The sequence below is a fragment of the Mytilus galloprovincialis genome, chromosome 10, assembly GCF_965363235.1.
Source record: "Mytilus galloprovincialis chromosome 10, xbMytGall1.hap1.1, whole genome shotgun sequence".
Taxonomy (NCBI): domain Eukaryota; kingdom Metazoa; phylum Mollusca; class Bivalvia; order Mytilida; family Mytilidae; genus Mytilus; species Mytilus galloprovincialis.
The window spans coordinates 52,943,659-53,087,837 of NC_134847.1; the positions used below are offsets into that span (position 1 = coordinate 52,943,659).

Here is a 144,179-nt window from a genome sequence, read left to right on the forward strand (position 1 = left end):
GGTAGGTCACATTCATGAAAGTAAAGGGGATTGTAGTTACGACGTAAGGAATATATCGGATATCATTTGTGAAACGGTTATTCCATAACTGTCAACCAACTCGTGATGGCGTCCGTAAAATTTACGAAGGGATGATTTCAACTTCACCATTTGGAACTCTTGGTTTACATGTAATAGCTTCCTTGTGAGCAGTTACCCTCTATCAAGAAAATCATGATACGAAATGCAAGCACGGGAATATCTTATTGATTGGGAGATATATACCCCGTATGCAGGAGCTGCTGGAATGTTGCTACTTAGAAATGGAAAGTTCAGAATTGGAAAGCTGAAATCATCTCTTTTGTCGTAAAGTTTTGTCTTCAACCGATCCTCATTGTCAATTTCTAGATGTAAGTCAATATATGAAGCCGACTTAACTGTATCTGTAGTATCCTTTATCTCCAATTCGATAAGATAGATGCGTTCCACATAGTCACCAAATTTTGAATTGTTTAGTGAAAGAACGTCATCTATATAGCGGAAAGTAGAGTTAAAGGTCTTACCCAATAAGACTGTTTGCCGGATTTGTTATCACATAAGGTAGCAATACACAGTTAGGAGTTTAGTTTCGCATTTTGGCCCATGTGGATTTTTCAAATAGGAAAGTTATTTAGTAATAAAATTCAAACCCCCCCCCCCCCTTTTGCAATATTTTATAACAAATAAATGCAGATTGTTGCCATGGATACACCAAAAAGAAATGATATTTTACCATTTTATATACTGGATACAAAATCTATGGAAGATTCTGATTACATACATATGCTCATATATGACACAAACAGTAAGCTTGATATTGCAAGAAAGCAATGAAAAGGGGGTGGTAAAATTCATGAGGGAAAATTTTAATATTTTTTCTTAACTGTTTATTGCTACCTGATGCCATACTTACCAAGTTCAGAATTGTATAATTTTAGACTTTTAATGCCACAAATCTATTGATGTTTAGATTCTAAATCAACTTCTGAGGAAATTAAGTGTTTAAGAATGACAATATATGTCAATTCTAAGTTTACAGTCCTTAACAACCAAAATTAGATATTTTGACACAAGGCTTAAATTTGTACTCTATCGGCTTAACTCTTGCTTCTGATGGATTGCGTTGCATGTACAAAAATGTAGTAGCCTTAGTATTGCACGCATTGTTTTTTTCTTGCGAATATATCAAATTATTATTTTTATCAAGAATTCATGTTACATTTCGGCAGATATTAAATGTATTGTTAAATCAGATGTAAGAAATTGATTCCCTATCACCAAGTTTTTTAATCAAGTCTTTGGTATGCAATAAGCATAAAGATTAACATTTTTATGCTTGAAATGGCTAAATTTTATACAATCGTGCATCATCAGAGATCTTATTAAGATATTCAACATTACAAAAACTGACAAAAGAAGTACAGTTTTTAAGATTTGGCTAAAAATTGAGGTAGAGACAGGATTTTACACTTTGACTTGGCAGCTTTCTTTAAAATCGGTTTTTGTCGCGTTTCAGTGTCAACTGCTAACCTTCATAAAATATTCATTACTCAACCAATTTTCAAAAATAAAAGGCTATTTTACTCGTACTTGATAGCAGAACTCAGAAAATAAGTAAAGAGGGAGAATTTGAAAAAAATATTTACTATTAAGGTAGTAATACACAGTTAGGAGTTTAGTTTCGCATTTTTGCCCCTGTGGATTTTTCAAATAGGAAAGTTATTGTGTAATAAAATTCATTTTTAGACAGATGAGTGCTAATTTAGCCTTTATGGTTTATAAGAGCATCAAAATTTGTTTTACATGTTTTATGAGCTGTTTTCTGTTTGACAAGCCGTATTTTCATAGCTAGACCGGCCATCGGTTCAGAAATTAATGTACTGTTTACAAACACTCTTTTTCTACATGAAGCTTTTGACGCAATTTTACAAAACAATGAGACGAAAGACATATGATTTTCATTGGATTTTCTGAATAATATATGTTCACTCTTTCAGAAAAGGTATTACTTCAAGCGATTGAAATTCTACTTTTAGCCAAATTTTGGGTAAATATGTGACATCTTCCCCCCCCCCCCTTTTTTGCAATATCTTATAACAAATAAATGCAGATTGTTGCCATGGATACACCAAAAAAATATTTTACCATGTATTTACTGGATACAAAATCTCTGGAAGATTCTTACAACATACATATGCCCATATATGACACAAACAGTAAGCTTGATATTGCAGGAAAGCAATAAAAAGGGGATGATAAAATTCATGAGGGCAAATTTTAGTATTTTTTCCGAACTGTTTATTGCTACCTAAGCACCACGACGGGTGCCACATGTGAAGCAGGATCTGCTTACCCTTCCGGAGCACCTGAGATCACCCCTAGTTTTTGGTGGGGATCGTGTTGTGTATTGTTGTTTTTTTATATAGCTATTTTGTGTCATGTCAACTATTGTTTGTCTGTTTGGCTTTGTCAGTTTTAGCCATGGCGTTGTCAGTTTGTTTTAGATTCATGAGTTTGAGTGTCCCTTTGGTATTTTTCGTCCATCTTTTATCAAGTCCGGAATATGACATTTGTTATCAAATACTCCGTTTCAATGTATGTTGGAGTTTTTTTTTAAAGTCTTTTGAGTATTTCGTTTCTGCTATTCCTTAATTTGTTTTTCAATTAGCGACATTTTACTTTAAAATGATCTATTATTCGTAAATGTTTAATCCCATAAATAAGTCCGTATGTTCTATTGTTAATTATTATCTATGTGCTTATTTTTCTGTATTCCCTTAATTGAATTTTCTCACTCATTTAGAGAAATATTTGTCAAGTCTATTCTAGTAATTTTTAGTTTGTTATATAAACTGTGTTATTATTTTGATGTGGTAGATTGGATTTAGTATTACACTGAGCAGTTCCAACTCTGTACAATTGTAAACCATGCTGAACTTATTAAATTATACATCGCGCTACCCAGAGTCGTCTTTTGTTACAAGAGCTAGTCCCAGAGTCAGAGTCCGTGCAGACTTGCCGTACTGTTTATTGTGTGTGTGTGGTTCCAGGCCAACACATTTCCCAGTCACAGATACACCCAGAATCTATTTGTGACACTTGCTGGCAACCAGTAAATAAACAAAACTAAAAATCTATGAATAGTAAATATGTTCCGGACCATATGAGTATTTGGACCATACGCGTATGGTCATGACCATATGGGTATATACTCATATGGTCGGGGTAATTAACACTCTGTTACAGTTTACTTTACTCTTCATATGGTATGACTGTTCATTAAAAAGACGCTATCATATAGGTAATTATTCGGAGTTTAGTATGACGTCCATTATCACTGTACTATTATGCATATTTTAGGGGCCAGCTGAAGGACACCTACGGGTGCGGGAATTCTCGCTACATTGAAGACCCATTAGTTGCCTTCGGCTGTTGTTTGCTCTATGGTCGGGTGGTTGTCGCTTTGACATATTCACCATTTCCTTTCTCAATTTTAATTTTAACCATAATCATAACAAAAAGATTAGAAGTTAATTTTATTACTTGTCAAAACACATTTTATACCAATGGTCATTACCGATGGTTATTACCGATTTGATTTGTTATAACGAGTGAATGGCAATAGCCAGTAGCAATATTTGTTCTAATATCTTGATTATAATACAATGAAATCTTACCCTTGTGGTCATTCATGCGTAGTTACTTAGTACATGGAAAAAGTATGTACTATGAAAATTAGAAGGCAAATTCAAGCAATTTGATTGGACGAGAAGTTGTAAGTATGTGCTAAATTTATCATTTGTAGGTGAACACATTCAATAAAAATCATGTAGCAAATTCAGTGGAATGCAATTGAAATGAATTCAATTGTTTACTAAGCCAAAATCACCTATAAGTCAAAGTCAATGCGGTGTTTTGTCTTATATCATAGCGATACTTTTTTAATATCAAAAATTTATGAATGCGATACTTTTCTAATGTAACTGCTATAGTTTTCTAATATAAAACGAATACGAGGCAACGTCACAAGGAATGTCAAGAAAACCGCAAACATAATTCACAATCTTAGTTCATGACCGGCTAAATGTTTTAGGATCAATATCACTAAAATTTCGTTTCTGCAACAAAATTAACGCTTACATGGACTTATCTTTTCGAAAATGTTGCTTGACCCTACTGTTAGTTGGAAGTGTTAACAACCTGTTCAGTCTATTGTTTTGTAGGGGGATCCAGGGGTTTGAAACCCCATTTTTGGCCGATCAATGCATTTGAATGGGGACATATGGTTGAACTCTCTTTATCCTTGGTTTGAAACCCCCCTTTTAGAAACGGCTGAATCCGCCCTTGAGGTCACACTCCTATAGCCTATCCACATGGGTAATATCGAAATAAAAAAAAATATCATTACTTAAAAGAAAAAAAACATTCATTCAAACAATCTTATCCAATACAGCTCCAAATAACAATGAATATCCAAATGGTCAAATAAATATTCAAAACAAATTAAAATGTTCAAATGCTGATGTCCCGAACTTTGAAGATACCAACTGAGTAGCCTCAGACAATAGATTGGACAACTTCAGATCGAACGAAAATCATTCGCCTTCTTCATTTTTTTATTATGTCGTTGAGTTGCTGTCACTATAACCATGATAACGTACACCAACATTTATCGTTTATACAGTTTAAGTTCTGTTTTTTGTCTCTTTCCTAAACCGACACGACACACCATTATTTAAATTTATTGGGTATAACTTAAGTGTTTCCATTTAGAAATATGTACACTGGGCGACTAAGTGAAGATAGTTTTAAGCGTCTATGTCCGTAGGTCTTCATGGTGAAGAGTTGTATTATCGGAAATCATACCACATTTTTCATTTTATCATAGAGATCTGCAAAAAATTATTTCAGAAAGTAAAACTGAAAAAAATGAATACATTAATTACCTGTATATCTAGACCCAAGATCTGGACCAAAAATTTAACAAACTGCGGACAGAAAGACAATGTAAGACGTTGGAATTGTAAAATTGTATTCAATAACCATATATGTAGCTCCATCATTGATGTCAGAACGGCCGGGCTTCCCGATCCCTCCTAAATCCACAAGTCTGGTATAGCCTCAAAATTTGTCTTTGTTATACCAATAGATTCATAGGGTTTTAGCGAACTGGTTCATCGTGCTTTCGCGCACATCTGTGTTTGTCGGTAAAAATTATCAGTAAGAAAATTGAGATATTTAGACTAACAGAACTTTTGATATAATTTATTTTCAAAACATAACTTTTAGTGAACAGCTTAATTCACATATACATACAGTTCATGTATTCGGTCACAATATAAACAATATATGATAGAACACAATATTATATTTTATGATATGATCTGATATAATTACATATATTACTATAAACTCATATTAAATGCAACAACATACGCACGGTTATAATTTTCAAAACATGTTAAATAATTGTCTAAATATTAGATAACATGTCGATAATGACAATATGATTAATACATGTAAATGCAATAGCAGTTTCACTAACTCTATAACTAAATGTTGTCATATGAAATATCAAAGTTTGAATGAAATTTTATGTAAAATGAAAGACAAGGGTGTCAAATTGGTTGTCCATGAAAAAAGACCAGTCAAGGTTTTGTAACTTGATTTAAAAGCATTTCCGGTGCACAATGCTTGGTCCACATTCTTCGTACTCCATCTTTGATATCCACATCTGTTGGAATTATGATAATGAACCAAGAATTGAACCTCCAATCCACACCGAATACTTTCTTTCTGGTGGTGCAATAACTTATGTTTTCATTGAACTAGGAACTATGGCGTCCAATTCCTTCTTCATACGATCTGCAATACCTGAAATAAGTTATGTAGATACTTAACATCTTATACAAAGGAGGGACGAAAGATACCAAAGGGACAGTCAAACTCATAAATTTAAAACAAACTGACAACGCCATGGCTAAAAATGAAAAAGACAAACAGAAAAACAATAATACACATGACACAACATAGAAAACTAAAGAATAAACAACACGAACCCCACCAAAAACTATGGGTGATCTCAGGTGCTCCGGAAGGGTAAGCAGATCCTGCTCCACATGCGGCATATGAAGAGTTCAGACGTATTTAAAGTAAACTGTAACAGAGTGTTAATTACCCCGACCATATGAGTATATACCCATATGGTCATGACCATACGCGTATGGTCCAAATACTCATATCTTATACAAGATATCATGTCATACTCAGTGGAAATATATTATACTTCTGAATCGAGAAGTGAGTGCAGTGCTTGATTCTTATTTTATGTTCTTCAATTGATATTCAATTCGTTTATTGCACTGATCAAAATATATAAGTTTGAGTAAACCCCCAACACGTGTATGTGTCTTTCAAAGTCAGGAACTTCATTGGAGGTTGTCGCAAGTAGATTGAATCTTTATGTTAGTTCTGTGGGTAAAAAGACAAACAGAAAAAAAATAGTACACATGACGCAACATAGAAAACTAAAAAATAAACAACACGAACCCCGCCAAAAAATAGGGGTGATCTCAGGTGCTCCGGAAGGTAAGCAGATCCTGCTCCACATGTGGCACCCGTCTTGTTGCTTATGTGATTACAAATCCGGTAAATAGTCTTATTCGGTAGGTCACATTCATGAAAGTAAAGGGGATTGTAGTTACGACGTAAGGAATATATCGGATATCATTTGTGAAACGGTTATTCCATAACTGTCAACCAACTCGTGATGGCGTCCGTAAAATTTACGAAGGGATGATTTCAACTTCACCATTTGGAACTCTTGGTTTACATGTAATAGCTTCCTTGTGAGCAGTTACCCTCTATCAAGAAAATCATGATACGAAATGCAAGCACGGGAATATCTTATTGATTGGGAGATATATACCCCGTATGCAGGAGCTGCTGGAATGTTGCTACTTAGAAATGGAAAGTTCAGAATTGGAAAGCTGAAATCATCTCTTTTGTCGTAAAGTTTTGTCTTCAACCGATCCTCATTGTCAATTTCTAGATGTAAGTCAATATATGAAGCCGACTTAACTGTATCTGTAGTATCCTTTATCTCCAATTCGATAAGATAGATGCGTTCCACATAGTCACCAAATTTTGAATTGTTTAGTGAAAGAACGTCATCTATATAGCGGAAAGTAGAGTTAAAGGTCTTACCCAATAAGACTGTTTGCCGGATTTGTTATCACATAAGGTAGCAATACACAGTTAGGAGTTTAGTTTCGCATTTTGGCCCATGTGGATTTTTCAAATAGGAAAGTTATTTAGTAATAAAATTCAAACCCCCCCCCCCCTTTGCAATATTTTATAACAAATAAATGCAGATTGTTGCCATGGATACACCAAAAAGAAATGATATTTTACCATTTTATATACTGGATACAAAATCTATGGAAGATTCTGATTACATACATATGCTCATATATGACACAAACAGTAAGCTTGATATTGCAAGAAAGCAATGAAAAGGGGGTGGTAAAATTCATGAGGGAAAATTTTAATATTTTTTCTTAACTGTTTATTGCTACCTGATGCCATACTTACCAAGTTCAGAATTGTATAATTTTAGACTTTTAATGCCACAAATCTATTGATGTTTAGATTCTAAATCAACTTCTGAGGAAATTAAGTGTTTAAGAATGACAATATATGTCAATTCTAAGTTTACAGTCCTTAACAACCAAAATTAGATATTTTGACACAAGGCTTAAATTTGTACTCTATCGGCTTAACTCTTGCTTCTGATGGATTGCGTTGCATGTACAAAAATGTAGTAGCCTTAGTATTGCACGCATTGTTTTTTTCTTGCGAATATATCAAATTATTATTTTTATCAAGAATTCATGTTACATTTCGGCAGATATTAAATGTATTGTTAAATCAGATGTAAGAAATTGATTCCCTATCACCAAGTTTTTTAATCAAGTCTTTGGTATGCAATAAGCATAAAGATTAACATTTTTATGCTTGAAATGGCTAAATTTTATACAATCGTGCATCATCAGAGATCTTATTAAGATATTCAACATTACAAAAACTGACAAAAGAAGTACAGTTTTTAAGATTTGGCTAAAAATTGAGGTAGAGACAGGATTTTACACTTTGACTTGGCAGCTTTCTTTAAAATCGGTTTTTGTCGCGTTTCAGTGTCAACTGCTAACCTTCATAAAATATTCATTACTCAACCAATTTTCAAAAATAAAAGGCTATTTTACTCGTACTTGATAGCAGAACTCAGAAAATAAGTAAAGAGGGAGAATTTGAAAAAAATATTTACTATTAAGGTAGTAATACACAGTTAGGAGTTTAGTTTCGCATTTTTGCCCCTGTGGATTTTTCAAATAGGAAAGTTATTGTGTAATAAAATTCATTTTTAGACAGATGAGTGCTAATTTAGCCTTTATGGTTTATAAGAGCATCAAAATTTGTTTTACATGTTTTATGAGCTGTTTTCTGTTTGACAAGCCGTATTTTCATAGCTAGACCGGCCATCGGTTCAGAAATTAATGTACTGTTTACAAACACTCTTTTTCTACATGAAGCTTTTGACGCAATTTTACAAAACAATGAGACGAAAGACATATGATTTTCATTGGATTTTCTGAATAATATATGTTCACTCTTTCAGAAAAGGTATTACTTCAAGCGATTGAAATTCTACTTTTAGCCAAATTTTGGGTAAATATGTGACATCTTCCCCCCCCCTTTTTTGCAATATCTTATAACAAATAAATGCAGATTGTTGCCATGGATACACCAAAAAAATATTTTACCATGTATTTACTGGATACAAAATCTCTGGAAGATTCTTACAACATACATATGCCCATATATGACACAAACAGTAAGCTTGATATTGCAGGAAAGCAATAAAAAGGGGATGATAAAATTCATGAGGGCAAATTTTAGTATTTTTTCCGAACTGTTTATTGCTACCTAAGCACCACGACGGGTGCCACATGTGAAGCAGGATCTGCTTACCCTTCCGGAGCACCTGAGATCACCCCTAGTTTTTGGTGGGGATCGTGTTGTGTATTGTTGTTTTTTTATATAGCTATTTTGTGTCATGTCAACTATTGTTTGTCTGTTTGGCTTTGTCAGTTTTAGCCATGGCGTTGTCAGTTTGTTTTAGATTCATGAGTTTGAGTGTCCCTTTGGTATTTTTCGTCCATCTTTTATCAAGTCCGGAATATGACATTTGTTATCAAATACTCCGTTTCAATGTATGTTGGAGTTTTTTTTTAAAGTCTTTTGAGTATTTCGTTTCTGCTATTCCTTAATTTGTTTTTCAATTAGCGACATTTTACTTTAAAATGATCTATTATTCGTAAATGTTTAATCCCATAAATAAGTCCGTATGTTCTATTGTTAATTATTATCTATGTGCTTATTTTTCTGTAATCCCTTAATTGAATTTTCTCACTCATTTAGAGAAATATTTGTCAAGTCTATTCTAGTAATTTTTAGTTTGTTATATAAACTGTGTTATTATTTTGATGTGGTAGATTGGATTTAGTATTACACTGAGCAGTTCCAACTCTGTACAATTGTAAACCATGCTGAACTTATTAAATTATACATCGCGCTACCCAGAGTCGTCTTTTGTTACAAGAGCTAGTCCCAGAGTCAGAGTCCGTGCAGACTTGCCGTACTGTTTATTGTGTGTGTGTGGTTCCAGGCCAACACATTTCCCAGTCACAGATACACCCAGAATCTATTTGTGACACTTGCTGGCAACCAGTAAATAAACAAAACTAAAAATCTATGAATAGTAAATATGTTCCGGACCATATGAGTATTTGGACCATACGCGTATGGTCATGACCATATGGGTATATACTCATATGGTCGGGGTAATTAACACTCTGTTACAGTTTACTTTACTCTTCATATGGTATGACTGTTCATTAAAAAGACGCTATCATATAGGTAATTATTCGGAGTTTAGTATGACGTCCATTATCACTGTACTATTATGCATATTTTAGGGGCCAGCTGAAGGACACCTACGGGTGCGGGAATTCTCGCTACATTGAAGACCCATTAGTTGCCTTCGGCTGTTGTTTGCTCTATGGTCGGGTGGTTGTCGCTTTGACATATTCACCATTTCCTTTCTCAATTTTAATTTTAACCATAATCATAACAAAAAGATTAGAAGTTAATTTTATTACTTGTCAAAACACATTTTATACCAATGGTCATTACCGATGGTTATTACCGATTTGATTTGTTATAACGAGTGAATGGCAATAGCCAGTAGCAATATTTGTTCTAATATCTTGATTATAATACAATGAAATCTTACCCTTGTGGTCATTCATGCGTAGTTACTTAGTACATGGAAAAAGTATGTACTATGAAAATTAGAAGGCAAATTCAAGCAATTTGATTGGACGAGAAGTTGTAAGTATGTGCTAAATTTATCATTTGTAGGTGAACACATTCAATAAAAATCATGTAGCAAATTCAGTGGAATGCAATTGAAATGAATTCAATTGTTTACTAAGCCAAAATCACCTATAAGTCAAAGTCAATGCGATGTTTTGTCTTATATCATAGCGATACTTTTTTAATATCAAAAATTTATGAATGCGATACTTTTCTAATGTAACTGCTATAGTTTTCTAATATAAAACGAATACGAGGCAACGTCACAAGGAATGTCAAGAAAACCGCAAACATAATTCACAATCTTAGTTCATGACCGGCTAAATGTTTTAGGATCAATATCACTAAAATTTCGTTTCTGCAACAAAATTAACGCTTACATGGACTTATCTTTTCGAAAATGTTGCTTGACCCTACTGTTAGTTGGAAGTGTTAACAACCTGTTCAGTCTATTGTTTTGTAGGGGGATCCAGGGGTTTGAAACCCCATTTTTGGCCGATCAATGCATTTGAATGGGGACATATGGTTGAACTCTCTTTATCCTTGGTTTGAAACCCCCCTTTTAGAAACGGCTGAATCCGCCCTTGAGGTCACACTCCTATAGCCTATCCACATGGGTAATATCGAAATAAAAAAAAATATCATTACTTAAAAGAAAAAAAACATTCATTCAAACAATCTTATCCAATACAGCTCCAAATAACAATGAATATCCAAATGGTCAAATAAATATTCAAAACAAATTAAAATGTTCAAATGCTGATGTCCCGAACTTTGAAGATACCAACTGAGTAGCCTCAGACAATAGATTGGACAACTTCAGATCGAACGAAAATCAAAAATCTTGTGAAACAGAAAATGTATTTATTATCAACATGGACGCCTATTTACGGATTTAGCTATACTTTTTGGACCTTTTGGATTATAGCTCTCCATCTTTTATATAAGCTTTGGATTTCAAATATTTTGGCAACGAGCATCACTGAAGACACTGCATTGTCGAAATGCGCATCTGGTGCATGAAAATTAGGACCTTTAATGTTATTACTACCACTGGGTCAATGATTCTGCTGGTGGACTGTTAGTTCCCGGGGGTATCAACAGCCCAGTAGCCAGTACTTCGATACTGGCATGTAAATACGGATTTTGTGTGTTATTTGAACTTTCTGTAACAAATTTTTTAGAAATTATGATAAATTATGGAATGGATCTCCCTCATGCAAAGCTCTGATTCCTTTCACGGATTTGACTATACTTTTTGGACTTTTTGGATTATAGATCCTCTTTTTTTATATAAGCTTTGGATTTCAAATATTTTGGCTTAGAGCATCGCTGAGAGACATGTATTGTCGAAATGCGCATCTGGTGCAGGAAAATTGGTACCGTTAATGTTTTTACATAGTGACCACCGCGAGAACATTCCGCTGTATTGTTGCCAGAGATTTGACCTTAGTTTTTTACTAGTAACCGATCGTATAAATACGCTAACATTTCTTAGTGCAAAATAACAATCCGTATCGCTTGTTATAAATTCATTTCTACAATGAATACTAAAAACAATTGTTTAGAAAACAAATAAATTAGATGTTAATTACGGAAGCCGATAAGGGCCATTCAAAAAAAAAATTATGTCGTAATTACGACATAGCATGTCGTAATTTCGATATAACATGTCGTTATTACGACATCGCTATGTCGTAATTTCGACATCACATGTCGTTTTAACGACATCGCTATGTCGTAATTTCGACATAACATGTCGTAATAACGACATACACTATGTCGTTTTAACGACATAGCTATGTCGTAATAACGACATCGCTATATATTTAAAAGAATATGTATTATGATTGCCAAGAGACTAAATGACACAGAAATTAACAACTATAGGTCATCATAATGCCTCCAATAATTAGAAAAGCCCCCGCATAGTCAGCTATAAAAGAGGGACGGTCGAAAGATACCAGAGGGAGAGTCCCCGAAATGCTGTGTGGCAGACAGTGTTATTAATTAATTATTAGCTCCCTTGGTAAAACTCCAAATTTCATATTTAATGTATTTCATTGTTAAATAATTACATGAAGCGTAATAAGTATATAGTTGTTAATTGCATAGCTTTTGCTATTTGAATTCATTGGTTAAAGATATTTATTTATATTGTAAAGTTTAATTTTTGCATCGTCGCAAAATCTCTGGTACCTTCTTTGGTTACCTTCTGTAAGAAACTTATATATTTTATAGATCCCATTGAAGTTAAACAAAGTTCTGGTCGTGGAAGGACCATATAGCCTGTCAAGGTCAATTAAAACTTCTATTTGTTTCAGTCCTACCAAGGCAAGCCAAGCTGTCCACCTCCCTGTAAATAAGCGCAAACTACATGGCTTCTTGTAATAAGGGTGAACTGAAGTAATGATTGCTCTATATCTACTTTCGAACGGTGGGCACGATGTTCCTACATACAACCCTAGGATTTAAAACAGAATCTTCAAAATTTCATCCGCAAAACAAAATAAAAATGTTAGAAAACACGAACCAATATTAAAACAAAATCAATATATGTTTTAAATTATGTTTTTACAGCTCTTCATTATTTAGTAAGTAATACCTAGTTTATTTGAGGATTAAAATAACAAAGCTATGTGAAAAAAACGGATGTCCAACGTTACATTTATGAAAAACTGTTTTAACTCTTATGTAAAGTGATCCTATTTCTTATTCTCTGATCTTTTGGATTCTTGGCAGGAACAGCGACATGTGTCGGTTCTTTGTGGCGTTAAAGCCGTTATTTTGCCAAATTTCATTTGACTCGGTGGCTGCATATTAAGCTGGAATAAGAAAAATGTCCAACGACGTATTTCGTTAACTCAACGACTAAAAGTGAATTTTATAAGTAGATATAGCAGAAAATGAATAAAAAGAGTAAGACACTAATAATATCTAACAAAAGTACAAATATTTGCCTCATTGTTTGTGAGTTCAAATATGACTGATTCAATAAAATCTTCTCTTCACAATCGTTTTTCTAACGGTAGCCATTTTGTCCAAGTTGATATTTCATTTTCAAAGCAGTTAACGCGTATTTTTTGTAATTGATCAAAACAAAAGTTAGATACACGAAGAGTAAAAAATGCCAAGATTCTTTTCTTATTAACTACATATGTGGGTCTTCAAGGAATAAAATGATAAAAAAACATAAGGAAACCAAAGAAGGTAACCAAAGATTTTGCGACGATGCAAATATTAAATTTTATAATATAAATAAATATCTTTAACCAATGGATTCAAATAGCAAAAGCTATGCAATTAACAAATATATACTTATTAAGCTTCATGTAAATTATTTAACAATGAAATACATTAAATATGAAATTTGGAGTTTTACCAAGGGAGCTAATAATTTATAAATAATACTGTCTGCCACACAGCATTTCGGGGACTCTCCCTCTGGTATCTTTCTTCCCTCTTTTATAGCTGACTATGCGGGGGCTTTTTCTAATTATTGAGGGCATTATGATGACCTATAGTTGTTAATTTCTGTGTCATTTAGTCTCTTGGCAATCATAATACATATTCTTTTACATATATGGCGATGTCGTAATTACGACATAGTGATGTCGTTATTACGACATAGTGATGTCGTAATTACGACATAGTGATGTCGTTATTACGACATGTTATGTCGAAATTACGACATAGCGATGTCGTTATAACGACATGTTATGTCGAAATAACGACATCGCGATGTCGTAATAACGACATGTTATGTCAAAATTACGACATGCTATGTCGTAATTACGACATAATTTTTTTTTTTTGAATGGCCCTTATCGGCTTCCGTAGTTAATGTATGTTGACTCATCATAGATATTAGGACTAAATTTTGTATATACGCCAAACGCGCGTTTCGTCTACAAAAGACTCATCAGTGACGCTCGAATCCAAATGTGTGTACATCTTTTCTATATTTAAGAAATAATTTAGGGAAGCTATAGATTGTTGGAAATTTACACATGGATTGGGCCGTGATATTCGAATTTTATTCTGTTGATTTCTCCGAGCTCTTGTGCATTACTTCTTTTTATTATGCATCTGAATAAGAATAACAGGTTTTTTTTTAATTGCACTTTTTAAAACAATAAAATTGGCAAATAGATTCCAATGCATTTAGATTTACGCGGGAAGTATATTGTACATAACAGACATTATTATGTATACCTCTGAGTCTGCGCTAAGTATAGATCTATCGAGAATTTTGTCACAGTGTTGTTTACAAAGCGAAAGAAGCACGTCATACTAGAATTATAAATAAGATCTTTCAGTGCTGTTTATTTGGTATTTTTATTGACGTAATCGTTCTTGTAACATCATAACTGTCGTTATCGTTCAAGCTTTAGAAGTGTGCTAGTTTATATTGCACTGTACAAAAGATGCAGACCAAAATGACGTTTTTAGAGGTCTGGAAAGCAGTTATTTATAAGGGGATATTTTAAAGATTTATAGATATAAGAAGATGGTGCATGATTTCGAATGAGACAACTTTCCACAAAGTATAATGATTTGTATCAAGTAAACCATTATAGATCAAAGTAGGGCCTTAAACACGGAGCCTTGGCTCATAGCGAACACCACGCTATATAGGAACAAAAAAAAATCTAGTGTTAAACCATTCAAACAGGAAAACCAACGGTCTAATTTGTATAAAAAAAGGAGATTCAAAAGTATAGGTCAGATTTTGTCGAATCAATCTGAACGAGAACAGTATGATTCATCTTTGTCACAAGTTAGTTTCATTGTTATAAATAAAGAAAGTCTTACATGCGTGCATTGCGAGCATATCATATATATATTATTTCGGTGCGTTCATTATAAAATTGCTAAAAATTAATGTTATATAGTATGTGAACAATAATTAAATACTTAGCTATTTTATTACGACATTGTTTATTAAACCCCACTCGGTACTGGCATTTTTATATTTAAAAATGGTGGATTGAACCTGGTTTTATAGCGCTAAACCTCTCACGTGTATGACAGTCTCATCAAATTCTGTCATATTTACAATGTTACGTTAACAAAACTGACATAATGGGTAAAATTGTAAAAATATGGGTACAGCAGTCAAATATTAATACTAATAAATACTAATATTGATATAACAAAAACATCGCTATGATATTTTAAAAGTATCGCATTGATATTTTAAAAGTATCGCATGGCGTATTTATGTATATAAGAAAAACACAGCACTTCAAATTTTACACGGACATAAACTTTAGTTTCTAGCTAACTTCTGAATGTATATTTAGACTCAATTGTTGTCTATATTTGAACAATAAGTTAAAAAGTTAGTATTTTTCTTAATTTTTCGTTGCCAAAAACAACATTTCCCGCATGAAATGTCTGCATGTTTACAATTGATATTAGACAATATCGCTCAGTCATTGATATAAGAAAAGTTTTTATCGTATCCCACCTTCCATAGACTGAAGTTGGTTACTATTCCTTATTCCTTATTCGTCACTTATTCTTTATTCGATACCTATTCGTCACTTATTCTTTATTCCTATTTGTTACCTATTCGTTACTTATTCCTTTTTCATTACCTATTCATTATTCCTTATATTAGTTGTTACTCCTGACCTTATATGTCTACAAATTACGTGCTTTACTTTCTTAATTTCACTGGTAAAATTTCTTGGTTTGTATATGATAGGTGAAATTACTTTAAGTGCGAAGGTACCCGTTTCAGCGCTTGACTGATTCCCTGTTACTTATTCGCTTGTTACATGTGTTAAACGTTGCACCTTTTAAAAACGATTACCTTTTTTCTTGTCTCTTGTGTTACATGTAGAAATAGGTTCGTGGAGGTGAAATAACCCCATTAGTGCATATGTATAAAAAAGAAGATGTGGTATAATTGCCAATGAGACAACTCTTCACAAGAGCCCAAATGACACACAGAGACATTAACAACTATAGGTCACTGTACGGTCTTGAACAATGAGCAAAGCCATACCGCATAGTCAGCTATAAAAGCCCCCGAAATGACATATGTAAAACAAAAATTAAACGAGAAAAACTAACTGCCTAATTTATGTACAAAAATGAAAGAAAAACAAATATGTAACACATCAAAAAACGGCAACTACTGAATTACAGGCTCCTGGCTTGGGACAGGCACATACATACAGAATGTGGCGGGGTTAAACATGTAAGCGGGATCCCGTAATCGTTTCAGCACTCGACTGATACCCTGTTACTTATTATTTCCTTTTTTGCTTAAAATACGTGTGTTACACGTTGCACCTTTAAAAATAATCATTCTGATTTTCTGGTCTCTGGTGCTAGCTATATGGGTTCTTATAGGTGAAATAACCCTATAAGCGCGTATGTACCCGCTTCAGCGCTCGACTATACCCTGTTTCTTATTCATTCCTTATTCGCTTGTTATACGTTGCGCCTTTTAAATAAATTCTTGGTTTGACAACTCCGTATTTTTGCGCCTGTCTCAAGTCATGAGCTTGCTTTTGCTCACCGGGTCCCGAAGGGTCCCATCTAAGATTATGCCTTTACTTTGCGTCCGTCGTTGTCCGTCGTCTGTCGTGGTTAACTATTAAAAAAATCTTCTCCTCTGAAACTAATGGGCCAAATACCTTCAAACTTTAGCTAAATGGTCCTGAGAGTATCTTATTTTATTTTAGTACTTGTATATGTTTACTTTTAGAGTTAAGTCTGACCCATAGCGTCTATTTTCACTGAACTAGTACACAATTTTATTTAGAGGCCAGCTGATGACCACCTCCGGGTGCGGGATTTTCTCGCTGCGTTGAAAACCCATTGGTGACCTTCGGATTTTATATGCCCTTTGGTCGGGTTGTTATCTTTTTGCCTGACATATTCCCCGTTCCCATGCATTCTCAATTTTATCTTTTCATTTTTGTTTTCTTGTCTCTGGTGTTACATGTAGCTATGCGTTCTTAATTAAGGGTGAAATCACCCCATTAAGTCTTATGAACCAATTTCAGCGCTCGACTGATACTCAGTTCCTTATTCGTTCCTTATTCGTTTGTAATACGTGTGTTTTACGTTCCATTTAATTCCGATTTTATTCTTGTCTCTGGTGTTAGCTATGGGTTCATTTATGTGAAGTAACCCTATTAGTGTGTACACACTGGTTTCGGCGCTCGACTGATACAATGTTACCTTTCATTCCTTATTCGCTTGTAATGAGTATGTTAAACTCTGTCTCTGGCCTTGAAGTCATAAAACTTTCGAATCAATTTTTTGTACTCATACTCCAAAATCAACCAATCAAAATGCTGGATTTCATGTTTCGAGCATTATGTTTGTGCTCCGAGCACTGAGCGAAGTTTTATGACTTCAACCCCCGGTGTTAGCTATGGATTCTTAGAGGTGAAGTTACTATATAAGTGCGTAATGTAACGAATAAGGAATGAGGATTACTAGGAAGTAACCAACTTGAAAATGGGTGTTTTTTTTTTTATTTTAAAGCAAACAAGGAATATGGGACGGAAATTAGAAACAGAGGAATTCATGTAAGCATGTATTCATCTCAGGTTTAGGAATTTGTGTGAACTTTTCGGACTCCTTGTGTTTTTTTATTTTTACAATACAGGGTAACATGTTTCCCCCATACATGTATTACGCTCTTTTCATTGCATATAAGACTGCAATTTATCATATCCACAAGGGTAACTGGGGAATAGAATTATGGTCACCATTGGTCTCCCTCTGACCGGTATTAAAACCCTCGTCAAATAGGGTTATCCTTTTAGCAGTGCGGGATGTACAAATGTGCAGCAACATCCGGTCAGAATGGAGATATGAAATCCGATGTCTTGTGTATAGAGAATGCCACGCTCTTTGAAAGTTAAGATTCCTTGCAACAACTCTATGCTGAGTCCGCATTGCTAAATCTCTGTCCCTATCTAATATACCCGCATTTCCTTGGTTGTCTTAATTTATCTGACCTCAATCCAGGATGCCTCTATTACAGAACCTACCTATGCATTTATTGTTAATTTTTTCTCGTCCTAAATATGCATGAAATATTTGCCATTGAACGCTAAGCAACCAACAATCAATCAATCAATATCTCATAAAAGGTCATTAACCAAATTCAAGCTGATTCTAGATTTCTTCTTTCACGATTGAGAACCAAATATTGCCTATGCTAAATAAGGTAAAAGTCCAAAACAGCCTATTCCCGCCAAAAAATTATATCAAAAAGGAGATCCATTACCTATCAATTATTTTAACTTATACTTAAACTAATATACGGAAGCGTGTTAGCGCCACACATTTTTTTTATAGTTTTTCTTCATTTCTTCATACCTTTGCGTTGAAAGCAAACCTTTGCGAAATAACGCAAACATTTTTTATCTTATTTCTTATTAAAGATTTGAATAAAAAAGCAGCAGCTATTCATGCAGGAGCCTGTTTATTAAAATTTATCACCCTTGTAGTCATTGTAAAGTAAAATGCTTGAATAATTAGAACATACCATTGAATAACAATGAGCAGAAAATATAAGAAAATGTGGTATTAGTGCCAATGAGAAAATTCTCCATCTAAGTCACTATTCGTAAAAGTTAACCATTATAGGACAAAGTACGGTCTTCAACGCGGAGCATTGGCTCACACCGAACATCAAACTATATCAAGGTCCCCCAAAACGATATCCATGGTACTACTAGTATATATATTACCAAGAAAATTGAGAAAATTTAGGTTATACCGAAGGAAAAAATCACTCCTGCTATAGATAATATATAACTGAATATAAATATACTTCCAAAGTAAGTTCTCTTTAAGAACTGTGTAAAGTTGGTTAGATTCAAACAAGCTACCCTTTCATAATGAATGTATCGAATAAAGATGTTTAATTAATAAAATTATGTTCTCTCCATTCACATTGCTACCCAGGCATCTTAAAAATACTTAACTATATTGAAATGAAAAATCAATAACTTTCTATCAAAAAATCTTTATCAGATTCTGAGATTTTTGCTTCAAAATTTAAAAAAAAATGTGTCCTTAATAATAAATATTTTTAAAGCAAAAATATCATCTTGTCTATTTGACTATGAAGTTTCACAATTGTATGACATTATTCTTGATCTTTACTATATACTATACCAGTGTATATAAAGTGCGAATCCAGCTAGTTCATTTTTACTGTTATATGCGGGTATGTCTATTGTAGAATAAAGGATCATGGGAAAACTGTATTTGTTTATGTTTTGAAAATATCAAGTTAAGTGATTTGAAGATAAGTTTTAACATATTTTCATTGTGATATGTCTTTATAATATACAAACATAGCAATAAAGTTCAAATAAGTGTTATAAAAGCATCATAATATAGCATATCGATTATTGAAAGCGATCCATTTTAACTATAGATGCGATGAATTATCACTGTTAGTGCAGTCATTATTAATGTAGAATTTTCAAAGATGCGAGGAATTTTTATTGTAGAATTATGTGATAAATGCACTTGCAACAAACGAAAAAACTAAGTTGATGACTTTAGGATTTATGATACATGTATTTTCAAATTGAAATACAAACTCCTCATTCATTCTTCATCAAATATATAGCTTTTGAAACTTGTAACAAAAGCGATTCTCAAAATGAAAAATTCTAGATCCGCGAATGGATACTACCGCAGAGGTAAAACCATACACATTTGGGTTATTGTACACGAAATGCATGCTACAATTCATTTTTGTTGATTTTAGACCCTTTGGAACTCTATGTGGGCTATTTCAGCAACTAGGCAAAAAATCCCCAAACTAGATACACGGTTTGATTCAGCATGTAAACGAATCCCAAATATCTATATTAAAGGACTTTTGTCTATAAATTTGGACCCCACAAAATTGAAAAAGGGACCAAAAATATAACAATTGCATGCATCGGATACATTTGTTATTGAAGGCATGACTGTAACAATGGGATGAATATACAAAAATATCTTATTCTGGGGGTCTCATTGGGGGGTTCTGATCCCGGATCCCGCTTACTGTTTTGGCAGATTTTCGTATTCCGCTTATTGTTTTGTCAGATTACCGTATCCCGCTTATACTATGCAGTTCTCATTTTTTTGTAATTATCCGTGTCCCGCTAGACTTCATTTCTCGTTTTTCACGACACAATCATTTGACTTTCACCTGTCACGCTTGCAAAAAATCGGCAATCCGGCGTCACGCTTATACCTAAATGCGACCCACTATTTTACTCTATTCTGACTCATATTAAGCCCATTATAAATATATTAAAAAAGTAGCGTGGATTTTTTTTCATCCCTTTATATCCCGTCTCGTTTCGTTTTTGAGCCATATATAGATGTCGTATGTGACAATGAGACATCTCTCCATCCGAGTCACAATTTATAAAAGTAGACAATTATACGTCAAAATACGTTCTTCAACATGGAGTCCTGGCTCACACGGAACAACAAGTTATATCAATCTATATCAAGATGTACGTAATTAGTGGTGAAGTGTCATGGAAATGGATAAAAAAAAATAAGGATACAGATCCCTATACGCTTGATAAGAAACTAAATGGAATACATTTGAAATAAATGTTATTTCTATTGAATTTATTAGAGTGTTTTAAAACCAAACTTTCCTCCGTAAGTTAAATTTTATCAAATCTTTCTCTTACTTTATCTATTGTTTGAGCAAGTCGGCTAAATTAAGGCTTTACAGCTAATTTCCTAATGCATGTAAAGCAAAACTTTGGTTGGCTTGCTTGCTTTGTTTGTTTAATTGTTTATACAAACTTTGTAAATAAGATTGACATTTTTAAACAATATGTATAGGCATAGTTTAATCTGTATTTTTAATATTTGAATTAAATTGGGTGTTTTCATAATGATTATCCAATAAAAGAAAAGCAAGCAAGTCAACTAAAGTCTTGCTCTCCATGCTTAAAGAAATGAGCTGTAATAGATAAAAAAAAATTAAAAAAAAATTATACAGTGAAAATTCACCGCATATACAATACTAATGATTCGCTCCACAGTGAAAATGAAAGAATAGTATCATTATTCGACAGTAAACATGACTAGCATTACGAAATCATCATAGTGGAATTTAGTTAAATATGCAGAAACTGAATGACAAAACATATTCTACGTTATACAACTTTATTAATTGTATTAAAATGAATATTTTTTACTGCAACAACATCTTACCTGTTAGTTATAAAGCACCTGCACGATCTGTTCGTGAAATGTCATACATATTCACCTATTTTGGTATATATTTCACAGCTGGATGGCTTTAGGCGCGATAAAACCCCGCTCGCATCTCTTACTTTGTTTTATTAGTATTATGTATTTCTAAACATGTACATTTTAACTAATTTTCTTCAACTTCTTCAAAAATTAAAAAAAGTTCGTCTGTTTATTTATCATTCTACATTAGACATTTATGGCATATACAGTAAAAATGATATTTTAGGATCCGCACTTTACATACACTGCTATACTATATCTATGTTCTTATTAAATTATATACTTTTCTGATTCATTAATCAGTACTTATTTATGTATAATTGTACTTCAAGTATTCCATTATTCCTATGCAAATTTATTATAATGATTTGACCTTGTATGTACATGTATGTTTCTTTATCTTCTTTATTAGTAAATTACAACCGAAAAGAATGACAGACGGACATTTATACAAAACTTAAATGAATGATTGCAATCAAGATATTTGCGTTATAATGCAAAGGTTAGGGTTGTATTGCAAAGGTTTGCGTTATTTCGCAAAAAATTGCGTTATATCGCAAAGATCACAGTTTGTGTTAGAACGCACATGTTTGTGTTATTTCGCAAAGGTTTGTGTTATAACGATAAGATAGGAAGAAAAACCAAAAAATAAAATGTGTGGCGCTAATTAATACATGTACGCTTCTGTACGAATACTCGTCGGATTTAGAGTACTAGTAACAACTCTTAATTTCAGATATTTGTTTAATTTCACGTAACTGCATTATTCAAGATAACAGATTTAAATGAATAATGTATTGATATACATGGCATAAAATGATGAGACTATATTTTTGAAATATTGATTGTATGTAATTTATGAATTTATTGGAAAAAATATATATTAACAAATAAAAAAAACCCACAATAAATGTACTAGGTACGGTAATTGACGGCTGCCGCAGTCTTTTAACCTGAAATCTGTGGCAATTTTTTATATATTTGAAATAATGAATAATATAGTTTCTGCTGAAAACGAAACGTCACAGAAAATACAGGGTGATGGATTTATAATATATAATGGAGCATCAGATCAGCATCGTCTGGTCAAACTATTCATAGGTGTTATTGTAACTAAAGGTTTAATATTTACAACATATGGCATTCTTGACCTTGACATACATTTAAAAGAAACAAATGTTATCAATCTGAATCAAAATAGCTGTCCATCACAGCATGTATTCCAAGGGTTTAATAAAGATGAAGCGACTGATACAGGTGACCATCCAAATTAATTCAAATCTAACAAATTTTAGATTAGTATTAGTGGTTATGATAACGTCAAAAACGACGAAACTAGTATAATTACAATACATACATATATGTATGTATTGTAATTATATATATGTAGTATTATTATTATTTATTGATTCTACTGAAATATTGCAGCACAGAAACTTAAACAAGAAAGAATATATTCATTATTTTTTTAATAGCAAAACATAGGGTATCATGAAATATTCGAATAAATTTATCGCAGTCTGAAGAGGACGAATGTTAAATGTAGAACCATTAGTTATGTAGAGCAATCACAAAAGTCTAGGGGAAATGCTAACTATAGATCAAGACTTTTAAAACAAACAATTGATAGTAGTACCCTAATGATGGCAGATCTGTCATGCTATGTATTGATGAATCATTTATAGACTTATAACTGATTTAACATGTACTGGTAATTGAATAATTTATTTTATATCTAATTATAATCAAGTCTAAGCTAGAGGACAAACCCAAGCTATAACTGCCGACATAATAAAACAGTGTCGGGTCATATTAGACCACATTGGACGCAAGGTTGCCTCGTTTTATGCATGATAATAAAATATGTACACGGAAATCATTTCAATCTATGAAAATACTCTCTAGGCCAATTTTAACATCATCGAGCCCGACTCTCACGAACATTTATATAGCTCTTTTGATGTTGTTGCATGGCAAAAAAATGAGGGATAAAAAAATAATGCAAAATAATTATAAGATGATATAATTTAGCCACAAATGTTTAGTCAATTAATTTGCATTAAGACTTAAGGGTAAATGTGCTAATGTGTCAAGGTTCTCACACTGTCCTGGGGATTGTTTTCGGTCGTTAGTGATTCGGCATCTGTCTCTTAAAGATTTAAACATTGGCTATGAATTGGCATAACAAATTATACACGAAAAATTCGGGATATATATGGTTTCTATAGGTTAAACTTTATGCAAAGCTGTTTAATTCAATAATTTAGTTGAATTTGGTTTTGAAATGGTGATATATGACAACTAAAGGTCATTTTCTTGATGAAAATTTAATTAAGTTACAAAGAAGTCTAGTATTTTTTTAAAGCAAATGATAGGTTGACACTGCCGATCAGACCAACTATATCAATTCCGATCAAGACAGATTAAGTGATCGGGAGACTGGTCTGGCTAGTTCAACAATTATGTTTGGGTCGGTCTACCTAACTCGTCATCGATCTGACTTTCTTTCAGAGAGTTTTTGACGTGTCAAATTCTTTCGAGTAAGCATCGAGAAGCCAGTCACTCGAGACGAGATCGGAGTTTCGCCGAGTAGCGATCGATTTGATCGAAAAAGGATGGTAAAGGGATCGAGTTTGGTCTGAATACAAATATTTGAACAATCAGTATTCGATCATTATGACCTTTGTTCGACTAAAATGCGATCTTTTCTCAACCAACGTCTACTTATCGATCACTGCGACTACTACTTTATTATTATTTTTTTTTTATCCCCAGACCAACTCGACCAATACCCGATCTCTATTCGACTAAACGTAACCACTTTTCGATCTCTACTCGGTTATATACGATGCTGCTACAAGTTTTTATAAAAGGATGTGTAGATCTAATTAACTCTCATAAATTTTCCCGCAAGAATATATAGTCCTTGTTATTTTGAAATGAACGAAAATGAAATCCCCAAAAATTTCACCGTGTACAGTACTTAGCTGTACTTTAACAGAGGGAAATATACCAAACAAACAATCACACCCAGATGTCAAGAACAAACCGACCCAGCCATGGAATAAAACTAAAAACGACGACAAGACAAACAACAGTCCACAACTCATTATAACTAAAATCTTACCAACACGAAACCCACCAAATACACATTGCACCCGTCATATTGCATAAGTACCAATCCGGTGACAAGTCTCATTTAGTGGTGTCCTTTTCAAGAAAAGAACAGTAAATCTAATATATAACTAAAAACAAACGTTCCGAATCATTTTTGAAACGTAAAAAAAGGCAAAACATCTACCAAAGCTTTAGTGCAGTTTTAAACAAAACAAGGCATAATTACCATTATTTTAAAATCAATCTTGACAATTTTATAACACATGAAAACAAGATGCCATACTTAAATAACTACATCAGTGGTTTAATGATAAAACTATAAGTAGCTCTACAAAAGCACTGATGAACAAAATCATACTCTCTTGCCACTCAACTGAACCTGCTGGCATTTTGAAATAGTGCATAAGATAGTCTCGGTTTTGATATCTCTGGAGTAAGGCTTCATCCAGATCTCAATGGTAATGCATCATATTCAATCATGAGGTACCGGTATGAGTGTTCTCCATATCGCCGGGCAGTGGGTGTTTCTAGTTTCTCAATCAAAGTCCTCTATTCAGAATGGTTGAAGAGTCAGACGCACCTCCATATCTGTACCATATAAACTTGAAGTATGCGTCAACGAGGGCTAATGGTGTGACTGAGAATAATCCTTTGTAGTTGCAGTACAGTGTATCAGAGTCCTTTGTGCACTTTATCCTGACGCTTTAGCCCCCGTTCGCATATAACGATATTTAATCTGTGATATTTGATTAGAATACTAGTGATAAGCAGTGTGTATGAGTTTCATAACATTAGGTTAAAAGAGGCAAACCAAAGTTAGAAAACGGAAACTAATAGGTGGAAAGGACAGACGTACGGACGTATGGGTTGACAAGTGTAACACTAAATGTCTCATTTGTTTCAGCGGGGCATAAGACAATCCGACTTTTTTCTAATGAAATTGTACATACTCGACCAATTCCCGGATATCCCTACGACCCCTTTACGATCAAGTCTATTAATTCTGGTCGAGATCGGGCTGAGTTCGAGCTTTGTTGACTTGTTCTAGCTAGTCGAGTAAAGATCTTTTAGAGATCTTGTATAGAGATTGTGAATTCGTCTTATGGTCGAATATTTATTCTAGTGGTGTTTGGGTTGGGAGTCGTGATGTAGTCATTAAGAAGTCGTTAATTGTCGAGTTAAAATCTTGTACAGTAGGATTGCGCTCGAGAAGAAGTCGTAAACAGGCCTGATCTATTCTACCCGATAATTTTTGACATGTTAAAACATTCGAGTAAGGATCGAGAAGCCAGTCACTCATATTTAATGCTTCCTCGACAAATGTACAATGCAATTTAATGTTAATTAATATGTTTTTCTGTATACCTTTGTTCAACTTAGGTAAATACCAGAATAAAATGATATACACAAGAAGAGATCGACTATTCGTCGAGTAACGGTCGAAACGATCGGGAAATAATCGTGTAAAGATCGAGTTTGGGTGGAATACAAATATTTTACCGATCATTACTCGATCATCTCGACCTTTGCTCAATTAGTATCAGATCATTTCCCGATCAACACCAACCTGTTTGATCTGTGGTCCAGATTAACTCGACCGATGCCCGATTGCTTAGATCACTGCGACTTCTAAATTATTTTGACCCCAGACCAAATCGACCAATACCTGATCTCTACGCGACCACATTCGACATCTCTTCGATCTTTACTTGGCCATATACGAGTACACGTGATTGCTACATGATTCAGTAAAAATGTTCGCAGACTCTCATAACATTGCTAATGCAAAAATATATTGTCACTATCTATTTTTAATTGTACCAAAAATCCTCCATGTACTGTACTGGTCTGTACATTTGCAAGGAGGAGTAAAATTTTAACAGAGAGTCAAAAGATACCAAAGGAACAATCAAACTGAAAGGTCGAAAATACCGACACAGCCATTGCGAAAAACGAAAAACGACGAGAAGACAAACATGCAGAAGTCCACATAACACAACATAGAAAGCTTAAAACTAATAAGCAACACGAAACCTTACAAAACCTGGGACTATCTCGTGCATGTGTTCCGGAAGGGAAATAGATTCTGCATTTTGGTCCCTTTTTCAGATATGAAAGAAATTGTGCAATAAAAAGTCATTATTAGAATGCTAATGACTAATATAGCCTTCAAAGTGGGGTTTACCTGCTTTATGAACTATTTTCTGTTTGACTGTTTAAACAGCTATCTGTCACCGTACAAACGAACTTTTTGACGCAATTTTACAGAAAATAAGACGAAAGACAACTGATTTTGATTTGATCTCTTGATAGTTATACGTAAACAGATTCAGAAAAGGTTTCACTCCAGGGGATTACAAGTCTACTTCTGGACAATTTTTGGGAAATATATGACAGCATTAGCACCTTTCTACAATAGTTTTTAGCCAATAGTTAATTGCCAAGGATACACACATACATATTTGCATATATATGACACAAACAGCAAGCTTCATATGTAAAAAAAGCAAGGAAAAGAGAATGGTCAAATTTATGTATATTGCTATCTAACATAAGTACTAATCTAGTGACAAATCTCATTTTGTGGTGTCATTTTCAAGTTTAAAGACCAGTTAAACTCCCAAAACATATCAGCTTAGACTCTGAAGAAGTTTTTCAACCATTGGGGTCCTTTTTGTCGAACTCCTGCAAGTCTCTGGTGCTACTCACACAGTGGTCGCCGTGTTACACACTGCCTCACCTAGACATCTCGGCATCCGTTGCTGTCTACGCCTTCTTGTTCTTCTTCTACGTACGTCCTCACAATTAGGTTCCGTTTTCTAATTTTGTTTAGCCTCAATCAAATTTTATGAAACGTAAACACAACACTTTAATATTATCATAAAACACAGATCAAGTTCGAATTTGGTAGGCGTCATTTTTGTCGTTTCTTCACTTGTATGTGTAGCAAAGCTGAGGTATAAATTTTATAGTGTGGACCCGGTATAAGTCGTAATGACCCCTACGCTGCGGCGTCGCATAAAAAAAAGATGATATTTTTATATAAAAATTGTATATACCCGACTAATTCCCGATTATCCCAACGACTATCTATACGATCCGGTCGATCTGGTTTGGTAGAGATCAGACTGTGATCGAGTATAGTTTATGTGGTCTAACTAGTCGAGTAAAGATCGTGTAGAGATCGTAAATTGTCGGAATTATCGAATATTTAATCAATTAGTGATCGGGTTGGAGTCGTGAATGGTCGAGTTAAAGCCGTGTGCAGTCGAATAACAGTCGGGTAGAAGTCGTAAACAGACCCGATCAAGATTTTGGTTTCGCTTGGTGGTGGCATTTTGGACAATAGGGATCATCGAATTGATCTGATCCGCAGTGTGAACCTAGCATAAATTTAAGTTTCCAATGAAAATTACAAGAAAACAAAAATTGTGACCTCTATTTTGTATTTCATATTCCGATTCATTCGGATTAAAGTCAAAAAGTATGCAAAATATTTAAAAAAAATCGGGAGATATGCAATTCGGTATCGTCTTACTTGTGCCTTTAAATGTTTTGTAAACTCCCATGGCACAATCTACTTTATTGTCATCCAATGTTTTTTATTTACTTTTTGTTGCTGTGTTACAGTTTTGTTTTTCGTTTATTATTTTGTACATCAATTAGATCGTTAGTTTTTTCGTTTGAATTGTTTTACGTTTGTCATTTCAATGCCTTAAATAACTGACTATGCAGTATGGATTTTACTCGTTGTTGAAGGTGTCCTATAGTTGTTAATTTCTGCGTCTTACGTATCCTTTGGAAGCGTTAAAGATGGTTAAAAAGCTCAAAACAAATAGCGATTAATTATGCTTTCCCATTTTTTAATAAAGAGAATAAACCAACCAACAATAATGCACAAATCGATCTAGAAATGATGATATTAAGGAATGAAGAGGGGAAATCCTACCACAAGGAAAGCGTCTACCGTGTGTTTATGTCGGCGTAAATATAATCAAAGTACTGAAGTACTGAACATCGGATGACCGCAGGTTCTTGTGGATGGTCAAAAGCGCATGTCACAGAAACAGATCACATCTCTATACCTGAAACTTGGGTTAATTTACAGAGATATTTTTTCTGATAGAAGTTCGTGCTTGGATGATGAATAAAGGACAGGAAATTCAACCTCACCGTAATAACTATTATATTGTAGTGCAAGAAATCAGTATACCTTGGACTATTATACTTATATAATAATAGTCGTAGAGAATACACTGGTTTGTTGTTATATATATTATTAATATTACGATTGCCTGTATATATAATTTTCATCTATTTGTATATGATAATTCTATTCTACTATTATTATAGTGCAGTGCAAGTGCACGGTGCACACTCTTCTGTAAAAAAATCAAAGCCTTAAAGGCTGTAAAAGCAATTGCTGCCATGTTAATGTTTTGGGGACTTTTATTTTTCATCTACATATATAAGAATTAAACCTGACAGGACATGGTTGTCTAGTGAAAAGCAAGAAGGTTTTGACTTTATATCAATAAAAGACTTAAGCAGGAAATCATTTTTAATATGTTTTATATTTCACAAGGAGACAACAAGTTTACCAGGCTAAAGTTGGGGGTAATTATGGATTATCCCCTGGTAGTGTTTGTAACTGGGCAATAATTACTTTTATTTATTTAATTTTAACAATTTTCATAATTAATTTAAATTAACCATTCTGTTAAAACATTTCACCTTTCGAGACGCTAATGTTGAAAAATGGGACAGAAATAAAATAACTTACCAGACATAAACATGTAAAAAATAAATATATATTTCAGCTTACTAAAAATATTTTCATAGTGTTACTTTGACATCATTTCTTAAAACTAAGTCTCACACATAATTGTTCATTTGATATGTGTCATCCTCATGCGATACGAGAAGTTAATATTCATGTCGCTAAATAGTCTTCTTGTCGCTTAATTTATTCTTCTTGTCCGTTCTTGACGCTTCTTGTCGCTAAAATTCTTCTTGTCGTTATTAGTGAGACCGCTATTTTTAGATTACAGGTGGTCATTTACACTACACGTATAACCTGTGTAGTGATTTTTATTTTACGATAAATTTATGAATGAACGACAATTTTATGAATGAACAAGAGCACCTGACCTCTTTCTGAAACACCAATTAAACATATAAAATCGTATTTATTAAGATATAATTCAGTCAAATTTTCACCACTAAATCAACAACTATTTTGTTGAAACATCGTACAACCGGAGAGCAGAAATCGCAGGTATGAAAATGCACTTTTTTCACTGGTGTTGAAAACCCAAAACTAATTTGACTATAATTTGTGAATGACGGAAATTTAAGCGATAACAATACATCGGAGTGACCTCAAGGTCATCCTCTGTAAAAAGGGGGTAGGATGGGAGAAGAGGGGAAGCTGATAGGTAAATGAATCCATTTTGGTGATTGTTTCATGCATAACAATCCGTTTTGTCATAAATAAAATAAAGATTACTGGCGTGCGATATAGTGTTATGTGCTATAATTTTGCCACGTGCTCAACGCTCGGAACTTGTGGGCGTTCTTCAAATAATTTTAATTAACCAAAATGGGAGGAGTAAGCAATTACAATTACTGTGTTAACAGGTTAAGCGATAAACCTCCTCCATCAATCACTTACTAATTTTTAATAATTATTTGTTTTGTGCATAGACGTTAAACTAGAAGTTATTAACACTAAGAAATAGCGGTTAACCGATAAAAATAGCGGTTAACCGACATAATAATAGCGATCAATCGTCATAAAGAGCGGTTAACCAACATACAAGTAGCGGTTAATCGATAAAAATAGCGATTAACCGATAAAAATAGCGGTTAACCGGGATATTAATAGTGGTTTACCGATAACAATACCTTTTGAACCAAATGGTACACCATAAATTTCTCTGCTTTAAATAAAACTTTTTTCAAAAACATATGATTTAAATACACGCGTAATACTCAACAATTTCTATCACGTTTTTCAGAGCCATACCCCGTACTTTCGTTAAAAGCAAGAGTAAAAGTAGTTCTTGTGATGAGGCTGTCGATTACAAAAACGCACATGTCCTTTTCTACAATAATACAGTATAAAACTATACAACGTCAATAGGGAGCAACCACTTAACTTTATAGGGAGCAACCATTTAACTTTATAGGGAGCAACCATTTAACTTTATAGGGATGGTTATTGTCCGTGTCTGAGTCCAATATCATTATATTATATTTTACACTATCAATCGAATGTTGTTGGTTTTTTTTAATTTCACACTATAAGGTATGGAGAAAATCTGGATTCAGAATATCTTTTTTGTCATCTGTTTGACCCCACTATTTTTGTCAAAGGAAAAAAAAAACATAGCCCCCTTTCGAGGTTTAATGGTCGTTTCCTTATGTAATAGGTAACTATATAATAAAATATATATTTACTACTACATGTATATAATACAAAGTCAAATAGACATAAAAAAAAGATACACACTTCAATTAACATACAAAATCTTTCTTATAGATGAATTATTCGCAATTTACATCAATTTTGTCCCCCACAATAGGTTAGATCAACACAATTTTGGGCGTTCTCAATAAAATCACTACAATATTGTTGATATAGCAGTAGATCAACCACTTTACTAAAAAGACCAATTTGTATTCGTGTTTCAGAACTTGATATTGGTAATTGAATTTGCATCAACACGATTTCTAGTATTCTTTTTGGGTTTTATAAGTTCTATAATTAGGACGATATCGACCAAAGCAGCAAGACACATTCCTGATATGCAAAATGCAAATGAGTACCCATAAGATAATTCTCCATATGGTTCTGTTACGATATCACCATTATTCTTCACAAATAAGACAGTTCCTATGAGAATAAACACCACTGAAAGAGATAAATAATTCATTTTCAAGCCATAAAACTAAAATCTCATTTTAAAAATTAGTGCACAAAAAGCTAGTATGATATGACTGTAACACGAGAGGCGAAATATACCATTGAACATTCAAACTAAAAAGTCGGAAATATAATGACCACAGCATGACTAAAATAGAAGAAGACGAACAGATAAGCAATAGTACATGTACACAAAACACAACATTGAAAACTAAAGACTGAGCAACACGAGCCCTACCAAAAACTGGGTGTGACATGAGGTGCTAAAGAAAGGTCAGCAGATTTTGATCCACATGTGGCACCCTTCGTGATACTTAATTTACAAAGGCGGTTATAAGTCTTATTCGGCAGGTTACATTTGGGAAAAAGATACAAACAACGACAACCACTGAATTGCAAACTCCTGACTTGTATATCTCAAGGATTTGTATAGTGAGACAAATCCTTGTATATCTCAATAATAAATTTCACTGACATTATCATGTGCTGAGAATTTGCGACCTAAACATGGACTAAAATTAATGATGGCATTACATTGGAGAAAATAAAACGCCTTGGAACTTAAACTATCTCTCAAATTTACAAATCAAACTAACTTATAGTAACGTAAAATTTGCATTTGCAAAACACAAAATATTAATTCAAGTAAAATTTGCATTTGCAAAACACAAAATATTAATTCAATTTATCATATTATATATATAGTGTATCCGCTTACAACCAATTTATACTAACACAAGAAAAAGACTGATATAGATGTTTTGTTTCCTCAAATGTTTTTTTTATTGTCGTTGTCACAACCAGCAAATTGAGAAAATATATAAAGATATATATGATATAGACGTTAAACATACATTTACACTATAGAAAATGATATTAACATAATATAAAAATGTGGTCGGTATTCCCATTACTAGTAAATATAAAAAAAATACTATATCCTTTGTTAAACTATGTATCAGTGTCATTGTGTTTATTTTCTCTTGTTACCTATTCTGACATCCGACTCTGACATCGGCCTCGGACTTCTTTTTAATTGATTTTTTACTGTGCGAACTGTACTTACTGTTCATCGAATGTGTTAACATATCTTAATATTTTCTCTAAGCTCGTGGTGTTCTCCTTATACGGACTTCATTAACAATTACATTGGTTCTTAGGCATGGAATACCTTTGAAGTCTTGGGGAATGACGACTAAATTTAAAATCCAAAAGTATGGAAAAGGTTGACCGATATGATTAATTCAAGGAAAAATGTCAATTCAAGACTATTTTCTTTCTCACAAAACCGTCATTCCGAAAACGAAATTTATTTTTAATTGCACCGAATATAAATATACAATTGCATTACTAAAACAAATTGCTTCTATCGCTGAGAAAGCATCAAAATTCTTCAAATCAAGCATTCTTTCGATATCAGGATACAATAAATAAATCGTCGCATATATGCAGTAAAATTGATAAGCATAAGGCGTGACAACGAAACATATCATGTTAACGTACTCTTGCGGTTGTATGTTACGAACTCATTCTGATTTAAAATACATAATAGCAAATGACGATATCTATCAACCGATCGAAATCCCCCTATCACAGACCCCCAAAAAATACATTTCAGTCTGTATGTGTAAGCCCTTACCTGACAGTCTGTATATTAAATAAATGAGTGTTTTTAAAACATAACTGAAACTTACCTGCAGAGAAAACAACTAAGGGAGTAATAATTCGCAAAACTTTGTTTTCAGGGAATTTAAACAATCTCAATCCAACGCAAGCTATCGATACTATGAGAGCATTGAATCCAAAAGCACTCATGACAAGACACATGATATACCAATCTGAAAGGATAAGTATGAAATGAGAAAAAACGAGAAAATTCCTTCTCAGAATACATTGTACGTAGATAAAATAGTAATAACTTGTTTATCTATTGATACGTAGTACTGGCTTCTACAAACGATGAATGAGATAAATCAATCTTGATATCATAAAAATAAAAAGGTACATGTATCTTGTTTTGTTAGGGTTAACTGAGAGTATGTTGTAGTTATCATTTAGCTTAAATTAACACGAATAATATTAACACCATGAAAAGAAATGATCAACTTTCAAAAGTGTTATCGTCCTGAAATATGTTACGAACACATTCTAGTATAAAAATGTATTAAAACGCATATTTTTGGAATGACAAAACGGTATATGGATATTGATCCTTTAATTGAAAGCCAATTTAAATATTTCTATCTAAATGATTATTAAATTTTCATCATACAGCTAACTAGTACTTCCGCTAGAAATCAGGACATTCAGTGTATGAACTACTCTTTCAATTAAATCACGGTACCTTCAAAACTTATTAAATCATGATGTGTGGATAAACTTGTTTACATGTATCATATACTTACTAGACTAAATAACACTTAAATTTTACTGTGTGATAATAGCATTTAATTAACGTAAATTCCATATTTTTCGAATTGGTGCTTAGCGGGCTGATATGAAAAGTTTATCACATGCTTCGATTGTTATCACATGTTTTTCCGAAACTTTATCGCATGGTATTCCGGTGATACTCGGCAAATACCGGAAAAAACACCGCACTGCAACGTTTTCAGTGAAAAACATCAGTTTACAAAGAAGTGTACAAAACAATATTTGGAAACTTGGATAAATTGTGTGAAATAATCAGAAAAAAAACAAACCTAACAAATTGTTAAATAAATGCATTTTAAAAAGGTTCCAACACAATTTAGAAAGTTGCTTAAAAAAAGTTAACTTTCCAAACAGTGTTCATTATGTATATTGTTGAATTATTTCTTTTGTCGATTCGTCCATATTAAAATATTTTTCTTCTCTGTTGAGGCATATGATAGAAAAATTTCATATCGAATGAACTAAATTATGAGTCCGACGTCCGTGAACTGCACTCTTTGAACTTCTATTTGGTAACCACGTAAAAGGATCAATTATGATTCCAGCGGTTATTATTCTCCATTGTTGAAGCATATGATAAAAAGATCATAGCATGTTATTTTTCATATCGCATGTATTATCAGCCCTCGAGCCATGCTGCTCTTGGACTGATATTGAACCTAGGGCTGATAATACATGCGATATGAAAAATGCCATGTAATAATCTGATAATATTGAAATTCTGAGAGGAGTTCATGAATAGAAAAAGGAGCATTACTGTGTTGTTTGCTGTAATGAGTGATCTTTCTTATCTTGTTGTTTTGTTTCCTGCTTTTAGAGTAAACACACATTTACAATAACAAGATTCAAAGTTTGAAAAGAAAAAGTAACTGTAAAGGTGTTTTAATTAAAAAAAATATATGTAATGCAATTTACCCTAGCATTGATTTAACAAAAAAAAATCATTCATAATAAAAAATAATTTGTTAGAACGGGCAAGCGTTTCGTGTTTACAACAATCATGTGCGTCGTTCGGTTCAAACAGTTTAGTTATACATAAATGAAAATCAATATTCTAAAATTGTGTGTCAAATTTAAAAAAAAAAAAAAAAAAGCCATGACTGCAGTAGATAAACTTTAGTGTGACAAATGCCTTCTAAGTGTTCACAACAGTAAAATGTATAACAAAAAAACACGCATGTTACAGGTGTTGTCAATGAATTATTGTCGATTTTCAAAGATCGCGATACCCTCGGGTATAATACGTATATTGACAGTGTATTATACAGCGACATCGACTCAGTGATTGTATAATTTTATCATCGATACCAGACTTATAATTTGGTACACTAGACCTATAATTTGGAACACCAGACCAACATTTCGCTCAAGAAGACCAAGTAAGAATGCGCACAAATCATAACAGTAAGAAGGAAAAATAAAGCACGAAGAAAATGAACCGTAGCAACCGAACCAATCAAAAAGTTGTAATGAAACAGCCAAAGTGGTATATGCACGTTGTAGCACAAACATAGTGTATTAAGATAGCAAATTTTTAAAGTCTAAATGTATCAATGATAGTTCATGTTAACTCAAGAATACTGACTTTTTGGATCAAAGTAAATTTGTCTTTAAACCGTAGTATCGATCCTTAGTTCTTTTAAATTCCTCCAGGCATACCAGTCATATTGTTTGGTACGGCAGAAGTGTATTTCGTCTCTATAAGACTTAAAAGTATTCATTTGCTTGAGGCCGTGCAGTATAAAGGCCAAAGATAGAAGAGCATTAAACCCGATAGTGGTTGCTGCAAATATGGTTACGGTAATAAAACCCTGGTGTTAAAATATTTGTGTTTCAAATATTGCAACATTTTATAAACAGTAAATTTACATATATCAATGACATTTCAAGTTATCACAATTATTGCTAACTACTGAGCGCTGGTACATTTTGTTAAACAGGTACCCTGGAGACAAAACGTCTGACAACAGCAGCAACGAACAAGTGGTTGTAAAAACGTATCAGGGATTCCAGACTTATAATTTGATATTCTACACCATCGTTTCGTATACAAGATACGGGTTCAGTTAGCACAATATTCTTCAGTTTAGACACATAACATTAATAAACAAGCCATGTGTAACGAAAAGAAGTTAGATATTCGTTATCACAGACTGCACAAGTTAACGCACAAAGAAAATGGGAAAAGGGGTTGCACTTTAATAGCCTTGACTGAACCTCGATTTTTTAACAGACCAATAACATGAATAAATGTGTGGTCTTTAGATAAAAATAGATCTAAAAGATTACAGGTGAAGACAGTATAATGAGTATTGACACACTATTAAAAAAACATATATTTCTACATATTTTTCTTTCTAGGGGAGTGTCAATATCATGTACATCAATTAAAAATTCATCAAAGCTTCGGGTTTTTAAAACTGTTAAAAAATCTTCCCATTAAACATCGAAATTAATGTTTGCTTTTGCAAAGTTGATAAAACACATACCGTATAACATGTATAGTCGGCATTAAAAGAGCCCAACATAAAAAATGTCAAACAATTCAAAGGATAAATCTTATGGCCAAATTAATAACAAAACTATTTACAAAAATATTATAAGCCAGACTCTTTTTTTTTTATTCAGATAAGTGCGGAAGTTTTCTCGTTTGAATTGTTTTACATTGTCATATCGGAGCCGACTATGCGGTATGGGCTTTGCTCATTGTTGAAAGCCGTACCGTGACCTATAATTGTTAATGTCTGTGGCATTTTGGTCTCTTGTGGACAGTTGTCTCATTGGCAATCATACCACATCTTCTTTTTTTATATTGAACAAACAAAAACAACGTCATTGGTAAAGACACATCCAGAATAGTGCGGATTAAAATAAGTTGGTGATTGTTGTGTGTACCCTTACACTGCTACTTAAGTACAAGTAATTTTGATGTGCAGTTCAAAAGATGCATATCAAATGTACAGCTGCAAAGGTGTTTATAAACTGTCGATCTGTAAAACTATTTATAAACTGTGGGTTGCTATAATTGTATTACACAGGATGCAGTGGTATAATATATATACTAGTATATAAAGATTATATATATATCAAGCTTATATATGTTAGCGGCAATAAGTAAAATTAGGCATTAAGCTTAAATCCTAGGCAATAAGCTAACGCCTAGGCAGTAAGTCTATTGCCTAAATGATGTTAGGCATTAGTCTTAAATCCTAGGATTTAAGCTTAAATCCTGAAAAAAGTGTGCAGGCATTAAGCTTAATGCCTAAGATATAAATGCAAGTAAATAAAGGGAATTCGTTCATTTAAATGAAAATATATTTGTTACATAACAACATTATGAGAACTAGGGCATGTTTATCGGAACTGACCTATAAAAATCGGTCCTATAAGATATTCTAAGAACAGAAACTAGATAATATTAGGACCGACTTATGACATGTCTCAGCATGCATATCGTAGCTATGTAAGGATTATCTTAGCTAGTATGTCCTAACCGCTGTCCCAAGTATTGGGGTAAAAGAAAATAACAAATGAAAAAAAATGAAATATTGTATCAAATTTAACCAATAATTTTAATTAAAAAAACGTTTAATTATTATAAAAAAACTATTAGTTTTGAAATAAAGGTAATAAAAAACTTTGATATGTTAATTGTACATTTAAACTCTTTAATACAAAACATAAGTCAACCAGATGCTCCGCAGGGCGTAGCTTTATACGACCGCAGAGGTTGAACCCTGAACGGTTGGGGCAAGTATGGACACAACATTCAAGCTGGATTCAGCTCTAAATTTGGATTGTGATTAAATTGTTGACACAGCATAGGTTTCTGACACAGAATGAATGCGTTCTAATGAACTTAAAATTTTTGTTTTCTCTTAGAGCAATTCACTATGCTGTTGAATATTAATCCTCTCAAAAAAATGTTTGAAGAAATTTTCTTTTTATTTATGAAATTTCAAATGAGAAAAATTAAACCCAATTTTTTAATCACATCCCCCTTTCCCTTATTCCAAAACTAATCTCAATTAAAATATTCTAATGGAGTTTGCAACAATAACTACTCATTTAAATACATCATAAAATATTAAGATGTAAAAAAACTGCTTGTTATCACTGAATGGTAAAGATTATTTAAATTTATCAGTTGGTAGTAAAAAGTGAAAATACATTGTATATTGTATATAACAAAGATTTAAGTTAGATATTTCTTGCTTACTATTCTGGACAAAGAAAGATAACTCTAATTAAAAAAAAATTTGCTATTTCACAATATTGTGCAATTAGATATTTCTTGCCATTGCGCAATACTGTGCAATTGAAAAGACTTGCTATTGCACAACACTTAATATAATAATTTTAGATCCTGATTTGGACCAACTTGAAAACTGGGCCCATAATCAAAAATCTAAGTACATGTTTAGATTCAGCATATCAAAGAGGCCCAAGAATTTAATTTTTGTTAAAATCAAACTTAGTTTCATTTTGGACCCTTTGGACCTTAATGTAAGCCAATTTGAAAACATGACCAAAAGTTCAGAATCTACATACACAGTTAGATTCGGCATATCAAAGAACCCCAATTATTCAATTTTTGATGAAATCAAATAAAGTTCAATTTTGGACCCAGATTTGCACCAACTTGAAAACTGGGCCAATAATCAAGAATCTAAGTACATTTTTAGATTCAACATATCAAAGAACCCAACCGATTCATTTTTTGTCAAAATCAAACTAAGTTCAATTTTGGACCATTTGGACCTTAATGTAGACCCATTTGAAAACATGACCAAAAGTTAAGAATCTACATACACAGTTAGATTCGGCATATCAAAGAACCCCAATTATTCAATTTTGATGAAATCAAACAAAGTTTAATTTTGGACCCTTTGGGCCCCTTTTTCCTAAACTGTTGGGACCTAAACTCCCAAAATCAATACCAATCTTCCTTTTGTGGTCATAAACATTGTGTTTAAATTTCATTGATTTCTATTCACTTAAACTAAAGTTATTGTGCGAAAACCAAGAATAATGCTTATTTGGGCCCTTTTTTGGCCCCTAATTCCTAAACTGTTGAAACCAAAACTCCCAAAATCAATCCCAACCTTTCTTTTGTGGTCATAAACCTTGTGTCAAAATTTCATTACAGATTTAATAGTAGCAGTTACAGATTTCATTTTAATAATTGTGATATCTTGGTCTGTAAAGGTGCATTACATAAATAGAGAAATAAAGATACTTCGCACGAAACATTGGTAAATACTAATACTGATAGTTTAAAAAAAAAGGAAAGTTGTAATAAAGTTACATATTACCATGTACTGCATATATTTGTATGTTATAGCATTCTTTAACAAGAGCGTCAGATTCACAGCGTGTCCATAATCCGCTGTTTACTATCTTATTAGAATACTCTATCGTGAAGTAGAACCTAGTTGCATTTCCAAAACTGTATAACACAAATGCTATGACAATCATCACAAGAGCTGGTGGTAAATTCTCTTCCATTTCATTTTCCATGGTTTAGTGAAGAAACTTCTAAGGAAAACCTGAGACATAAAATCTTAATTGTTTGAACTAATTGTAGTTATTTTTCTTGGAATACATATACATATCATGTATATTATAAAAAAACAATTCTCAATATCTTAAAATTATATTCTCGTGGGAATACATATACATATCATGTATATTATAAAAAAAATCTCAATATCTTAAAATTTTATATAAACATAAGGATTTGTCGTATGATTAAAACTGAGACAACAGAACTAATGACAAGGATGTGATCATTTAAAAAGAACTATACAGACTTAGTCAGAAATCCATGTTTTTCTTGTTTGAATTGGTGTACACTAGCCATTTTAGGGCCCCTTTATAGCATGTTGTTCGGTTTGAGCCAAGGCTTCATATTGAAGACCAAATGTTGACATATAATAGTTGAATTGATATACATTACATTGTGACTTGGGCGGGAAGTTGTCTCATTGGCACTCATGCCACATCTGCTTATTGATATTGTGCCAGCCAAAAAGGACCAAGCTTTGACACAACTATTTGCATAGTTAAACAACCTTATTAATACTATTTCAATAAACAAAAAATTGATATGGCATAAAACTAACAATGTCAAACACTTAATTTATCCGACATAGGAAAATGTACATATAGAATATTGGGTTTTACCTGCATCTTAACATGGAACAATGACATGCATAACAACATACTCAAAATATCGATCTTAGAAGTATCGACAGGATACAGGCCCATCACTCATAATACCTTGTTCACAATGCTTTCTGAGTTTTTTATTCAACTGTCAAGGATACACTAAGTTGTTAGTATATAAAGAAAAGTATTGAAAATGTGCTATTTATGTTAATATAAGAGTTATACCTGCACAGCAAAATTTTCAAAGACAATAATTGTGTTTAAGAAAGAATTTAGTAATCATTTTGATCAATATCCCTAATTCGTCTAAAATGAGTAAACAGTTTTGCGTAAACAAACATATATCTGTGAAGTGATATTGATCACGTTTCTATTTTTCATCAAGTAAATGAGCTTACCCATTTGTGTTGATTTGGAAGGAAGAATATCATAGAATTAAAAGTGTAAAAACTATAGAGTTATTTAATGTATGCAAAGAACTAAATTTTCATAGAACTTAGTGTTATGAGAGAAAACCCGATCTTCGACAGGGAAACTAAGAGTCGTAGCTAATTATGTTTGGAGTTGAGTGTACCTACCACGTGCTGGATTCTAACTCACCTCACTGCTGATCGGCTTTTTGGTATAGTGGTTGGACAACGACCACTGAAATACCTTTATTTTAATGTTACAGTTTTATTCTAATTACTAACAAATCACGATTACATCATAGTAATGATAAATATCAAATTGTGAACTTGCCTACCTTAAGATTGTACTTGCAAACCTTGTAAGTAAAGATAATCTGAAGGTTTTCAAAACTTCACATTCCTCTTTGTGTGTCAATTAATCATTATTATAAATATATATATACATTAAATGGAAAAATAATTAAGTCAACCTTAATTTCCGCTTCAATAATTTCTTTGTTTATGGTTATTTGTTAGAAGTAATTGTATTTATGAATACACAATAACAACACAAAATGCTTTGTTATTAAAACATTTGCACTGATCATTTAACGTAAAAATGTCTTATGAATTTGTACATGTGCATTAAAGTATAAAGCGAAAATGTCCTTAGTGTTTAAAGCGGAAATGCCCTCATGTGTTACAGGTAAAAGAGGGCAAACGTCCTTCACCTGTCTGGTCACACCTTTGTCATCCACAACCAAAAGAATGTGATGCCCAATCTGTCACGGTCAATTTTTATGAACATCAAATTTAAATGTTGCCAAAAACAAAATTAACAGTTTCAATGAAAAGATCTCTTTTATCTTATTGTTTTATCAGCTTCGTCAAAGATTTAGTTTCAAATATATCATTATCTATCGGAATGTGAGCATTATAGGCATAAAACTTGTATATTTATTTAATGAATCCAAAAGAATGATGTTGCGCCTTTTTGTTTTCTCATAATGTATTACATATTTTCTTTGTCGTATTGCACAGTATTATTGAGAAAGCAAAATCCTTTTGACAGACATTTTTTTTCTAGGATTTGTTCCGCGTTTAGAAAATACAGCAGACTTCTTACACAAATTTTGAAGTATAATTACAATTCATTACATTCACGTTACGATCGCAATACTTTGCCATCGTTATGTATTTTTTCACCAATCTAATTAAAATTAAATCCTTTGATTGCAAGGCCTTGGTGCGCGACATATCAGAACAGGAGCAATAAAATGATTTAATTTTAATTAGATTGTTTTTTTCACGATATGTTTTTCGATATACCGAATGACAGTCGTGCCTATAGAGCGGACTTGATACACATATTATCTATCAACTATACATTAAGCAGCATATAGAAATAAACCTACTATATTTTCGAATACTACTGAATGTATACTCCAACTATTATCACTATCCTATAGCCTTAATTTAACTTGAACAGAAGAAAGAATGTTTACTATAATGGTTTTTTAATGGGAGTTTCTTAAATATATAGCTTCGTGCATCATTGCACTTTATATCAAAAAGAATTTATTTGATAAGAAGTATTTTTCCATACATCCTGGATGGTATGGAATATTTGTAGCAATCTTCTCCATTCGTAACGCAGTTATTTATAAATAGATTTTGTAGTCATCTCATTTAAACGGGAAAATCCCAATATCTATATATTTAGATTATTATAGGAATGGAAAAATACTGTGTGTTAGTAGTAATATACTTACTATCTCGGGTAAAAAAAAAAAGCGTATAGATTTTCACCGAATCTTGTTCATTATCTTCAGAGATTTTTATCATGGTTATGAAGCTAACTCAAAAACAAAGATTTCTAAATATTTCTTAAAGATTGAAAAAAGCATGGGTTGTGAATATTTATATAGTGTGACTAAATCCCTGTATGCAAAGTCAATTCATATATATTTATTGTTATGTATAATTGTAAGGAAGAAAATTTATTATTGAGAATACAAATGGGGAATGTGTCGAAGAGACAATAAGTGCTTAATATATATATATGTTGTGTAAAAGTTATCATTTTGTACAAATTATAATTTGTACAAAAATATTGTACAAATTATAATTTGTATTTTGACTTTGTACAAATTGTAATTTGTACAAAAAGTGCTTGTACAAATTACAATTTGTACAAAAATGGACATAAATTCACTTATAACTTGTACAATTATTTATCATATGGATTTTGGTGAAAAACGCATCGATACACATTATTGAAATGCTATTAAATGACCACACAGTACACCTAAGTTACAAAATCAAACATTAGTTCTTTATCATTCGTTTGAGCAGTTGATCTAGTGATTTATGGAATCAGGTATTACAAACCATCTTTTGACTCTCAAAACGATGACGACCTGTTTTACTGGCATTTTAACTGCTTCACATAGCAAACGTTGAAGCTCAAGAACCGTTGCTGTGAACAAACATGTGTATTTCACTGCTTCAGTTGGACTTTTAGACAAAATAAATATCCAAGAAAGAAAGCGAGATTAAACACCCCATTTGGTTAAGGAATATGACCATGCTAAAGTCAGGAATATGTCAGTTGTTTTTCTGCCGTTTTTTATCAATGTTTTTTTTTCAACAAGGATCTTTGTTTTATAAATATCAAACTTAACGGAAATCAGTTGAGACAATCTAAGCTTGAAAAAAACAACATTAAACGTATGCAGAACAGACAGACAGACTTTTATTTTATAGTTGGTGTAGTATTATAAAATCATCAGACCCAATGGCATTGAACCATCAATCTTTTCACAAACAAAAGTGAAGCTGAATAAGTCATATAATCCAATCTTTTGATGTACCAATTACAAGTATAAACTATAACTTGTTTAAAGAAAGATTTGATTATTTTCATGGACTTTTTGAAATAACGAATAAGTGGCAACATATCTTTTGAGATCCTTTTCACGATCATCAAAATGCTATATACGATCTTTCACGATACAAAATATCAAATTTTACAACTATAATCGTTTTTGCAAACTTTCTAAATAAAACAAAAATCCTCAAAATAACGATAAGAACTAATCAAGCAGTACTGTTGAATGATCTCTTTTTTTTTTTTTTAGAAAAAGTAGTTTATGTATTAAAAATTTGTATAAAAATCCTATTTGTTTACTTTTTTTCTCTCTCAAAAATTTCGAAGATCAATCTGCCTTTTTTAGTTGTGAAAAAACGGTGTATTTTGTTAATTAAGTTTAGTGTGTGGTCAGTTAATTACGATTCTATCGTGCGAATCAATGCTTTTTGCACCAAAATTCATATTTAAAACTGTTGTACAAGTTATAAGTGAATTTTGGTCAAATTTTGTACAAATTGTAATTTGTACAGGCACGTTTTGTACAAATTATAATTTGTACAAAATTTGTACAAAGTCAAAATACAAATTATAATTTGTACAATATTTTTGTACAAATTATAATTTGTACAAAATGATAACTTGTACACAACATATATAAATATATATATATATATATTTAATGTCATTTAAGCTGATATATCATTGATGAACATTGGGCCATTCCAGTTAATTTCTGACAGGTGGGGATGGTTAGGGAAATTTTTGTTCATACCTATCAGAAAAAAACATCATGAAAAACTACCTATCAGATCTATAAATTAAGACCTATCAGATGTAGAGTTTCCGTTCATATTGGGTGGATGGGCTTTCATGGGAAAAATTGACCTATCAGAATTTTTACTGCAAGGATTGTACCCATCAGAATTTTAAATCCAATACCAGGTAATGCATTATACGAAAGTGTCTACATTCCAAAGCACCCCTAAGATATGAAATAGGTATTTTTTGCAACCCCTAAGATGTAATTATTTTTAATTATTTACTGTTGCAGAAATTGTTGCGTAAAAGTGTACCTGTCAGAAGAAAAAAACCCAAAATTTCACCCCTAAGATGTATAAATTTTACACCCCTCAGAAAGGACCATCCATCCCCCATTATCAGATATTAACTGGAATGGCCCAAATTTGTTGTGAGGTTATGTTTGTATTGTGGAAAACTCCTCAAGTAAGCTGTAACACAAAACTGTGCGTTTTTGTGACAGCAATATAAACAATACAAGCCAGAGATACAACTCTTTAAAACTAAAAATAGTCTGTTGTACATGTATCCAAAGAATATACCAAATACTCAGTATTCACAGGAATAGTAGAATTATTCAGCAAATTTTCAATAGAAAACAAAAATACCTAACCTATCAGATATTTTAACCTTTGAAGGCGTTACTTTTAGTAGTACGAAATAGTTTGTGTTGAAGACAAAAACACCGTTGCTTAGAAGTTATGAAAAAGGCAGCTAGTTCTATACATTTTGTTAACTTTTAATTATCAAACTTGTAAATTCATACATTAAATTTTGCCAATATGGCTTTGTTTGAAGATTTCTTATTCATTTATTTGTCAAATTATGTAAGATATGAAGTAAGAGACGATGTTATTGTGACAACATTTCTAAATCTGACAATTGATGCAAAAATTGTCAACTTTCTACTTTATTTGGCTATTTTAACTTTTTCGATTCGAGCGTCATTGATGAGTCTCTTGTAGACGAAACGCGTGTCTTTCGCAAATACACAATGACAATTCTGATAACTATGATGTCTTTTGAGTTTATTTAAAATCAAGATAATGCTTGTAGGATGATGATTGGCTAGTACGCAGATAACATTAAGATGATATTAAAAAAAGATACCCTCGAATACTTAAATGGTAGTTTCATAACGTATTATATATAGTAGAGGACAACGCAATGTTGTTTTATCAAATAAAGAAAATAAAAACTTCATTACAAATGTCTCTCACTAATAAAGAAAATGAAATTGAAATACAACGACTTCATTACTAAATTAATTTGTCTCTCAGGTAAAGTGTACGCAAAATTTCCCATTATACAACGTTTTATGGTTAGTTGCACATTTGACTACGGGGCCTACGACCATAACTATTCTTCTACTTTGCTACAATGCTTCTTTTGATAAAAGTCAAATCAAATTAAAAATTCGCACCGTTTCAAACATGAAATAAATGTAACTGCTTATATATAGACCAGAGTCTGATAGTCTAAAAAATATGCTTCTATGACAATCCATCAGTGTTTTTTTTTTTTTTGAGAGCCTTATTAACATGCCAATGGTAGGATTTGAATCATGTATAAATGACTAATACCGACTAAGGCTAATTTGAGGGGATGTTGGAGGGGTCCTGATCCCGAAATCCCGGGCTTAAAACCATGAAATCCCGAGATGCAGAATTTAAAGAAATTAATATCCCGAAATCGAAAAATATGTTCCCGGATCCCGTAAGGACCAATCCTCAAATTCCGAGCTTAAAAACACCCGATCCCACCGCCCCGAAAAAGGTCCTTCTTCCCTCTAATATCTACCTTACTTTCATTTTTGCCAAATTACTATTTTCCCTTTTAACAATTAATTTGTATGCCCCAATTATGGCCAAATATCACTATGGAAAAGGCCCTGCTTCCCTCTAATCTCTACCTTACTTTCATTTTTGCCAAAGTTACTATTTTCCCTTTTAACAAAAAATTTGTATGCCCCAATCATGGCCAAATATAATTATGGTGTTCGTTTGTTCGGTCGTCCGTCTGTCTCGTCCGTCTGTCCCACTTCAGGTAAAAGTTTTTGGTCGAGGTAGTTTTAGATGAAGTTGAGCATGTTTTACTTATTTTAATATATATGCAAGTGGTATGACCCTCTTTATAAATAGTAAACATTACAAAGAAAACAGTAAACAGAATCAGGAACTTTCTATACTAACATAGAAATAGAAGTTCCCTGACAAAATACAGAGTCTCTATATATTAAAGTAGAATAATTGTAGATTACATGTAGATAAACGCGAAAAAATATTTGTCCTCTCTAAGACTAAGGAGGTATAATAGGTTTGATTCTTGCGAACTAAACACCATGATATGGAGAACGTTCTACGATTGGTTGTACTTGTGTCACATGTTTTACTTATTCTAATTTAAATAGTAAACATTTAAAAAAAAACAGTAGACAGAATATAGAGAGACACACACTCTCTATATATTAAAGTAGTATAATCGTAGTTTACATGTAGATAAACCCGAAAAATAATTGTCCTCTCTAAGGAGGTATAATAGCTGTACTGTGGTTCTTGCGATCTAAACACCATGATATGGAGAACGATCTGATTGACTTATCTATTTTTTCATTTTTATTACCTATCACACGATTGGTTGTTTTTGCGCATGTTTCAAACCGGAAGTCTTATCTATGACTAAAAGACAGTTTGATGACGGAATCATATCCGGACCTCTTTTTTGTCGTTTTTCTCCCAAAATAACTCAATCTCAATAATCATAAGAAAGGATGACAAATGCGACTATGCATGTTACCTATAGGACATAGAGGCATGATGATTGATTTATTGTGGAAGGAGAGAAGCGACACCCAAAATGAGGTCTTCCCGTTTAATAGTATAGATATTTCTTTATTCTCACAAACCAAATTACAAAGGTAAAGAGATAATTAACTAACGCATACAAAAAAGTAGTAATTTAAAACACAAGTGAAATTTGATTTTCTATTATAATAATCAATTGATTTTGAAGTACTGTGTAACATCGGTGTTTCCGCTAAGCTTGTGACATCAAGGAGTAAGCGCAAAGACTGCTCGGCTCGGAGTCATAATAAAATTGGTTTGTGTGAAGTAAGAAGTTCTCTTTCCGAACCGTTAGTTTGTGAACTATTACGTTAAAATCCGGTAAAGCGTGTCCATGTTGTACAAAACAAGAGTAAAAAAATCATTTTATTAAAATAAACCATCTATTACTTATACAACATTGCATAAGTACATTATTTACAGTATCAACACTATTTGCTGTCTAAAATATATATAATGTCTAAAATAATATAACAGACATTGGCACAGCTACGAACTATGTTTATTTTAATAACTGTGAATAAAACACTTTATTCTGTTAAACATCAAAAGACATAAAATCTCAATTATAGGTTGCACTTTGCTATACCCCTATTTTTGTCTGTTTGTTTTATTCGCACACCAATATAATGCTCTTTTATGGGCCTGTCATACAAGTGAGAGGTTTAGCTAGCTATAAACCAGGTTTAAACTACCATTTTGTACATTTGAATATGTCTATATCAAGTCATGACTATGACAGTTGTTATCCATTTGTTTGATACAGCTTGTTGATATTGAAGTAGGTCACAATTCAACGACAATAGTGCTTTTACGAATTTCTTGTATTTTAACTCGAATAGTTCAGTATCGTCTATCCATAATCTTGTAATCATCGGAATGTAACGAATGGAATATTTGGATTCTTATTTTCCAAGAAATTCCAGAAAGACCTCAATCGATAACAAAAATACTCGATTATCGTACATACATGTACAGTTGTACGGAAGTGTCAAAACCATTGCTTCGAAATACGCTTGCAAACTCTGTAAATTCACTCCCTATTTGCATTAAAAATTCCTCGACACTTAAATCATCCATTTTCAAGAAATGATTTGAAATCTTAAAACAATGTGCATCAAAGCATGGGAAAATGCTATTTTACGTTTCAGCCAATAAAAACACCATAAAGAGTAAATATACATGTAGAGCCACACCACTTCCCTTTTTAAATATTTTCCCCTATGTTTGCGTTATAACTCAAATGATTGCGTTATTTCGCAAATGTTCCGTTATAAAGCCGCGTGAAAGGGTTTGCGTTATAAAGCAAAAGTTATGATGTTTATTAACTCATTAATGACCACGTAATTTGAGAAATTGAATTATAATGGCTATCTTGGGCTTTTTATGTTATATTTACCAAAAGTTTTCATAAAGCTTGCAATATTATGTGGACAACTCTCTTCCAACATTCGACTTCTTGATTTTTTTATAATTTTTATTATTTTTTTAGTTGCTGTCACTATAACCATGATAACGTACACCAACAGTTATCGTTTATAGTTTAAGTTATGTGTGTTGCCTCTTTCCTAAACCGACACGACACATCATATTTTAAAGGGTTATTGGGTATAACTTAAGGGTTTCCATTTAAAAATATGTACATTGGGCGACTAAGTGAAGAGAGTTTTAAGCGTCTATGTCCGTAGGTCTTCATGGTGAAGAGTTGTATTATCGGAAATCATACCACATTTTCCATTTTATCATAGAGATCTGCCAAAATTTATTACAGAAAGTAAAACTGAAAAAATGAATACATTCATTACCTTTATATCTAGACCCACGATATGGATCAAAAATTTAACAAACTGCGGACAGAAAGACAATGTAAGACGTTGGAATTGTAAAATGTGTATTCAATAACTATATATGTAGCTCCATTATTGATGTCAGAACGGCCGGGCTTCCCGATCGCTCCTAAATCCACAAGTCTGGTATAGCCTGCACATTTGTCTTTATTATACAAAGAGTCATAGGGTTTTAGCGAACTGGTTCATCGTGCTTTCGCGCGCATCTGTGTTTGTCGGAAAAAATTATCAGTAAGAAAATTGAGATATTTAGACTAAGAGAACTTTTGATATATTTTCTTTCCAAAACATAACTTTAGTGAACAGCTTATTTCACATATATATTATGAAGATAAAAAGAGGTAAAATATTACAAGAAATAAAATTTAATATTTCATATAAAACTAAGTGAATCTTCTTTGTAATTGTAGAAAATAACTAATTCTTGTATAAAGCTTTTTGTATAAAAAGATATAATTAGAAAGTCTATAATGTTATGTAACTTTTAATATATAAGTATTAGATGTGAAATTCTTCTTATTTGACACTAAACGATATAAATAAGGTTTGACAGCTTAAACTCTTAGAAGTATTTCCTTTAGCAAATATATCTGATTCTTTTCTATTGTTCACTTAGAATTCTATCTAACCAAATAATCGGATTTCCCTAATGGTCGTAAAAACAAAGTATTAAGTAATTAAAAATAGTAACCCCAAATTATGTAAAAATGTAAATTAGATAAAAAGAGATCTAACCAATAGAAACTGTCTTTATAAAAATATGTATTCTAAAAGTCATTTTGATTGGTGAATAAAACAAGTCCAAGCAGCACGTGTTGTAGGGGTTTAAAATAGGAAACCCTAAGGTATCAAACATTAATTTTCTCGTATGGTTGGACTCGAAATAAACATATATAGACATCTTTGTTTTATTCACCAGGAAGCCTCGAAAGAACGCGAACGACAGTCCCCCAAACTGTTGTAGTTAAAATAGAGAACACATATATGTAAAACAGAAACCAACAACACATTTCCCCTTCAACGGGAAAGGGGAGGCAACTGCCTTAGTCTGCGCTTTCCCCCTCTTTCCCGCATAACAGAAACATACAGTTCAAATATTCGGTCACAATATAAAAATAAATGAAAGAACACAATATTATTATTCATGATCATAATGATATGATATGATAACAAAAGACGTATATTACCATATTGAACTACATATTTTTAATGTAATATTAAATGCAACAACACACCCACAGTTGTGATTTTCAAATATGTTTAGTTACGAAATAATTGTCTTACTATTAGAAAACAAAATATCTATATACATTCATGATTCAGATGATGACAATATGATTAATACATGTAAATGCAATAGCAGTTTCACTAACTCTTTAAGTAAATGTTCTCAAATGAAATATCAAAGTTTGAATGAAATTTTATGTAAAATGAAAGACAAGGGTGTCAAATTGGTTGTCCTTGAAAAAAATGACCAGTCAAGGTTTTGTAATTTGATTTAAAAGCATTTCCGGTGCACGATGCTTGGTCCACATTCCTCGTACTCCATCTTTGATATCCACATCTGTTGGAATGATGATAATGAACCAAGAATTGAACCTCCAATCCACACGGAATACTTTCTTTCTGGTGGTGCGATAACTTTTGTTTTCATAGAACTAGGAACTATAGCGTCCAATTCCTTCTTCATACGATCTGCAATACCTGAAATAAGTTATGTTGATACTTAACATCTTGTACAAGATAACATGTCATACTTAGTGGAAATATATTATACTTCTAAATCGAGAAAAGAGTGCAGTGCTTGATTATTATTTTATGTTCTTCAATTGATATTTAATTCGTTTATTGCACTGATCAAAATATGATAAGTTTGAGTAAACCCCCAACACGTGTATGTGTCTTTCAAAGTCAGGAACTTCATCGGAGGTTGTCGCAAGTAGAATCTTTATGTTAGTTCTGTGGGGCATTTGTAATTAATGCCAGATCGTTTATGGTCTCATAAAATTCTTTCATTTTAGAACAATTAAGAGCTCGACATAGTATGAAACTGACAACCATATGTTGCCCCTAGATATGCGTTTGTTATTCTATGTTGTGGGATTGCTGTCTATTTGAGTATAACCTACATTACCATGTTTTATAATAGAAACTTACATTAAGCCTTGCCTTAGAGAGGAATGGAAAATATAATAACCTCCAATTCAAACAATTTAACAAAAACATTTTTCAAAATAGTCAGGTATACTATAGAATTTACAATTTAGGCAACCAAAGATATCAAAAGATTTGAGAGCACAAGAAGCAACGTAATTTGACAAAACATTGTAGAACCTCCTACAAAATAACTTACCAGGAAACATTGTAGACCCTCCTGACAGAACGATATTGTTGTACAACTCTCGTCTGATATCTATGTCTGACATCATTACAGAGTTATGGACCATTTCATGGACTCCACAAGATTCCATACCTATATAATATACAAAATTGAAAGGAAAGATAAAGAATAACGAATTTCAGTAATTGATACAAAACGTTAAAATGCACAATGCAACGAGAAGAACCGTAGTAGTTTACCACATGATCAATTATTATTATACCTTGCAATGAAAATTTCGAATTTAATTTTTATTATCATGAAAATATTTATAATTGTCAGTGTCATTGAATATACAATTTGCGAATTTTTGTTTCAAAAGGAATTTGAATTTCTTACCAATAAATGATGGCTGGAACATTACTTCTGAACACCGGAAACGCTCGTTACCAACGGTTATCACAGCTCCATCCGGTAATTCATAAGATTTCTCTAAATTGGATGACTTGGAGGAGGTATCAAGTTCCTGTTCGAAATCAAGTGCTGTATAACACATCTTTTCCTTAATGTCGCGGACAATTTCGTTCTCAGCTGTTGTGACAAAGTTATAACCTCTCTCGTGGAGGATACGTTGTAAATAAGCGGTTAAATCTCGCCCTGCGAGATCAAGACGCTTAATGGCATGTGGTAGTGCATATCCTGAAAAATGATTAAAAAGTTTGTAAATCAATCTATGTTTGCAGATGGATCTTTAATGGGCATTTCTTTGACATTATCATATCTTTTTATAGTCTCGGGCTCCTTTCAAAAAGGATATTTTATTCATTGTCTCTTCTATTATATTTGCTAATTCAGTGATAAAATATTTATTGTTGCATTTTTTTAATCAAAATCCTAATGTTAATTGTGAATTAAGTTAATTGCTTGATAAATGTACAGCGACAAATATTACATATATTTTATACAAACGATTAACATGAAGACATACACATAATTGTTTAATCGTGCCGAATTGAAATCCAAAAATATTGTCAATACCTTCATAGATGGGTACAACATGTGATACTCCGTCGCCAGCGTCTAGAACTATTCCAGTTGTCCTTCCAGAGGCATACAGAGATAAAACGGCCTGAATTTGGACGAAGAAAGCTGGACTGTTGAACGTTTCAAACATAATCTGAAATATAAGGGTTGTATTTTTATAACTGATTAGTGTCTTTTAAGATTTTAGAAATCTTTTTTACATGCATATAGATTCTTTGCAGCTGTGAACAGAATATTATCAACATCTGCCTGTATGATTCAACACCGGTTAATCTAATTAAAGGGGAAATAAAGCAATGTTTATAAATTACAATATTATTTTTTAGTGTTTTCCTCAAATATTTAAGTTGGTATAAACAATTTGTTAAAAAAATCATGTACATAATCTTTTTTCATAAAGAATAAAAATGCAGTCGATGGTATGACACGGCCTTATTCATTGTTATTGCAAACTGTTTAAAGTTTAAACAATTGATTTAAAAATAACCAAAAGAAAACGAATGATTCCTCATACCTGAGTCATACGTTCCCTGTTAGCTTTAGGGTTTAGAGGTGCCTCAGTTAACATAACAGGGTGTTCCTCTGGAGCCACTCTGAGTTCATTATAAAAGGTATGATGCCAGATTTTTTCCATATCGTCCCAATTTGTGACTATTCCATGTTCTATAGGATATTTTAAGGTTAACATTCCACGTTTACTCTGTGCTTCATCTCCAACATAACTGTCTTTATTTCCCATCCCTACCATTACACCCTGCAAATAATAAAGTATACATTGTACATGTTTATTTTCTTTGAATCGCAACAAATACGATACCTTTGTAAGTTCTTCATGCCATTCATCAAAATATTTTGATAAATACTTTTCAAAAGGAATAAATTGATCTTCTAACATGTCTAATAAAATTCATCTTATTTGTAAGTGATTTGATTTTCTCTCTGTTTTTTTTTTAATATTTATAACAACATATTAACCGACAAAAACTTTTGTTAATTGAAATACTTTTTATTAAAAATCATCTTACCTGGTATCTAGGACGACCAGTTATGGCGGGAAAAACTGCTCGTGGTGCATCGTCTCCGGCAAAACCTGCTTTTACCATTCCAGATCCGTTGTCAATGATAACTCCGGCAATGTCTTCGTCATTTATGTTGAAAGGCATGGTTCTTATGTTCTAAAAAGTAAAAATATTGAACATTAGTCATTTTAAAGTAGATATTTCATATATTATTCAAAATGGTTAAACTATCGAAGTAAATAAGATGAAAGTCGCCTGAATATTTCATAATTATAGCGAAAAAATGGGTGAAATAAAAAAAAATTAGTAGTATTATATATAGGACTGTGATAAGATTAAATAACTACAATTCAATTTGATTTTAAAGCTAACGCAGTTGAATATAAACATCAACTTATTAATAAAAGTTAATTGAGAAAAGATACATATTTCAATTTATTTATGAAGCATTATAATATAATTATGATAATTTTTGGATTATTAACAGTACTTACATATTTTTTTTTCCTCGTTAATTTGTATCTATACGCCTGCTTCGATTTTCTTTTATGCCAATCTACAGAATAACTGTTCAATTTATACCAAAACTGTGCTTACTCTTATTTCTGACTATCGTTTTTGATAATTTCCATATATGGGCAAAGGTTCTTATTGTTGGACATAAAAGGATATACCTTTACTTATATTCAAAGAAAGGTCATAACTATTTTTAAACAGGAGTTATGTCCCATTAGTTTTGATTCACAATTTATTTCTACCTGTAATCTATTTTTAACTCTGATTGGAAAATTGTTCGTTATGTAAACAAATCCGTAGATCAGTAATTCTGTATATGGTAAAAGTTTCCAGACTACTGATATTGAAGATTCTATTTCCGTATTTGGAAATTTTCCTTCAGACGAGTATCTAAGAATAAATGTAAACACGACAACAACTAAATCAACATGAATATTAAAATTATTTATATATATGTAGAATAACTGCGTAAAAGGATAATTCAACCCATGAATTAAATTAATTTATAACACATAAAGTTTGTTAGAAATTCTGAAAGAGGAAGACTTAGAGAATACTACTAATTATAATTTATAACATGATATGTTTTTCGTGTTAACTTTATATTCGAAGCGCTATTTGTGGATTTTTCCATCGCAAATCAAAAAGTTGAAAGCCAACTTTGAAGGATGTAAATATATTATTAATAACTAAAACATAAGAACCGATAAAATCAAAAGGAACATTAAAAGTAAAGCCAAATTTATCTAAGTTCAAATTAATTATGCAGAGCGATTTGCAGCTTGAATTCTCCAAATATTTTCTTAATTACTATAATTATAATTGAACTATTAAGACCATTTTTCGTTTTCGCATTGTTGCCTTTCAGAATTATTTTATAGGGCGAAAACATGAAGTTAAAAACGCGAAAACGCGAAAACGCGAGTCAACTTGATGATTTGTACTTCTCTTTCGCGTTTTCATGTTTTCGCAATTTAGCAATTTTAGCAATTTTGCATTTGTTTAACATTTGTTTTTCCAAATCCATTTGTATCTAACTAAGTAGTATGGATTTTGCTTACAAAAAACATAGGTAACCGCATGGTCTTCAACAATGAGTAAAACATATTCAGAATAGTCAGCTATGTAAGGCCCTGAAATAACAAATGTGAAACAATTCAAACAAGAAAACTATCGACCTGATTTATGTTCAAAATAATGATCGAAAAACAAATATGATACATGTATATAGCAACACACGACAACCACTGAATTACAGGCTTCTGACTTAGAACATTGACATACAGAATGTAGCTGTGTTACTTGAATTTGAAGGCACCAACCCTGTCCTAACATAGGACAGTGGTGTAACAGTGCAATATAAGAGAAAATAAATCAGATGAAATGGGCTTAACTCATCAGCTGGATACACAGTAGAAATACATCTAACAAACACACAGAGCAGACGTGACAGGATACCAATGCATCCCCACAACAACACCAAAAGAAGAAAACACTAAGTATAGATCTGCGAGAACTTGCAGTTATTTTATTGTCCATCTTTCACATTTATTTTTGTGTATTTCAAAAGGTTCAGGTTTCAACAATTCGTCAGACTTAATAGTGCATTAACACAGAGGTTATGAACATTTTCAATCTTTAAATTTCAAAACTCTATCATTTAATTACACGCAATTAATAGTCCAACATCCGATTAGTCCAACAACTCATACATTGTACCTAATATCTATTTTTAACTCTGATTGGAATAATTGTATGATCATCATATTAATGTAAACAACAAAGCTGTCAAGTCAGTCAAAATCAATACTTATTTAGTTATCAAAAGTACCAGGACTATAATTTTATACGCCAGACGCGCGTTTCGTCTACATAAGACTCATCAGTGACGCTCAGATCAAAATAGTTAAAAAGCCAAACAAATACAAAGTTGAAGAGCATTGAGGACCCAAAATTCCATTTTTAAAGTTATTACAATTCTGTATATGGTAAAACTTTCCAGACTACGGATATTGGAGATCCTAATCCCATATTTGGAAAATTTCCTCAAACATTACAAGAAGTATTAAGTCAACGTGAATATTGAACATATATATGCGTAGAAAAACAGCGTAAAAGAGAATGGTACTCAAGAATTAAATTAACTTTAAATAATTTAATTTGTTAGAAACTGTGTTAACCTTAAAATGCTGAAAATACCAACTGAACATATTAATATATATCATAATAATAATGTTAATAAGGAACCCTCTAAACAAAAAAATTGAAAGCCAAGAATAAAAATATATTGTACCTAAAACATGAGAACCGATATTATCTAAGGTCACCTGTACTGCAAGGTACCATACTAAAGGAAGGCAGGGAACGTGTTTTGAGGTAATAACTCCGTACATAAAAGCAAAAATTACTGATATGGCAAGAGATACACACTATAAACAGGATGTGTAAATTATAATATAAAACAGATTATATAAGTATTGTGCAACACCACAGTGTTGAGCAATAGCTAGAAATCTGCAACTGCATGGTATTGCGCAATAGCACACTATTGTGCAATATCAAGAAATCTTCAATTGAACAGTATTGTGTAATAGAAATAAATATTCAATCGTATACGTATATAGTACTGCACAATAGCACAGTATTGCGCAATAGCGAGAAATCTTCAAATGTACAGTATTGCGCATTAACACGGTATTGCACATCAGCAAGAAAAATTCTATTGCACAGTTATGCACAATATCACATGCTTGCGTACTAGCAAAGTATTGCAAAATATGACAGTATTGAGCAATAGCAAGAAATCTTCAGTTGAAAATTCATACAAATATTTTAACCAATTTCAAATTGTTCAGATCTTTCACCACATTTATTTTGTGTCAAAAACCCATATAATTCATGTCAAATCGAAATTCAGACAGTATCAAACTTGAATATTGTATCGGGTTCGACCTCTGTAGTCGTATCAGATTTGTCTACATTTTTATTTTTTTTTTTTATTTCGGAGCCTTTTATATCTAAGTAAGTGGTATGGGTTTTGCTTATGGCTGAAGGTCGTGCGATTACCTATAGTTGTTAACTTTTATGTCATTTGGACTCTGGTGGAGAGTTGTCTCTAGTCAATGGCAATAATACCGCATCCTTCTTTTTATTTTACATAAAAAATGCTGCAATTTTGGTTTGATGCTTATTTACGACGGATGTTGTTTGTTAATTAAATGTATATACTAGGAACTGCGTTTAATACATGACTGTATTTATAAAGATAAGAAGATGTGGTAAGATTGCCAATATGACAACTCTCCGGAAAAGACCAAATGAAACAGAAATAAACAGCTATAGGTCACCACACGGTCTTCGACAATGGATTAAACCACATTCCGCAAGGTGTTGCTTAACGGCGGAAACGGAAAACGGAACGGAAACGGAAAGAAACTTTAATATAGACTTAATTTAAGGGGAGAAATAAAAAACTATATGAAAATCAATAGATCTTGTCTTGCTAATTTTTGATAATTAAACGTTTTATCTATTTACCATATATTTTAATATAACAGGCGAAAATGCAAGCGAGAAAATTCGTCATATAAGGTCGCTAACTCCTGTAAGAAGTCATCTGACTGTTTTTACGTGAATGGACATTAGGTAGAGCTCAACATTCCAATAAAATTGAGAATGAAAACGGGGAATATGTCAAAGAGGCAACAACCTGACAAAGGAGCAGACAACATCTGAAGGCCACCAATGGGTCTCCAACGCAGCGAGAAAATCCCGCATCCGGAGGTGGTATCAGCTGACCCCTAAATAAAATTGTGTGCTAGTTCAGTCAAAATGAGCGTCACACTAAACTCCAAAACATATAAATGAGATTAAATTTTTAAAAAAATACAAGACTAACAAAGGTCAGAGGTTCCTGACTTGGGACAGGCGCAAAAATGCGGTGGGGTTAAACATGTTTTGTCAGATCCCAACTCGCCACCTATACCTCTAGCCAATGTAGAATAAAGAAACACATATGAAGCATACACACAGTAAAACTCATTTTAAAAGAAGTCCGAGTCCGATGTCAGATTATACATGTTTTTCGTTATTCATAACGTTTCTTAATAGAAAGCACTTGCATTTTATCCCTATGTTTTAATTTAAGCCATGTCGGCTAACTTGGCTGACAGGCAGGATTATCCAACACAGTTTTTAAATTAGATACACCAATGGTGATTGTTGCAAAGTTTAACCAAAACTATCAGGCGATTCCCTAAAAGACATATGTTCAATAACATTTTGCTTATTAGTTTCAGAGACTGCATATAATGAGGAATTTTGTAAAAGTTAACAAAGACAAAATCGGACGACGAACGCTAAGTGACGAGAAAAGCTCACTTAGCAGGACCAGGTCAGATAAAAAATATATCTCGCAAAGTGTACCACTAAAGACTAAAGCAGGTCTTAGTACCAGCAGAAAACGACCATGACAGAGGAAAAACATTGAATGAACAGTTCACTATAATTGTATCAACCAAGAAGACATCAACTAAATATGTACCACTAAAAAAACCGTTACATCCAAAATGGAAAGACATAATAACTTAAGTATGGGCGAGAACAAAATTAGAATATGGATTCAAAACATAAAAAGTATGAGGGCCAGAAGAAATAGGCCATAGAATGTTAAAAAAATAGACCTAAAAAATATAAAATGAATTAGCAGCTATCATGATTATTGACCATTTTTTCAACAATCATCAATACCAGCTTGATACCCGATGAATGGACAACAGGAGACATTTGTATATTTCCGCAAATTAAGTATCTGAAACATGCATTCTCTGCAAGATGCTGCAGCATATAGTACAGTCCAACATAATGTGTTACCGTCTAGATGATCATAATATCATTCATTAATGGTTTACGTCTTAGATGCATGATTTTTTTATTAGTTGTTAGTGGCTTTGAAATAGCTATCACTTAACTGCGAGTACTCGCAGAAAAGTATCTAGTGGTTTTTCGTTATTGGGATGTAGAAGTACCCGGCCACGTCCAATTGTATTTGTGTCCATCTGAGGAGTTGCGCCTTTTCAATGGATTTTTATAGTTAGTTCGTTCTTATGTTGTAATGTTATACCACTGTCCCAGGTTAGGGGCGGGGGTTGGGATCCTGCAAACATATTAAACCCCGCCACATTCTGTATGTATGTGCCTGTCCCAAGTCATTTCGGGGCCTTTTATAGCTGACTATACACACTTGAGAGGAATTGAATTTTCAGAGAAGAATTAAGCGGCATGATATTTGAAGCAGCGTAGACAACTTGATTTTGAAAACCTTAGGACATGACTACAACTAACTTGGTGATGGCACTGTGCAAATCGTACATATCCATGTAGGCTACAAATTGTTCGCCACTTTTTGCACATCAATTCGTATATTTTTAATTTAAATTTTAGGAGATATAATGCTTTTCCTATGTAACTCCAAACATCATCAATTGACTTCAGTATTGCAAGAATTTACTATACAAATCCTAGAGTATTGTTAAAGGGTGAGAAAGGCTTTGTATAGTGAGAGATTTTCTCAATTTGTTTTCATAAAAATAAAGTATATACAAGTTTCTATTCTAGTTCCCTGGTTTCCATATCGAATTTTGTCCATACACCATTGTCCTATTAGGTTTCTTTTACGTTTTCTTTCCATTATACAAGAAAAGATTCAACGAAAATCACCAATGCAGAATAACGCAACAAGATACACCACAACACTCATCTTGATTCAAGGCAATTAAAAAAGAAAAAAAATGATTAAAAAGATTTCCCCAAAAGTTTATTACTTCACATCCTATTTATAGAATCGAGGCTGATGTCAATCATTTTTAGGCCTATATAGATTGATTTTGTGTTGTTGGGTTGCTATCTTATTGACATTGATCAAACTTTTTAAAAAAAATCGAAAAGACTATCCTGAATCGCACGAACGACGTACACATGACTTTATCAAATATTTCAAAAACAGTCTCAACATCTCCTGGTAATTATTTCAATACTTTATGCTTCAAAATCTTTTATTTTAAATTCATTCCTCTTGGTTTTTCTGGTAAGCATGTGCAATACTATATAAAGCATACCTATGTAGATAAAATAACCAAAAAGAAAAGATATTATATCTCAAACTCCGAAACAGTGGTGACATCTGGCTACGCTTTCTTTTTTGTTAAGAAAGGGAAGTATGACCCGAACGATAACGCTGTATGGAGTTTGGTTATATCTTTCTGTTTCCGTTTTCCGCTTCCGTTCCGTTTTCCGTTTCCACCGTTTAGTAACACCCCATTCCGCATAGTCAGCTTTAAAAGGGCCAAAAATGACAAATGAAAAACAATTTAAACGAGAAAACTAACGGTTTGATTATGTACAATATGATGATTGCAAAACAAATATAATACACAGCAACAAACGACATACACTGAATTACAGACTCATGACTCCTGACTTGAGACAGGGACATATACATAATAGGGCGAGGAGTTTTAAATAAGAACAGACTTTAAAATGAGATGAAAAGGGCCTTACTCATCAAGTGGATACAAAGCAGAAATACATCTCTGACAAGAACACAGAGCGGACAAGGTACCAATACATCCCCACAAAAAAAAGTACAGATCTGCGAGTACTTGCAGATATTTTATTGTCCGTTTTTCACATTTATTTTTGCGTATGAGTATTTCAAAAGGACAAGATTCATTAACATATGGTTATAAATATTTTAGATCTTTAATTACTTTCAATAGTCCAACATCTGATGTGCATTTTTCTGTCAAATAAACACAACGCCTTGGTTAAAACGAAAGTGAAATTCTAAACAAAAAAATTAAGGAGATGCGTTATGATTACCAATGAGACAACTACCCTCTATAATTCAAATAAAGTGGATGTAAGCAATTGTAGACAACCACCCGGCCTTTGACAATGAGAAAAACCTATACCGTACAGTCAGCTAAAAATGCCACAACACGATAAATATATTAGATAAATTCAATTCAGAAAATTAACGACCAAATTCATTATAAAATATTTTACGATTATTTTTCTTACATCAAATTGAGAATGAAAATGGGGAATGTGTCAAAGAGACAACAACCTGACCAAAGAGCGTAAAACAGCCCAAGGCCAACAATCATTATGGGTCTTCAACTTAACGTCGTCCAGAACATGCATGAAATATTTGCAACTGGACGTTAAGAAACATACAATCAATCAATCAACACAGCGAGAAAATCATCCACACGGAAGCACCCTTGCAAGACATAAACCAACGACAACCACTGACCTACAGGCTCCTGACATGTATCGGACAGGTTCATATAAAAAATAGTGCGGGGTTAATCATTTTTGTGAGCGCTCAACCTTCCCCTAATCTGGTAGGTTATGATTATTTTATATTGTTTCAGATCAGTATTTTTTGTAAACCCAACTACAAAGTTTTATTTTACGTAAAGTTGTCTTAATGCCACAAAGGTATAAAATAGAGGCAAATAATATCAAGAGGGAGATTCAAAAGCAACAACAACAAAAAACAAATAAACAAACAACAGTACACAAAAAACTGCATAGAAAACTACAGAATGAGAAACCCATTATAGTTTGCTGTTCGGTGTGATCCAAGGCTCCGTGTTGAAGACCTTACTTTTACCTATATTGGTTTACTTATACAAATTAAGACTTGGATGGCGAGTTGTCTCATTGGCACTCAGACCACATATTCCTATATCTCTATATGACTAATTTGTACAAGTATTTCTATTTTATTTGATAAACTTAACAACGTAAAATGATAAAACATAAAAAACATAGCTTCACTTCACAAATCTTAAAAAAAACACAACGTTTCACTGTATAAATAATATCAAATGACAATGATTTCTTAATCGAGTTACAATTGCAATAAAAGACACATCTATGGAGGCAGCACACGTAACGTTATTATACAAGTCAAGCTGAAAATGTATTTAAAAGCATTTTCTGTGGACAATACTTGGACCACATTCATCGTATTCCATCTTCGATATCCACATCTGTTGAAATGTGGATAATGAACCAAGTATGGAACCTCCAATCCACACGGAATACTTTCTTTCTGGTGCAGCAATGATTCTTGTTTTCATTGACTTAGGAACTATAGCGTTCATTTCTTTCTTTAAACGGTCAGCAATACCTGGAAACATAGTGGTCCCCCCTGACAAGACAATATTGTTGTATAAATCTTTTCTAATGTCAATATCAGACATCATGATTGAATTGTGTATCATTTCATGGATTCCACATGACTCCATTCCTACAATAGAAAAGTATTTGGTTTTTTTTAAGTTATATATTTTTAAGAATTACACTTTGTGAATCCTAAGAGCTTTTCTGTGTTCAAAACTTCACCCGGGACGCAAACGTCTAAAATAATGACAGCCAGGGGTTAAAATAACCGAAGTTCGTTCAAATTTATTTACACTGCAATACAGATTTAAATACTTATATGACGATGTTACATGTGTTCTTAATGATTTTTTTCTTTAAATTTTCTTGTTAAATATAAAAACAAAAAATGTTTTTTCGCGGATTTAAATATGATACAATGGTCTGTGTCCAGTAAAGGAACTTACCAGTAAAGGATGGCTGAAACATAACTTCTGGACAACGAAAACGTTCATTCCCAATGGTGATTAGGGTTCCATCTGGTAGTTCGTAGGATTTTTCAATAGCAGTTGATTTAGAAGAAGCGTCCAATTCCTGTTCAAAATCAAGTGCGGTATAGCACATTTTCTCTTTAATATCTCTTACAACCTCGCTCTCAGCTGTGGTGACGAAATTATAACCTCTTTCGTGAAGAATACGTTGTAAATATGCTGTTAAATCTCGCCCTGCGAGATCAAGACGTTTGATTGCGTGTGGAAGTGCGTATCCTAAAGAGAAAAAAAGATATGTTTGTAACGTAAAGATATACAAGAATAGATCATTACAGTGAATCTAGAAAGAAAATTGTAGCATCCGATTTCGTTGTTTAAATTTTTCTTCTCCTTGAAAAAAATTCTTATGTCGTTTGAAACAGAAAGTAAAATGTAACATCCATATGCAAACCATAGATCGTGTGTACAATTGGAAATATTGAAAAGCAATGTTTTTTTCTTGTAACTTTAAGCTCCTCCCTTTTTTTTGCTATTTAAATGAGAAAACACAACCGACAGGATTGGAGTGTGCAATAACTAAAACATCAATAAGTTAACGCACTCCTCTGAAGATCAACATAAATTGCTATTCATGTTACAAATGGTATCATTACAACATACAAACGACAAAATGCCTCCTATAGTTTGGATAATATATGCAATACATACCTTCATAGATAGGCACAACATGAGACACACCATCACCAGCGTCAAGGACTATGCCAGTTGTTCTCCCAGCACCGTACAGGGACAGGACAGCCTGGATGTTGACATAGAAAGCCGGACTATTGAATGTCTCAAACATAATCTGAAAAAAATGTTAAAAGATGTTGTATTGATATCTGTGTTACTGATGTTGTAAACCAACTTGAAACTTAAATGTATCTGTGAAAAATTCATACACAAAGGGCACACATCATATTTCGATTGTCGACTTTGATACAATGTATATATTTTCGATACTCCTCGTAAAAATCAATGTTCGTTATTCAATGTTAATTATACTAGGGAGACCATGCAGATGAATCTGGAGTCAACATAATAAATCACTACTAATTTTGTTGTTACTCCTCATATCATATTTTCAAATTCAACAGATGACTTCATACTAGATGCAGTATAAATCTACACAATGAATATCATAATGCTTTACCTGAGTCATACGTTCCCTATTTGCTTTAGGATTTAGTGGAGCTTCTGTCAACATAACAGGGTGTTCCTCTGGAGCCACTCTGAGTTCATTATAAAATGTATGATGCCATATTTTCTCCATATCGTCCCAATTTGTAACTATTCCATGTTCGATGGGATATTTTAATGTTAACATTCCACGCTTACTCTGTGCTTCATCTCCAACGTAACTGTCCTTATTTCCCATTCCAACCATCACCGACTATAAAATAAAATAAGTTCATGTGAAATACATACATGTACATGTCCTATCCTTTTGAAAATCAGGATCTTAATACAAATTAAATATTGAATTTGATAATTTCATGAACCATTGAAAATATAGTCAACCAGAACTGTCTTTCAATTTTTAAACAAGTGTGTTGAAATTAAAAAGCTAAATAAATGCCAAAGAAAGGGGAACGTCTTGGGTGCAATGACCTTGCAGTGATGCGAAATGTTTCGCTCTAAGTGTCTGCCAAGAAGAATACGAATAAAAAATAACTCAGTTTACAGGTTCCTCGATATTTGATCATTATAGCATACCTTAACTGCAATATTTTTCAGTAAGGAATATATATCATATCTGTTATATATTGTTTCCCTTCTAAACGTTTTTCTCTTCTTTTTTTTCACAAAAAGTCTGAACAGTTTCACCTGGGTTTTATAAATTTGACGGTCATACACCCAGTGTTTAAACGAAAAAAAAAATAAACAACAATAAAATAACAATAAAAATGTTAAAAATAATTAAATGATGAAAACTTACCTGGTATCTAGGACGACCAGTTATGGCCGGAAATACTGCTCGTGGTGCATCATCTCCGGCAAAACCTGCTTTAACCATTCCGGATCCGTTGTCAATGACAACTGCTGCAATTTCATCATCATATACGTTGAACGGCATTTTGTAGATTATAAGGTATTCTGAAAGACACAAATATCACATAAAACAGAATTCATGTATTATAATATATTTTTCGAAGCAAGAAGTCAAATTCAACGAATGCAGGGACATTGGATTTTCAACTTTATCATACTAGAAGAAAGAAATATTGAAAAATTATGAGTGTAAATGTACTAAAATGATATAGGAAGATAGTGTGAGTGCCAATGAGACAACACTCCATCCAAATAACAATTTATAAAAGTAAACCATTATAGGTCAATGTGCGGCCTTCAACACAGAGCCTTGGCTCATACCGAACAACAAGCTATAAAGAGCCCCAAAATTACTAGTGTAAAACCATTCAAACGGGAAAATCAACGGTCTAATCTATATAAAAAAAAATGAGAAACGAGAAACACGTATAATTACATAAACAAACGACAACTACTGTACATCAGGAGTCGATTTCACAAAAAAAACATTCGACTAAGATTGATCGTAAGTATACTGATTTGTTCCTGACTTAAAACCAATCTTAGTCGTAAGGTTTTTTGTGAAATCGACTACAGATTCCCAACTTAGGACAAGCGGGATTAAACGTTTTAATGGTACCAAACCTTCTCCCTTTTTCTGAAACAATAGCTTAACATCACAACATAGAAAAACACACGATAAAATATCAATTGGCAGGCTTAACTCAATCAAAAAACGTAAATTAACACACTATGAACGAATAAATTTGATCTGCGATATCTGAATGCAAATTCACAGTTAATAAAATATTAGGGACAAACATTCAAGGCCAAAAAGCAAACAAAAAGTCCAAACAAAGCCATGGCAAGACACCACCGTTTTAATAATGTATACAGGTAAATAAAAAATAAATTTGTCGTTTTAGGTACTTATGTGTATAAAAGTATTTCAATAATTAGGATACCCCGAATAATCAAGTCGTTATATTACGATCACTTCGATCACTCCATTAACTTAATGTACTAACCTTTTTTCTTCCTTTTGATTTATACAGATCTTTAAGTCTTCAAAACTTACATATGCCTATCAATCTTCAGGTTGCTCATTTTATACTATATTGGCTGCGTCATCTCTTTGAATACTTCTCTGCGAGTTCCCATATATGGAGGAGAACTGTTTTCTCATTAGACATAAAAGGTTACACATGTACCTTATTCGAATAGTCACATTCTGATCTAAAAGCTATTTTTACCGATCCGTTTTTATCTTAATTCTAAATTTAGTTCTTACAGGTAGATACATGTATGTATACATATACATAAATCTACATTTAAAAAAAACTTCTTATTCCTAATATGGATATTTCTATAATAAGTAATATAGCTATAGATTTTCAGGCTTTTGTCTAAACTTATTGATCCTCAGCAGAAAGATAGGACAAGTTTAAAAGAACTTTTATTCATGAAATATAATCAAAAACTAAAAATGTATTCAAATACCTTTTTGTATTTAATAACGTCTTTGAGTGTAAGTATGGAATTTAATATTCTGTAGGAAAACAATGTCAACAGTAATTCCTGTTTTCTGTTGAGGTGGGAAAATTCATTTGATAATATATAATTATATAACCTCATCAAATAATCACCTGCTTGGAAAATTACATGTTTATGAATCAGTTAACGTTGATTGATGTTTGCTTAGAGTCCAGTAGACAACATCTAAAATCATTCGGAAAGAAAGGAACTTAATAGAAAATACATATCTTGGTGTTGTTGTTGTTATTGGCTTTAAATTAGCTACAGTTAACTGCGAGTACTCTTAGATCTATATTTGGGGTCTTTTTGTTGTTGTGAGGAAAAAAATTGAGAATGGAAACGACAGGAGCCTGTAATTACATTGTTGTCGTTTTTTTTTTGTTGTTTCTCATACCGGGTATTTGTTTTTAAAAGTTTATTATTTTATATTGTTTGTTCTTCTATTGTGTTGTTGCATGTACTATTGTCTAAAGTTACGCGGTAGTTGGCCTGCCGCCCTCAAAAATGATGAACCTCAACAAATGGAAGTTTTTAACGACCTTGACTGGCTATACCAAAATGATGAACCTTTTTCATGTAAGGGCCTTTAATAGACGTATGTTACACCATCTTCACAATGTACTTCCAACAGCTGATGTGCCAGGTGGATTGTACCATTATATTGATTAGGGAGATAATCAGCCAGGCCAACCCATTTGACTGAATAAGGGGGTTATCAGCTTGATAGATAAAATACTACACAAATTCGTCTAAAAATAAACGGATCTTTGAAGAAAATGTTTTTAAATGTTAGGACCTACAAAAAAAAGTTCACAATGACTAACTGTTCTGGCAGTGGTCTATATATAACTATTGTCTGAATTTATAGTTTCGAATAAGCCTAAACCAATAAATGCCGATAGTGTTCGAAATAAAGATGACATCAAAACGTAGGCAAATCTTAAAACACAACACAGTTATCTCCAAACCGTCAGACCTTTGGGTTATCCGAGTGAATAGTGCGTCGGTACTTTCGTTCTAGCATGGCCTAAATAAAAGATACGTCACTTCTGGTTGCAAATGTAGTCAGCTCACTAAGGTGAACGATTCAAATTTATATTCACTCTCGATCTTAATGCATTCGTGATAGATGTAATATAAAACGTTTTTATTTTTTTTATGTTTTGTGAGGTTTTACAACTAAAAAATTACACAACATGTTCAGTGGAGTTAATATGTGGGTGTTTCAATAGGTACGCGTGACGTTTCTAACATCATTTGAAATAACACCAGAAGCCTTGTTTAGCATCTAGAATACGGCCTATATGACGTAGATTTTGAACTGACTTCCCAAACGAGCCGAACTTCTGTAATGGGTTCGTGAATAAAAAGAATTCTATAGGATAAAAAAAAATACAAGTTGAACTTGAAATACGATTTAAGAAGAAAAAAAAAGAGAAAACAAATGTGTGACCGACCTTGTTACTTGCTACAAGTAAAATATTGAAAATTTCTATATCAACCCGTTTGAATTATCTCCCCTTAAGAGGCAAAGTAGACAATTTGATTCATACACACACAAAAATTTCGTATTTGATAACTCAGTTTGAAAAATTCGATAATTCAGTTATTTTTCTTCATTCCATCACGTAATTGCCAATCTGTTTTAAAATATTTGCAGGCTTTTGAAGCAAAATTAATGACTAGACTTTTTTACATTTCAAGATGGTGGTATACAGTTAATCTATCCTTAAAGCCAGTAGAATATTTTTATAACTCACTAAGAGAAAGATAAAAGTATCTTTAATAGTTATTCTTGGAATTTTTGTTTAAAATACAAAATGAAAAAAAGAAAAATGATGACACATTAAGATGGAACACTATTACAATCTGGAATTGATATCATACCAAATCTAGAAACTAGGAAAGTCCGAGAGCAATGTTTCCAATCACCAAAAGTGCGAAGCCAGAAAAACAACTTATATTAACGCTTTTAGTACGTTCAGAATACGCTCTTAGTCCCCCCCCTTTTTTTTTTATCTTCGGCCTGTTTTGAAGCTAATTAGAACTGTCAAACTTTATGAGATACTAGATCGGTCAGCTAACCAATCAATTTCATGTCAAGATAATCCCAAAAAGTTTTAATTCAGCTTATCCAAATGGAACCTGTATTTGATCTTTAACCTTTCTTTATACTTTAAATACTCAATGATAATATTTTGATCAAATATTGATTTTTAAAAATCTACACAATATGTGTATTACCTATATATAAAGTCCCCTCAGTGCATGTTTTTAGTTCGATAACTATGTACTACGGATGAATTATATTTACATAAAAAGGATTTAAACGAGATTAATACCTCAACGGAGTTGTTTGCAAATATAAATAGTAACTTTTCCCAACAGTGCGATATGAATAAAGAATCTAACAATATGATATAAGGTAAGATATTTAATGTACAGAATATTTACCTACCGGTATGATTTCTCGATATGTCTGATTTAGTTTTTTTTTTTTTTTTATTAGAAACTTTTCTTCAAGGTACTTTCTTTGTATTTCAAAAGTTTAATGAGGAACACATTTTATAACACATTTTAAATTATTTTGTGTTTTAAGGAAGATACTTTTGTGTATTTTTTTGTAAAAGGACTTTTCTGGTTTACATCTGTCAAATGTTATGTCAATTTGAAACATTTCAGAGAGGTTGTTGTTATTATAACCGGAAGAAAAGTGACTTTAAGAACTTTTACAATAATTCGCAAAGTGCTTTACATGAACTCTCGTTTTGAATTAAATATTTATATTTAATCTCGTTTTGATTTGCTATTTATATGAACTCTCGTTTTAAATTGAATATTTATATGAACTCTCGTTTTAAATTGAATATTTCCCATTTTAGTTTTAAGTTGAATATTTGTTGTTTTATTCTTAAATATAATGTTTCTTATTTCAAATATCCATAGAGATTATAGAGTTACTATTTTACAACTTAATCCGATGGCTGTCAAATGTGCGAGATAATACATGTATCTAACACTCGAATTACAACAGCAATTATCTCTATTTTATAAAGTTTAGCCGGGGGACAATAATCCTATTATTATTACATATCATTGGACAATTATATTTATATTTTATAAGAACCTTTTATAATGTTTTAATACCCTTATCTTTGAATTAATTTATGTTTTGTAAACTGTTGCTGGGGCTTTCAAACTGTAAACTTGTGAATAAATTTGTACATTGTATATATTTTATACGGTCTTGCGTTTAAAGCAGCTATAGTGACGATTATAGACCAACACACTTTAATGTGACCCGTGCCGAAGTTCACGGACTTAATGCCGTAATTTCACGGGGTTATATTATCTCAAAACCCGCAACAAAAAATGTGGTACGAGTACCAGTGAGACAACTCTCCGTCCAAGTCACAATTAGTAAAAAGTAAACCATTATAGGTCAAAGTACATGTACGCCTTCAACACGGAGCCTAATAGGCTCAGATACTATAATTGTTAAACTTTTATGACACTTCATGTACACACGTATGTTGTTTGTTATGGTATTTGCAGTCGCTTGGAGATCTATGTTTAACTTAAATGTATTCATAATTTAACTGTAATGAACACGAAGTAATATAAAACGGGAAATGCATTTTATTTTTCACTTGCCTGTCATAAAAGATATAAAGTAGACACGACAAGACAAGATATAGTATAGTACATGACTGTATGTAAACAAATTGCTGGCTTTAATTCTTTTTGTGTTGTTGAGTTGATTTCTGTTTCTGTCATGCTTTTATTCAAAGAAATATAATCGTATAGAATGGTCGCATCCTCGGTCATAACTTTAGCATTGAAAATAAAATGTGTCCACTTAAATCTTTTGTATATACAATAGATCATCGTCTCTTATATATACATGTGTATTTGTGCAGTATCATTTCATAACTGTACACCAACATTTTATATATTGGCCAATGGGCCGGTGCTGTCGTGGAATGTAATCTGCTTTGTTTTTAAATATTAGTTTCCAATGAAGTAATTTTTGAAACGTCTATTCCATGAAAATTAAGGCAAAGTTTTATAAATCTTCGCTAGCCAAGGGCCACGGTCCACTCTCCACCTGGACCATAATCCTTGTGCAGCGAAGATGGGTTTTATAAAACCTGAATCTGTAGATAACGTGATAGTCTCGTTTATGGTTATTTTGGATAAATTAATCAGATCGGTACTGTAAATAGTCCTGAATGATTTTATTATTCGTGATAAAGTAAGATCTAAATGGTGTCTTCTACTCAAGAATATTTATTGTATTTACTTGTTTACATAATAATACAAATCTCCAACAATTATGATTACATCTATAACTTTCAGTAATACTGATTTGACATTTATACTAAGAATTTTTTAAACTGGTTAATATGGTTAAGTTATCAAATAATATTAAAATAAATTTATCTACTAGTATTTGACACAATGAAATAGCCATATGAGATATATGAAATAGTTATTTAATAAACATTGAATACATGTTTCTGAAAAGGGACGACATAAAAAAATTAATGAAGGATAAAAAAAAACTTAATTCAAATAGTTTGGGGTGGGGCGGGAGGGGGTCAAAATTGAAGCAAGTTTTGTTTTATATATATCCTTATTGGTATCAATTTTTCCCAAATTAAGTTAAGAGGGGGTAGGGGGGTCAGTGAAAAAAATATATGAATTAAGTTTTTTATCCTACATTGAACTTTTGAAGTCGTCCCTAGCTAATATATCATTGTGTCAATAAAGTTATATACTGCTGCACAAATGCATTCATTTTTATATTTTCAAAGATTTTTTTCTTCAGATAAACAACGTGTCTTTTGTATTTTTTGCTTTGCATTTATACCTTTTTTCAATTATCTTTAATTATTTCCAGATTTTTTTATATCGAAGGGTTGACAATTCTGTAGTGTCTTTTTTCTTCTTTGGTAGAAAATCTTCTAGGCAGTCATCAATTATATCTTGCACTATTAAACATTCTTGATAAAATATTCTATGAGCTGACAGGAACTTTCTATAGTGGTTGTATAGGAACAACTTCTGGTTTATCTGTAGATTTTCAATCCTTTGTACTACGAGATTATCTAATTCGATGCTTTCTTCCTCTTTTTGTTTTAACGTTTGATATGCTTGTTCTTTTTCCCAAATAGGGGCTCTGTCACTTTCATAAACCTGTTCGACATGTTCTCTGACATTTCTTAATTCTTTTTTCAGTTCTTTTCTTGCTTCCCTTGCCTCCAAAACTAAATGAAAATGTTCACCGAACTGTTGGAACCCGTTGCCAAGTTTGGCAATATCTTCCTCTAGCAATGAATATAAATCTACACTGTCCTTCAGGACGTTTTTAAAATGACCATATTTTGACCAGTCTGTTCCACATAGTTCCAATACTGTAACGTTAAATCCTTTTAAAGCTTTTTGCATGACTTTGACACTTTCCATACACGAAACAGTGGCATTACCTAACTGTTGAAATATTGTAACTTGCCTATAAAATTTTGGTATCAGTTCTTCTACTGCATCTTCAATGGGTTCCATAATTCTATCAGGCCATCGTGTCACCACCGCAACCGTTACTAATAGAGAGTAGCGACGTCACAAAATATACCCCTTACCGTAACTCCTTCTGGACCAATTGTAACTGGAACGTCACATTCAATGTGAAAAGACAAAAATAATTTGTGAAGTTGTATTTCACTTTACTTCTACAATTGAATTATATAATAATTATTGGTTATTTATCTTTAGCTGAATGTCAGTGGCAAATATTTCAATACCCGAACTTTAAAGTTGCCCTTCATACTACAAGCTTACCGGAGAAGCAGGAAATACTAATCATTTAAAGAATATGGTGGACTCGACCGGGGTTCGAACACACGACGTCCCGCACTTTAGGCGAACACGCTATCACGAGACATGCGAGGTGGGGTTTCTATAATATTGAACATGCTGAGTATGGTATAAAAATTGTCTATTGAACCATCGATCATTCCTTTTTTTAATTTATTTTATACAAAATGCATGAAGTCGTATCCTAAATCCTACAATCGAGTATGTCAGATAGCACTCAAGTTTTGTTCTTTTACATGGATAGTACTTTTTTAAATTACAATCTACCTAAGCGTGATCCTTACAAGGCTTGAATTTGTTTTAAAATCGAACCAAACAGTTATAGCATTTTTTTTTTTGGTTCATAGAAATCAAATCAATTTAAATGAAAACACATTCGTGTTGTATTATTTCTACTGTTGGTTGTGTTTGTTTTTCATTAAAGAAATAAATTTAGTTTGAAACTGATTAAATCAATTATAACAGTTGAAATATACATAAGTTGTTGAAAGTTTATTATGTTTTGATAATGATCTGAAATTTACAAAGCGAATACTAATATCTTCTCGTGGACCAAAAACAATCAAAGAAAATCTGTTTGGGATCTTGTAATTTATCCAAAAATCAAATTAAGATAAATGATATATTTATAAAAATATAAGAGAGTTTCTTGTAACTGATGTAAATTAGAGATAAGTTTATAAAATCCCTGCCAGAAATGTTAATATGATTTTTATGACAGTAACATAACCGCCTAGGTGGTCTCGTGGAAACATGCTCGCCTCTAGTCCAATCGATTTTGGGATCAACACCAACTATGCCAAACTTAAAATGACATTTTTCAAACGATGTGTAGCCTCTAGACTCGTGGTTAAAGTAAAGACCGGTATTCTAGGAATCATAAATATGTGTCAGGGAAGGGAGACATATCCTCCTGTGTTCGTTACCATGTGAATAAGCATGCATGTTGAAAGTTCGACTTAGCGTGTCGATCCATAGTACAAAGACTTTAAAGTAAAGTTTATATTCATATCACATTTTTTAAATTATTTATTTACAATATTTACATAGCGCACTATCTTACTAAACTTACTAAAATATAAGCGCTTAACAAACAAAAAAAACAACATTTGTATGGTATTGTTTTGATATCCACGAAATATTTGCCACTGGACTACTTTTAAACATTATTAGTCCGTCATCATATAAAATAATTTACTAATAAAATAAGATACGATATATCAACAAGAGTTAAAAGACAAGAATCCTTAACCGTGCATAATGCAATTCAGATACATAGCAACACTATCCCCCGGAGGCACAGAATGATAGACAATGTATAAAGCTGGTCTTGTTTTCTTCAAAATCCAATTGGCTGTTAAATGTGATTTTTGACTTGTTCTCGGTTACTGAAAAAAAAAAACATTAGTTCTGGAACTTTCATATCTGTTTTGTGTATAATTTATATGTAGTTGCTATATTCCTACCTAATTTTTTTTTGTTAATACATCTGTGTCTTTCCGTACTGATTAGCGTTAGTTTCTTTTCCCGGGCCAAACATACACAAAATGATTGCCACGTTTTTATCCAATTGAAATCAAACGTGGGGCTTAGTATGAATATGCATGTAGAAGGAAAATTGCATCGTAAGCGCTCTCAAGCGTATTAAATTTCTTGTTTCATTTTATGAAAGTCATATCATAGGTATAATCACCAATATTCAAGACGGCTCCGAATATAATAGCTGATAAATTATTTCCCCCGGAGTTATGGGCCTTGCAAATGTATATTCTATGGACTATTGCATTCAAGGTAAACCTCACTGAAAATTACAAAGTAGAAATAGCAAATAAACATGCACATAAAAAAAAACAAATAAAATTATATAAGAGAAAAAGTGCGCTTGTGATTATTTAAGAACGCTTCTGCGTAGCGAAGCGAGCTTGATAAAAATACCGAGTCAAACTATTTTCCTTCAAAGACACATTATCCGTAAAATGTATGGATATGATGTTTATATAGACAGAATTTAATCTACATACAATGTGTACAACACATAAGTATGTATAAAATATTAGAAATATTTTCAATATGATAGATTGGCCCCGTAGGCTATAGTTTATTATTTCTTTGAATCAAGACGCACAATATCTTAAAATCCTGAAATTCAAAGCCTTAGATAAATCAACGTGACAAAACAAAAATTGTGTTGTTTAAAGTTTTAAACAATACCATAACAATAGTATAAACATTGATCATTAAGCGGATTCACAAATATTGTTAGTCATTTATTTATCAAACTGGGATTTATTCTTTTGAGTGTGAAAAACCAAGTTTGTATTTTCATTGCATTATGATGAACCCAGTTTGTATTTTTATAGCATTATAATGAAATTTCAATTAATCTTAACTCTTCACTTTCATTTAAAGCAGATCAAATAAGTTAAAAGGTCAATTTGGACATAAAATATTTTGAAAGTGATAAAAGATTTAACAGGGTAAATATTGCAACTTTTATACTCGGACCTTATACCTTTAATTTAGAATTGGTATGTATTTTGTTAGCTTGTTTAATTTTATATTTTTGTAGGTAACTTACGCATGTTATTTTAATTCTATTTTTCAATTATTTTGCATATTACTAAATTTATAATATTCGTTCCCTTTACTAGGTACTCCTCTCCGTCCCCTATTTCTTATAGCGTATCCTTTGATAAAGTGTTAAAGAATATGAGTATGCGTCTACGAGACAGTACTCAGACGACAAAAAATGCCTTGATTGTGTCGGTTAAAGTTATATCTTTGGTTAGCTTGCTTGTAAGCTGAGGCATTAGTAATTATAGTAGGTTAGGTATACTACCCTCTTTTAAGAATATACTAGTCCAACTTATAACCAGTGTAACTGTCTGGTCATTGTCCTGATTGACGGATATGTTTGTCTGTATTTGATTTGACTCAAACATAATTGACTCAAATTCAACGTGGTTTAATACACATCATGCTAGCTGCTTTCACTCAGGTGAATACAATACTAGGGATTTCCAGATTACAATTTAAAAAGAAAACTGCTGTTGCTCTCATTGTGTACAAGTACAAATATTACAAAAATAGAAATCGATAAAAAAAAAAACACGTAAAATCATATAGTTTCGCTATATTTTACGATCAATTTTAGTTAAAACAGTCACAAATGATTGTGTGCCGTTCCATTCGTCATTGCAACACAATGGAATTCGCAATCATGTACAGAGGACTTTGGTATATGTCCCCTGTCGCGGTGTTGCATTTGTAGAACAAATAGTCGGTAATAGGATGTGCAGTAGAACATTATAAAATCAATTTCGGACAATAGGAACTGTAGTGCCCAAACAAGACGATAATTTCCATGCCACGCAATCATCAAACATACAGACACTTAAGTCTGCTTGTTAACAAATCATTCGTTAATGATAATTGTTCGGTAATTTACAAATCAGAGTGGTTTCAGTCGTACATTAAGATTAATATTGAAGTCATCAAAAATAGATTTACTAATTTTCATCTTAATATTACTATTGCATTCGACATTTGATGGACAAACTAGACTAAGTACTCCAATAGCGAATACTCCGAACAGTGTCAATATAATATAGTTAGGTAGGTTCTAAAAAGAATGAACGAAGGAAAATTTGGACTAACTCTCACTTAGGGATAACGTTGAACGGTTCGTGTTCAGAGAGCAATCGCATTACAATAGAACTTTGAAAAGAACTCGCTAGGAGTAAAATAGTCTGTACTTTTAGTCTTGTGCTTATAGTTGACAATCCTTGTACGAACAGCAGCACGACAAATATCCATTTGATATATGGACAATTCGCGACAGTTGAAGTATGTAGTTATATCACAAGAAAATTTATCTCATAACTCTACTATTGTAAAGTATGGAAGCGCATATGGTAGTAAAGGGTTATAGGCTATTGATTTTGAGATTTAAACCGAAAAGATGTAGTAATACCAGTAATTTAATTATTTGCACAATATCGCAAACTTCTCCATTACGTATTTATAAACCATGAAAGTTTAAATGGATATGATACCTGAAACTATAGACATACATAATATACAGGTATTGTGAATAATTAAGTACATCCAGTCATACATTTATGAAATAATTGTACCACGACTATACAGTTACATATATGTACATATTTTGCAGGAAAAGATTTGAAAGATCCCGGATGAAATGTGGTTTGTATTCTACAGTTTAAAAATGGCATTAAATATATTACACTTATAGAGGAATTATCTATGTTTAGTTACTATGACATCGGAAATAGACCCTGCATTATTAGCTCTTTCTGGATCTAAGATTGAAATTTTAATCAGTTGTAACAATCTTGCTGACCTGGATGAATTCACTAAGACTGATCCAATGTGTGTTATGTCCATAAAACAATTTGGACAGTGGAAGGAATATGGACGAACAGAGGCAATACGGAATACACTGAATCCTAGAGTAAGTAAGAGACAAATATAATTATAGAGTTTGTGTTACCTCGTATAGCTCAAGTAGATCCTTGCATATTTGAATTTTAAGAAATAGATAGAAACCGATCTTGCCATCCGAATTCAGTTTAATTTTTTAACTATCTCCTCCCACTATGACATACAGCCTAACAAATCTAGAATGTATTAAATTTAATTTAGTTTGGCTTTAATTATTCAACTGTAGTAAATTGACATAAACATGCAGTTAACTTTGAGATAGTGTCTACTGTCAAAGGTTCTGCTTTAGGCGTTAATGATTTTGTCAATTAAATAATCCTGGAATTTTATAAAACTTTGACAGACCCGTTTTTAGATGGAGAGATAACAAATTTAGAGAATACTTATTTTTCATTTTCGTGCATTTTAATAAAGGATGGATTTAGTGTTTTGCTTATAGACTTTTTAGGCATAACTAACTTCGACAATGAAGGTTTTGTATTGGATAATATTTCACGAAAGGTGTACAAATAATTTGCATTGTTTTTTTTTTTTTAGTTTGTTAGTTCCTTCATCGTCAATTTAGAACCGTCAGTTACACAGCATTTGAAATTTTCTCTATATGACATTGACAGTCGGTATGTATTATAAATAAAATTGAGGTATTATTGTCCACTGATTTCTCTAAATGTCTCTAATGCAGATATTAATGTGGCTTCACACAGTGCCAGTTTTGGCTCTCGTTTGAGATCAGACAGCGATAAGACACGAAAATTAATAAAAGTCGGATTACTATTCTCCATGATCTGGAATGTCCTATCATTGTCTGGCCGCAGTCATATATACGTTCGGAACAGATTCCTACTTATCGGGAATCTTCATCAGACTTTTGACAACGTTTAATCGGGAATGGTCATGTCAAGTACGGCAGTAAAAATTGATTATGTGTGACCCCAGCTTTACCAATTTAAAAATGTCGCCAATATAAGAAATGCGATGAACACAATATACACATGATTTATACATGTATAACTCATTTTACATCATTTAAAAATAAAACTTTCAATGTTATATAGTTGCATTATGATAGAATGAAATTCAAAACAGTGTGGCTGTGGCCATTGATTGACACATTAAATTCACCCATTGACTGGGACAATTTACGTGAACGTTTGTCTGTAACGACCACTGTTCACGACGTACCTACGATAGACATTTAAACTGTGGGGTCACCAAAGGTTTCTTAACGCCTTTAATTATAAAATAATTCGAAAAATTAATCAGGAATAACCTTTATGTTTTGATTTATATAATTGATATAAATCAAAACATCGTGTTATTTCTGATTAATTTTTCGAATTACTTTATTAAGGTGTTGAGAACCTTTGGTGACCCCTTAGTTCAAGTGTCTTTAAAAAGTACATAGTGAGCAGTGATCGTTACATACAAACGTTCACCTAAATTGTCCCAGTCAATGGATGAATTTAATGTGTCAATCAATGGCCACAGCCACACTGTTTTGAATTTCATTCTAAGAGTTATCTATATTTGTAATATTAAATTGAATTATCTAGTATTTTGACATTTCAGTTCACAAGAACTCAAACATCACGACTTCGTTGGCTTTACTGATGTGACCCTCGACAAATTGTTAAACTATCCAAAAACTGTCTGCACAACGAGTAAAAACCTTAGAACTGCAGGTAATGTTGAAATACGTCTACTGCAATAATTTTGTTTTAATTGCAGAGTCAATATGATTGTATTGACCGTTAGAACGTTGGCTTCGCACAGTACCTTAACGTATATTGACTTGTTTGTGACGTTAATAATGTTTCCTTAACGTTTTAACTATGACGTTAGCGGTATTTTTACGTCGTCCTCTAAAAATCCATACTCATTGATTTTTACCTGCGTATATGGGATTAAAGGAATAGAGAATAATTGGGAAAGAAAAGGAAATAATAGAGTTATCTCATTGACAATCATACCACATCTTCTTTTTATATATATATTTAGCCGCTAATCGGGTGTGAAAATGATTTTGTTTTCATTTATTTTTTTCAGGCGACTCGCGTCCTCGAGGGATGATCAACATAACAACCGAAATATTGAAAGACTCTAGAAACAAAGTTAGCATTCATGCTCAGGGACATAAACTGGATAAGAAAGGACTATTTTCTATGAATAAGGTACACCTACATGTATATGAGGCTAACTTTATTTTCGGACTTGTTCGTAATTATCACATTCTACTTTAGGTAGGAATACACAGTTAGGGAAAAAAAACTTAAAATTGACACTCATAATTTTTAAACACCCTCTTTCCCCTCCTGTCTAACAAATACGGCTATATATTTGTGTTATGCATGTATATGTTTATAGAAAGAGAATCTACTGGTCATAATGGTGAAATATAATCCCTTTTGAGTGTAACCATGGCAACAATCTACATTTCTTTGATACAAAATATAGCAAAAAAGGGGGGTGAACATGTCACGAAAATCTCCAAAATTTGGTCCAAAGGAAAATTTAAATCAATTACAGTGATACCTTCCCTGAAACCATAGCTTTATATCTATCAAGTGGTCCCAAAAAAAATCATATCCATTTCTGCTCGTTTTTCCATGAAATTGAATTGAAAAGATCGAGCGCAAAATCTTTGTTGATAAACACATGAAACACTACAATAATTTATCGACCTATGAACGAAATACGGACTGTCAAACAGATAAATGGCCTATAAAACATGCTAAAACAATCTAAATGCTCATATAAACCCACTAAGAAGGCTATATTATTCTTCAATTATCTAAAAATCAATTTTATTGTACAAAAAATTTCATATTTAAAAAAATCACAATGGCCATAATGCGAAACTAAACTTCTAAATGTGTATTGCTACCTTAAACTGTCCTGATATGCATGAAACATTTGCCATTTGACGTTAAACATTTGTCTTTAGAGAAGATAACGCTCAGATTCCGATTTCAAGTAAAAACAAAACGTATGTAATACAAAAAATATGATAATATTGGTTTAAAACGATTATGAAAATCCCGTACCTTCCGCATTATACTTATTACTGAGTATCCCTAGAGCACCTGCTACATGTATCACCCCAGGATTTGATTGGGTTCGTGTTGCTCAGTTATTATTTTTCTATGTTGTGCTTTGTGTACCATCGTTTGTCTTAGTTTTTTTAGGCATGGCGTTGTCATTTTTTTCGACTTGAGTTTGACGTTTTCTATGGTATATTTCGCCTCATGGTCTCTTTTATAACATGAGTATATAGTATTTGCTTGTTTGTAAACCAGGTTAAGTTAAGATCAGAAGAATTTAAGGATATTTCAATTCTAATATATAATCAATAGATGTTTATAAAAAAAAAACTAACAAACCATGTATGTTTTTTTTATTGTAGCCAGACGTTTATCTTGAAATATCACGGAGTATAGAAAATATAGTTTACCTTCCAGTTTATAGAACGGAAATTGTATATAAGTCTACTAATCCTAGGTAAGAAAAAGAAAAAAGAAAAATATGGGAAAGTCATCATACAATTTTGAAAATCAGGCAAATGTTACAGACAATTGGAATATCACTAATTGTATAAATTCGATAATTTCGTAACAATTAACCTATGTTTCGTAATGAACTGCTTAACTTAACTTATATCTGAACAAGTAACATCTGTCTTAATTTTAAAGCAGATCGGACATTATATTATATTACGGATTACAAATGTGTCGAGGTTTGTGATTGGATAACAACACAGAGATGTCAGTATATATTCAGGAAACTGCCGGGGTATATACAACGTTTTAATCCCCAATTGGAACCTCAAAAACGTCATCATAACACCGGTTACTATGTGACGTAGTCAAAAGCTATCAGACTGTCAGAGGCTCACAGAGGGAAAATAATGACGTGCTTCAGTCAATAATTCATTTTTGATACACTGTCATGCAATTTACACTTTTAATACTTAAATTTAATGTCAAAAGTGTTATTATAAATTATTACATACACGATAAAATTATGTTCACAGCAAATTAGAAAATCCTTCACGTATGCCGAACATATCAGGTTGGGTTTTTCAATATATATGTGTTGTCAACAAATACCTGCACTGGAAAATAACATTAAGTCAGGGGTAATCCGTAATATATGTGTAATTCAGGTCTCAGAAAGGGTATATACCCTGACATTCCCGGCTTAGGGCTTATATCCCCTTCGCCTTCGGCTCAGGGGATATAAACTCTAAGCCGGGAATGTCACAGTATATACCCTGTCTGAGACCTGAATAACATATAATACTTTTTTATTCTATTTTTTTTACGGAAACAAAATTTTACTCCCTTTACAAAAATTTATCAGGGTTCATTGAAAGCGTATTGAAAATAAGGCTATCATCACAAAAGCTTCAGTTTTGTTGTTGTGGATCATCCATAATTGAACACGGTGATTTCAATATGTCAAAAATACTTATGTTTTGTCGGTTACTTTGCGTACATGACGCGTTATCAAGAATGAAACAAGTCAGTGGATGTTTGAGGTAGGATTTTACTGCAGCTAATGGATGACAACTGTAATATTCCTGATTTGGTATTGGCATTTTTTATGGTGAAATTGTGGATTATACCTGGTTTAGAGCTAGCTAAACCTTTTACTTGTATGATAATCGCAGAAAATTCCACCATATTGACAACGATGTGTGAACAAAACATACAGACTTAAAAGGTACAAATGTCAAAATATTGATACACATGTACACACGTTTCTGCTATAAAATACAGTTACATGTACTGCATTTTGAATTTAAACTTGGTATTTTGGTGTTGTGTTTAGTTTAAGTTGCTTTCGAAGACGTACATGTATATCCAGATTCAATTCCATCAATTGCACTGATGTTGATTTACTGCGGTTAAATTCATTTACAGAGAATGTAAAGATCTTAACATCAATCACAATAAGTCGCATTTTAGTTTGAACGCACTATGCCTGTGTGGTAGAATTATTTGTATTATAAGTAGAAGTTAAATATTTCGTTTTAGATAAAATCTGTCACATTTTTTTACTTTAGATAACATTTTTAATAACTAAAGAAAACCTTTTGCAGGATATCCATTTGTATTCTGTATGATCTTTGACCCATGATAAGCGAATTAAAGATCCATCTAAATTCTCACAGTTCAAGTAATGTGCCTTTTATGAAGTTCTTATTGTGTAAAGTTACTATAGTCTGTAATGGGATGTAAAGATAAAAAAATCAATAAACTTTACTTATAACTTAAAGCGTCTTTAGTAAAGTTTAATATATATAATGTGTCTTTTAATTTATAGATTTACAAATGGAAATATCTTATTTTGTGTTGTCATGATTTGAACGATAAATTTTGTTACTGAATATTCAATTTAAAATACCTTTAACCAGTGATAGCTCGGGCTTATTGGGTACATGAAATGCACATTCCGAGGGGAATTTATTCACTTTTTAAATGATACATGTTTCTACATGTACTTTCATCACCAAGAGATCTAGATGCAGGATTATTCCAGGGTTAGAAATTGGCAAAATTTTGCTGAAGCGTATTTTTTTTTCTGTGTACAAGAGAGTTGCAAACTCATAGGCATAAGACAAGCTGACAATGAATGCCATGATAAAAGTTATACAACAAAACAACAGTCTAGGAAACTCAGCATAGAAAATTAAAAACTGACCAACACGCACGGACCCCTACATAAACACAGGGTGATCTAATGTGCTTCGAAATGGTAACATGCTAATTACATTACAACAAGTAAACTATTACATACCATAACAGTACATTGTCGTCTACATTGGTTCAATAATTAATTGAAATGAAACGAGGAGATTCTGATATAAACCTTTATATTTTGATATACTAATCACGTAAAATGAAGAAAAAAATGGTATCGTGACGGTGTATGTTCACTATTATTTTTGTTTATTATAACCTAGGTAACTAAAGATTCAGTTACGTATGGTTTATATAAATCTTTAATATAAACATTTAATTGGCATTGACCATGGTTCGTTTTATTTCTTGCAATGATATAAAATGATATATTATTTATATTTCATTTTGATTGTTTTTGTAGGTGGCGACCGTTTGAAATTTCACTTCAAAAATTGTGCAATACAGAATGGGATCGCAATATTGAGTTCTCATGTTGGCATTATAGGTATGGTAACAAACATACATTGTTACAGTATATAATAATTTCTGAACAAGAAAAGAAACTCACCACTACATTTATTATTCCTGGTTTTTTTTCTTCTCATATTTGATATGGACGTCCAGGAAATAATATTGGTTAAATTGAAAATTGGTTTGACAACCTATTTTTAAATTCTCAATAACAGGAAAATTGAACTCAAAGGTTTATTAGCAAATTCAATTTTTGAGAAAAGAGAGACCCAGTGAAGTTGACAAAACAGAAAAATAAAACTTACTTTCTAGTCACTTTTCTTCATGAAACAAACAAACACTGCGAACATTGTTAAGTTCTGATATTTGTGTTTTGCTGCAAAACTCTGGTGCATGTTTTCTTTGTGTTGTCAGGAATGTAATAATTTAGTATAATATAGTAAAGATTATTTCGGAAGGAAAATAGATTTATTGATTTATTCCCGTTCGTTTAACGTTCGTTTAACGTTCGGTGTCCATATTTCATTATTATCATAAAGGACGAGTACAGGAAAGAACCATTCATCGTGCTTTTACCAAAAGAATGGACTGCAAATTCAAATGAAAGTAATAGAAATAATATGTTCAATATTAAAATACATTTAACGGACTGAGTGCACCAAAATAAGTTTTTTTGAAAAGTGACACATTGGGGTCCTTGGAATATTAAATGTTAAAACTTTCACGTTTTTTTTTTTATTTTCAGTGGTTCTAACTATCATTTGATAGGAAGAAAAATTACCTCACTCAGAGATATGAATAATCAAACTATGTAAGTATTTACTGAACATAACATAATGTACATGTACAATATAAGGCACTTGAAGGAGGAACCAATGGCCATCTTTTGTAATAACAACGTTATGAGCACCTAACATATTTTCGTTCTTCATTTAGATTCTCTGTAAAAGCAAATTGTCAATGAAATACAAAAAGTACTAGTATAGTTATCATTTCTATATTACAAAGCCTAGAATTAAGTATTTGAACTTGCATTCAGTAACTGTAAGTCTTCTTTGAAACGTTTTTTTTAGTTAAGTTTTATTGTTGTCATTTTCCCTGTTATAGATTTAACTGATTTTTTTATTAAACGTTAATTAATATTACTTCATTTTTTCCATGCACCGTTTTGAATTGACAATCTTCAAGTTCTTGTTTCTAGCAAGGAACCTTGTCTGATTGTGGTACTTAATAAGTGTTTCTTGTTTTTTGTTTTTTATGTGAAGATAACCGTTGGGTTTCCTGTTTGAATGGTTTACACTAATTATTAAAGGGCCCTTTATAGCTTGCTGTTATGTGTTAGGTGTGAGCCAAGGCTTCGTGTTGATGACTGTACTTTGACCTACAATTGTTTACTTTTTAGACTTTGTGACTTGGATCGAGATATGTCTCATTGGCGTTCATACCTTATTATATCTACGTATCGTAATATATGGGGTGTCTTTGTATTTTATTGAAATTTGTTTTTGATTTTAACATTTTACCTTAAGAAATACATTTAAGTAAGTTAATTAAATTCTTTAACTGCTAACAGGAATGGTCATTACAAGGAAGTACCATTATCTAGTCCAAAGAAGGAGAAATCGGGTAAAAAGAAACCAACATATACTGGTTCCTTACGTTTTTATCAATTCAGGTAAGTTAACTTTTTTATACAGTCAATAGCAAAAGACAAGCATATAAAGCTATCTGAACGATGAATGACATTTTCAGTATCCATACGTCAGATATTTATTTTCTTACAGTTAAGGTGGTACATAACACTACAGGGAGATAACTCTGTAAAATCAGCTAAACGTTTTAATTGTGTTGTGTTGTTAATGGAATATTAAGCTTCTCAATGATCAAAATTAAAGTTTGTCAAACTGCTATATAACCAGTGTAATTTTTCTGATAAAATGGTTGGTTAAAACTTTTTGAAATTTTTATATTTTTGTCAAAGGGTAAAAGTTAATACCCTGTCAAAATTTTATGAAAATTAAACGAGCCAAATGAATTTTAATGGAGGTGTTGGGTACCACCTTAATCTTATTCTGAAAAAAAGCACACAATATAAACATAGATTATTATGTTAGTAAGTATTATATATATTGTTGTCAAAAGTGATAATCATGAAATATTATCAACCTTTTGTTGATATAGAAAACAACAGTTGAAATGTATATCGCATATGACAGTCAAGCTACTATCAAATTCATATTAGGAAATATAAATAAAAATTTCCTCGATTGACCCATCAATATAGGAATTTCATATGTATGACGATAGATTTTTTTATTTCCACAGGGTGGATTTACATTATACGTTGTTAGATTTTATACGTGGTGGATTAGAGCTCAATTTAGTAATAGCTATAGATTTTACTGTAAGTTTAATATCTGTTTCCAATCTGTTTACAATATTTTTTTATATGAAGAAATAATAAAGTTGGTAACCATAATTAGACAACAACCTAAATACACTAAAATAAAAAAAAAAACATAGTAATACAATGTATAAGTATGTTCGTCTATACACCAGGAAAGGAAGTACTGACCTCCTTAACTCGAATAATTTAAGCCCTTTCCGTGTCCGATTTTCTACCACACGAGGTCTTGAACTCCTTATGATCATTGGCCGCGTCGCCTGCTCTCTGTAAGAGAGAGCCAATCGGTGGCGATCAGGATAATGAGTCTGCGCAACTGTCTTGTAATTGTCTTACCAAACACGTGTGTTCAATTAACACAAATCCGATAATAATTCATTAACATCAATTAACATCAGTTTACATCATTTAACATCAATTAACATCCGGAACTCCTCCTTTTTTAGCTACCAATTTAAATCGAAATTCCCATATTTCATACCGGTGTGAATTTTCCGGTTGACGGTCTTGATCGAGGAAGACGTTCAGGCGTTAATGTAGCCTTCGTAGATCAGCGGAATATAACGAATGAATTATTCGGGTTATGACCTCCTAAACATAATCATTCTACTATTATTTAGACACCCCCCCCCTTTTACACGATAACCCTAGTATGATAATTCAAGATAACATATGATTATTTTCCTTTCCCATAGGGTATAACTCTCACATTAACCACACGATTGTTAGATAAGCTGTAGGGTTGGCCATATTAGTATAAAATAAAGCAATATCAAAAATACGATATAAACAGCTTCTGGTCGTTGATAAACGACCACACAGACGTCACTGAATGGATTGCTTTCCATCTTTAATTGATTTACAAGATTTGAACAGCGGTAGACTATACTTTCGCCTTCATTTATAAACTTTGATCCATTTAGACACAAGAGCTTTCTGTTCTTAAAAAATGTCCAAACGAAATTTAATATAGTTCTATCACACGGTCATTACCGGAAATGTTGATCTGTAATTTCATATTTCTTATATTATATAGGCCTCAAATGGTAATATAGATGAGGAGTTATCACTTCATAATATATCTGATATACGGGTATGTAAGTATGCTTTGTTTGTTTCTTTCTTATACTTTCTTTCATCATGTATGCAACAGTGCACCACTTATTGCGGACCTGTTTTTGTATTGTTATGAGTTACAATTTATGACTAAAATTAGCAAAGACCCATCAAAACAACATTTGATACAAAAATTTAACAATACTTTTAGATATTTGGATGATATATTGGCTCTAAATAATGACGACTTCAGTATGTATACTAAAGAAATTTATCCTGTAGAACTTACTTTAAATAAAGCTAATGATAACAATGACCACTGCCCTTTCCTCGATCTTGATATCTATATCATAAACGGGAAGCTTAATACAAAAATTTATGATAAAAGAGATGATTTTTCATTTCCTATTGTTAATTATCCATTTTTAGATGGTGACGTTCCCTTGTCACCATCTTATGGTGTTTATATATCTCAACTTGTACGATTCGCTCGTGTATGTAACAATGTATTAGATTTTAGCGAGAGAAATTTATGTATTACTGAAAAATTATTACACCAGGGTTTTCGATATCACAAACTGGTCAAAACATTTACTAAATTTTATCACCGTTATAAGGAAATAATTCGTAAATATAACTCAACATGCAGACATCTTATACGTTCAGGTATTTCACATCCAAAATTTTATGGAAATATTATTTATAAAGCACAAAAATGTCAGTATTCTCCTCAGAAACTAACAAAACCTTTAAATAGACTTATTAAAAGGGGATATAGTTACGATACTGTTGTCAGGTCATTAAAGATTGCATATTTTGGCTTTAACATTGATTCACTGATAGGGTCTTTGCATCAGAACTAAACACATTTATTTCTAAAAAAACAGTTGTTGGCATGACACGGGTTATGTTCTTCTCATATATTTTATGATAGTATGATACTAAACCCCTAAAGGGAGGGATTGTACCTGATATTCATATGATGAAGACATAATCTTCCAATCAGTTTAATTGAGGTCTGGAGCTGGCATGTCAGTTAACTGCTAGTAGTCTGTTGTTATTTATGTATTATTGTCATTTTATTTATTTTCTTTTGTTACATCTTTTGACATCGGACTCGGACTTCTCTTGAACTGAATTTTAATGTGCGTATTGTTATTCTTTTACTTTTCTACATTGGCTAGAGGTATAGGGGGAGGGTTGAGATCTCATAAACATGTTTAACCCCGCCGCAATTTTGCGCCTGTCCCAAGTCAGGAGCCTCTGGCCTTTGTTAGTCTTGTATGATTTTAAATTTTAGTTTCTTGTGTATAATTCGGAGTTTAGTATGACGTCCATTATCACTGTACTATTATGCATATTTTAGGGGCCAGCTGAAGGACACCTACGGGTGCGGGAATTCTCGCTACATTGAAGACCCATTGGTTGCCTTTGGCTGTTGTTTGCCCTATGGTCGGGTGGTTGTCGCTTTGACATATTCACCATTTCCTTTCTCAATTTTATTTATTTTATTGGAGACTTTATTTTTATTTTTTTTTATTTTCTATAATAACACAACAAAATAGCATAATTGTATGTAATAATAGTTCAATGGATAATGTTTTTTTGAAAAATTGAATGATACAGATAGTAGTATCAGTATCATATAACCTAAGCTGAAAAAAAAACAAAATGCATCATGTACACGCGTAAATCATCAATCAATCAATCAATCAATCAATCAATCAATCAATCAATCAGTCAATCAATCAATCAATCAATCGTCCACCATACACCATACACAAAGTAGTAAATGACAGTCAATGGTCAAAGCAAAGAATTGTTTGTTTTGTCTTTCTCCTGACTGCTACCTTGTGAAATACCAAGTTACGAATCTGGTCCAACGTGTTAGTTATGTTGGAGAAGTTTTATAAATTAATATCATATTCTAAAACACGTTTCCGTAAGATATGTATAAAATATTTACCAGTGGACTTTAAACTCGTTTTCGAGAACATCCTCATGTGATATTGTCTGTACCTGGAAACAGTTGCATCATTTTTTTATAGACTAGAACTAAATCTATATGTTTGTTTATCGAATGAGTATTCCAGTCAGCTCTGCCAACTCAAATATACATGTAAGCCTGACAAAATGTGTACTTGGTATAGACCTCTCTCGTATAACTTCAGCTGGGAAGATTGAGATCTGAGGAGACTAATACATAAATACATCACATATCATATGGTTTCCTAAAGTTTACATTACGATTCGGTGTAAAGAAAATCAATTTCATGTATATACTATATGAATTTGTACTGTCAAACTTTTATTAAGATTGCACATTGCATAATTTGCCAAGATGTGAATTGATTAGTTTTATTTGGAAATTTGATTGATCAAGTTTCCCGTAATTAATTGTTTAGTTTAATACTTTCCTGTAGGACAATCAATATTTAGATGCAATAGAAACACTCGGTTCTTTAATCACTCAGTACAACCATGACAGACAAGTAACAACATTTGGGTTTGGTGCTAAATGGACAAACAGGGATCTTCCATACTGTTTTCCTTTGACAGGGGATCAAAACCGATACACAGTTAAGGGAATCAAGGTAATAGAAATATCTTTATTATTTAAATAGGCATTTAGTGTATGAACCTTAATGTTGTATTATATAGCCATTTCAGCTTTAAGCTTTAAGAAAAAAATCACCAAAATTATATGCTTATAAATTCGTAAGCCAGACGCGTGTAATTCTAAACAACAATCAACAGTGACGCTCGACAACAAATCAAAAGGTCAAATAAAGTACAAGTTGAAGATCATGATTAAGTTAACAAAAATAATTTGGATTAAATCTATCTACATTGGTGTTACTTCTAATAAAGTGAAGTTGATGTGCAGTGAAATATGTGCTGATAAATATAACTATAGCCAACACTAGTTTACCAATGTTCAAATCTCTATAATCGATTAAGAAAATATAAGGTAACTTCAGATATCATTTCAAGAATTTCAACTGCGGTTTCCTGTCTTGCATTTATTTTTTCACAATGTTTCAAAGATAACTATCTTTTTTTACATCAAATTTTGACTTCATACAACCTATTTTCAGTTCATCAAGAATAATATTTTAAAATGAATCATTTATGACTTTTGAAATTCTACAGAAATAAGTAAATCTCATTTCAATGAACGCGTTGTTAAACACAACAACTATATATTTACTAGAATGTTTGAAATGTTTATTCGTTTACACCTTCATAATTATTATATTTACATGTAATACAGGCAGTAACAGAAGCATACGAAACTGCAGTATGTAATCTCAAATTTGGTGGACCTACTTGTGTCGCACATGTCATTGAGAAGGCAGCAAATATTGCAGAGAGGGAAAATATATCACAGAATAAACAAGTGTATTCTGTACTGCTGATCATTACGGTAAGTGATAAACCGAAATAAATCGAACTGTTATTTGTTATATTTACATAAGTTACAATCTCCGAACCAATGTTGATCAGATGATAGTTTATTACCACCAATCTTTATTCAATTTTACTTCTAACGTGAAGAATACTTAAATTTTGTCTATCCCCTACTTTATTGCTATGTAAAGTTCTAATTCCTGTGGTGAATGAGCGGAGTAATTGTTAAACATGCAAAAATAATCGTTGAACTGATTAAAAAATAGGACTAAAAGCAAAACTGCATTTAAATGTATCATTTAGCGATTCCAAAACATCCCAACGTCATCGTTTACAACAGATTGAGCCATATTGTCGACAATACGGCTCAATCTGTTGTTAAATTTATTTCATATATGGAGCCAAAAACTTTGTCAAACCTTAAGCGAACTTTATGATATTTGAACAGAAGATATCTTATGACAAATGTTTACAGTATTCAAAGCAAAATAACAAAAAATGATATTTCATTTTAAGTCTTTTGTTCAATTTTTGAACATATTCATTGCATTTATTTCAGTACTATTCAGACCATTTGTCTTCAGTCAGCTAAGATCTGCTCATTCTATGTTTTTAGACACTCAACAATTTGTATTTACCCTTTCACTTCAATATCGTTCGTTTTTATATTGAATTGCATGAAAACCTACTGAATAGAACTGAATTAACTTTACCATATTCACTGAAAGACTGGAAATGACTGATGATGTTAAGGCAAAATTGACTGTTTCAGAGTGAAATTAGATTACTAGTGAGACCAACATATTATGTTTCTTTATATTAAACTTCAATGTGCTCTATTAAAACTGATTTCATAAAAAATAAATACTTCTGAATTTAAGAAGAGCAATTACTGTTTACAGGCTATCAACTATTTTTGTTGCATTTCAATGAAAATGGAAAAAAAAATAAATTACAAATTGAGGCAGTAGTTTACCGGTGTTTTAAATCTAATGGATGGATTAAAAAGACTCATATCAGGAGAGACAAAAAAATGGGAATCGAATGAACTCCAAAAGAAGCGATACCGGGTTTGTTGACAGGTTAAATGTCTCTTTCTATGCTTGCAACATCCGCCATTCGCCTCGACATTTATTGTTGTGATAAATACGTATATACTTGCATGGAGATAAAGTAAAGCATTTTCTTTTTTCCTTATAGGATGGTGTTATAAATGACTTAGACCGGACCATACGTCGTGTTGTGTCTGTTAGTCATCTTCCATTATCCATCATTATCATCGGTGTTGGACCTGCGGATTTTTCATTAATGGTAATGATGCAGTAGAAATAAACAGAAAACATTTCTTCATTTCAAGGATAAAAATTATTATCATCATGTATGGGACAGCGAAAGACATATAAAAAATAAAACAACAACAACTCACTAATAAGGATCACATTTGACCACACACCTTTAAAGCTTTGAATCCCCTGTTGGTTTGTTTTCAATTAAATGTTTGATTTTTTTAAGCGTTAAGAAATGGATATACCTGATTTATTATTAAGAAACACGTGTTTCGTTGTTTGTTTCCCTATTTGATATAATCGATTGTAATATGTTAAAATCACATATGTCAGGAAAACTAGGACACAACTATAATTCCGAGGCATATATCATCATCCTAAGATTGAAGTGAAGGCTATATTTTTGTATATATCTAACCTGTGTATGTTTGTATATCTGTTTTGCAGCTTATCACTACCTCCCCCATCCATGTATTTTAACTTTTTGCGAACTCTTATGTGTGTTTCCCCCGTTATGTAGATATTTTGAAAGTGTTAAACTGTTATTTTTAAAGACATGTCAACATCAAATATTTTATGTAAAATTTCTATATGCCTGAAAAGATTGACAATATTATTTTTTTTACAACAATCATGTACTTGTGTTATACTTCCATTATTGTAGGGTCAATTTAATTCAGATCGAGAAGTCAAATTGAAAAATGACAAAACAAAAGAAGAAGCTCTTCGACGTAATACATATTTTGCAGCATTTAAAAAAGACAATACGAATACAAGTGCTAATATATCTGCAGTAAGTAATGACTGAATTTTGATTGTACTGAGAAGTGCTACCCTTGTTTTATTGTATCTCCTGCTTTACAAAACACTCCATAGCCTTAGAGATTCACAAGCCTAAGAATCAACACAAATATCATTGATGCAGTCATTTTAAAGTTAACTGTAATATTATAAAATATCAAACTCATTCGAAAAACTACGGGTTTATAATTCATGGGATAGATTTCTAAGATTGAATTGGAACCTAATGTTTGAAATAATGCTGTCCAATGCTATTTAATATAAATGATATAAGTTTCCGACCGTTTTTACTCAAATACCCATCATTATTAAGTATGATGTCGAAATTGTAAGTCAGAGGACAGCGTAAAAAAACTATGCCAATGTAGAAATTCCTTAATCTGATTTTTATCTACAAATAAAGATTAAAAATACATAGCATGGAATTTGATTATAATTTTGCCTTGATCTCCTTGAATTTCGATTTAATCGCAGCAACAATATATCTTTCAATTAAATAATTAATAGTATTTAGTACATTAAATGTAAATGCTCTTGTCTGATACGGTTTTTAAAGCATTGCATAAAGAGGTGTCATTAATATTATGCAGAACTAAATCAGACAATTTTCTTCAAAGTTCTTCCATACAGGTCAAGCCTAACTTACGGAATTTTTATTGAACAGCATATGAAAATACGATGACAATTTAAATGGGTTTACGGAAAAAACAAGTTTTATATATATAGTACCTCTTTTAAAAGGCAATCTGCATTCTCAATACGTTTTGTTTGAGTAATACGATTTGATAACAATTTTTTTTTCTTTTAATATCATATATATATAATAACTGTGTTGTAGAATATCATGAAGGTACAAAATCACCTATAAGCTTTAATAATCCTTGCAATATTTTATTATTTATTAAATGCACTTACTAACATTGATGTTAAAACAAAACACATTGAAGAAAAAATTTAAATGTCAAGATATATCTTCATTGCGCATGCACGGTGTCCATCATTGTAAAGATACATACGGATACAGGTTGTAGATTTCTAAGTGACAGATATAATTAATTTTGTCATTGATGAAATGTTGTTCATCAATCATATCCGTGTCATACTGCCTAGAATATTCTTTTCTAACCCAATCATGCTTAATTCTACTTTTCTTAATTCAGAATATAATGCTTTCATCAATTTTCTGCGAATCTACGACAATAGACTTAATGTTAGATAAACGTGATATCTGAACCAATAAATAAGCAAGTTTTTTAATTGCTATTATTATATCTCAATTAGTTGTCGCATTATGAACAACTTTGCAATAGTTTTTGAGTTACAAAAATGTCCATATCAATATTTATTGAAAATACTCATACTTAAATCATATATTCTTTGTTTATTGTAAGATACAATGCACTCACGTTTCGGTTAGCAGTTATATTTTCTTTTTAAAAAGGTCAATTTTGAATGCATGGCTGACATGCATTATACCGTATTAATTAAGTTTGATTGTTGGGTCGATTATACTTAAGAAAGGGAAGATCTAGACATTTACATTTTTAAAATACTATGTATTATCATTAGAGTAAGTTTTAATACCCTGCGAAACGGATTAGATACTTAGTAAGATTAGAGTTATCTCGCTTACTTCTATTTCTTTACTATTATAGGCTAGAGAATCGTTTGCCGCTCTTTCAATGCAGATTTTAGAATATATGAAAATAAACAGCATCCATCCAAACAAGGCCAAATTACTACGCACTGAAAAAGAATGGTTTGATCCGGACAACGAGAAAGATGACATGGAGGTATCTTCAAAACTGATAAAAGTTACTTCATCGGCATCCTTATCAGGATTGTCCCATAACGGTAGGTATACACACACTGCATACCGTTTGGTTAAATATTGTATGTTGTATTTGTTTAAATATGCAACCAAAGATTAACGAACGGTATACAAATTGTTTTATCAAAACAACAATAGACAAACGACGAAAGTCATCTGCAATTCTTCTGGTCTGAGTGTTTACCTACCCGAGTACCTATTCGAATCGTTCATGGAGATGACAGACGATCAGTTATTTGTTTTTCTTACTCAATTTGGATTAATTGAAATTTGTTTATTTTTTTTTCTTTTAAATGACTATGACGATCGGATGAAACAATTTAATAACGAATGACAAAATTACCTGTCTAAATAGTCATCTGAGTTGCAGAAATTATTTCGTTTGTAAATCTGCCAGTATGTTCGTCCATAATAAGAGTCTATGTTGAGGGATGATTTGAAGGTTTGTTTGTAATATCATGTTGTGCTGAACATTGTATGCGATTTCAGACAACCCGTTTGACGACACTTCGTTTATCTTCTGAATTCTATATAATATTTATAAACGAAAAGTCTGTACTTGCACCATATAGCTGCACTTTCTTATTTTATGTCATATGCTTAACACGGATAGCCGGATATTTCTATAGTTGAATTAAGAATCATAATAAGTAAAACTCTTATAAATTTCTAAATCTAAATCAGTGATCACGGATTTTTCTATTGCAGGTCCTTCATGTCCAACGTGTGGTGCACAAATTGAACCAGGATCGAATCTATACTCAGACATTGATAATTGTTTATAACATCAAATATTTTTTTTTAAAACACGTGCGTATAGTATTTACATTGTATTTACATACATGTGTATGTTTTTTCTGAACATATGGACAATCAACATGGTAGTCTCTATAAGTATGCTTTAATACTGGGATACTCTAGCTAACTCTAGTCAGATTTTAATATGTATGAGTGTACTTTTTTAAAGGGAGTGAGAGAGAGAGACGGAGAGAGTCAGATTGGTCACTTTAAATATGTGGTAATGTACTAATTTAATTTAATTTAATCTTGTTTTTGAATTTGAATTTCTACATTTTTGAACAATTCTAATTTTGTATGTATGAATCAGTACATTGTTAAACAGGATTTTGTTATACAAAGAAGAATAGCAAGCATTCCATAAATTTCGATTTTGCGTGTTACAATTTTTGTCTTCCATATACATGATATAGAAAAATAATAAAAACTGTCTTGATATCACAAATAACGTTAACAATTTATACAATAGTACACATGCCACAACAAAGAAAACTAAAGAATAAGCAACACAAACCCCAACAAAAACTAGGGGTGATCTCAGGTACTCCGGATGGGTAAGCAGATCCTGCTCCACATGTGGCACCCGTCATGCTACTAACAAATCCGGTAAACAGTCTAATTCGGTAGGTCACATTCATGAAAGGTAAGGGGATTGCATTACGCCGTAAGGAACATATCCGATATCATCTGTGAAACGGTTATTCCATAACGGTCAACCAACCCGTTGTGGCATCCATGAAATTTACGAAGGGATGATTTCAACTTTACAATTTGGAACTCCTAGTTTAATAGCATCCATGTAAGCAGAAATCCTCTATCAAGAAAATCACGACAGGAAATACAAGCGCGGGAATATATTATTAATTGGGAGTTATATACCCCGTATGCAGGTGCTGCTGGAATGTTGCTACTTAGAATTGAAAGCTGAAATCATCTCTTTTGGCGTAAAGTTTTGTTTTCAACCGACCCTCATTGTCAATTTCTAGATGTAAGTCAAGATATAGGGCCGACTTAACTGTATCTGTTGTATCCTTTATCTCTAGTTCGATGGGATAGATGCGTTCAACATAGTCACCAAATTTAGAATTATTTAGTGAGGGAATATCATCTATATATATTGCGGAAAGTATTAAAGGATAATGCTAACTTCTTATTTTTCTTCCTAAGAAGTTCCTGTATGAAGTCAGTCTCATAATAATAAAGAAACAAGTCGGCAAGAAGAGGGCACAATTGGTTCCCATTGGAATGCCGACAGTCTGTTGAAAAACACGTCCTTCGAAAGTAACAAATGTGTTGTCTATCAAGAAATCAAGCATCTTGAGACTGTCAGTTTCAGAGAATTTTTTGTTTGAATCAGAGTGATCCTTTACAGAGTAGAATTTATTCCTCCTTAAAACAAGATACTCGTTTTTATGAAACAAAGCAATACTAACTCTTTCAATTTGTTTTTTAGTTTGGAACGTGGAATACTTGTGTAAAGTGTGGAAAAGTCAAATTTTTTAATACTATTGCAAGATGAAATAGAATTAGGCTGTATATACTCTAAAAGATCTTTGGAATGTTTTAGTATCCACATCTGATTCACGCCACCTCTGGAATAGGCAGTTTCACAATAACTTTGAAACCCATCTTTGATTGCTGATAAAATAATTGTTGATTTTCTTTTAAAACGAAATAAACAAAAAAGAATTACCGAAATTTGTTAAATGTATACCTTAATTTATACCGGTCACAAAATAAAAAAAAAACAAGAAAATCGTCTAGTGCTTGTTTTCAATATATAACACGTTAGATAAAACGTTTTGGAGGCTTGGGTTCATAATGCTGTCCAACGTCGTACGTTATTTTGCCTTTCGAACTATTTTGTATTCGAGCGTCACTGATGAGTATTTAATACACAAAACGTTGTTTTTATGTACAAACTGTAAGCCTGGTATCTCTCATGAGTTTTTATGAACAATAGCTGCTCAAATAGAGAATGGAAACCTGGAGTGTGTCAACGATACAACAACCCACCAAAAACGCTAAAAAGAGACTAAAGTTACAATGTGTCTTCATTTTCGCAGAGAAATTCAGCCTTTAAAGATATCACATTAGGATTTATTACTAGTTATCGTATTGTACACCCTGCATTTGTGCTCGTTTCAAACCTTTTCAGAATGCTGGACCCTTTGGGATATTTTTAATGATTTTAATTTATAATTAGCATACTTTTCAGTAAAATTAACGACTTTTTAACTGAGCTTATCTCCATAGCATATTGTAGTTTGATGATTGTATAATTTCTTTTTGACTTTGAATAATGTTTGTTACCGACCAAAGTTAAAAATAGTGGAAATAGATAGTTCGAATGCTATTAGAATTATAAAAAATACCTGTACCGTGTAAAATAAATCGATAAAATGGTTGGAAATCACTAAAACACAAGCAAGAAAAAAACAACACACCCTTATATTCATACCTGACAATGACCATTAAACGACAAAATGCAGATCAAATGATAATGAATCAATATCACTTTGATTTTATATTAATATTTAATTCAAAATTATAACATACACGTTTTGTGGAAATTTTTTTAATTGATTAATGAACAGTAACATTTATGATGTTAACAAAAATAATTCATAAATGCTTATTGTTTTGATTTATTTGTTGTCGGATCAGTGAAAATAAATCATTGCACTAAAAAAATTCAATTAAACAACCTTTCAAATATGATCGATAAATTACATGCAAAAGATGTGTTTTTTTTAACTAAAATACATTCGTACTTTAAAATTTATATAAAATGTTTGTTTCATGTTTTTTAAGAACGTCAAGGTTGAATTAGTACATCCAGAGCGGATATAAATTGTATAACATATTAAACATAATTCTTGTGTAAACATTCATGTAACATTTAACTCTACGAGTTCTTTTCTTTATTAAAATAGCCATATATCATTAAGTGCTATATCCACTAGTTTTACTCAAACGTCACTTTTAGTCTTCTGTTTTTAAGAACGTTTTTCGCTTATTTTATATTATTTCTATACAAATATTGACATATTTTGAAAGAATTCACTCATTTATTTGCTGATCATTATAAATACTTGTGTTAATTAAACATGATCTGCTTTTCGAAACCAAATGTTACAATATTTTATTAGCAATACTTAAATGCCGATCGCTTTAAATGTTCGTGTTCTCTTTCATTGTTTTTGTATAGTGCTTGTGTTGTTTCTTTCCAGAATAAGTTAGATGATTATGGGATGTTCAATTGTTCTTGTTTGCAATATTATGGTAACAAACATTCCTAATGATGTTATAAACGCTTATCATAATGCTTCTAAAACACTAGACAATTATACTTGATTTTTCCGCACAAACAGAATTATTAAACACATGTAGAAAATATTATATTAAAAAATAATCAATTTGTTTATGATATCAATTTCTAGTGTCAATAATTTTGTTTGAAATATAACTAGTTTTATACAGTACAGTCTGATCGAGCTTAGTACTGAACCATACTCAAGGCATTAAAATACTGTGCATTCATTTATATTCGTTGTATACCTATTTTCGTTGATATCGTGGGTACAGGGGAACCATGAATATAAATGTTCAACGAAATACAAATTTTCCAAAGAAATGTATGCAGAAAACCACGAAATCAAATATCGACGAATATGCAAGTCTCAAACCACGAAAATTGGTACCCACGAAAATAAATGAATCCACAGTAGTTTTATTTAACCATGTTTTTGTATTAACATTGATTCACTCATAGGGTCTTTGCATCGGTAATAAACGCATTTATTCTAAAAGCAGTTGCTGGCATGAAACTCGGTGACGTTCTTCTCATATAGTTTTTGATATGATACTAAACCCCTAATGGGGGATTGTACGTGATTTTCATATGATGAAGACATAATCTTTTAATCAGTTGAATTGAGGTCTGAAGCTGACATGTCAGTAACTGGTAGTAATCCTTTGTTATCCTTTGTTAATTTATGTATCATTGTCATTTTGATCAGGAGACTCTGGACTTTGTTAGTTTTGATGTATTTTTTCTTTGTTTTATTTTAATTCATTTATATGTTTTGGAGTTTACTGTCACGTCCATTTTCACTGATATAGTACACAATTTTATTAAAGGGCGAGTTGAGGACCACCTCCGGGTGCGTGTTTTTCTCGCTGATTTGAAGTCCCATTGGTGGCCTTCGGCTGTTGTCTGTTCTTTGATCGGGTTGTTGTCTCTTTGACATATTCCCCATTTCCAGTGACTAAAAAGGTCGCACTTGTTTTTAGGATAAATATATTTAAGGTCATGGAAAAAGTGAATGGGCTATTTCTGTAAAATTTTGCATGGCTCGATGAACTAAAACTGAAAATCGAAAAAAGAAGGAAATGCTTGATGTGTTACTTTGTTTTCCAATCTAATATCAGTTCTATGTAACAATTACACTATCGATACCACTTGTGATAGAGCTAGATCTGCGTTGAGACAATAATTATTTCCTCAGTGATGTTTGAGGCCAATATATTAGAAAATCAAAATCAATTTGAATGTTTAAATCATTTCTTAAATATGAAAAGAACTCATATATGTAGCTTCGACAAAAACAAATGGACCTCTTGATTTATTTGTTCATAAATATCAGTGAATCCCAATACACTTAAACACATTCGCTGAAGATCATTGTTTTCCTTTGAGAAGAGTCTTAATTATTGCAATGAAAACGAGACGTCTTTTGGTGTTTTCTTCCCATTTTTGTTCCAACTCTTCTGTAGAAACATCTAAAGTATAAACATCTGCAAAGGTAAACACATTTTGATCCGGCATGAAATATGCAGGGAGGTTTTGTGAAATTGTAAATTTCTCAAGGGTGTTATATATATTAAGCGTCCAAAGTCTGATTAGCTCATTCTGTCTATCTGTCAAAAGGTCACCCATAGCCTCAGCCATATTGTCAGAAAATTCTGGTGAAAATGCTGCATGTAGTAAAGAATTTTTTAACATGTAACTACTTATAACACTTTCAGCACCACGATTGTTCTCGTGATCATTAACGTTAAACATAATAGGAGGACAGACACATTCACTGCGCATTGATTTAGCCAATGCATAACTGTCTCTTAGAATACTGGGGAGATTGTTTACAACATAATGTTCAATTGGTGCAAGTGAACAACGCATTAATACTAAATGACCGAATGATGTGGATGGTGCACCTGTTTGCAGGAGAATAAAACAACCATCTTTTACTGCATTGTCGATGTTAAAGGGTATTGCTGTAAATTTACAACACTGTGGCCACCATCCTTCCTTGCGTAGTGCAGGTACAATATCTAAACTTATTTTTAGATTTTTATAAAAACTACCTGTCCAAATCAGAACTATATTAAGAGTTGGATTTTTACTAACATCTACAAGTTCGCCATCGTAAAAAATCTGCAAATCAGACCAGATCATGGTCTCTTGTTCAAAAACTCGTCGGAATAATTCGAAAAATCGATTACTGACGAATATTGCATTTAATGAGAAGTCGTCGTTAAAAAAATGGTGAAATTCTTTAATCTTTTCTTTATCATTCAGGAGAACTTGTACTAATCCAAGTTTGTCATATAAAGCTTGTTCCTTCAAAATGCAAACACTGGAAAACGTATCTAAACAACATACAAAGTCAAACTCATTTGGATCACCAACTTTACTTTCTTCTTTTGAGCTTCCACTTAATAAAACGCTCGACTGAAATCTATAGTCCATTTTTCCAACTTTATCACAAATTCGAGACACAAAATCAAAAATCGTTCTCGCAATGGAAGCAGCTTCTGCATTTGATGACTTTCCAATTCCCGAACTTTGAAGAATGTGTTTCGTCATTTCATTTGGATCTTCAGGAGGAGATATTATTTCTTCAACGATGAGTTTGTTGTCGTATTCTATTTCATTCTTTTTACGAGACCTACACATAGAATGATCTGCATCGAATGTTTTTGTCGTGGAGTCGTTCATAAGAACTAAAGCTACATCTAAATTTCCCAAGGCCTTTGTAAGATCATATGGAGTCCGTCCCATTTGATCTTTAAGGTTAACATCAGCCCCTGACTGCAAAAGCACGTGTGCAATTGGTGCTGAATTATACCACGCTACGTAATGCAACGGAGATGAACCGTAAATGTCTTGAAGGTTACAATCAGAACCGTTTTTCACAAGAAGTTGAATTTGTTCAGCATTTTCATGCACGAGAAGCCCCATCAATGGCGAACGGCCACATTTGTCCTTAACTTTAAGATCAGCTTTAAAGTCAATAAATATTTGTATGATTGTTGTTTTTCTCATTTTAAAAATTGGAGATCTTCCAAAGATATCTACAGCATTAACATTTGCACCTTGTTGAAGGAGATATAAAATTGCATCTTTATCTGGTATCCACATGTCACGTGACATCAGATGTAATGGTGACTCTCCAAGATGATTTTGAGCATTAATGTCTGCTCCCGCATCACAAAACATCTGAATGACGTCAACTGAATTGAACATGCCACCACATACTCTCATAAAAGCAGTTTTCCCGGCTCTGTCTGGTTCATTGATTAAATGTCTACGTACATTTTTGGGAATTCTCCCAAAACCATATTTCACAAAAGCTATCAAGTAGTTGCCAGCATTGAGATCTAAATCTAAGTATCGGTTGAGGTAGTTTCGACCATCAGCATCGTACTTCGTTACATCTGCTCCTATTGTTATTAGTTCCTTTGCAAATGTTACACCAAATCTATAACTAAAGTCTAAAAGCATATGCCCGTCATAATTTAAAGCGTTTATCGAAATGCCTCTATCCACAAACTTCTTGATAAAGGATAATATGATATCAAAATGTTCAATATTTCCATTAGCGCATAAGCAATGGAGAATATTATTTCCATATTTATCAACACTATCAAATTTTGCAGTAGATATATTGACCAAGTATTCTGCTACATCTATACCATTAGAATTGCAGGCTAACATTGCAGGAGTGAATCCAGATGATGTAGTGACATTGACATCAGCTCCAGATGTTACTAATAGTTTAACCATCTCAAATGATCGCTTTGTTACAGCTCGGTGAAGTGCGGTGCACGAATATTTATCCCTCTGATTTAAATCAACGTTATATGAAATCAGTAGTTGACAGATTTCGATGTTGTCTTGATAAACCGATTCATGAAGTGGTGGTATTTCTTGGCTTTTACTCCCATCAGGCGAATCTCCTCTTTCTAAGACTTGTCTGATTCTATATATATTTCCCAATTTAATGAGTGTTATGAGATCACCCAAATCACTGCTACAAAACGTAACGTCTACCTGGTCTATTAATAAAAAAACAAATGGAATTATTTTCTTAATACTACTATAAATATTCACAACTTCACTGATTCGCGCGTCACTTATGAGCCTTATTGTAGAGAAAACGCGTGTATGCATACAACACTGTAATCATGGTTATCCATAAAAGATTTTCCAATCATTGCATTCTTAAATTACAAATGACTTTTTTTTTTACAGATGTAACAGCAACAGACATTGTGCAACCAAACCAATACCGTGATTAGTGCAAAACAATGCAAATGAGAAATCGAATGACATTACTTAAGTAAATAACATCAATGACATTATATCAAACACCAATTATAGGCAAAAACTCAGACAGTTTTATATAGTCATTTGAAATGTGGTGCGGATGATAAAACAATAAAAATATGTGGTATAATTGCCATTTGTTTTAATATTTCAGACCGATGAAAGGTGTTTATTATTATTTTTTTTATATTATTAATGAAATCTAATTTGTTTATTTATTAATATCTATATTTTGTCTTCTTTATTTACTTCCATGGAGACAGGTTTGTGTATATAAAAACAGGGAGATGTGGTATGATTGTCAATGAGACAACTATGAACTAGAGTTCAAATGAAGTGGACGGGAGCAAATATAGTAGCTTGTTTACAGAGATCAAATGTGATCAACAGTAATCTCTATTGACAAGTATTCCCATTCGTACAGAGAAAAGTCGTAGATTTTCTCCGGATATTCAAGCTTCTTAAACCAATAAAAACGGGCTTCCGTAGTAGAGCAAACAATAACAAACAATCACAATCTGATCGTAAACGTGTTAGAGGTATATGTGAACCCTAAAAGCGTCCTACAAAAAATTGTCCATTCAACCGGACATAATTTCATTATAAAATACTATTAAATATCGCCCGGTCGATATTTCATAATGTTTCCGCAGACACAATTTACTTTGAAAAAGTGTACAGTGAACATACTGTCATTGGTGACATATTTAATCCTACATAATTTTATGTATTGTTTTCAAATAATCTTATTTACCTGCTGTTCTCCTGTAGATAACTTCAATATCCTCTAAATCCATTGTGCATTTTGTCACGTTCTTAAATGTTTTGATATTCGACTTTAAACATATTTTTTGTTCTTGTATTTCTATTGTTGGTAAAAACTCATATGACTATTGAGTTAGATCGTTGTAACACAAAACAATTAATATCATAACTGCAATAAATAATAAATACAACATTAGTATACCAGTGTTAAAAGTTAATACTACTCGACCAAGTCTTAACCATACTTGAATGTACTTGACACTTATCTTTGATATTGAAAATAATCTAAACTACTACTCGACCAGTCTGAAACAATGTTACAAATGTAACCAATTTTTGACCTGTATTTTACCAGCTCTTGACATATTTTTTCAGTCTAAACCATACTCGACCAAAGGTCTGAACAATACCGGTCGACCAGTCTGAAGCATACCTGACCACATAACATCTACGTCTTATATTTTTGATTATTTCAACTTTTCAATAAAATAAAGATATATATATAAAAACACGTTTTTATATCCTAACATTATTCTCTTAGATTTGTCAAATAGAGATAGTTAAATTATCCAATTAAAAATTCTGAGTTTGGTAAGAGAGTTTTATTTTACCTGAAAACCGTACCAATACTGAGGATAATAAAACCTTTTTGAGGTGCGTTTTGTTTGGCATATGTTTTTATTTCAAACAAAAATTGATTTTCCTAAATTCCTAGTAAAATTGCACAGGTTTCATGTTTACATATAATAGTTTTATAACTATCTTTTAGTTTGGTAAGAACAGTCAACAAAATCACTGACATTGTTTAACCTTATATCAGAAATATATCTATTCCTAATTTGAGATTTCTATAATCTACAATATATGTATGTACATGTTTAACAGTTTCTAAATTAATAAACGTTAATAGATTGATACAAAAAATAGGTCTATGTTGGTTAATACTTGGTCGATAATGAATCAAACTAGGTCGAGTATGGTTCAGACTAGGTTGAGCATAATTTAGACTTGGTCGATAATGGTTAAGAGTATGTCGAGTATGGTTTAGACTATGTCGAGTATGGTTCAGACTCGTATAAAAAGTACTGGTCGAGTAAAAAGGTCAAGTACAAGTTCAAACTATTAAATATGGTTCAGACTGCAGTCGAGTAATATCAAATAAATTTTAGACCAATTCAGACTGGTCGAGTAAATATCAATACAGTCGAGTACAGATATGGGCCATTTCAGACTTTTACTGGTTTGTAGTGATAGAAACAAACTTCTTGATAACGTCAATAAATATCACATAAAAAGCTTATACATTAAAAGAAATATTCACAAAGACAAGTAAAAGAATATTATAACACATTATGACGTTGACTGTCACTTTGGTATCTTTCGTCACTCTTTTATGAGATGATAACCCAGAATCTATACTTCAATACCATTGTACTTTATGTGAAGCTAATTATAAAGGGGATGGTACCGTCCGATGAATTTTTGAGAAATAGGGCGAGATGTTCTTTGACATATACCTGGTTCATCAACTTTCACTCAGACACTGATGACGTTTTACAAAGTCTCAGTAGCACCTGGAAGCACTTACATACCGAATAATTTAGACAATATATATATATCCTGTTTGCAATTAGATATGGTATATTGCTTCTTTAGTGGTTGAATTGATGATTTCAAAAATGAATTCGTCTGGGTTTTTGTTTATAGATTGTCGTACGTTGTCAAAGAATTCAATCAAAATTTGAAAATTTTGTTCAAAACACATCTATTTGTTATTTCAGTTGAAGCGTATATAAATGTGAAATTGTGAAACAGGTGATCTCGTTGTTTTATTTACTTCAGCATAATGTCAGTATCTAAGCATGCAATCAACTGTATTGTTTCGAGTGCAACTGGTGATTCATGTAAAGACAGAAAGTGCGACTGGTGTATACATTTTATGTCTTGTAAACTTGATAGAGTTAAAACATATACAAATATAAAGTAACCCAGAACGATATCACGAATATCTTTTTTTATGGTTTAGGCTCCCAATTTCATTCAAATATGTCTATACCGTGTCATTTAAATAGTTTCTATGTAATTTGTTTGAAAAAAAAATCCTTCAAAAAAGCAATATGTGTACCATTTAAACAAATTAGTACGTACATTTAAGATCGGGTTTTCTGTTCACATCAGAGAATAACTCATCTGATGCCTTCTTCTCTCTAAAGAAACATTTCCACTACCGCTGATGAAATAACCAGGTCTTGATATTTTCCTTGTTTATTTCCTTCTCTGCATTTGTCGTGAGTGTTCAATTTGATAATAAGAATAACGTTGTTTACAAAACTAAATTTGAATGCTTCCTTGTTATTGTGCTTGTAATTAATATCTATATTTAAAATAGTTACACAATAGAGATTAAACCGACATTATACGTCATACTGAAATCAAACCTCTTATCAATTACAATGCACTGAGTTATTTATCATTTTTGTATCAAAAGTAAAGGACAATAACTGTATATCGAGTACTCCATCCGGTATATATATTGTACAGGATTGTCATTAAGTGTGAAAGTATATTTGTGATTAATACATGAATATTACTATTTTAATATAATATAAATTTTTGTTATTTTATATTAATATGGATCTTGTCTATATACCAGCTTCGATTATTTGGAATATCTACTTATTTCACTTCTTCGTACTTTGAACTTCAAGATTATTTTCCTTAAATCTGTACAGGGAAGTTTTATCTTATATTCCTATATCTATGTATAATAATGAGAAACATTACATGGTTTTATTTTTAATGCTCCAGACGCGCGTTTCGTCTACAGGAAACTCATCAGTGACGCTCAGATCAAAATTGTTAGTAAGCTAAAACAAGTACAGTAGTTGTCGTCTGTTTATGTAGTATATACGTGTTCCCTGTTTCTCGTTTCTATATAGATTAGACCGTTGGTTTTCCCGCTTGAATGGTTTTACATTAGTAATATTTGGGGCCGTTTATAGCTTGTTGTTCGGTGTGAGCAAAGACTCCGCGTTGAGGGCTACAGTCTAGGCTGATGATACCCTCGGGGACGAAGCGTATATAAGCATGCAGTGGCATTGACCCAATGGTGTAAAACGTGTGTCAAATACAGCTATGGTAATATATCGACACCTTTAGAAACTTTACGGCTTTTTTATCCTAAGGATACAAGATGTGTGGGTCCATGTATAAATGTATTTCTGACAGTTCAAATGATTTGGCCTTGGTCTCTTTGAATGCGCTGTAATTGCAGCAAAATGCATGTTTCAATTAAACTATGACTAGTATTCAGTACGTTAATTGTACACATACTTTCTTGGTACATGTACGTTCATTAGCACATTGGATAAACAGTGTTGCTTTTTGTTTTGAAATAGGACAAAGGTCTAATGCAGAAATAAATCAGATTGCTCAATTTTACGTATTCTGTATTGACATATGCCACACCTAACCAAATGAAATACTATTGAATTGCACATTAATATACGTTAACAATCTGTAGATGTGATTTTTTAAAAGGGTTTGTAAGAAACGCATGTTTTAAATACTAGCAGTACATTCTTCTTTTTGTAGGCAATTCATAAACTCAATAAATTTTATTTAACTGATAAGATTTATTTTCAATTGTGGTATTTTTTTGTATGTTATAACTGTCTTGTAGAATATCATGAAGGTTACATGTAATAATTTACTGATGAGTGTTTCATTTGCAATATAAGATGTTCTATGTTTGATAATTTATCAAATGCACTTATTAACATGCATGCAAATACTTTAATTTTGCCATTTATGAAATATAGTTTATTAATGATATCCGTGTCATTCTGCCTGAAGTATTCATAGTATACTGAAGATTTGTGTTGGTGCATTGTGGTATATATAACTTTGAGTGGAAAGGTTCAAAATATTAAAAAAAAAATAGGCCATTGTAGAGAAGTAGGAACCATGCATGGTTTTAATATATCTTTTTTGCCTACTTCTTTTTAGGCTAATATCATTATGTCCACACTTCTTGTTAATTCAGAATATAATTCTTTCGTTAATTTTCTGCGAATCATCGACAATAGACTTTAATGTGAGATAAATGTGATTTTTTAACTAATAAATATTCGAATTTGATTACAGCAAATGCGATGATTATCTTGCGTTTTTTGTCCCATTAATAACAACTTTTCATGAAGTTTTTTAGTTGTTGATAATCTATATGAATGAAACAAGATACTGTATTTATTGTAAGGTGTTTTGTACATACTTTTCAGTAAGTGTTTTTTTATAATTTCTGTGGAAAAAGGCAGCTTTAAATTACTGGCTGACATGTTTTATAAAGTATTTTTCAACTTACATTTCTTTTAGTTGATGGTTGATTAAACATAAGAAAAGAATAAAAATCAATCGCAGATCTAGACATTAAAATTTCAAAATTCAATGAATTATCATTAAAGTGAGTTTAAATATCCAGATTCTTAGAGAGATCGGAGTTATCTCGCTTACATCAAGTTCCTTTCTTTTAGGGCCAGGGCATCATTTGCAGCTCTTTCAATGTAGATTTTAGAATGCATGAAAATCGACAGTATCCATCCAAACAAGGCCAAATTACTACGCAGTTAAAAAGAATGGTTAGATCCTGACAACGAAAGATGACATTGATGTATCTTCAAAACGTATGAAAGTGATTGCAATTCCCTTTTTGTTAAATGCCCAAAACGACTTGTTGGATATTTCTATAATTGAATTAAGCATTAGAGCTCTTTTAAAATTTCTAAATGAATTAAGTGACCACTGATTTGTTTACAGGTCAATCTTGGCAAACATGTGGTGAACAAATTCAACCAGGAACGAATCTGTACTCAGACAATGACAATTGCTCATAACATCAATAATTTGGTTTAAAAATTAAAAACACGTTATATTATTTTATACATTGTATATGCTATTCTGATCATATCGATAATCAACATTGTAGTCTCTAAAAGTATATTTTTGATACTGTGATACTCTAACTCTAGTCAGATTTTAATATGTTAAGAGTGAACGTTTTTAAAGCGATTGAGAGAAAGAGAGCGAGTCAGACTGGTCACTTTAAATTTGTGTTAACGGTACTACATTTGTATTAGCAAATATCAACATAAGAACCAACGTTTCGGTTTTTCTTCATCAAAACATATTGTATACGTACAATTCCTTTTGATTTCAATTTGTTATGTTTTTGAATTTTTACATTATTGAACAATTCTTATTTTCTGTGTATAAGTCAGTACATTGTTAAACATGATTTGGTTTCTTGATTCTTGATTTAAACAAGAAGAATAGCAAGCATTCGATAAATTTGAATTTTGCGCTTTATAATTCTTTCCATTCCATATATGTAACACTCAGAAACGTGTCCTTCCTCCCAAACGTGTCCGATTCCCCCAAACGTGTCTACATCGACGTCACTGAACTGCAAAACATGTCTAGTTGTAAAACAGCGCCAAAGCGTGTCATTTTTTTAAGCACCCAAACGTCTCCAATCCCCCAAATGTGTCTAAATTTCTTTTCTTTTACTGGACTTATCATTTGTGTAAATATTATAAATACGTGGGTTATTTATTTATTGCTGTTTCATAAATGTATAATCATTTTACTATTTCAATTAAAAAATAGAAAAATAACTTTAGGCCTTTTTTTCTAAACCGGCAGTATAATATGAGGTAAAGTGGGGGCTTTCGTTCTGCTATGTTGGATGGAAATGATCAATTAAATTGTAGATATTAAATCAGATCACTCTTGTAGGGAGAATGTCCCATTTTTTGTGCATTTCTAACTGAAGTCATAAAACAATCGTGTTTTACTAACTCCTATTTGTTTTAAGATTAAAATCCAAACTAGTGTTTATCACGAATAACCGTAAAAATTTAGGCCCATTCCTAAATGCCCGGTATAATAAAAGAACCTATCTACAGTATAAAAAAGAAGATGTGGTGTGATTGCCAATGAGACAACTCTCAACAAGAGACCAAATGACACACAAATTAACAGCTACTAATATAGTACAGCCTTCATCAATGAACAAAGCCAATCCCATAGTCAGCTATTAAAGACCCCGAAATGACAAATGCATTTATTGCTAACATGATATCGTTCAAATAATGCATGAAATATTTGGCACTGGACGTTATGTCTCTTGTTCGTGTGTCTTTAGTGATGTTAACCTAAAATTAAAAAAAAGAAATGTTAACCAGTTTATGATTTTAAGAGCTTTTAAAATATCAGAACTGTTGAAAAGGAAAGTCAATTCTGCTGGAGAAATACAAAATAATTTACATAGTAAACAATTAATTTAACAGGTACTGTACAAGAATTATATCGTCGCTGTTATGTTATATTTGTTATTCTCGTGGTGTTTTGTCTGTTGCTTGGTCCGTTTCTGTGTGTGTTGCGTTTCGGTGTTGTGTCGTTGTTCTCCTCTTATATTTAATGCGTTTCCCTCGGTTTTAGTTTGTTACCCCGATTTTGTTTTTTGTCCATGGATTTATGAGTTTTGAACAGCGGTATACTACTGTTGCCTTTATTTATGCAAAAACCTCGTATCTCAATTTTTTGCGGAAATCTTTTTATCGATTATTTAGGATTAAATATGTATGTTCCACTGTATGCAAAAATATCTCATCTTCTAACCAATCATTAATCCGAATTCTGACATGTGACGAAAAGTGTAGTCGGATTTGTGAGACATTTTGTTGTGCGAAAATATCGTATCTCAAAAGAAAACACTTTGCACGGCAGCTGACATTATAACAGGTAGAGTTTTTATCAATTTTAGGTTCTCAAAGCTAATATATTAGTTTAAAAATAATGAAAAGCTTTGAAAATGCAATATAGGTGCAGAAATTTTTACTCGTCTTGGTAATTGATTGGTTTGAAGATCAGATATTTTCGCATACAGTGGAACATACATATTTAATTCTAAACAATCGATAAAAAGATTTCAGTTTTTACTGCCTGGTGTAAAATTATCAAAACCTTAGATATGAGGTTTTTGCATAACAGCGACGATATGCATGTTTGCTCAAAATGTGCATGAAATACTTTCAACTGGACAATAATCAATTTCAGTCAAAAGTCAATTCATATGTTTTAGATTAAATTTGCAATATTGTTTTATGCTAATCATACACAACTGGCATTGAACAAACTACAAATGACCATGCACTTCCTCAACTGTGTCCCCCAAACGTAAACGTTATTGATTTGGGACGGCCATGCATGTATTAGCGCTAAAAGACGTGATACGTTCTGGCGTACGCGTGTAATAGTGGACACGTTTTGGCGAATAAGGTAGCACTCCACAGTCAGGTGTGTAGATTCGCATTTTGGCCCCTGTGGATTTTTCAAATATAAGAGCTAGTGTGCAATAAAATTCATTTTTGGAAAGCTTAGTATTAACATAGCCTTCGTATTGGGTTTATATGAACATCAAGGTCATCAAAAGTATGTTATATAGGCTGTTTTCTGTATGACAGTCCGTATTTGTATGTCCATACCATACATTGGTCCGGCAATTATTGTAATTTTCCAACTTTTTATCGCACGAACTTTGTGATTAGATTTTACGAAAAAAATGAGGCGAAAGACACCCATTTTTTATTTCATCATTAGGAAGATTTATGAAAACAGTTTCTAAAAAGGTATCACTCAAAGTCATTGAAATTCTAGTTTGGTCCAAATTTTGGGGGAATATGTGACATGTTTACCCCCCTTTTTGCAATATTTTTTGGTAAATAAATGCAGAATGTTGCCATGGATACACAGAAAATGAATTATTTTTCACCCTTTTAACTTTTGAAAATCAAATCTATGAAAGATACTGATTACATACATATGCACATGTACGACACAAACTGTTAGGTTAATGTATTAGAAATTCAGGAATAGGAGAAGATAAAACATTTTGTGGCTCATTTTTAATTTTATTTCTTAACTGTGGAGTGCTACCTAACAATTAGCGGACACGTTTTGTGGTTATGAAATTGGACACGTTTGGCGAATATTGAATGTTGCGGGCACGTTTGGGGAGAACAGACACGTTTGGAGAGAACAGACACGTTTGGGGGAATCGGACACGTTTAGGGGAGGACACGTTTAGGAGTGCTTTTCTGTATATTGTTTGCTGTTTTTTTTTGTCTTTTCGTTGTTTATGTTGTTGCAATGGCAATGATTTTTTTCAACATATGATCATTTTAAGTATCCATTAATTACATATTGTTTATCATTTATCATATTTTGTGGCCAGTGTTAAAAAAAATTATTTATATGCACGGATTAGTTAATTGATTATTGGTATTCAACGAAACATTCCGCAGTTTTTGTTTTATCATGACGAACAGTTTTCATTGATTGAGAAACTCAGCATACTCTGAGGAAACCAACGACTTCCAGCAGAACAAAAACCTTAAAATTATAATAAAATAGAATATGGGTCGAATACAAATTGCCACGAGCGGTTTAATAAAACACAACCTCATTGTTAACAAACCACTGTAGAGGAACTAATTTAACAACTGAGTTGTCGGTGTGTGGCCCATTTAAGGACAAGTCACCAATAATATAAAAGTAACTTAAAAAGAGGAAAAAAATATATACAAATTGATAACTACCCTGAGGCAGCAGAAAATGTAGGGATAGTGGGACTACATCAGTAAATGTAGGGATAGTGGGACTACATCAGTAAATGTAGGAATAGTGGGACTACATCAGTAAATGTAGGGAAAGTGGGACTACATCAGTAAATGTAGGGATAGTGGGACTACATCAGTAAATGTTGGGATAGTGGGACTACATCAGTAAATGTAGGGAAAGTGGGACTACATCAGTAAATGTAGGAATAGTGGGACTACATCAGTAAATGTAGGAATAGTGGGACTACATCAGTAAATGTAGGAATAGTGGGACTACATCAGTAAATGTAGGGATAGTGGGACTACATCAGTAAATGTAGGAATAGTGGGACTACATCAGTAAATGTAGGAATAGTGGGACTACATCAGTAAATGTAGGGATAGTGGGACTACATCAGTAAATGTAGGAATAGTGGGACTACATCAGTAAATGTAGGAATAGTGGGACTACATCAGTAAATGTAGGGAAAGTGGGACTACATCAATAAATGTAGGAATAGTGCGACTACATCAGTAAATGTAGGGAAAGTGGGACTACATCAGTAAATGATGTAATGAATATCACTGTATTTTTATATTTAGTGATTGTTGCTTTTTTGCAAAATTCTGGGCCATTTACGATTATTTTTATTGTTTTAGTTTATAAATCAAATTTACTGTCAGTGAAATTAATGATAAATAGCCGAGCCTGTCATAAACGCACACATGTATAAAGTTTCATTGTTAAGAGTAAATTTTTAATTTCTTTTTTTCCTAATAAGGCTGGAATACTGTGGAAATTGAAGAGTCCAAGAAAAAAACTCATGAAAAACAAAAGTAACTAAAGAATGAAAAAAAGCCTATCCCATGTAAATCATTTACTAAGAGTGCATTTATTTGTATCCTGAATTTCGAAAACGTTGTGTGGCATTTGTTATCGCTTGCTGAACGCTACAAAAGTAGAAACAAACACATCGTTTACTCGGAGTGCATTTCTTTTTAACCAAAAATTTGTTAACGTAGTGTGGCGTTTGCTGTTGTTTTCTAAACGCTGCAAAGTAAAACAAATACATCGTTCAATCAGTGTTTACTGGCCCTGTTTGAACTTTCAATAATGCATGCATATGTTTTTGGTAAACAGATATTTTACAAACGTAGAAACAAATACATCGTTTAATCAGGTTGAAGTTAGAAACAAATGTAGCGTTTGTACTAACAAACGACGAACGACAAACTGTAGACGCATTTCTAGCGAGTGCATAGTTTTTCAACGTTCATGTAAACTTTGCAAACGTATGTTGGAAACAAATGATCAAAACATGTGCACACTTAGCCGTTTGCATCGTTTCTGTTAGAAATAGATGCACTCTGAGTGTTTACTGGCCCTGTTTAAACGTTCAATAATGCATGTACATGTTGTTGGTAAACAGCCTTATAACGCGGTCATAACTAAATACGGTTCCTTCAACCAACATACAGTCTGTAACAGAGTAGTGATCGAATTCGCGTTTCTTTACCGTCAGAATAAGTTACGTTATCGACAAACTTATTTCAGAAGTGACATAATTTAATTTTCTTCATCGACAAAATATTTCATGTCCAACGTGTAAGTTTTCATTGTTTAAGTCGAAGTTTTTTTAACACAGTAAAACATTTTTTATAATCAACCTCTGTCATTGGCATTTTCATTTTAACGGTAAAGGATCAAATACGGGATCTCCGAAATTTCTATCATTTGTTTCGAGGAAATCATTATTCAATCGAACATATGTCTTTGTTCATGACACATATTATGAAATACAAAGGAGTTGAAATGATCAAATACTTTCGAACCGACGGAAACAAAAATACATAATCTAGAATGTGTGTTCTGTCATAAACAATGGCTTCGTCGTGCGAATCGACTAGATCATGTTACATGTACATTTGTAACTGATCTTAGCTGTAGAAACAGTTGGTGCGACCTCGATAAAATCTTTATCAATTTAATATAAGCGATAAATATTCATGACTACAATGACAAGCATTAGCCTTTCAAAAAGGGCTAGTCGACTCTTAGCTGATGAAAATGGAAAGTGCTCTCGCTTTGTAGATTAATTCATTTACTAGAATAGCCACGTGCATCAATCAACCAATCTGACCACACACGTGATGTCACACGTTATGAAGTAGTATATATATCGTTTAACGTTGTTGTTTACGAAACTGCAGAAGATTCGACTATTTATAGATAAAAGTTACCTGTGTACCAATATCATGAATATGCATGATTCATGACCAGGCAAAATCTAATTGCTAAAATAGAGAGGACAAATCCGATACTCTACGGGATTGAAGGACATTTACTAGGTTTGGATTGTCCTAACCAATCAATAAACTTTGATTATTCACGTCTCGTAATTTCTTCCAATCAGGTAGCAAGAAAAATTCACGCACTAACTGTCCATCGTTCAATTCTTAATAATGAATGAATTTATTGGAGTCACATCCACTGTTTCTACTGTAAACATGAACTCGTCGGTTAGTGCAATGAAGACACTTTTAAAGATTGAGATTGTTGGTTTATTCTTTACACCTTCGAGGTATTAAAATTATTTCAGTGTTTATTCAAAGTTAAATTTATTTTCAAATCTCTTCTGTTTAAAATTGTCGGAACTTCCGTTTAAGATTTCTGTGGTAAACTATCTATTCTATAGTAAGGACCATTTTATAATAAATACCCTTTTCTACAAATATACTTTCTTTATAGAAGTATAGATCTGCTGGTTATAGATTTTTTTTTATAACTTTCATTATTGTGACGACGCGCTATGAAATTCAGATTAATTTATAAATGAAGTTCTATAAAAATTTTTGGTCATAAACACAAATTTTTAAACAGTTCGACGACTGCATTAATGTTACAGTAGTCTGTTTACTGTAAGTTAATAAGCTTGGCCCGATTCATCAGTCATTTTGGGAAACTAATTCACCACTTTCTGAGACATTCATTTTTATTTCACCATCAAACATGGAGCTACATTTGTAACTAAGGGAAAACTATCAATTAAAGAAATTTGACATGATATACTGAAATTTTCTTATAATCAATTACACGGCTGCTTTTCTTAGATATGTGATTTTTCATGGTCAAACTTTTTCATTGATCACGGACATTTTGAGATTTTTTATTGTAAAAAAATGGTGTTTTTTAAAGAAATCAACATTTAAAATTTAGAACTTCATGAACATGTACAGGAAGCTGAATTATTGCACATCTATGTACTACTTAAAATTGTACTTCAATCTGTTGTGTCCTTAAAATGTTCTGACCGTCCTAAGATTTAATGTATGGAAATGTTTCGGTAAATTAAATTCAAATCCGAATTGAAAGTTTATGACACACAAAAAGAGAAACCAGAATCTCTTGATGACCAAACGTATGTACACGTTGGGGCGATTTAGAGCTTTTCAGAAGGAGTGAGATTCCTCCCATGTTGAAAGCCTTGTGGAGACCTCTAGATTTTAAAATTCCCTCCGTTTTTCTCATGGATGGAGTGTGGTCTCTCTGTAAATTACCCCATATCTTTTCATTTTCCTATTTACCGAAGGTTCCATGTGAAAATTTCCATTGGATCATATCTGTTAAATTAAATGTACAAAACAGGCTCAAGAAAAGGCGAAATTTCTTTTTCAAACCCGAACTAGAAATCCATTTTTTCCTAATAGAGCACCTTACATTATCGTCAATGAGTTCAGGCATGTGAAAAATAATATAATCATATACAAGAAAGAAATCCTGAACAGGCTTTCAGCAATAATTTGTACCTATAAGTAAATATTAACATGTACATGTATTTGATAAAGTACAGATATAACAAAGAAACTGTCCGGTATCCGACGTAAGAGTACACTTTTTACTGCACGCGTAGTCGGGTGCGTTCACTACGAGGACACTTGTACTCAACTACGCGTGAAGTATGAGTACAGAATCGTCCCATACAGGACATTTTCTATGTTATCCTAGTATATTATCCGACAGTTAAGAATAGAATCTGGTCAAATTTTGAAGTTGAACATGTGGGAATTTTTTATGTTTGCCACGGACCATTTAATTTTCATGGAGGAAGGGGCCTGGTAGTTTTTAGAAAACAATATTCTGACCTTGATTTTGACTTAAAAAATCTGCTGCCTCAATATTTTGTCATATGAAAAAAAAATTGTCAACAAAAGTTTCCCGTTTAAACTGTACTAGAAAAAAGTTTGGCATATGAAACGGACGAAGACATATTATAACAGAAGTACACATACCAGTCCTCCCTTTTGTGTATACATATGAGAAAACATTTCAAAGTTATTGATTGAATTCAAATCCATCACACATACGGTACACATTGTAGTCCGAAAAAATAAAGGACTTCATTTCTATCAAACACCTTTTTAATTGTTTACCAGTATATTTCTTTTAGTTTTGGGTAAAATTGTAAAGGAAATAATACTATCAAGACGTCCTTCCATAAATCTTTTTTTTCTGTTCTGACTTTGAAGAAATGACTACTTTTCGCCCAATCGAAATGGTGCATGGACATATTTTGTTTCATATTATTAGAATTATTTTCAATATTATCGGTATTAAACTTGATTATCGACACATGAAAGTTTGTCAGCATTTTCAAGTTTTAACGTTAAAGTACCAATAGTTCGGTCACTACTCAATTAAGTTTGTCGATAACGTAGCTAATTTTGACGGTAAAGAAACATCAATTCGATCACTTCTCTGTTACGGGCTGTAAGTACTAAATTTCAAGACTTAAAACTGGTTTTATTTTTATTTCATATTTATGAAAGTGTGTTGCCTATAATTTAGATTATTACAAACAGTTTTTCGTGATTTTTATACTGTTAAAGTAAGGGTCCCTTTTCAGAAGTCTCCCAACTATTGCCTTTATTTAGCAAGTTATTATTTTGTATATTTGTTTCGTTTATATGCTATGATAGGCACCAAGGTGAAGATTTCACTGCATTATTCGTCTTTTTACAGATTGTTCTAATGCTTTCTTATAACTTTACTGAAATTCAAGGTTGAAGTTAGAAACAAATGTAGCGTTTGTACAAACAAATGAAGAATGATAAACTGTAGACGATTTTTTAGCAAGTGTATAGTTTGTCAAAGTTTATGTAAACTGTGCATACGTATGTTAGAAACAAATGATCAAAACATGTGCGCGCCTAGCCGTTTTGCATCGTATGCGGTAGAAAGAATTGCACTCTAAAGTTGCTTGAGCACAAGCTAACACCAACCGATATATTTATAATTGATAATGACAAATTCAACGACAACAGGCATCTGAAATAACACTGACATACATAACTATTTACTTATACAAATGACTTACATAATTACAAATGTATTTACTAGTACAAAAAATTACAAAACGAGAATTAGATATGCATGTCAGGGTAAAAAATATCTTCAATTGATGTACAAAACGTAACATTCATCAAGTAAACAAAAATAAATAACAAATGTGTATTGCTTAGATCTATTTTTTTTAATAGAGCAGGGAAAATAAATCATTTCCCAAAAGATTAATTAAAAAAATAAACAACCTTGTAAACATGATAAATGACATGCAAAAGAATATTTTTTTCTCTAGTTCAATTGTACTCTGATGGGAACGTGCATTTTTTGTTTTATAAAATTTCAAGGTTGTATTAGAACAGAAGGGGCAAATGTATATTGTGTAACATAAAATCAAAAATGCCTTGTACGCATCCAACTTACATTTTCAGGACCTAACGTGTCGTTTTCTGCATTATAATTGTCATATGCCATTGAGTGTTTCTTTAATGTTTTTACTCAAACGTAACTTATAGTTATTGTAGACGAAACACAAGACCGGAGTACCATTTTATAAGCCTGGTATCTTTTATGGTATATTTAAATGAACAGTCATCATTTGGTATTTAGTGGTGGGTGGTTCTCCTATATGCAATCAAACAACATTCTTTATTTAGTAAAAAAAAAAAGTGTTTCTGTTTTGTCGTTGTTCTCCTCTTATATCTAATGTGTTTCCCTCAGTTTTAGTTTGTAACCCGGATTTGTTTTTTTTTTTTTTTTTCAATCAATTTATGAATTTTGAACAGCGGTATACTAATGTTGCCTTTATTAACGAAATCTCTATGATCTCTTTGACTTATGGGTTTCCAGAACAACGTCGTACAATTTATCATCGTGGAGAAATAAATAAAAATACTTTATTCGGGATACCTGTTTAAGAGGTGATAAAAAACAAGCATTGCGTGAAAGGGTTAATGGGCATGGAGGGTGACGATGCAAAATAGAAGGCGATTAATAAGTCGACGTACCAGGTGAGTAAGTAAGTAAGTAAGTAATTAAATTTTATTGGTTTAAAATCCAAAATTACAGGATTGATACCAAGACAATACAAATTTGTTATACACAAACATACAAACATATATATATATCATACCAATTTCATAAACATTATATGAGGAGGTGGTACCACAAAGTTATTTAGTGCTTAATAAAGCATTTCTAGAAATGTACATGTCGCTTATAAATTTAACAATAATTCTAATTATATCAGTCTCAACACACGTATATAAAAATTTAAATCTTGCTTCATTAGTCATATCTAAAAAAGAGGGAACTATTTCACTAATTTTGGAAAACAGTTGGTCTCTAATTATATTTAGGTTTGTACATTTTAAAGTGAAATGAAATTCATCTTCAACTTCTAAGAGGCACAAAGGACAAATTCTTTCTTCTACAGGGGTTTTAGTGTGACGCCCTTGTTCAATTCTAAGAACACTATTACTAATACGAATTTTAGCAAAATGCCCTATTACTTTTCTGTCTATATTTAACAATAAATAGGTTTCCAATTTATAATTTTCTTTAAGCTGTCTATATGTTCTCAGCTTATTACCATGTACTGATTTATTATCACAAAATATATTTTCTTTCCAATAATTAAGATATCTATCATTAAGTTTGGTATGAATTGCATGTAATAAACGCCTTTTTGAAATAGTATCATGATTTTTCCAGACATGTGAAAAATTTAATGTAGCAAGTAACTGTTCAATCTTTTTAGCAAATCCATTGGTTAATTGCAGGTTGGAACAATATACATCTTTTAGTAAACAATTGTTATCAGATTTGATCACATGCAACCAGAAGCCAATTGACAGTTTTAAAGCTTCTATAAAAACTGGATACATACCAAGTTCAGCTAGTACTGCTAAATTGACAGCTGATTTATTTACTCCAATTAAAGTTTTTTGCGAATTTAATTTGGACTTTGATGGTAGCCAATGACCAATATTTTGACTCTAGATTTGTAATATCTTTTATCATATACAGAGACCAAACTTCACTACAGTAAAGAAGTATAGGTTTAACACAAGCATCAAAAAGCTTTAAGTGAGGTAATACATTGATATCTTCAGAAAATAACAGTTTTCTAATACAAAATATAGCTTTTGAGGCTTTTTTTACAAAGAAGTCTCACTGCTTCTGTAAAACTACCAGATGGTTTAAACAGTATACCCAAATATTTATATTCTGTACAGTGTTCACCAGGTGTGACACATTTAGTGTTCATGCAGTTACCTCGGTATTTATGTCTTAATTTGATTTGTCGTCTTCATTAATTTATAAGATCGGAATTTCGATAAACTATTATTGAATTAAACCAATATTCTATTTTTTAATTTACTGTTACTTTACCCTCACTCGTTTGAAACAAAACAGTAAAAGAAAGTTACCATCTAGTTTCCCTTTAAACAAGGAAAAAATAAAACCGCCTTCTTCTAATTTATGAAAGAAATTCGTTTTTTCTTGTTTCTATAAAAGTCATTTTAAAATTGAGGATGATATACCATTTATTGCATATATTATTGCCATGGCAAAATAAAGCAAATACATTCAAACCTGCTTAAGAGATCACCTGTATTAAGCAAAAACCTGTGTGAAAAGACCACCAAATTTAGATCCCTCTGTAGTGCATTTTATATAAATTGAACCTGTATCAAAAGACCACCTTTCTAAAGATACCAGTGTTTTGCTCCCCCTTAAGTGGTCTCTTAAAACAGGATTGACTGTACATCGTACTAATAATAGCCTTACAGTATGTTTACAAACTGGACGATTTTCAATGTCAGAATATACGACTCCGCTAGTCCCTCGTTAAAACAGTTAGATTGTGACAATTAATAAATGTATGATATCAACAAGTATAAATTTAGATATAACTTGAAAATATTACACCATTGAAATTTTTTTTACAATATTATACAACTTAAGATAATAAACAGTATACATTATACAGCCCTTTGCATATAAATCATAACATTTTTTTACAGATTTGTTTATATTTTAGTAGTACTATATATATATATATATATATATATATATATATATATATATATATATATATATATATATATATATATATATATATATATATATATATATATATATAGATTGCCTAACAATGTAATTTTAACACACTATTTAGTATGTAAATATAAGAATGTTTAAAATATTTACAAAATGATGAAAATAAACGCAATATTTCGCTAGACCAACTAGCTTTATCAAGCGTGCATCTATCCAGGTGAAATCGGATGTAGATGATAAGAAACTTTTGCAGCTCAACGTCTATGTTGCACTGAACTGCCTTTTAAATAAGAAAATTTTGCAGCTCAATGTCTATGACCTCTTGCATTTAGCTGCTTTGGAAATAAGAAAATTTTGCAGCTCAATGTACATGTTGCACTTGGATTTAGCTACCTTAAAAATACATAATTGGTAGTTGAAGTTAGCAACGTCCATTGGCCAATATTACGGGATAAAAAGGACGATGCTTTGTTTTAAATTATTCTTTATCTTTCCTGTATCTTTTTTCGTCTTTTTCGTTAAGACCATCAGGTTCTAAAGTGTAGAGTTGGTGGATCCAAAAGTTTTCTCTTCTCCTTCTCGCCGTGGTGTCCCATTCGGTGTTGACTTCTATAATTTGGAAAGTGACATTAACGAAAAAGACGAAAAAAGATACAGGAAAGATAAAGAATAATTTAAAACAAAGCATCGTCCTTTTTATCCCGTAATATTGGCCAATGGACGTTGCTAACTTCAACTACCAATTATGTATTTTTAAGGTAGCTAAATCCAAGTGCAACATGTACATTGAGCTGAAAAATTTTCTTATTTCCAAAGCAGCTAAATGCAAGAGGTCATAGACATTGAGCTGCAAAATTTTCTTATTTAAAAGGCAGTTCAGTGCAACATAGACGTTGAGCTGCAAAAGTTTCTTATCATCTACATCCGATTTCACCTGGATAGATGCACGCTTGATAAAGCTAGTTGGTCTAGCGAAATATTGCGTTTATTTTCATCATTTTGTAAATATTTTAAACATTCTTATATTTACATACTAAATAGTGTGTTAAAATTACATTGTTAGGCAATCTATAATTTTATTTGTGTAATTGAATTAATCTCTGTACTGATTAATCCACACTCCCATAGATTTGTATGTCATGTGCTGCTATTCATAGGCACTTATATATATAATATAATATAATATAATATAATAAAAGAAGACATGTTTGGGTTTTCCACTTCTTTCGTGTTATTTTGAAATCATTTATCAAAATATGAGATTCTTTATGTGCACTAAGTCCGAATAAAAACGCAATAGACATTTTTGAACAGACACAAGTCAAACACGAGAACCTTTGGTAACTATTAACTAAACCACGCATTTCAAATGTTATGTCTTTAATTTGCTTGGTTTTGGAAAGTATACTGCGGTCTTTGGTCTTTTTGTCTTTTCATAGAAATAAAATAAAACCGCATCAAATAATGTGGAATAAAACTCATTTTATAAAATGTGTCTCTCTCTCTCTGTACTTTGATCGTAGTGATTATATACTCCATCATCTTATCTGTCTTATTTGTCTGTTTATATTTTTCAAATAGGTTGTTGTTATTTTCCAACTGTTTACGTGTTGTAACTTTCTTGATTAAGAAAGTTAATTTTTGCTCCTTCTATTTTCTCTGATTTGAGTTATTTTAAAATTTTGGTCTTGGCATGGGTTCATTCTACTTCCGACATTAGTTACAGCTAACATGCATACAGTGGAAACTGTCTAATCCGACACTGGGGGACAGAAAAAATGTCGGATTAAGTAGGGTGTCGAAATACTCCGGTTTATTCTGCAAGGAGAGGCATATTTTGGGTTCAGAAAAAAATGTTGGAATTCTCATGTGTCGAACTAAGCAGATTACACTGTTTGTTTGAAAAATAAGATAAATACAACAAAATAAGTCCTGCTTATTGTCAATATTTAAGATAGTGCCATTGATTAAACTCTAGTAACACATTTGATATGAGCTACAGCTATTGCCAAAAATTGAACGAAGTCCTACAAAATATATTTTACTATTACGTTAATGTGTGTAAAATATCTTTTTGACTAAAGACATGGATGATTATATGAGCCTGCTTAAGGTGGTATGGGTGTCTTTCGCCATCTTTGATTGTAAAAAACAAAGAATCTAAGGTCTAGATTTTCAATCAAGTTAACAAAATTTGATGCAGAAATGCAGATAACTAATGTGAATTTGCATTTAAAAGAACAAATTTATAAGATTATAACTTATAAATATTAATATCTGTACAAGTGTTGATTAGTTCTGCTTGAATTTTAATATTTTCAAATGGCATTTTAAGAAGAGGTAACTCTGAAATAGTGCATTTTCTCAAAGAATCTACATGGAATTTTGCTATTTTGTATTTTAGCCGAAAAAAACGCACGATGACCCTATCTTTTCTTTTGATATTCTCAAAGCATTTTAGAAAAACTATCTTCTCATATTTTATTTTACAATAATATCATTTAGTTTAGCTTCTAATCACATAATGGTGCTTCTTACTGTGTAATCCATACAAAATATGTCATTTTGTCAACCTATAGCTTGAGAAAATGCGCCGTGACCTATCAATTTTATGATACATTTGATCATATATCAATAGATACTACGTTTTGGCAAAGTATGAACAAATTCTATCATTTGTAATTTAGACTCCCATACCACATTGATTATCAATTAGACTGACATCATTTAGAAATAATTGAATACTTTTACTAGTTGTGGTATGTCTCCCACAAATTGGCTTTTATAATTCCGCCTTCAAATTTATCCATCTCAAAGCATTGTTACAATTAAAATCCTATCTTTGGTAACGATTGTATCCCCTTTGTTTACCTGGAATTTGGCGTGATAACCCTTATTCAAATAATTATGACGTTCTTTTATGTTTTGGTTTGTTAACCAATCCATATTCAAAATTTAAATTATGTTTCTAATAAATCAGCAATGACTTTATATTCGGTTACCCGTTCATAGGTGTCTGTGAAATGAAAATCTTAAACAAAAGGAAGAAGACTAATAGTTTTCTATGTGTGCGGCGGTATACCAGACGACAGTTTCAATAGATTAAAATAATGTTTAAATATTTTTTTTTATGGCAGTTAACAGTAGATAAAAAATAAAACCAAACTTGGCTATTTTTAAACATATTTGTCAAACAATTTCATACATTATAATGACATTTCTTATACCAATTTGCTAGAATGATTGAACATATATTTTACTTTTTCCTTGTTAACTTATGTTTTTACGTAAACATCGTTTACATTTTAATTATAAAAATTCCCATCCATTAATACCTTCCGAATGAACAAGATCTTCTTATCATGTACAAGTCATAAAATAAAACCACATTAAGAATGTACTCAGGTGAGCTTAGGTAAATTTTAATAAATCAAGAAATTAAAATTGATACTATAAGTTGGAGGATTTAAAGTTAAGGATCAAAATAAGCTACAAATATTGATAGGTCATGGAGCTCCTTTTCGAGATATTTGATTTATAAAAGGGAAAAGTATGACTCGCATTTTACCTTATATTTGCATTGGTATTTTTCGGGTCTCAAATCAAAAGCAAGAAAATCAACAATCTGCTATAATTTTAATAAATGACCTTATATGAGCTTTTAAATCTTGTATGAACAAATAAATAGATGTTATGAGGCAAAATATTTTACCATGTATTGTATGGAAAAACACCAAGGAGTCTGAAAAGTTTACACAAATGCCAAACCTCACATAAGTACATTCTGTTCATATTTTTCAAATGTGTTATTATTATTTTCCTTTTTTTAAAATATGGGTTTGGGAAAGCTTTCATTTTGTGTCTTTCTTCATCAAAAAAAGTATCTTTAATCCCCTGTAGTTATTTTGATTCGCATAATATTGGACATCGAATTTTTGGTCTTAGGTCCATTCCACTTCCAAGTTAAGATACAGTAAGCATGTATGTTTCGAAACAATACGATTAATACTACCAATAAAGTCTGATTTGTTATCAATATTTAAGATAATGCAACTGATTAATTTCTAGTAACAAAAATGATATTACCGAAAGCTTTGGTCAAATATGGTATCAATTCCTAAAATATGCATTTACTATGATATACATGTGTGTAAAATATCTTTTTGAACTAACACATGACAGATTATATGAGTTTGTTCAATTATCAATAAGACTCACATCATTTAGAAATAATTGAATTATTTTACTAGTCGTGCTATTTCATGGCCAACATATTAGCTCGTGCCGTACCTCCTTTAAACTTAATTATCTCGATGCATAATTTGTTACAAACCATGAACTTTGTTGTGATTGTTTACCTTGAATTGCACATGATAACCTTTGTTGAAGCCTGTATGGTATTCTTGAAGGTTTTGGTTTGTAAACTAATCCATATTTAAAATTCAAATTATGTTTCAAAAAACTTAGCAATGAATTCATAGTTCATAGATGTCTGAGAAATGAAAACCTTAAACAAAAGAAAGATGACTAATAGTTAATTCTTAATGTATTCGACATAGCACAAATAAAATATATTTCTAGAGAACGTCCTTAACTGTTTCCTCTTTCTCATTAAATACAAAAAATACAGTTTGGTAATAATAAAAGAGATCGATATGGATACTACATTCATTTGTAGTCATCATCATAAATTGTTAAACCGATATGATATGTCTTGGTCTCAACTCCTAGGTGACATGATTTTGATATTTTAAAATAGCACAGGAGTCGTTTGATCTGTAAACTTAGCGATGTTTTCATATTCCCTATTGTGATATATAATAATGTGTAGTAGTAGGCACTTTTATTTTGTTATTGGTTTTGGTAGGCGGCTTACTTATATGTACTCAAACATGATCGCGCTTCGTTCAGAGTTCATCCTACTACCTCAGCATTTTGTTTTGCTTGTTCAGTGAAACATATATAGCTATATAAACCGATACTCTGCGGGACTTAAGATTTTGTTCGGTTTTGGCCAATATTCGGTTTTATCAGGTTCACAACGCACACAGTTGGTATGACGGTGCTTCAGAATATTTTGGTTTATACAGGTTTTCAGTTTATGCAGTATTCGGCTTAGCCAGGTTTCAATGTGTACATGTATTAGGAATGGGTTTATGAACGCAGATTCGAATAGTACGGATGAGTGCTAAGTGACACTTACCCTGTCGACTTGGTCGACATGCGTTTAACTGGAATTAGAGCAATTTCCTCAAATGTTTCTTTCTACTTTAATGTTTCTACTGATCAATTTATGAGATAAGAAAATTACTTCTGTTTTAATGTGACCATAGATATAATGCATATTCAATATAGTCAATTAACAAATGTAAATACACTATAGCATAACACCAACGGACTGATTTATATCTATACAAAAAAGTAGCATAGTTAAAGACAAAAGCTTACGAGAACTGCTGAATTCAAAAAATGGAAAATATAACTTTTCTTAAAATGCGTTGTAATTGTTACAACGACCATAGTTTCTAACGAACCGATAACTGTTACGAAAAAAGCAAAAAGCAAGCACGTTATATATTGAAACCATGCTCTCATCAAATGTTCTCTCCTAGATCATGTATATTTATTAACAGGATTTACCCATTACGAAATGTAAATATAGTATTATCCGTTTGTGTATAGTTACCGATGCTGTGGTGCTGTTTTTCAATCCGTTATAAATGCATCGGAAAACTCAGTTAGTATCAGTAAATCAGGAAATATTTAAACGACAGTAATACTAATTACATATAATTGTTATACGACATATAATTCTTTTTTTAATTGTCGAGAGAAACATTTGTCAAAATGTTAGATCATTTAGTGCATTGCTTCTTCATATTTACAACGGATATATAGATATAAAAAAAAGACGTTGTAATGATTGCCAATGAGACAACTCTCCATAAGTGACCAAAATGACACAGAAACTAACAATTATAGGTCACAGTACGGCTTTCAACAATGAGCAAAGCCCATATCGCATAGTAAGCTATAAAAGGCCCCGAAATAACAGTGTATAACAATTCAAACGACAACAACTAACGGCCTTATTTATGTAAAAAATAACTATAGGACAGTGAGGTAAGTTTTTACTGGTCAATTTAAAGCAACATACATGCGATAGTATTTGCGTCTAATTGACAAATATTTTATAAACCATTCAGAGGTCTTTTTAGTACTAGTGTTCTTTTAGAATTTTAACCAAAAACTAAGAGCTACATTTCAAATCTACCATCTATGTACTGGATACACAACTTAGACAAGTGTTTTTCACAAAAAAATCGTCATATTGTTGAGTCTCCCTAGTTTGATAATCAACTTTCTTATCATAAACATTCATTTGGTAAGCAATATACCCCGGCTTAAGAGTTGATGCAAAACTACCTACTCTAGGGACGTGATAAATCAAATACACCTCGCCAAAGTTAAGCCACACCTTATATTTTTCAGACATATTCTAACAGGAAATATTTTTCCTTCTTCAATCAATGCTGCTGTTGAGAGTTTGTAGACTCACGCAACCATATATTCCTTAGTTGTCGTGTAAGCATCATTTAGTAATGAATAGATGACGGCGAGCTGACTGTGAAGGAGCTTTTGTTTCTCTTCAGATATTTACATGGCCTACCAGAACGTTCGCTCTCAGCAAACGGTCCCACTATTTCTATGGGTTTAAAATAACCTCGAAATGACACTGAATGCAACCCCAAATTGATACGTCATTCTGCAAAGACTCAAAACCAGTAGTGCGCATACCAATGACTTGCCATTTCTGTTCAATGTTAACTTACGTCTGGGTATCTTCCAAAACAGAATATTTATCGTTTACACGTAAAACACCTTATATTTATTGCAAGAAACTTGCAAAACAAACTTGCGTGTAGCTTTAGAAAACATGTTTTTAAAGAAATATAGGAATAAATTTATACCGGAATTCTTAAAATACAATAAATTAACAAAATATATGGAGGCAAAGAAGTGTCAAATTTGATTTTAAAACAAAAACAAGAAGCACAATATTTAGGTGGTGCTTAACTTTTGGCGAGGTGTATACATGGATACTAAAATATCAAAGATTAGTTAGATTCAATCTCAATCTAAGTCTCTTTCGTCGTGTTATCAGCTTCAAACATTTGACTTTTTTACCCTTTATGTAATTCTTTCGCATTAGAAACCTTAATGACAGATTGAAAGAGCTAGTTCAACTTTGTACCATGTCCAAAAAAAAAAAAAAATAAAAATAACAAAAATAGGCAATATAGGAAAGGTGTACTGAGATAAGTGGTCTCATAACTTATTAACTCCAGCTTTCGCTAGTAGAAGCCATATTAATTATGTATATCAGCGGGGAAAAACGTAAAGGCATAAAATATAGTATATAAACTCATCATAGATATCAGGACAAAATTTTGTATGTACGCTTGACGCGCGTTTCGTCTACATGAGACTCATCAGTGACGCTCGAATCCAAAAAAAGTTGAAAAGGCCAAATAAAGTCCGAAGTTGAAGAGCATTGACGATCAAAATTCCTAAAAGTTTTGTCGAATACAGCTAAGGTAATCTATGACTGAGGTAGAAAAGCCTTAAATTTCAAAAATTCTAAATTTGTAAACAGTTAATTTATAAATGTAACCATATCAATGATAATTCATGCCAGCACAAAAAGTGCTGACTACTGGGCCAATGCTCTTAATTAACAGTACCTGTTGATGTGTCATAGTCTGACCGGTTTCGGTCCAAAAATGACCTTCATCAGAGGCAAATGGTGGATTAATAGCTGCACCCTATTTATAAAGATATGCATGGTAACCGGCGGTTAAATCACAAAATACTTTACTCTGAGGAAAATTCAAAACGATAAACTCTAATCAAATAGCAAAATCAAAAGCTCAAATACATCAAACGAATAAATAACAACTGTCATATTCCTGACTTTTTTTTGTTATGTAGAACATGGTAGATTAAACCTGTTCTATGAGCGCTTAAACTCTTCCATATACGACAGGTAGGTCACATTCGTGAAAAGATAACTGGATTGTAGTTACAACATTAGGGAACATATCCGAAATCATCTGTATAACAAATATTCCATAACGGTCAAACAACTCGTGATAGCGTCCCTAAAATTACATTTAATAACGAAGTGATGTTTCAACTTCTCCACCGTATATACTAATATCTATATAGTATTAAAAAGAATAAATAAATCATACTTTGTAAAAAATATTCCGATTGAAAAAAAATCCTCTGCAAATGACATCATCAAGGATTCTCAACATGTTTGTAAATTTTGGAACAAGTGTTTTTTAAACCACAATCTTATTTGAACCAACTGTGTTCATTGTCTTGTCGACTTGTTTTGCTATTTATATCATGTAGACTTCAGACATGTTCCTGGAATCAGTGACAAAAAATGACCTTCAAGTAAAACAAAAAGAAGGCAAACCGCAGCATGAACAATTGACCAAAAAATCAAAGATGTATTAGTTTTAAGTAGCAAATAAAAGAAACCAAGATAATAAATAAATGATGCATTCGTAAAAACGGCATAAATGAGAATTTTTGTAAGCTATTGGTAATTTAGGTTTCTATTTTTTGAAGCATCAATGTAATTGTTTATGTGACCTCTACTGCAATCAACCTTCTTGATTGATTATCATATCAAACTTATTTTGAACATGTAAAAAATATACTTGTTTTTATCTTGTCGCATGTCAACTTTTGCGTATAAAAGACGACTAGCCCAGCTAAACCTTATTCCAAGATTCGGACACCTTAACACTATATCATTGAAGAGGTAAGAGCTGCTATATCGTTTCATGCAATATAATAAGGTTTTGAGATTTTTTTTTTTATCTGAAAACAGTAGAAGATGTGAATCTTTTGCTTGTATTGTATTATTTGACAAAGGCATTTGATAAATTCATAAGTCGTGAACATTCACTATAACTTACAATCAATTCTAGTCATAAAGATTTTGTGTGACTGGGCACCTGGTTATTCATTACCAACGTTTACAAATCTTACCGTGATATTATGATTAAAATATGGTGCTCTAATATTAAAGTAACAATGCCTTTTGAAATGCACCCAATTTCATCATAGGATACTGTTATTTATTCTGTTGTTTACAACTTATAAAAGCAAATGATTAAGACTTCTATCATGGCTATATATGAATTATGCAAAAAAAAAATTTTTTAAATCATTTGGCATCACTTAACCCACTGTAAGATATATTTTTGTAATAAGATATAGGAAGATGTGGTATGGGTGACAATAAGACAACTCTCCATCCAAGTCACAATTTATAAAAGTAAACTAGTATAGGTAAGCTACGGTCTTCATCACGAAGCCTACGCTCACAACGAACAGCAAGCTATAAAGGGCCCAAAATATTACTAGTGTAACACCATCTACACGGGAAAACCAACAGTCTCATCTATGAAAAATAACCATAAACAAAATATATTTGTATGTAGCATTTTTGATAGCACTGGAAAGTATCTTTTTGGTGCGTTGTTAATATTTGAAACTAGAAGAAAATTAAAGCTGTAATTATCCAAGAGAATAATTCCCGAAGAAACTCCGAAGACTTTTCTACTACGTATTCTAGTAGCGTATGTGTTTCAGTTATTCGTATAAAACAGATACTTCGCCTTCCTTCTTCATAATAATAGTTAAGACAATCGGTGATATATGTTAAATTATTCAACATCTGATAACCTATGATATTCATGCAATAAAAACAATCTAAACAAATAAAGTTCTTGATTTTTTATTTAATCGATTATTCAAAATCTATCACAAAAAAAAATGATATAAGTAAAATGTGTCTTTAGTGAAAGCGATCACCACCAATTGTGATTAAGAATCCGCGCCATAATTTTTTATATCAAATTTATATCGTTACTTTCATGATAACAATTTTAAGGAAATATATTCAAGAAATGTATCTGTTAATTTTTCTCTTTTCTAAATTTTAAGAAATTCATAGAGTTCAAGGATGGGAACCAAGAATGCTCTGATGGTTGCTGTTATGCTTTTGGTCTTTGTTGGAAGTTTTGGTGGGTTCCAATTATAAAATATTTGTATTTTCTTTTTTGTTTTGTAAATTTTATAAGTTTCATGGTGGTCACACTGACTTCTGTTTTCTTCATAAAATGATAAAATGATGTTAAAAGCAATTTATGTATGTAATTATATAGTGAACAGTAATTTGCACTTTAAGTTTAATACAATATAATTGTTTTAATAGCTTACGTTATGTATTTTATATACTAGATATATATTTTTCTACATGTTCTATTTTCAGATTTAGGAGAATCGTTTTTTCATCAACAACAACCCCTATGTCCAGTTAATCGAAGTAAGTTTCGTCTTAATTAGTGGAAAATTATATATATATATTATTAGGGGTAAAGAAACTGCAGCAACAATGTGATTATGTTGTTGTACAGCAGAATGATTAAAATTTTTCCACACACGATTTATTTTAAATGAACGTTATCGTTATGTACACATAATAAATGCCGAGTTTGACGATAATACCTTTTCCTCCACGAATTGTGTGTATGGGAATTTTGTTCAACTTTTTGTCCGTTTCCCTTTTTATTTTTAAGTAATTTAATGAATCGGACTAAGTTAATATTATATTATCCGTGCTTGTTGGACAAATAATTTTGAAATTATATATTTTTATCTTTATCGTTCTCATGTGAATTTTAATAAAACGAGAACTCCCTTAGATTGGTGACCCTTCATGCTTACTTCTTCGTTGTTTTACTTACGTGGAGTCATGGATGGATTCGCTCTTAAGCTGGGTCAAATGAAATAAAAGTTTTGTTTTATTTTGTTCGGCTCCTCCAAGTTAAGCACGAATGAAGAATAAGAACAAAACGTTATTGTCTACGAAGTAAAAAATATCTGTAGGTAGGATGATAAGTTTTATAGTGAGCTAGTCATTTAGAAAAGAGGGACGAAAGATACCAGAGGGACAGTCAGACTCATAAATCGAAAATAAACTGACAACGCCATGGCTAAAAATGAAAAAAAGACAAACAGACAAACAATAGTACACATGACACAACATAGAAAACTAAAGAATAGGCAACACGAACCCCACCAAAAACTAGGGGTGAACTCAGGTGATCCGGAAGAGTAAGCAGATCCTGCTCCACATGTGGCACCCGTCGTGTTGCTTATGTGATAACAAATCCGGTAAATAGTCTAATTCGGTAGGTCACATTCCTGAAAGGAAAGGGGATTGTAGTTATGACGTAAGGAACATATCCGATATCATTTGTGAAAAGGGTATGTATAACGGTCAACCAATTCGTGATGGCGTCCGTTAAATTTACGAAGGGATGATGTCAACTTCACCGTTTGGAACTCTTGGTTTAATAGCTTCCTTGTAAGCAGCAACCCTCTATCAAGAAAATCATAATAGGAAATGCAAACACGGGAATATCGTATCATTTTGGAGATATATATATGTATGCAGGTGCTGCTGGAATGTTGCTACTTAGAAATAGAAAGTTCACAATTCGAAAGCTGAAACCATCTCTTTTTGACGTAAAGTTTTGTTTTCAACCGAAATTAATCTAGTGTGTTTTACAAGGTTGTTCTTGTATCTTAAAGACATAATGTTGTCTTGTATATACAAATGTGTTAGATATTACATATCCATTATGTTATGAACCTTGTATTGATAATGATAGGTACAAATTTCGAACAGTAAATCATAGCTCTAGTTGTGAAATTATTATTCTAAAGGCAGATGAAAGTGATATACAAATTGCTTTTTGATGAAATAGATTTGTATCCAAATTTCTCCATCTGTAAACAATCAAGCATGTTCAAATTTCGTTATTTTGAGGCATTCGTGCTTGTATACCTTCTAACATTTATGTTTTCTCCTTATAAGTGTATATGATTTTGGTTCACCTTTATAGAGCATTGTTTGGTAGAAACCAGTATTAATGTATTATACATATATCAAGATCGGATACTTATGTATTTGTACTTTTTTTGTATTTTCAATTTTCAAATAACAACCGATATTTGATATTTGACCGATGCATGACAGAACTTCCAAGTTTTTTTTTCTTAAATTGTGAAAAATCGTTCCAAGTCTTTAAAATAAAATGACAAGTTATTTTATTCAATTATGGTAAGTCATTTGAAGCCTTATTCTTAGTATTCACTTAAAAAGAAGAAGTCACATGAGATTTAAATGAGTTGGTACATTTGTACCTGAATATTGAATTTGTTGTTGAAAATAACTTTATAGTTTTCGTGAATTTTTATTGGTTTATTTTATACATTAATTTTGTTTTCAAATTTCAGTTTGCTGGAATAAATGGGATTGCGGCTGGCATCCAAGATGCATCTGTCGATTCTATAAAAAGAGTCGTGTAGGGCGTTGTTCCTGGTGGTAACATCGGAAGAAACACCTTATGACTACATAGTTGATTAATGGCATAGTCATAAAGAAAACGATAATAAATAATTATCATTTTTTCTTATTAATTTTTTTTGTTTCCAAATTTTCCCTTGTAAATTAAATCAATACATGTATCCTTATAAAGAATACAATAATATCGAAAGATATTCTATTGACTTGAAAAAATCATTTGTCAAACAATACAATCAGAACAAGTTGATTATTCTTAATGAAGGAAAAGAATCTCAAGCCTTTAATATTTTGCATAAAATTTGAAGTCTGTTTGACAAATGTTTGCTCCGGAGCAAAATTATTGTGTGCTCAACTTAATGATATTGTGTGCACAAAAAAATATATTGAGTGCACAACTTAAATATATTGTGCGCACACAATAATATATTGTGTGCATAAAATAATATATTGTGCGCACGAAATAATTTAATGTGCGCACAATTTAAATATATTGTGCGCACAACATGATATAGTGTGCGCCCAAAATTAGGAAAACAGTTTTCACTTGACCATGAACTCATTTTATTGATCATTCAACAAGGTTAAATGTTCGTGGTTTAGCCGAAATCTCAGATACCAAATGCAATAGTTCTTCTATATGTGGTTGTATGGAATGATTTTAATGTCTAAATGTCAAGTTGACAGGTGTCATCTTACCTTGACCTCATTTTCAGGGTTAAGTGGTCCGGTAAAGTATTTTTTTTTTGTGTTTTGGTGTATTTCTCGGATACTATAAGCATTTAGCTAGATATATTTGATGTACGGAATGTTTGTATGGTGTAATTGTCTATCTTGCAGTAATATTAATCTGACCTTGATTTTATATTCATGGTTCGTGTTATTTGATTCTTGTTTGGTCTGTTTTTCAGATACTATAAGGAATAAGTGACCTTTATGTGTTTTATGGAATGATTGTAATGTATATATATTTGTCTGACCTTGACTTTATTTTCAGGGTTTATTGGTCAATCTTAAGTATCTCAGAATTGGTCTATTTTTAGATACGATAATAAAGGTATAGTTTAACTGTATTTAATGTACAAAATAATTATAAGGCGCGCATGTTTATAAGGTTTGTTTCTCAGATACATTTGGTTCTTCAATACAGCAAGAAAATCTCGCATCCAAAGGCGCGCTTCAGCTGGCCCATAAACAAAAATATGTACTTGTTCAGTGATGATGGACGTCATACGAAACTTCTTGAGTATTTCTCGTTTCTCGATTTTATATAGATTAGGCCGTGAGTTTTCCGGTTTGAATGGTTTTACACTAGTAATTTTGGGGACCCTTTATAGCTTGCTGTTTGTTGTGAGCCTAAGCTACGTGTTAAAGACCGTACCTTGACCTATAATGGTTTACTTTTATAAATTGTGACTTGGATGGAGAGTTGTCTCATTGGCACTCATACCACATTTGCCTTTATCTATCCAAAATATACAAAAGAAACTAAAATTAGAATTCATTGAAGACCAACACAAAGGCAAGAGGCTCTTGACCTTAAATGGACACAAAAATGCAGCGGAATTAAACATGTTTTGTGAGATCTCAACCCTCCTTTTGTACCTATAGCTAATGCAGGAACAAAAAAACAGCAATACCGACAGTAAAACTCAGTTTAAAAGAAGTCCGTGTCCGATGTCAGAATAGGGAACAAATGAAACTTAACAAAATTACAATGATACATAAATTAACAAAGGACTACTAGCACTTACTGACTTGTCAGCTCCACACCTCAATTAAACTGATTGACTGTCTTAATTATTTGAATATCAAGCACAATCCCTCCGTTAGAGGTTGCGTATCATACCATCATAAAATATATGAGAAGAATATAACTCGTATTTGTATGAGCTATGGTGTATATGTATTATGTTGTGTCATTGGTACTCGCATCGATCGCGATCAATCGGGCCACAAGTTTTGAATGAATGATGCCCCAAAATGGACCATATTTGGAAAAATTGAATCATAATTGTTTCGTTTGTTTTCAAAATATACCACTGAGGAATCCTTTTTATTGACTATTCCTAAATGGCTCCGTAACATTTCAGTTTCATAATGAATACGAACAATATTCTGAAAAATTGTATAATGAAATCGATCAAAAATAGATACTATCAGTGACCTCTTGCACTCTCTTCTTTTAATCAGAATGAATCTATAACTTTGCCTGAAACATTTGTACACAACTCTTAAAAAAATTCTAAATCATAATTAGGATACTGTTCTATGTCGGAAACTTGTTATTCAGTGGTAGTCGTTTATTGGTGTGGTTCATATATGTTTATCGTTTTGTTACAGTCATTTTGGTCCTTTTATAGTTTGCTGTTACATTTAGGTGTGAGCCAACACTCCGTAATGAAAACCGTACTATAACCAATAATTGTTAACTTTTAATAAATTATGATTTGGATGGAGAGCTGTCTCATTGGCACTCATATTGCATCTTTTGGTTTATATATGTACTCAGTTTTATCTCTATTTGATTACAACTTCATGGTGAATTTCTTAGACTGAACAAAATGTCACATTTCAATAACGAACAGTACATTTTGGGTCAAAACCGTACTTAATCATGAACAAACATAGTCATCTTTCATGATAAAAAAAAACTTGTGTACGTGTATTCAGTTTTTAATGGATTTGACTTACTCTACATTTTTACAATATGTTTAGAGAAACCACATTATTCATTTAAGTTGATGACACTAAAACTTCATCATAAACTGTAACCAAATCATTTACCATAAACAGAGACGGACAGATGAACGGATGTAAAGACTTTTAAATATAATGGTCATCTCTATCGTCGACGGTGCATAACAAAATCAAAGTCGTGAATTGAAGAACATGTCAGTCTTATGTCAATTAAAACAAAATCTTGAGATTTTCAGAAATAAAGTATAATGCATAAGTGCAAATAGTAGTTGTATATTTGTTACAAGAAATTCTACATATGTTCGATAGTGTCCTCGCTCTATTGCCAAGTCTGTTTCAAGCCGTTCCAATAAATTCTGATATAAAGTTGAGGCTTCCGACGCATGTGTTGGTAAACCAAGTTTCAGACGAAATAAACGGAATTTATTCAGTATTCATGTCAGGTTTCGATACAAATGCACTGATGATTTTTTGCTAGAGTATTTCCATGTAATCTAGCCCCATTTCAAAAGAAAACCTTAAGCATTTCTCCATTCTGTCACTTTAAAAAGGAGACATTGAAGCCCCGTACCATGTGTAAAGTCAAAGAATTTAACGCACACTATATTATGTTGGGCGCACAATATGTTTAAGTTGAGTGCACAATATATTTAAATTGTGCGCACATTATATTTTTTTGTGCGCACACTATATTATTTTGTGCGCACAACTTACTTAAGTTGTGCGCACAATATATTTTTTCTTTGCATGTCCCTAGCGGGGCTCCGTAGTTTGCTAACCAGCTTAACATACTTTAATATAATTTGATAGTATAGAAACTACAGAACTACCTAAATTAAAATGTCCGTGTCCTTGTTTTCAAGATATAAGCCATTCGACATTTGATGGTAATGGTTCTCTCTAGAATTATCATACATTTAAAATTGCTATGATTTTTTTCTGTCAATAACTATCAACCGATGATAATTATATTTTATGACAGTTTGATAAAGACCTTTCTGATCTTTATGTATTTATATTAAGAAATGAAGAGAAGGGGTAAATGGGCAATTTTTTTTTATGGCACTACATGCATGAAACCAAGGGACTCTTAGTATCTGATAAAGATAAAGAACGGGCCGATGTCTTCTTAAAATAAAGGTTTCAAATGTTTAGATATACAACTTAATATTATCTCACGTTTAACTGGACATGTGTATAGAAAATATATATGTGTTTCAATATTGAAGCATATTGTACACTTTGCAGATAAAAGTACAATTGAATAAACTCAACATAGAGACCAGGAATAAAATTTTGTATTTGCGCAAGACTTGCGTTTCGTCTCCAAAGCCTTATCAGTGACGCATGAATCAAACATAGCGGTTTCAATTGTTTAGATATACATATGTACAACTTAATATTATCTCACGTTTAACTGGACATGGGTATAGAAAATATATATGTGTTTCAATATTGAAGCAAATTGTACACTTTGTAGATAAAAGTACAATTGAATTAACTCAACATAGAGACCAGGAATAAAATTTTGTATTTGTGCAAGACTTGCGTTTCGTCTCCAAAGCCTTATCAGTGACGCATGAATCAAAAACGTTTACAAGGCCAAACAAAGTACGACGTTGAAGAGCATTGAGGACCTAAAGTTCCTAAAAATTTTGCCAAATACAGCTTAGGTTATCTATTCCTGAGGTAGAATAGCCTTAGTATTTCAAAAATACAAAGATTTGTTAGCAGTTAATTTATAATTATAACCATATCAATGTTAGCTGATGTCAACACAGAAGTGCTGACTACTGGGCTGGTAATATCCTCGGGGAATACAACCTCCACTAGTTGTGGCATCGACCAAGTAGTTGTAAATAAACTCATCATAGCTACAAAAATTAAAATTACGTATTTGCACCGGACGCGCGTTTCATATACAACAGACTCATCAATGACACTCGAATCAAATTGCGTGCTCAGAAATGTCGACAAAATGTTAAACTTCTTTAAATATCTGTCCAAAGAATCTTCATTAAAATAGTGTCTATAAAATATAATCGTTCTATTATATCAATAGGGGTACACTAAAATTGTGTTGATGTATAATTTGAGCCTGCACTTGTTTGCCAATTGTTTAAAACATTAAAACATTAAATGTCAGTGCAAAGTGCAGTTATGATGTGACGCTGTTTGTTCGGTTTCTTTTTCTATAATTCACTTCATTCCGATTTAAGGTTCTATGAATTGTATATTAATAAAAACCCAAATATATATTTTACAATAACATACATTTGTATCAATTTCAACGAAAATTCGTAGAACTTGCTTATTTAAACAATTAAACCGTATGAAAAACAATCGTTTTCGGTGATATTTGAAAGTACTAACGAAAAGTAATTATGTTTAGTAACCAACAAACTGAATTAAACTTTAAAAGATCGGTTCAATATATTTCTAGATTTTCACACATAATGGAAATAAAGAGTGTTGTACAATCATGAATTAATCATCAACGTTTTCTTTTATCGTATGTATTTTTCTTAAGAATTCAACGATTATATTGATATTATTTGGACAACCTTTTTCTTAAAAAACATGATAAAAATAATAATTAAAAACCAATTTAACATTACATTCATCGGAATTGATTAGATATGCGGAGAGAGAAAAAATGTATTCTGATTAGTTGTTTCATTTCTTGGAGGGGGCCAAACATTCAAAAGATATTGAGAGAGTAACATAAGTGAACTAACTTCAAAATGCAAAGAGATACAATTTTAAAGCAATATACATGATGCTTATTACAGTACTAGTGTATCATCAACGTCATCAAACTTGACCAAACCAAACTAATTCAAAGCCTTTAAAATAACAGAAGAAATATAATTAAAATATAACAGGCTGAATCATAACGGACGCATCACGTAGTAAAAGAACACAAACCACATAAGCATGTAAAAAAATCTTACAGGTCATCAATTTCTATTGAAGACGAATCATATATTAGGTAACAATATGTAAATACTGCTGAATCACAAAGCACGCCTCTTTTTGAAATATGCCACATATATTTTGACCTTTGTAAACAATGAAGTGTATATCAACTGTCCATTCGAGGATATTACAAAACGTCATAGTGAAAGTTTGCACAATTGTAGCTGTAAAAGGAGTTCCTAAAATTTAGTTGTCTATATATTCTGAAGTGCAACCTACATTGGATAAAAAAGAGAAAATGTAGAAATTAAGCAAATCTGGTTCACCCTCAGATATCTAATTAAAATAACCGATATAAACAGATTTATAAATATTTCAAGAAAATTAAAAACATCTTAGGCTTTAAATATAATGACTCAGCAAAAATAAATAATTACAGCTTTCCCCAATTTTTGAACACATCACTGTAAGCAAAAGTGTTCTTATTTGAACCTATACAAAATATCACTATGTCACTACACTAAGAAAACTCAGTAGCCTTAGTTCATGAATGCATGGACTAAGCTAAAGTAAATTGGGTTAGTTCATGCATGCATGGACTAAGCGAAAGTAAATTGGGTTAGTTTATGTATGCATGGACTAAGCTAAAGTAAACTAGGTTAGTTCATGCATGCATGGACTAATTCAATTAAACCATTTGATTGTATTCAAATGAAATAGTAAGAACGGTAATGTAAGTCCGTGTATACATGGACTAAGTTTAAGTTGCGTAAGATAATTGGGTTAACCCATGTTTTCATGGACTGATAATGCTGCTTCAAAAATTGGGAAAAAAATAGTTTGAGTAGCCCATTGCATGTGTTATATCTGGGTTGTTAGTCCATGCAAGTATGAACTTAGTTAACATTTATAGCCTTTGTCCATGCATGCATGGACTAATCTTAGGACTCAAGTTTTAATGTTTACACAATATACAGAGTTTCAGTCATACTATCAAGTGTTCGTTATTTATCTATTAAGGTAAGTTATAATGCACAATATGCCTTTAAATCATTAGATTTAGATTGAATAAGAAAAAATCAACTAAGAGGAAAAAAGGATAGTAACATCAAGTACAAAAAAAAAATATAACTAACATCATGAAATAAAGCGGTAAGGAGAAATGCAGGTTTTCTAAACTTGATGCTGATTTCCAGTTTTGTTTGTTACCTTGTTTTTACTACATGTACTAAATATGTAAACTGGTAATTATCTAATTAATAAATTAATAAATTAATTAATAGAAAAATTAGCACTCAACCAACAACATTTATGAACCGTGAAAAATCACATCCAATGATCATTAGAAGGATGGTGAACATAACTTACTGATGCCATTATTGTTTAGGGTCGATTCAAGATGCAATGAATATGTTCTTATTTTTAAATATTATCTTGTCAACTTTTTCGATTGCTAAAAGTGTAAGCCCTGGAAAACTGCTCTTGTTCATATATCATACATGTACCTCTGTTTAGAGGAATTTTAAATGACAGTTAGCGTAAATATTCGAATCGTATATTAATTTGTTCAAACTTTGATTAATATTTAGTTTCCCGAGACGCGTTCTCAGTAAACATATTTGTTTTGTTTAAACGTAAGAAAGCAACAACATTCTAACAGGAACCCGAGTAGTCGAATATTATTTTTGCGATCTATATTCGGTGCTACCCAGCAATACCCGAGTTCTCGATGACATCCCTAATGACAAATTTGATTCTTTTACCCTTTAACACACTATTCTCTTTGTAAAATCGAATACTATTATCATAAAGAATTAAATCACAATGCTTTTCAATATAAAAAAATAGGAGCATACTCTATTAATTTATTGCTTACGAATACCATACTGCATATTTTGTCAATAGTGAACCAAAAATATAAAATATGCTTAACTGTTGAACAAGCGAGGAGTATGTTGAAGTTTCTTAGGGGCAACATATTTGTCGAGCATGGAGGTATGCTTTTTTTCAACACAATATTGGCATTTCTATATGAAAAAACTGTGCGTATTTTCTTGTCGACCTCTTCTTATTTACAAAGGTACCAGAATTATAATTTAGTACGCGCGTTACGTCTACATAAGACTCATCAGTGACTCACATATCAAGATATTTATAAAGACAAACAAGTACAAATGAGTCAGCGTTGCTATAGATACAATTAAATAGACTCAGATGTTTTCTTGAAAATAGTAGATTAAACAAGATTTTATACCTAGCGAAGCCTCTCACTTGTATGATGATCACCTAAAATTCCATTCTTTTGACAACAATATGTGATTAAAACCAACGTCAGTTCCTAGAATGTAATTATACTTCAAGATCATTATGTATAATTTGTGAAGTTCATACGGAATATTTAATATTAAGGTCAAGGTATATGGTTCGAGTACACAGTTACCGTCCTCTTTTGATTGTCGTTGTCCACGAATATAGCCCCTAGTGTGGACAGTGTGTTACTTGACATCTTTTTTATAACCCTTCAAAATTTATTTCTTATTCATCTCCCTTTATATACTGAACGACAACTATGCCGTTACATACCTACCGTTACATAGTTACGTTAATCATGTATAGTTTCACCTGAAGATTATTATTTAAAACAGGAAAGTACTAGTAAATTAAAACTATTCATACCGGAAATGTTGGATTTATTAGTAATCTATTTATTAGTAAGGGGGTGAAATTATACTATAATTTTATTTTTTTTTTTTTTTTTTTCGGTAGAGTAGTGATTTTGTCCAGCTGAAAAAGGTTACAAATTAGCAGTTCGGAAGCTGTCAGAAGATTTCTAGACCCCTTTAACATAAACTTCTCCATATTTTAGTTAGAGCTGATGAAGTTTTCATAATTTTGATAGAATTTTTCTAAAAGTAGTACAACACACTGTAAAAATGTTATTGAGAGAGCGGAGGTGGAATTTGTTTGATTTCTATTTATTGTGTAAAAAGTAAGATCACAAAAATACTGAACTTAGAGGAAAATCAATTTGGAAAGTCCATAATCACATGGCAAAATCAAATAACAAAAACGAATGGACAAGAACTGTCATATTCCTGACTTGGTACAGGCATTTTCAAATGTAGAAAAAGGTGGATTAAACCTGTTTTTTTATATTGCTAACCCTCTCACTTTGATGACAGTCTCCTTTATATTTACATTGATGCGTAAACTAAACAGACACAATAAATCAATAAATAAAATAGTCAAAATATGGGTACATCAGTCATCATCGTATAACAATTTTAAAAGGAACAATTTAACAGAACACAATAACATCTATCTGCAAACACATTCATTGATTTAAATGACTGACGTCAGAAAATTTTTAATACGTCACATAAATTTGTCGTTCTATGTGCATGCACACAATTTTAAAATTTACATAGACAATGTTAGCATATAGGGTTAAAAATCAAAAGTAGGTAAGAATAAATATCAGAAATAGACCGAGATTGAAAATAGTCCAAAAGTTATACAATTCTTGTCATTTGTTGGTGTTCTACATATTTGTTTTTCGTCCATTATTTTGTACATGAATTAAGCAGTTAGTTTTCTCGTTTAAAATATTTTACGTTTGTCCTTTCGGGGAGTTTTATAGTTGAATATACGGTATGGGCTTTGCTCATTGTTGCAGGCTGTACACTGACATATAATTGTTAATTTCGTTGTAATTTGGTCACTTGTGAAGAACTATATCATTCGCAATTATACCACCGTGTGAGTAACCAGTTGCATAATTTTCTGAAGACCCTTTTTTACTGCAGACAGAATTTTTGTCAATCTAATGAATACGGTTATACCTTTGTAGAATAAGCAGATGTGGCGACAATCTACCGTTGTGAGTTTTGTGTAGATTATATCCAATACCAACAAGGTTAGACCTTAAATATGAAGTTTTGTATGTGGGATTAACTTAGTGCTGATTTATTCCTAATTTTCAAAAAATAATACCCTCGTATTAATAAGATAAGACACATAGACAATATCATTTGAAGCCTTTTTCGCTGGAACAACATACATGCAACGCCTCTGCTATAGCATTAATAAGCTTAATTGTATGTGTATGTTTATTTAACTATGTTAACACGAGATTCAAATTCAACCCTTATACCATCCTTTTCAATTACTTTCACTGGTAATTTTGCAACTGCAACGGTAACAGTTTAGCAATGACTATTTGATCAGTCATAAATATAAATATCTATAATACTAAAATTACGAGGTCCAATTTGTCAGCCGTCATCACGTAAAAACGACGAATCAAAGAATTCAACTTTATATACAACTAATATAGTACAAAGGTGTAGATTAAAAATTACACCACTCCAGGCCCTTTTGTTTTCCACGTAATTAATATCGCCAATAATTAGGAAGTTCCGGGTCGAGTCCGATACCGATACCAATAGTATAATCACCTGTTACCTGTTACCTTATCTGTACGTTCCGCATCTGACAGGCGCACCACCAAACGGTGTATTCAGGATTAATATGCTATATAAACGGGTCATAATCACAGGGTTGACACTACTAAATTGTCAAATTGTTAGCTATTGTAGTATTTTAATCCGTAAGACTTTCTAAGATAACAATACGAATACTAAAAATCTGGACTAAAAATAAGTTTCAATTTGTTAGCGGGCATGACGTAAAACAGCGAATCAAAGAATTCAACTTTATTTGAACTAATATAGGACAATGCTGTTGATTAAAAAATACTCCATTCCAGGACCTTTTGTTTTCCAAATATTTAATATTACCAATAATTGATAAGTTCCAGTTCGACGGGTTCAAACAGAAAGATTTGAAAGCAGAGAAAATTGTGTATCTTATAATCGGCATGACTTTATCAGATGACAGTACCAATACTAAGATAAGGCTTGCGCATAGTTATATACTTTAATTCAGTCACGGACCCGCGATATCACGGGTGTGTTCTAGTGGTTTATAAAAAAAATACCCAAGATTAAATTAAAAACAGTACAGGGACAGTTATATTGTAGTTAATGATTCAAGTCACTTGGTCAGGTCATAAATATATAGATACAATCGGCATTATCATTAACCTGGAAATGGTTTGCAGTTGATAGGTTCACATGTTGTTTGCTTTGGTTATATGGTTTGTGGTACTAAAATTGTCAAGGTTCCGTTACACAATGTATCTGTCAACTGCCGGAATTGTCTGCTACAGCCGTATTTATACTTGAGGAAGACTGCATACATTGAAAAATTGTCCTTTACTACAGGAAAAGTATAATGGCAAATTAACGAAGTGATTGGTTGTAAAATCACATCTCCAGAATACGGGGTTTTGAAAACTAGACATCTCTGTCAATTTTGATTGGTCTTTAAAACCGAGGTTCCCACGACAATAATATAGAAAATGACGCAAATACAAATAAGAGTGTACAACCGTCTAGGAAAAAGGGGAAATATGGACTTATAAAGAATACCTTCTTATGATGATGAACATTGCTTATATTGATTGCACAAATTCCTTTATTTAAAACAGAACTGGAGGGAATTTTCATTTTTCGTCATGTTCAGGTTACGACCTTAATGGTCACATCAAAAACTGTACTGACCAGTATGTATAGTTGAGAAAATGTATTTATGCATCCCTTGATAAGTTATAATCTCTAAAACATGTAAGAAAATTATTAGGCAGGAAATAGCTATTATCTAATGTTACCCTAGCAGATGATGAAGATGTGAAAGAAGGTCATTTAAGCTCCCAGATGGCTATCATGATTTGGAAGACTTTTATATACTATAGTATTAGGCTGATTGTGATGTTTGGCCATGACAACGATGGTGTCTTAAAGTAGTGTTGAGTTAGCCCGTTCAAAAAGTAAAATCACAAAAATACTGAACTTAGAGGAAAATCAATTCGGAAAGTCCATAATCACATGGCAAAATCAAATAACAAAACGCATCTAAAACAAATGGACAAGAACTGTCATATTCCTGACTTGGTACAGGCATTTTCAAATTTATCACTGTAGGCAGACAAAACACTATCTGAAACTGATAGTATCAATATGCTATATTTCTTGATTTACAACATACATGTTTTACAATACACAATCGGTATTTACATGAAAACCAATTGTGCTCCTCTTCATGTCGATTTGTTCTTTTCACATACATGAACTATTTTGAAGAAATATTCTCTTTTTAATTCAAATATTCAATTAGAAACTATTCCAGCTTTTCATTTTTATGTAGCAACATTCAAGCAGCGCCTG

At 32.0% G+C, this 144,179-nt stretch overlaps 1 protein-coding gene, 3 long non-coding RNA genes and 1 pseudogene across 6 annotated transcripts; 2 read left to right on the top strand and 3 right to left on the bottom strand.

Annotated features, from left to right (window-relative positions):
* Nucleotides 1-30,301: 30,301 nt before the first annotated feature.
* LOC143047824 (uncharacterized) lies at nucleotides 30,302-42,225 on the bottom strand. 2 transcript variants are annotated; one of them, XR_012969670.1, is made up of 4 exons: nucleotides 42,177-42,225; nucleotides 39,517-39,750; nucleotides 33,463-33,606; nucleotides 30,302-31,756 (listed from the first exon to the last, which is right to left on the bottom strand). It is a non-coding gene; the product is annotated as an uncharacterized LOC143047824 (long non-coding RNA). The 2 variants fall into 2 exon arrangements; XR_012969669.1 differs by having other exon boundaries at nucleotides 41,118-42,197.
* An 8,198-nt stretch (nucleotides 42,226-50,423) lies between these two features.
* LOC143047826 (uncharacterized) lies at nucleotides 50,424-65,993 on the bottom strand (annotated as a pseudogene).
* A 2,555-nt stretch (nucleotides 65,994-68,548) lies between these two features.
* LOC143047825 (copine-3-like) lies at nucleotides 68,549-97,808 on the top strand. Of its 2 annotated transcripts, none has more exons than XM_076221104.1 (17): nucleotides 68,549-68,714; nucleotides 76,341-76,640; nucleotides 77,168-77,247; nucleotides 78,200-78,312; nucleotides 78,677-78,801; nucleotides 80,034-80,128; nucleotides 82,736-82,819; nucleotides 83,531-83,596; nucleotides 84,359-84,460; nucleotides 85,111-85,189; nucleotides 86,226-86,282; nucleotides 88,669-88,839; nucleotides 89,520-89,672; nucleotides 90,857-90,967; nucleotides 91,607-91,735; nucleotides 93,399-93,597; nucleotides 94,283-97,808. In XM_076221104.1, exons 2-17 carry the CDS (start codon nucleotides 76,446-76,448, stop codon nucleotides 94,357-94,359), a joined length of 1,836 nt encoding a protein of 611 aa, XP_076077219.1. In that variant the 5' UTR covers nucleotides 68,549-68,714; nucleotides 76,341-76,445; the 3' UTR covers nucleotides 94,360-97,808. The 2 variants fall into 2 exon arrangements, with proteins under 2 accessions (XP_076077219.1, XP_076077220.1); XM_076221105.1 differs by lacking the exon at nucleotides 68,549-68,714 and adding an exon at nucleotides 74,577-74,694.
* A 1,113-nt stretch (nucleotides 97,809-98,921) lies between these two features.
* Nucleotides 98,922-105,123, bottom strand: LOC143047827 (uncharacterized). Its single transcript, XR_012969671.1, has 3 exons — nucleotides 104,901-105,123; nucleotides 102,742-102,921; nucleotides 98,922-101,716 (listed from the first exon to the last, which is right to left on the bottom strand). It is a non-coding gene; the product is annotated as an uncharacterized LOC143047827 (long non-coding RNA).
* A 23,446-nt stretch (nucleotides 105,124-128,569) lies between these two features.
* On the top strand, nucleotides 128,570-132,378 carry LOC143049230 (uncharacterized). The gene is made up of 4 exons (XR_012970138.1): nucleotides 128,570-128,655; nucleotides 129,846-129,925; nucleotides 130,174-130,227; nucleotides 132,207-132,378. It is a non-coding gene; the product is annotated as an uncharacterized LOC143049230 (long non-coding RNA).
* The last annotated feature ends 11,801 nt before the right edge of the window (nucleotides 132,379-144,179 follow it).

Bases quoted from the DNA above. Each gene is read 5' to 3' on its own strand.
- LOC143047825 (XM_076221104.1), top strand. From the start codon at position 76,446: ATGACATCGGAAATAGACCCTGCATTATTAGCTCTTTCTGGATCTAAG. The intron at 84,461-85,110 runs GTAAGTTAACTT...TTATTTCCACAG, and splicing joins TTACGTTTTTATCAATTCAG to GGTGGATTTACATTATACGT. The intron at 86,283-88,668 runs GTATGTAAGTAT...ACTTTCCTGTAG, and splicing joins ATAATATATCTGATATACGG to GACAATCAATATTTAGATGC.